Source organism: Elephas maximus, chromosome 11, assembly GCF_024166365.1.
Source record: "Elephas maximus indicus isolate mEleMax1 chromosome 11, mEleMax1 primary haplotype, whole genome shotgun sequence".
Lineage (NCBI taxonomy): Eukaryota > Metazoa > Chordata > Mammalia > Proboscidea > Elephantidae > Elephas > Elephas maximus.
Genome location: NC_064829.1, coordinates 70,081,666 through 70,225,844, shown reverse-complemented (window position 1 = coordinate 70,225,844; position 144,179 = coordinate 70,081,666). Strand labels below are relative to the sequence as shown.

Below are 144,179 nucleotides of genomic sequence, written 5' to 3'. Positions count from 1 at the left end.
CCACACATACTTGAAGTAGGGAGAAATCATTTTTAAAAATCCATCAACCATTGTTTCTTGGTCTTTGAAATGGATCTAGACCTTTCTGTGGATCCTAGTATTTTATAATTCAGCCAACAAGCATATTTTGATGATCTATTCTGTGCCATGCTTATATGATGCCTGATGTCTTCGACCTGGAAAAGGGTATGGGGAGGGAATGGGCCTTTGGAAAGTTCTATAGCAATATCTCTCCTAGTGTGTCTGATCAGATCAATGTCCACTGAAAAAAAGAAATCTGCATTTAGCTAACTCTGGGAAATATTGTACACTGTACCCTCTTTCAGTGATTCATAATGCACATTAAGATTTTAAAAGATCTAAGAAATCCTACATTAACTTAATCAGCTGTTTCTAGACTTGAGTGACCACGAATTCCCCTCCCTTCTCTTTCTTTCCCCTTCAGGTAACAGCTGTTATTATCTTGCAGAATGAGTGATCCATATAATACACCTTGGGTGATGCTATATAATAGAATTTTATCGCTAAAATTTTTTATGTTGGGGTGGAGCGAAGTAAGTCTCCAATTTATATGGGAAAGAAATGTTTCATGCTAAAGCATTTTTCAAGGTTCAAGGCTTGCTTTAGCAGGTATGGCCTGGGCTGAGTCAGGAGCTGCCTCCCTAGCCCTTTGCCCAATGCCTCTATTATGGTACACGTTACACGGCACTGAGGTGGGTGTACACCACCCATATCTGTCACTAGACTGACATGCTGAAGGGTATGATGTGTATCTGGCATGTGATAGGTAACAGACACGCAGCAGAAACATGATTCATTCATTCATTCATTCAACAGTTACTCTTCAATTGGGGTCCAAGAAAATTGGCTCATTGCAAGGTAGCCACATTCTCGTACAGTGCCCGGTGTTACTTCTTCTCTATCACATCTCATTGCCAGCTCAGAATATTTCTAAAACATGTCTCTCCTCATTTCATAGGATGTTTGTACTAACATTTCAGCGGCATAACATTTTTGATGTTTTACTGAAATTACTTTTATCTTCTACATTGTTTCAGTGACAAATGGTTTGCAAGACTGTAAATCTCAAGAAACAGTAGTGTCAAGACGACAGCAATCTTATGCAAAATTCATAAGTATTGTCTAGAAGAAGTTAGCCAGTAAGGACAAGGACTTAAATAAATGCTATTATGATTTTTATCATTACTGCAGGTGATTATTATGAAACCATCATCCTGATCATTTTGACACTTGCAATATAATTGCTGTGAGTTAACCAGTTACTGTACATTTATTGAGTGTTTCCTGAGAGCCGAGCCCTACACTAGAGGATAAAATAATAGACAAAATACCTTGAGGGACTGAGTTACTGGGGCTGAGGGCTGGGGTCCATGATCTCGGGACATTTAGGTCAATTGGCATAACATAGTTCATAAAGAAAATAGCATCTGGGGCCTTAAAAGCTTGTGAGTAGCCACCTAAGATACATCTCTTGGTCCCATCCTGTCTGGAGCAAAGGACAATGAAGAAAACCAAAGACACAAGGGAAATATTAGTCCAAAGGACTGATGGACCACATGAACCACAACCTCCACCAGCCTGAGCCCAGAAGAACTAGATGGTGCCTGGCTACCACCACTGATGACTCTGACAGGGATCACAATAAAGGGTCCTGGACAGAGGAGGAGAAAAACATAGAACAAAATTCATGTTTACAAAAAAGACCAGACTTATTGGTCTGACAGAGACTGGAGAAACCTCGAAAGTATGGCCCTCGGATACATTTATAGCTCAGTAATGAAGTCACTCCTGAGGTTCACCCTTCATGGGCACACCAGCCCAGGGGCAAGGACGAGAAGGCAGGAGGGGACAGGAAAGTTGATAATAGGGACCTCAAGGTTTAGAAGGGGGGCGTGTTGACATGTCATGGGGTTTGCCACCAATATCACAAGATAATATGTGTATTAATTGTTTAACGAGAAATTAATTTGCTCTGTTAACATTCATCTAAAGTGAAAAAAAAAAAAAAACTACAGCAAAACAAAAAAAAACTTACAGCCAGGAAGACCCTATGGGGCATTTCTACTCTGTCACGTGGGGTCACTATGAGTCAAAAATGACCCAGTGGAACACAATAACAACAATACAAGGTTAAATGATACATTTGTGCTTATGGTCTATAGAGAAAAGGGGTCAGGAAAAGGTAGTGTTAATCAGGAAAGATGGAGATAATGAGTTTTAAAGGACTGAGTGGAGGAACTATGACATTTACAGGTAGGAGAAATATACCTCTAAGAAGAATAAGGATCAGGCTCATAAAGAAATAATAGGTCAACTACCTGATTATTTAGAATAGCACCTGTACACCAAATAAAGAAAAATATGTTATTTTTCAAAGATTTACTCCTGCCTTCAATTTTGAAGTAGAACTGTAAGAGGTAGATGAATGGAGTCGTATGACTGTGATGCCTAGTGCTTTATATTTGATGACTGATGAAGAATGAAATATTAAAATAATTTAAGACCACAATTCCCATCCTACTGGCTAAGACAGGGGAACACACTGGGCTCCTAAACAGGGGTATGCACCCCAAATCTGGTTTCTTTCTAAAACTTGTCTAGGAGGAAAATATTCTTCTCCAGGCTCAGGATTTAATGGACCAGAACTAGGAAACAGTTTAAGATAACAACGAGTTCTCAGAAATTGAATGTGAGAACTCGCTAACCCTTTCAGGACATTGATAACATTCTAGATTTAGTCTGTATAAGGTGAAGTTCTTGTAGGAGAGAGCAGAGCTCGCTCTGTCCTGTGGCGGGTTGAGGCATTTATAGGCAATGTGTTCAAGTGGAAATTTGATGGCTCCAGTGAAGGAAAACAGTGGGTAATACCATCAGGTAAAGTTGGCTTGGTAGAGTGTTATGGATCGTGTCCCCCAAAAAGAAATGTTGGAGTCCGAAACCTTAGTACCTGTGCATGTGACTTCGTTTAGAAATAGGAATGTCATCAGTTAAGTTGTTAAACTCTTATCAGTTAATATGAGGTAGTACTGGAGTAGGGTGGGTCCAAATCCAATTTGAGTAGTATCCTAATAAAAAAGAAGAGACACATAGAGGGCAAATGGTCATGTGATGATAGTTATGCTGCAGCTGCAAGCCAAGGAATGTTGGGACTACCAGAAGCCAGGAGAGACAAGAAAAGGTCTTTCACTAGAACCTTCAGAGAAAACATGGTGCTGCCCACACCCTGAATTTGAACTCCTAGCCTCCAGAACTGTGAGACAATACATTTCTGTTCTCATAAGCCACCTAGTTTGTGGTATTTTTGTTAATGGCAGCCCTACCTAGGAAACTAAGAAGACGAGCAAGAACTGGGAGGGGAGAAGAAAAACGAGTGTTCATATTTGAATCTTTATATCTTCACAATTCCATTCCATGCTGAGATCCAAAGGGCAAATACTCGAGGAGGTATTTCAGGCTCTGAAAATATTGGTTTTCCAAATAGTTTTACATATTGTGAGTTGCTAAGACAAAGTCTATGGAATCCCCAGTAAAGAATATTGGATTTGGAAAAAGAAAAGGATATTGGCTGCTGCTTGATCAATGTCATTGTGAGGAGGTTGGAGAGAACAGATTACTGGTATTCTAGAGGGTCTTTTTCTTTGAGGATGATCTCAAAGGTCACAGAGACAGAACAAAGTGATATTTAAAGAATTCATTTATAGATCATTCCAACTCTCATATTAGTGTCTAGACTACCAAATGTTACAGCTAAGATTAATTCAAATCTTGGGACCACCATAATCCCTTTCCCAGCTCTCTATGGATTGCCTGAATGCTGGCAAATTTCCATCCTTTGGAAGGTTATTCTGAGGATTAAAGAGGATAATATTTCAAAAGCACTTGGTATAATTCCTAGGGCTAATCAAGTGGGAGACATTGTGGGTTTTTTTTGTGTGTGTGTGTGACAATTATTAATATTAGATTTGGTTTTTGCAAGCAGTTTGTCTTAGTTTCCTAGTGTTGCCATAACATAAACATCACAAGTAGGTGGTTTTAAAGAACAGAAATTTATTTTCCCACAGTTTACAGGCTAGAATTGAGGGTACCAGTTATAGGGGAAGGCTCTCTCTTTGTCCTCTATGAAGGAAGATACTTGTCTCAGCTTCTATAGCCTTGGTGTTCCTTAGCAATCCTCACATGTGCTCTGTCTTCCCTAGTTTTGTGCTTGCTCATCTCTGTCTATGCCGCTCTTTATGTCACTGAGTTTCTGTTTACGGTGATGGAAAATTCACATTGACTAAGGCTAAGAGTTGTACAGCCGATTAATGTAATTGATGTCAATAAATTACACACCTGTAAAAAGTTGTGTGATAGATATATTTACAACAACAAGAAGGGGAAGGGAACAGCTGCTTATAAGCAACAAAACAGTTCATAGGATTTGGTTTCTGGGTATGGAGGTTTAGGATTGTGGTTTCATGGGACATCCCAGTTAATTGGCCTAATATCATATGTAGTGCTCCTGTTCTGCCTCGTAGTTTGTTGTGTAGTGCCTGGGGTCTTAAGAGCTTGTGAGCAGGCATCCCAGGTATAACAATTGGTCTCTATTTGCCTGGAACAACATTTGAAAAAGAAGAGTCAGGAATAGGAAGAGGAAATGGAACATGTGGCTAATTGCCCCCGTGAACAACTACCTCCTTTGCCATGAGTCCAGAACTGGATGGTGCCGGGTACCATGCCTGAACACTTTGAGTAAAAATTCTATGGGGAATCCTGACCAAAGGGAGAGAAAGTGGAACAGAACTTCAAATTCTCATGGAATCCAGACTTCCTGGAGCCATTGTGGCTGGATGAGCCCCTGAAACCATTGCCCTGAGATAATCTTTAGTCCTTAAACCCTGAAGTCTTCTTAAAACCGAATTTAAAACCGAATAGTTTGGCTTAATTAGTAAAGAATATCTGCCTTGAACATCGTACTCTTTTAAAGAACTATCTAGGTCTTATCAACGAGTACAGCTAGAAAATATATGTATAAATAATCGTTTGATATGTTTATTAAGTCTATTTTAACCATAGGTTTTCCTCTTTCATTTTTTTGTTTTTACTGAGATACATTCTCCTTTCAGTCGGTTTGTTGAGTGCTGATAATCCCAACTCAAATTCAGGTTCTTAAGGTTTTTTCTTAACTTTTCCAATCATATATCTTTATCACCTTTTTCTGTGTTGAAAATCCTGGTTCCCAACTCCTACCAACAAATTTACTCACTTGCTTTAACTCAAAATAAACAGACAACAGTCTCAGAATAACAACTGCGGCACCGCCATCGACAGCATGATATCTGAAAGCAGTTTAATTTTTTTTTATAGCTCTTTGTCCTTCAGTTATATTTCAGTAAAGGATGTTCATTTAAATTCTGTGTCTTAGAGTCACTTGAAATAAACCCTGTCTGTGTGGCTATGTTGTCAGCTTTATTCTCCTTTAGGCTCATTTGTTTCATTTTGCTTAGATTTTTAAGGATTGTATATTTATAAATTTTAAGTTTGCCTTGTAGTCAAAGTATATTCAGAGAAGGTTGCCTTTTATTCCAGACGTCTCTAGCCTATTCCCTGCCCTCATATTTTCAGCTTTTGGTTTATCCTTTTTTTTTTAAGTATAAGCAATTTTTAAAAATATATGCAAATATTTGTCTCTCCCTCCCTTCTAAGATAAAAGCAGCATACTGTACATTTCATTCTTCACCTGGCTGTTTTCACTTAATGTATCCTGTAGATTACTTCATAGGACTATTTTAAATATGAACTAAAATACAAGTCCACAGTCCCTTATCCACAATTCCCAAATCCTCGAAGCTCCAAAAACCCCAAATTTTATTATATGCTTACAGCAAACTCATTTAGAAAAAAAAAAAAAAAAATCAAATCCGAGCTCACATAAAGCTATTTATTCTCTTTATTTTTTATATTTATGTGTATATCGGTACTTTTTTGATGCTAGGATATTTAATATAATTGGATGTGGGCCCAGCCTCACACCTCCATGGAGGTGTTAAGAAATACATGGTATGTGCACTGTATTACTTTTCTGAAACCTGAAAAATGATCAATTCTGAAACACATATGGCCCCAAGGATTTCAGATATGGCATTCTGAGCCTATATAATATAAATCACTTATCAGTAAATTTTGGACCCCTTCTTTCTCCAACACCTGTTTGGGGATTTTTTTTTTTAAGGACCTTGACTATAATGCTCAGCCTTCCATTTTAGTATAACCAGGTAAATAATTTGATTCTCTCAGCATGAGTTGAATGGGAACCAAAAATCCATGGATTTCCTTGCACAATTCTATGTTGGACAAGGCTCTAAGACTTTCTCCTAGGTAATTCAACTTCAGGGTCAAAGATTTTTGATGAGAGACTTAGAAGACTTATATTAGTATTTCTAAATTCTAGGTTTAATTATGAAGCAGATACATTTCAAAGAAAATCCTGGCTAGAGTATTTTCACAAAATTCCTAGACTTTGTTGACCCCTTCTGTGTTATAGTATCAGAGAAATCTTGAGGTGGACAGAACAGTGGGCATTGCTGGTAAGCGTCTTCCAGGAAAACTAGACCAACCATAAGTTGAACAAGAAGCCTTTCCTTACTCTGATTATTGTTTTAATGAGGAACCCTCCCGTTTATGGTGCTTATAGCTGGCAGGTATCAACTATAATTATAGTGTTGTTTTTGTTGTGTGCCATTGAGTTGACTCTGACTCAGCAACTCCGTGTGACAGAGTAGAGCCGTTCTGTAGGGTTTTCTTGCATGTAATCTTTACAAAGAGCAAATCTTCAGGACTTTCTCCCATAGAGCCGCTGGGTGGGGTTCGAACCCAATGTTTTGGTTAGCGGCCAAAGCACTTAACCACTGCATCATTAGGGATCCTTATAATGATACCATTATATTGCCAAGTGGTTTTCAGAATCATTACACCATAAACTTTATCTGACAGGTGCTTAAGCCAAACTTTTTCACGGGTGAGAAAACTGAGTCCTCTTGCTGTGATAGGTTGCATAATCGCTCACAGTATTTGCTGCCCCACCTTGGGAGAGGATTAAGTGTCCCTGGCCCATTGACAGAGCCATTGGACTTGCTCTGGTCAACAGATTGTAAGTGGAAATGATGTGGGCCACTCCTGGGGAGAGGCTTTAAGAGTCACATATTATTTCTCATGTGCTTTTTTTTCCTCTGCCACAAGACTGACAAGGTCCAACCTAGAAACTGCTCCACCAGCCTGGGTCTGAGGGTGATGAGGAAGTGGTGTGAAACCATGGCCACCTGTGATGGACGTAGAGCATGAGCCTTTGTTGCTATAAGCTATTGAGGTTTTGGGGATGGTTGTTACCACAGCATAACATAACTTGTACTGACTAATACTTTTGCTATGGTCATGCAGCCAGGGCTTAGATATGATAGGAAGCCCCAGTGTCTAGTATTTAGTTGGAGACAGCCACTATCCTTTTGATTTTCTAAAACTCACCTTCCTTACCTATTCAAAATTTTTTTATAGTGCTTTAGATAAAGGTTTACAGAGCAAATTAATTTCTCATTAAACAATTAATATACATATTGTTTTGTGACATTGATTGCCAACCCCATGACATGTCAACACTCTCCCCTTCCTGACCTTGGGTTCCCCATTTCCATTTGTCCAGCTTTCCTGTCCCCTCCTGCCTTCTTATCCTTGCCCCTGGGTTGGTATGCCCATTTAGTCTTGTACACTTACCTATTCAGTTTTTTAAAATAGCTTAAGACACCTAGTTGATATTCATGAAGTTCTTTGAGATCCTATGCATGTTGCAAATATAAAGTACCAAAGCAGCAGTATCTGAGCTACAGCAAGTACCAAGTATGATAAACATAAATATAGTCAGACAGGGAGTGAAAACAAGGTGACTGAGAGATTAGTAATTTAGGAAGTTGAAGAAAGATGAAAAGGAGACAAGAGGCATATCATGATGGATGAATTTGTTTGGTATTTTAATTTTCCTTGCTCAGAACTGACAGGGAAGACTTTTGAAAGAAGGGTGCTTTCTTCAGTCTTTCTTGTTTCTGTCACCAGAATGAGATGGGAAGGTTTCATTTCATGAAAAAAAAAGGCCATTCCCAGAATGGAATTTTTAAAAAGTTTAATTTTGGCATTGCATCTTTTTGTTCTTATTTGCTGATACAAACATATTGAGTTTGGGGTTTGAAGGGCCCTCTTTCTTCCATTTTATTAAAAGAAAATCCCTTAGAGCGAAGCTATCATGCCCATATAAGAGGGTGTATTATAAAGGACCTTGGAGCTCAGGCAGTGACAAATCATGGGTGACTCTACTGAATTCTATATCCCCATTGAGTAACTGTAAGGCTCCAGCATGTTTGTTATAGTATCTGTGGACTTTGAGATATTATAATATCTGTGAATCAGTTAAAAGTGGGAGATGACAGGATCATAAACAAGCTGAAGAACTCTGACCTTTCCAGGAATTCTGTTCAGTGTTCCTGTTATCAAAGGGACCTCTTGTCAGTGTGCCACATACTAGAAACATCTTGCTTCTATTTAAAATAGAAGCTGCCTTAGTAAATAAATATCATGTCTATATACCAAGATTCCATAAACATTTACTGAGTGCTTACTATATGCCAAACTTTCCAATACTCATCTCTAAAATAAGCAAATTTGGAACAGCTGCAGGATTGGCACAAGATTCCTTGATCATCTTGGACCCAACTCATAATTACAGAACAATGGAAGAGATTGGAATAAACTCTTGAAATTAAGTCCCTGGATTACAAATGTCTAACTTATGGACAACAGTTCTTCCTCTTTAATGTCATGTAAATTTGCCCTCACTTTGAAATGATTGAACTCACCCCACTCACAAGAAATTCTTCATCACAATCACCTTCCCTAGCTGCAGATATAGCTTTTACATCATTGAAAAGCCTTTGAGCCTTCTCTTTCACTAAAGTAAGGCTAAATAAGAACCATATGCCCCTATTTCAACTTATACATTCAACTTAAAGACACACTTAGGAATGGATCTCATTCGTAACCTGGGTACTGCCTGCACATCAATTTCACCTGGTTTATACAATTTCAGTTTAAAGTGTGAATTGGGAAGGCAAGGAGATATTCAGATAAGCTTCCATATGGAAAAGAATCAACTGGACAGTGGTATGGAGGGTTCTGGGCATTTGAGAGCCTTTGGATGATTTGTCAACTTCTGGGCAGCCAAGAGGCCAGGATCAGAGATTCTGAGATGCTCATGAACTCACTGACTCACCCTGAGGACTTTTATTACCAAGTAAAACATGCATTTTTTTGTAAGGATGATAACAGTGACTATGACTATGAGGAGCCGCACTTTAATTGACATGGATGTTTCAAATTATGTCAATAATTTTTTTTAACATGTAGCATATATATTTACCCTCACCACCATTCTATTTCATTCTCTAGTTGTAACTTAACTGTAGGAGGAAATATTTTCGATTCTTTCTTGGTGTCAGTATGAATTCAATTGTTTAGTCACCTATAATTTGAAAACTGCAAAGTGTCCTTTCCCTTCCATCAGGTTTTCTTAGCTCATAGGTTCTTGGACAGGTATGAGAAAAATAAGCTCTGACAAGCAATGGCTTGCGACTGCAGTGGGTTTCCCTTGTTTGGGGAAAAAAGAAAATGATGTAAATTCAATCCACAACATCCCTCCTACAAGGAAAAGCCTATTGAATATTATCAGTGATGTGGGATCAAGGACCACAGGTTAGCTCTCTGCCCAGCCCTAATTTACTGCTTTATTACTTCCCCATGGCAGTCTGAAAGGTTCAAGGAATGCTTGTCTTATGTTAGAAATACTTCCAGCTGAAATACTAATTGGCCAGAGTCAATGGGGTTGGCTGGAACTGTTCCTGAATGTTTGGCTCACAAGGCGCCAAAGATAGGAAGGCAACTTCATGGCCCAGAGTCAAATCAGGTAGATTTAACATATTGTCATTAAAGGATTATTTGAGAAAGGGGATGAGAAAAGAAAGACAAAAAGGGAATTAATGAAAACATATCAAAATAAGGCCTCTCCCTGATATGCACTCCCCCTGCCCTCTACTCCAATTAGGAAATGTATTCTGTAGCTCTCAAGTCAAGATGGTAGGACCATCTTTTGATGGGATTTAAGTTCTGGTACTGCAGCTATAACCAGACTTACATAGCATTTACATTGCTGAGATTTGGGGTGGGGTGAGACAGGCAAAAACAGGTAATGGAAAGTTACGGATACCATTCTAAAAGTGGTAATGGAAAGTTATTGGTGAAAGATTTAGAATTTCCTTAAGAACTACCAGAAAACAGGGTTTGGGGCGATGATCACAGGAAAGAATCCTGCCACTCTGAGGCAAAAAGCTGACAGTTTTTGATTATGTAGAAAGACCAATTGGCCATGTGTTAGTTATCTATTGTTACGTAACAAATTATCCCAACAGTTAGCAACTTAAAAAAGGCGAACATTTATTATCTCTCACAGTTTTGGAGGGTAAGGGATCTAGCTAGTAGTTCTGGCTCACGGTCTTATGAGGTTGTAGTCAAGTTGTCAGCCAGAGTCACAATCATCTGAAGGCTTGACTGGGACTGGAGAATCTGCTTTCAAGATGGCTTACTCACATGGCTATTGCCTGGAGGCCTCGGTTTCTTCTCATGTGAATCTCTATGGATCTGCATGGGTGTCTTTACAACCATGATCTGAGGGAGGAAGGAGGAAGCCACAACGCCTTTTATGTACTACCCTCAGAAATCTCATGTGGTTACTTCTGCAAAATTCTCTTTTTTAGAACCAAAGACCCATCCACACTTGAGAGGAGAAAAACCAGGCTCTGCCTTTTGAAGGAAGAAGTAGCAAAGAATTTGTGGACATATTTAAAAACTACTATAGTAATGAATCACAGGAAAGAATTCTGCCACTTTGTGGCAAAAAGCTATTTTTTATTATGTAATAGGACCTACCAGAGGGTCACCCGTGATGGACAGATTTCAGCAGAGTTTCCAGACTAAGACAGACTAAGAAGAAGGACCAGGCAATCTACTTCTTAAAAAAATGACCAGTGAAAATCTTAAGAATGGCAGTCAAAGATTGTCCAATACAGTGCCAAAAGATGAGCCCCTTGGGTTGGAAGGCACTGAAGTGATGACTGGGGAAGAACTGCCTCCTCAAAATAGGGTCAGTCTTAATGATGTGGATGGAGTCAAGCTTTCAGTACTTTCATTTGCTGGTGCGGCATGACTCAAAATGAGAAGAAACAGCTGTAAACATTCACTAATAATTGAAATGTGGAATGTAAGAAGTATGAACCTAGGGAAATTGAAAGTCATAAAAAATGAAATGGAACACATAAACATCCATATCCTAGGCATTAGTGAGCTGAAATGGACCGGTATTGGCTATTTTGAATTGGACAGTCATATGGTCTACAATGCCTGGAATGACAAATTAAAGAGGAATGGCATTGCATTCATCATCAAAAAGAACATTTCAAGATCTATCCTGAAGTACAATGCTGTCAATGATAGGATAATATCTGGACGCCTACAAGGAAGACCAGCTAATATGATTACTATTCGAATTTACGTACCAACCATGAATGCCAAAGACAAATAAATTGAAGATTTTTACCAACTTCTGCAGTCTAAAATTATCAAACATGCAATCAGGAGGCATTGATAATTACTGATGATTGGAATGCAAAAGTTGGAAACAAAGAAAAAGGATCAGTAATTGCAAAAGACGGCCTTGGTGATAGAAATGACACTGGAGTTCACATGATGGATATTTGCAAGACCAACGTCTTATTCACTGGAAATATCTATTTTCAACAACATAAACAGCAACTATACATGCAGATTTTGCCAGATGGAATAGAAAGGAATCAAATTGACTACATCTGTGGCAAGAGAAGATGGAGAAACTCGATATCATTAATCAGAATAAGTTCAGAGGCAGACTTAGGAATAGACCATCAAAATGCTCATAAGCAAATTGAAGTTGAAACTGAAGATAATTAAAACAAGTCTGAGAGAGTCAAAGAATGACCTTGAGTATATCCCAACTGAATTTAGAGATCATCTCGAGGATAGATTTGACGCATTGAATGCTAATGACCGAAGACTGGATGAGTTGTGGGATGACATCAAGGACACCATAAAAAGACAACAAAGAAAGAAAAGACCAAAATGGATGTCAAAAGAGAATCTGAAACTTGCTCTTGAACGTAAAGTAGCTAAAGTGAATGGAAGAAATGATGAAGTAAAAAGCTGAACAGAAGATTTCAAAGGGCAACTTGAAAAGACAAAGTACAGTATTACCATGAAATGTGCAAAGACCTGGAGATAGGAAACCAAAAGGGAAGACCACGCTTGGCATTTCTCAAACTGGAAGAACTGAAGAAAAAATTCAAGCCTTGAATTGCAATAATTAAAGTATTATATGGGTAAAATATTGAATGATGCAGGAAGCATCAAAAGAAGATGGAAGAAATACACAGAATTACTGTACCCAAAAGAACTGATTACCGTTCAGCCATTTGCAGGAGATAGCATATGATCAAGAACCGATAGTATTGATTGCACTGAAGACATTGATGAAAAAGCAAGGCTTCAGGTATTGACAGAATGTCAACTGAGATGTTTCAACAAATGGATGCAATGCTGGAAGTGCTCACTCATCCATGCCAAAAAATTTAGAAGGCAGTTACCTGGGCAACCAGCTGGGAGAGATCCATATTTGTACCCATTCCAAAGAGAGGTGGCCCAAACAGAATGCGGAAATTATCAAACGATATCATTAATATCACACACAGGTGAAATTTTGCTGAAGAGGATATAGAATGAGGGATATCATTGCTGATGTCAGGTAGATCTTGGCTGAAAGAAAAGAATACCAGAAAGATGTTTACCTGTGTTTTATTGACTATGCAAAGGCATTCGACTATGTGAATCATAACAAATTACGAATAACATTATGAAGAATGAGAATTACATAACACTTACTTGTGCTCATGAGGAACCTGTACGTTGACCAAAAGGCAATCAGTCATTCTTAAGGAACAAGGGTATACTTCGTGGTTTAAATCAGGAAAGGTGTGAGTCAGGGTTGTATCCTTTCACCATACTTATTCAACCTCTATGCTCAGCAAATAACCTGAGAAACTGGACTATATGAAGTTGAATGCAGCATCAGGATTAGAGGAAGACTCATTAACAACCTGCAATACTCAGATGACACAACCTTGCTTGCTGAAAGTGAAGAGGACTTGAAGCACTTACTTACTGATGAAGATCAAAGACTACAGTCTTCAGTATGGATTACACTTCAACATAAAGAAAACAAAAATCCTCTCAACTGAACTAATAAACAACATCATGATAAACAGAGAAAAGATTGAAGTGGCCAAGGATTTCATTTACTTGCTTCCACAATCAACACCCATGGAAGCAGCAGTCAAGAAATCAAAAGATGGATTGCACCGGGCAAGTCTGCTGCAAAATACCTCTTTAAAGTGTTAAAAAGCAAAGATGTCACTTTGAGGGCTAAGGTGTGCCTGATCCAAGCCATGGTATTTTCCATCGCCTCATATGCATGTGAAAGCTGGACAATAAATAAAGAAGACTGAAGAAGAATTAATGCCTTTGAACTGTGGTGTTGGCGAAGAATATTGAGTACACCATGGACTGCCAAAAGAACAAACAAATCTGTCTTGGAAGAAGTACAGCCAGAATGCTCCTTAGAAGCAAGGATGGCGAGATTTCTATCTCACTTTCTCTGTCCATGTTATCAGGAGGGACCAGTCTCTGGAGAAGGACATCATGCTTGGTATAGAGTCAACAAAAAAGAAATAGTCCCTCAACTAGATGGATTGACGCAATTGCTGCAACAATAGGCACAAACATAGCAACAATTGTGAGGATGGCACAGGACCAGGCAGTGTTTCATTCTGTTGTACGTAGTGTTGCTATGAGTCAGAACTGACTAGACAGCACCTAACAACAAGACACTGAATTTTACCTTTGCAAACCCTTTCCTAATACATCAAGAAATTAATTGCATAGTTGTGAGATTTACTCAGTATTGGGTTCCAGAGCACTTTAGTATTCTCAATTATTCTGCATTGCTATTTTGACTATTGTCATTATTATTTTTAAGCCATACTTGCAGAACTTAATAGAAAGGGAAAATATAGATATTAGAAATATTATGCAGGAAGTCCTTTGTTTATTTTTCAAACTTTGCATAATCAATTTGGCAATTTCACATTGCATCACACACGTGTACAGAAAAATCTACACTTTTTGGGTGTATTGCATACAATCCTTATAAAGAATGTGATTTCCTAGGTAATGACATCATTTGTAATAAAGGCTGCAACTTCTAAGACTTCAATAGCATTGGGTTTTAAAAGTTATTTAACAGTAAATCTCTAGGGAGACCTTAGGGGTTCTTCTGGCTATAAAACATGTTCAAACGCCTCATAAGTATGAAACAAATATTCTTCTTTATGGAGTATTTGTTGGGCCAAGGGATTTTTTTTCTTATTTCAGGTTCACATGAAATGTGACTCTCTAGGTCTATTTGTAGCCCACAAACCACAAGGAGACCATTGGTCTGACCGGAAGATTTGGGCCTCTAAGACTTAAGATGAATATGGAACACATTGAAGTCCACTCATGTGGAATTTTCTCTTAAACAAACCAAAAAACTGTCTCTTAATAGTGTTCGAAAGCTGCCATCAGTAGTGACTGAAATAACCCTGGGCCCTATAGCAATCTACTAAAATTGAGGCAGTTTTGCAAAAATAGAAGTACATTTTAATGTCAATGCTTAAGGAGTTAAAGGGGTAGAGACCAATTTTTGGTAGAAGAAGCGTTGCCCACCATTTGAAGGCTGCTGTCAGGGATGTCCCAGGGGTACAGAGGAGGTGAGCAAGGCAGGCAGAACCCATCCTGGCCAGTCTGAGGGAGCCTGCCTGTGCCTTAGCCTGGCCTGCTGGAGAGCCCAGTGCTATATCCCCCTGAGCTTCTTAGGCGCCAATTACAGAAGAACTTCATGAATTCAAGTTCAGGTAATTTGGAATTTGAGATCCGTCATGAAACCATAGCATGTTAAGGCTGAGGGATGCAATCTCCTCATTTCACAGATGATACAGATGACGAAACTGAGGACAAAAATGTCCTGTAAATAACTTGTCCAAGTTCATAGGGCAGGTTCTGGAAGAGCAGAGCTTCTCCTCCCTGCCATTACCACAAACCATGTTCACTGATGGGGGTTGAGTTGTGTCCCTCAAAATAGAAATGTTCAAGTCCTAATCTTCAGTACCTAAGAATGTGACACTATTTGGAAATAGGATCTTTGCAGATGTAATCAAGTAAAAACAGGTCATACTGGATTAGGATGGTTCCTAAATCCAATGCCTGGTGTCCTTATAAGAAGTGGAAAATATGGGGAGAGAGACACAGAGGGAAGATGGCCATGTGAGAACAGAGACAGAGACTGGAGTGATGCAGCTACAAACCAAAGAATGCCCAGGATTGCCAGCTATCACCCAAAGCTGGAAAAGGCAAGGAAGGATCCTCCTCTGGAGCCTTTGGAGGGAGCATGGCCCTACAAACACCTTGACTTCATACTTCTGGCCTCCAGAACTGTGAGAGAATACTTTTCTGTTGGTTTGTGGCAACTTGTTGCTGCAGCTCTAGGAAATGAATACTATCACATTCATACATAATAGCATCAAAACCCATTCTACTCGAGGGCAGCTTCCAGTGATATAAATTCCCAGGGAGGAGTCACAGCTAACCACAGGCATGGACCACAAAAAGAGAATTTATTAAGCATTTGTCATTTTCCTAAGCGTCCTACTTTACCTCACTTAATCCTTATAACAACGCGATGATGAATAATCCTCCTTATTTTAAAGATGAGAAAATATAGGTTTGGACATCCCTGAGTAACTTGCCAAGGTCAATTAACTAGTAAATGCTGAAGTTGAGAATTGGATCCGGGGGTGTGTACTTCTAAAGCCATGCTCGAGCACAACCTCGGGCCAGCTGCCTGTGGCTGGTCAGAACGTACACTGACCCTACCTAACCGTACAACATGGCAGACCTGCATCATATCCTGGTAATACAACTGCAAACAAGTTGTCTAAAAGAAATTGCCAGACATGTCCGAGCAGTTTAATATGCCCCTAAAATGCCAGAGAGTAATCTGACTAAACAGTTCACATTCCTACCAAGCATTCCTCTATACACTTCCTTCTTTCCTTTCTTCCTCCCTCCCTCTTCTCCACCCTTCCCAGCCCCCTTCCTCTTTATCTCTCTTTCTCCCTTTCTTTCTTACAATAAACCCATATTATGTGCTTAGGTGCTTCAGTGGCCACCCAAAGAGTAAAACACTAGCTTTGACCTCACAGAGCTCACAGAGCTTATAGTGAAGTTGTGGTTGAAAAAGTTAAAAAGACTTTACTTCTTGCCTAAAAAAGGCAGGACACTTCCCTGTGGTTGGCAGACTCTAAGACCATTAGTGTACTTAGTATTTTCCTCTAGGTTATGAAAAAGGTATTTCAGAAAGCCCAGGTGGCAGTGGGCCATTAACTGGGCCCTCTGAGTTTCTTCTCACTAACCCAAAGGCATAGAGAAGGGAAGCCCAGGGTCGGGAAATGAAAAGTAGTGCATTTCCCGGCATGCTCCAAGGAAGAGAAAACAAATTTGGTGCAATGTCCTTTACAACCAGATATTTTTGGAGGCAAATGAATAGAGTTTCAACAATCACAAGAGGCATGGAAAGAGCGAAAACAAAGACCCAGGAGGCATGAAAACGCATGGGGTATTTCGAGAGCTGTGAGGTTTGTGCAGGTGATGCACAACGTGGATGCATGTGTGCTGTGAGCTTGCATGTGTGTGTGTATGTGCGTGCATCTCCAGGCACACACGTGGGTGCATGCGCGCAGATGTGCACGCACACACGGGGTCGTGGCGAGGGGTGGGGGGTGTTGGCTGATTGCACTGGAAAAGTAGATGGGGAGCAGCCAGCTGAGCTCAGGTGTTTCCCAAAAGGGCACACAGAATACACAGTGTGGAAAGAAGGGGCCTACAAGAGCAGGGAGCAGCTGGGAGGAAGCCAGTCATACAGCAACTTAGTTCTGCATTTTAAATAGACCCTGCCTGGGTGATAAAAGTAAGGCATTTCTATTTTAACTTCAGCTTAAATAAAGAGACATTCCCTATTAAGTTAATAAAAAACTTATCTGATGCCAATTAACGTTAAAGCCTTAACTTTAAAACCAGGTTCTTTCCCCACTTTGGGAGTCATCACTAATAGCCTGGCCTGAACACACAGCAGCATTACACCTTTCACTGCCAAAAAAAATTTTTTTTAATTTTTTAGAAATTGTAACTAGAGAAACAGTAGTCTCATTGATTTCCTGGGTCATATGGCTTTAAGACTCCTCTGACTGTAAAATGCTCTTTATAGAAAAAGAATTTCTCCCTTTACACACCCATGTGTTACAAGCCTCCACTGAGGCATATCTCATCCAGCCCAAAGATAACCTCTATACTATTGCTGTTGTTGAGTGCCACTGAGTCAATTCTGACCCACAGCAACCCCATGTGGCAGAGCAGAACTGCCCCATAGCGTTTTCTTGGCTGTAGCCTTTACAGAAGCAGATTCCCAGGTCTTTTTCCTGCAGAGTCACTGGGTGGGTTTGAACCTCCAACCTTTCAGTTAGCAGTCAGTCAGTTAACCATTTCTTCTCCTTAAACCTCTGGATTAGGGGTTGGCAAACTTTATAAAGGGCAAGAGAGTAACTACTTCAGGCTGTGCAGGCCATACAGTCTCTGTAGTATTAATCCTGCAGTCATAGTGTGAAAGCAGCCAGAGACAATATGTAAATAAATGAGCATGCCTGTGTTTCAATAAAACTTTTGTTTACAAAGCCAAGCAGGAATGGAATTTGGCCCATAGGCTGTAGTTTGCTGAATCCTGCTTTAGACCAATAAAACCTTACTCCTTTGTAATCAAGGCAGTGTTTAACTCATTTTTGTAACTGGTCAATATTTTATTTTACTGTTCAGGTTTCTCTTTTGGTAATCACGTTAGTATTATCATCCATATTTATATAATCATCAACTGTCTTGCAGCATTGGAGCAGTATTATGTAGATGAGAAAGCATTCAAAAGAATAGTTTACCATTTTATGACCATTGTTGTTAATAACACACTTATACAGTCCCTTAGTTTCTGAGATTCCTTGTGGAAAATGTGGGTAGGGATCCAAGATGATCGCCACCTGAGGGGACGAGGGGATGAAGACACAGAGAGATAGGAGAGGGCCTCTCCTGCTATAAAGCCCTATAAAGTGTGGGCATTATAGTTTAAGGTTTTATTAAAACTGGGAATTTCCTCTGCACTCTTGAGCTGGAGGGTCATACATCTCATTATTCCACTCCACAAAATATTCCTTGGATGAAAGAAAATGGGCAAACCAGGGTGGAAATGGGGAGAGTGCTGACACATTGTGGGGAATGAAACCAAGGTTATGAAACACTTTATGTACAAACTATCGAATTGGAAACTAATTTGCTCTGTAAACTTTCACCTAAAGCACAATTAAAAAAAAAAAAAATTAACCTGAAATTAAAGAATGAACAAAAGTAATTTAAACCCTTTTATAACTGTTGTTATACTGTATATATATATATAAAAAATACTGTATAGGGTAACATAATTGCATCATCAAACTGTTTTTAGTGTAAGAGTTTTGTCAACAGAACTTCGTTTTTTGCCATGTCACTTGTTTTGTCAGACGATTCTGCTGTTATTGGCAATTTTGCATGTTGTTTCATCTGGAACCACCACACTTTGTCAGGACGAGATGGGTCAGATATGCTAAAATTCAATGCAATATGTTGGGAGGCATAAAAGCCTGCACCTTCATGCAGAGTTGTACTCATTTCCCCCATTTCCACACGTGTAACCTACAAACCCTGGAATTCTGAGAAGTCTGTTTCATGAGATTCCCAGGGGGAAAGAAAGTTGGAGTGGAGACAGAGAGTGGTCTTAATCAGCTGTAACTCAAAGATTTGTACCTTTACAGAAGTGTTTGACTGTGTAAACACATTCCTAGGGCTTTGTAAGAGGAGGACCCTAAAGATTAAATTTCATTAGCTTCACATTAAACCCACCTATGACCTTGGAAGTCACTAAATTTAGGCCTCATGTCAGTCACACCTCCTAGTGGTTTACTGGCCTCTGTTTAAACACCCTGGTGAGATGCAGTTTATTACCTCCAAGGTAGCCCATTCCATTCTCAGGTGTGTTGAGTAATTATAGAATTCTTCCTGATGTCCAACTAAAATCCACCTCCTAGTAACTATGACCTGGCGGTCCTAAGTCTTCCCTTTGAGAGATAAATCTAGTTACCCTTCCACATGACAGTCATCCAAGCTTTTGAAGACAGTGATCATGTCATCCCAGTGTCCTAGTTTAGGTTCCCTAAGAAGCAGGCCCTGTCACAAGAATTTCTTCAAATGCAAGTAGTTTGTTTAGGAGGTTGTCTTAGCTAGTGTTGCTGTAACACAAATACCACAAGTGGGCGGATTAAAAGAACAGAAATTTATTTTCTCACAATCATGTAGGCTGAAAGTCCAAATCAGGATCTCAGCTATGTCTATTCCTTCCTTGGCAACAGCTCTGGGCTTTCCTTGGTTCCTCAGTGATCCTCACATGGCATCTCTCTTCCCCAGTGTGTGCTTAAAAAAACCATTGCTGTCAAGTCAATTCCAACTCATAGCAACCCTATAGGACAGAGTAGAACTGCCCCACAGAGTTTCCCCGGAGCACCTGGTGGGTTTGAATTGCTGACCTTTAGCAGCTGTAGCTCTTAACCACTACACCACCAGGGCTTCCAGTATGTGCTTAGGTCTGTGTCTAATCTGCTGTTTTTATAACTCAGAAGTGAGTTGGTTTAGAACACACCCTGCACTGATATAGCTCCATTAACATAACAAGGAAAACCCTATTTCTAAACAGGATTATATTTATAGGCATAGGGGTTAGGATTCCAACACATATTTGGGGGTGATACAATTCAATCCATACCAGAGGTGATTCTAAACCAAAAACAAAAACCTGTTGCTGTCAAGTTGATTCTAACTCATAGCAACCCCATAGAACAGAGTAGAACTGCTCCATGGGGTTTCCAAGGAACTACGGGTGGATTCAAACTGCCAATGTTTCAATTAGTAGCCAAGCTCTTAACCACTGCGCCACCAGGGCTCTGCGGTGATTCTAGGAGTAGGGAATTGAGAGGGAAGGAAAGGCATTCAAGAAAATGTATGTCATCAAGTGAATTACCACTGTGGATAACCCGACTTCAGTCCTACTGGGAAATTCAGGAAGCAGTATAGAACGCACACCTCAGTTATTCCACCTAAGGAATGAGGAAGCTGGAGGTCCCATTGTTCGTTGTTCAACTCCCATCATTCATCAGCTAAAGAATGCCCTTGAAGAGCATCACCATGCATGGGTGCATTGGGCTCCATCTTCCAGGGAAAGCCTTCAGACAGAGGTACAGAGGTTGACAGCTGGTAATCAGCTGCATGCACTACAGTGTCAGGCTCAAGGGGACGTGAGCTGAGCACACTTCTCCATCTCAAACTGCCCTGTGGTCTTCAAGGGTTCTGCACCGTACAACACAGCCACAGCTCTCCCCAGTCCTGACCCATCACAAGATCTTGCCTCCCTCCCCCACTTTCTTTCTTACTTCTAACTGGACATGACACTCCATGCATGGCCTTGCCTTTTCAGTCCTCAAATTTCTGGTCCCAAAAAGTATATGCAGAACACAGTCTGGGCACCATCATTGATCAAGAGCAGAAGAGAACGTAATCAGGTTTAGCCATGAAGACGGCTAAAAGTATAGAGGCAAGTCTGGCAAGACTGTAGAGGGCCTGGTGTGGTTCTGAGGTAGCATGTCTACTGAGGCTGCAGGATGTCTTTGGATAAAACCATCTCTAGATACATAAACTGGGAAATTACAACTTCTTTAAAAAATCCAGACATATTCGCTCTTTCTTAAAGGATCTCCTTTAGTGCTCTGGTATATAAGCAAAGGGAGATCATTCTAAGGTTGAATTATGGAGACTGCTTGGACAGTTCTTTTTGTTAGGAGCCGTCGAGTCAGTTCTGACTCATAGGGACCTTATGTACAACAGACCTCACTGGATAGAATACACAGGAATCAAATTGATTATATCTGTGGGAAGAGACGATGGAGAAGCTCAACAGTCAGAACAAGGCCGGGATCTGACCATCAATTACTCATATGCAAGTTCAAGTTAAAGCTGAAAAAAATTAAAACAAGTCCACAAGAGCCAAAGTACAACTGTGAGTATATCCCACCCGAATTTAGAGACCATCTTAAGAATAGGTTTGATACGCTGAACACAATGACCGAGGACCAGATGAGTTGTGGATGACATCAAGGACATCATACGTGAAGAAAGCACAAGGTCATTAAAAAGACAGGAAAGAAAGAAAAGACCAAAATGGATATCAGGAGAGACTCTGAAACATACTCTTGAATGTAGAAAATTCAGCATGGCTCCTATTAATTTAACAATGATTATAGTGGCGTCTAAATTAATGAGGTTTTGTTTTATTTTTTTTTTTTTTGAGGGAAACTTTACATTTAAACAATTTTTTCTTTCAATTACTTTAAATTTTTGTGTAGTTGCATCCACTCATGGTAAAGTGGATAAAAAGTGCCCATTCATGGTAACTTAAGAGATTGTCCTGAGGATCATAATCTCAGGGGCATAGTTTTGAAGACATGCCTGATTCTGATGACACTGTTGTTTGTTGTAGGTTATTTTAATCTTGAGTTAGGAGTCTATTTCACAGCAGTCTGCTCCATCAGGATGGCTGGGAGGTAGAGTGGTGGAGGGGTAAAGAACTCACATCCTCAAGTTAGACAGACCTAGGATCAAATGCTGTTTCCACTGGTTAGTAGCATGTGACCTTGGCCAACTTCCTTAACTTCTCAAAACCTCAGGTTCCCACCTGTAAAATGGATCCAATAGCAGCACCTACTTCATAGGGCAGTTAGAAGAATTCAAAGGGATAATGAGGGATAGTACTTTTTAATGTACTGTATAAACATTAGCTGATGGTATGAGCTAGCTCATGGAAACCCTGGTGGCATATTGTTTAAGAGCTACGGCTGTTAGCCAAAAGTTGGCAGTTCGAATCCACCAGATACTCCTTGGAAACCCTATGGAGCAGTTCTACTCTGTCCTATAGGAATACTATGAGTCGAAATTGACTCGACGAGGGTTTTCAGGCTATAAGCTAGCTCCAGGTCCTACTCTCCTGCCCTCGGCAGTGTCTAGCACTCATAAATAACTTACGTTACTGTAGTCAGTTACCATCAAGTTGGCTTCAACTCACGGCTACCCCATGTACAACAGAGCAAAACATTGTCCAGTCCCGCACTACCTTCTTGATTGTTGCTATGCTCAAGTCCATTGTCGTGGCCACTGTGTATTTTGAGAGACTTCCAACCTAGGGGGCTCATTTTCCAACACTATATCAGACAATGTTCTATTGTGATCCATAGGGGTTTTTCATTGGTTAATTTTCAGAAGTAGATCTCCAGGATTTTCTTCCTAGTCTGTCAGTCTGAAAGCTCTGTAACTCTGTCCACCACTGGCAACCCTGCTGATATCTGAAATATTGGTGGCATAGCTTCCAGTTTCATAGCAACACACAAGCCACCACAGTATGACAAACTGACAGAAGATTGGTTAAATTGGCTTATAGGAAATGGCTACTGAACGAAATTTAAATCACTACTCTGTTTGCTGTGGGGTTTGTGGAGGTAAAAAGGAAATGGCCCTCATTATATTTTACCGTGGAATAGTTGGTTTGGATTAGATGATCTCTCTAGGAAACCCTGGTGGCGTAGTGGGTAAATGTTAAGGCTGCTAATCAAAAGTTGGCAGTTCAAATCCACCAGGCACTCCTTGGAAACTCTATGAGGCAGCTCTACTCTGTCCTATAGGGTCTCTATGAGTCAGAATCAACTCGACGGCTATGGGTTTTGGTTTTTAGATGATCTCTCAGAGCCCTTTTAGGTTTAATGCTAGATGAGCCTATAATGGCCATTTCTGATAAGTTTTACAAACCAACCTATCCACATCTCATTTTCTGAACCACTGACTAGAAGGAGGAGCCGGGACACAGTTTCTCCCACCTTTAAGGTGACATCAGGGGAAGGTGTGTGTGTATCTCCCCAGTGTCTCCATGGTGTGTGTGCTATGGGCACTGATTGGGAGGCCATCTCCTCCTCTTGATTGCTGGGAATTTTAGGTGGAGAAATTGGTGGCCTAAATGAGCAACTCTAGGGCCAAAAGTAAAAAAAATAGGTAGGTTGGCTGCCACTGCCAAGGTCATCCTTTGCAAATGTGGAAGGTACCTGAAAGACATTGCACATGACTAGGTAACACCCTCGGTACAATAGACTTGCGGATATGTTCGAAACACTGCCCTATCCCAACTAAAATATTCCCCCATTCCCTAGGATTTTCTCATTGACTGCAAATTCTTTTTGGCAGTGGGCAGAGTACAGATATGTAAATATGCACATAAATAAGCATATCTCATCTTCATTATCTCATGATATTACTAGAATGATATATCCCGTTCTAAGGACTTCTGTGCCCTCAAGAATCATGTAAATACTCTTGTGGTTCATAGTTTCAATTTTGAAATGCTTTCCCACAAACCGTTTTCTCTCAGGTTCAGGGCCTATGAAGCAAAATTAATTTACTTGCCTTCTTTCAGTGGTGTCAGCTCAGCCCTAGTTGGATGCTAGAGGACATGGCTTACAACGCTCCATGAGAACTAAAAATGTTTTTCCAGCTTGTAAATGGCTTTTTGTTTATTTAATTTTGTCTTTCACGGGTTATATATTCAGCATATGCCTCTGAGGTCTTTTTCACATTAACAATTCAAAACTCATTGACCTATAATCATATTAAAACTCTCATTTTTATCTCCAGTTTACCCATAATAGAACCCTTTTACATGAGTTGTGAATAGACAAGCCTTCCTCTAAAATACTAGAGCTTTATGAAGTAGGGATTGCACATTCAAGTTGTGAGCCATTTTATTTTTGTAGATACTGTCATTATCATACAATTAGAAAGCATTCCGGTTTATATTAATCTACTTAGCCTTCTGATCAGTTGATCTTTTTCTTTGGGTCAATATTGCTGGCCCTTCTAACAGGTGAGATGAAAGCAGTCCATAATGAGAGAAACTTGCTTTCCATTCCCTCACAGGTGATGAATGAGGCTTGGACGTCTCTGTGATTCAAAGTCAAGAGGCCACTTGCAATATAACCTGGCTCGGGGAGGGGGTGCTGGAATGCGTCACTTAACCATCTTGTCCTTGCAAAAATTAGCTGAAGCTTGGGGCATTTGAATGCTTGGCTGAAATTTGTTTGCTCAGATAAACTTTGTCCTTACTAATCTTTGAGATTAGTCCCATGGCCTGTTTCAGTGTGAAAAACTCAAAGTGTTTGCTTAAAACAACAATGACACTGGGTGGATGTCTGCCAGGTTTTGATTATTTAGACAAGTCATAACGTCAGGTTAATGGCAGCTTGATCTAAGCAGTGGTTATATTTTATTATTCAGGTTTATTGGGAGTTACATTATGAGAAAAAAAGGAGATGAGTGTAAAGCTACAGCGATACACGGTCATTCAGTCAAATTTTGCATGGCTGTTCAGACTTTTCAATCATAATTATGGTTGATTTTTGCACAATTATTTGGATTACCTTGTGGTGAAGCCAATTTAGTCATGACAGCTGCTACAGGAAGCAACTATGTAAAAATGTGTTTATTTTGCCATGTCAGGTCAAATGAGGAATTTGTTTTTGCCATTTTAGCCATTCTTAACTGTAAAATTCATTGACACTAATTACATTCACCATGTGACGCACCCATCACCGCCATCTATTTACAAATGTTTTTATCCCCCCAAACGGAAACTCAGTATCCTTTAAGGAATAACTCCCATTCCTCCCACCTCCCCCCAAATGCTAACAAGCTTTTCTCCCCATGCATTTACCTGTTCTAGATATTTCATGTAAGTGGGCCCATACAATAGTTATCCTTTTATATCTGAATTATTTCACTCATCATAATCTTCTCAAGGTTCACTGATGTCAAGGCATGTATCCAGGGGCAGATTACCAGTAAGCATGGTACACACCAGCTTACAGTAAGCAAGGTATGCACGGGCTTAATTGTGTTTACTTATGAATCTATAGTGCACAATTTCACCTAATGTGGTGAAACCCATATGCAATTGTGCACTACAGATTCATAAGTAAGCACAACTAAGCCTGTGCATACCTTACTTATTGGATAATCTGTCCTTCCATGTATGAGAACTTCATTTCTCTTTATGGCTGAATAATGCCATTGTATGACTATACCACATTTTTTTTACCCAGTCATCTGTTGATGGACAGTTGGGTTGTTTTCACTTTCTGGCTATCGTGAATAGTACTGCAATGAAATTGAGGTGACATATTAAGGCTATATACCCAGCTTATTAAATGGGATGAACTCAATGGATATAAGGAGGATGTGGCATTATTTATTTTTCCCTTCACGGCTTTGTCAGATCACTATTCCATGACCTGTGATGGTATCTTGGGCAGGTTTCATTGCTTTCAAGTGACTTTCAGTTATAAGAACAGTTTCACTTAGGTAGCTGTGACTCACTTTGAGTTAAAATGTCCCGTCTTAATCTAAATCAAAACTTTACTGTCCCATTCAAGCCAGCATTTCGTTCTCCCTTCCCCACCTCTGGCCTTACCCTTGGCTTAGATAACAGTGGAGAAGGGCCAGTTTCTTCACTCCTCTTACACCTTTCCCTGCCCCTGAATGGTCTTCCTGAGAATACTTCCAGCCTCTATGAGTGGGTCTTTTGGTGGCTTCCTTCTTCTGTCTTGGGTGGAGTATTCTCTCTTCTACCTGAGAACCTTGTCCAATTACCCTTTCCTCTTTCTAGTCTTAAATAGGCTGGAGGTAGACAACAGGGGTTGATAGTCACTCGACTTGTTCTGCACCAATCAGTAAGCCCAGCATAAAAGTGCCTCACCCCTCTCCTTCATCTCCTGTTGTTCATAGTAGTAGGGCTGTACTCAAAAAGTACGACAGCACAATTGGCAAAATAATTCTATTATGAAAACATTCTGCATCCCACTTTGAAATGTGGCGTCTGGGGTCCTAAATGCTAACAAGCGGCCATCTAAGATGCCTCAATTGGTCTCAACCCACTTGGATCAAAGGAGAATGATGAACACCAAGGTCACACGATAACTATGAGCCCAAGAGACAGAAAGGGCCACATGAACCAGAGACTTACATCATCCTGAGACCAGAAGAACTAGATGGTGCCCGGCCACAACTGATGACTGCCCTGACAGGGAGCACAACAGAGAACCCCTGAGGGAGCAGGAGAGCAGTGGGATGCAGACCCCAAATTCTCATAAAAAGACCAGACTTCATGGTCTGACTGAGACTAGAGGAATCCTGGTGGTCATGGTCCCCAAACCTTCTTTTGGCCTAGGACAGGAACCATTCCCGAAGACAACTCATCAGACATGGAAGGGACTGGACAATGGGTTGGAGAGAGATGCTGATGAAGAGTGAGCTACTTGTATCAGGTGGACACTTGAGACTGTGTTGGCATCTCCTGTCTGGAGGGGAGATGGGAGGGTAGAGAGGGTCAGAAACTGGCAAAATTGTCACGAAAGGAGAGACTGGAAGGGCTGACTCATTAGGGGGAGAGTAAGTGGGAGTAAGGAGTAAGGTGTATATAAGTTTATGTGTGACAGACTGACTTGATTTGTAAACGTTCACTTAAAGCTCAATAAAAATTATTATATAAAAAAAAAGTACAACAGCAGAGAAGTCCTGTTGAACATCTTTTTACAATTAATGTACCACAGCACAGTGCAGAAACTTTTCCAGTGTAGAAACTTCATACGATCAGCGAATTCTTCATAATTCCCAGAAGTTTTTTACTTTACTAGGAAAGAAGTGACTGTAGAAAAGAACAGCTAATATTGAGCTTAAAACCTGTTGCTGTCGAGTCAATTCCAACTCATAGTGACCCTATAGGATGGAGTAGAACTGCTCCAGAGAGTTTCCAAGGAGTGCCTGGTGGATTTGAACTGCTTACCTTTCGGTTAGCAGCTGTAGCTCTTAACCACTATGTCACCAGGGTTTCCATACTGAGCTTGGGCTACTGTTATTTTACATGTTGGGGCCTAGAGGGTTGAGTGTCTTCTTAACTCCTTCTTGCACATGATAAAATGACATTGATGTCCACATTGACACAGTGGGTCCCCATTTGGCAGATGATGAATTGCGGACATTTGTCTTCTCTTGCTATCACACCTGTGGTAATGGGCGTCCTGAATAGTATGAGAGAAGTCCAAGCTTTGTGCATCTCTATTTTAATTTGTTTATATTTTCATTTTAGTATTCTCTTGGGAACATTAAATCAATGTGGGTGATTTTTTGAAGGCTGTAATCTAGAAAATTCAATTATTTAGTGCCTAGAAGGGTTTAAAAGATTAAAATCCTGCAAAAAAATTGTGTAAGTATTTATTATTAAAATTAAATAAATGCTTCACGAAATTAAATTGTGTTGTCAAAATTGTTGGTATAACTCCTCAAAACACATTTTCTGTTATTTTTGTTTGTCTTTTCCTAATTCCCCCAGGCTGAGGTAGGAACTGCTTTCCAATGTTGCTCCCACAGGTTTGCCCTTTTATCTCTATTTTAACTAGATTTAATTTTATTTGATGTTATTTAGTTTTAAGTAACAGTTACTAAGTGTAAACTATGTGCTAGATACTATGGTAGACCCTGAGGAACAAAAAGTTGAATCGCACCTTCCATCAAGCATCTAGAGTGTGTGTGTGTGTGTATGTCTGTGTGTCTGTGTGTCCATGCATATGTGAGTGAAATAACTAATGCAATTAATTCGGTGGTAAGAACAGAATTCAATGGGGGCAGAGAAGAGGGAACACCTATCATTGTTCTGGGTGCTGAAGAGTTTAAAGGTGAATGATTTGGGTTGCACTGAATTAACTATGATGGCTTTTAGCAAAACTGTGTCCTTTCCTTTTGGGCAGGATTGAAATCCCTGTGGGAGGAAGCGTTTCCCATCACTTCCTCGGAAAAGGCACAACAGAAAACTATGGCAGCAAAATTTTCCTTTCACTAGTTTTGCCCTTCAACTTGGTAGACACAGTTCTGCAAACTGGAAATATTTCTTAGGTTCCAGGTTGTTCAAATTTCCAACAAGTGTGCCAAGTGTGATAGCAATCTTTTTCCTGTGGTCAAGCAGTTTTCTTCACTTGCTCATAACGCTGGCTTATTTACTGAGGAACTGATCTTGAGCATTAAGACACTGGTATTAAAAAAAAAAAAAAATTGGTAAAGAATAGCACAAATCATTATAAAGTCATTGCAAATATAAGTATTAGAATGTCGAGATTTTGGCCTAGACTGAAGGAGTATTATAAGAGATTTTAATGGGGAAGGACATTAAACTAAACCAAAAATAAAAATTAATTAATTAAAATTAAAATACAGAAAGGCAAGATGACAACACAAACTGTTTGCCTTTATTAAAAAAAAACAGATACCACATTCTATAAAACAGAATTACCCACATTATAGATACATATTGAAATTGTGGCTTCTGAGAAGGATGAGAAAAGACCTTCCTGTTTACTTCTGATCTATAAACATGATTCACAACCTACTAAAATCTCCTTAGAAGCATGTCCTGGGTTGAATGTTGTTGTTGTTAGGTGCCATCGAGTCAGTTCCAGCTCATAGCGACCCCATGCACAACAAAACAAAACGTTGTCTGGTTCTGCACCATCCTCACATTGTTGCTATGTTTGAGCCCATTGTTGTAGCCACTATGTTAACACAACTCATTGAGGGCCTTCTTCTGTTTTGCTGACCCTCTACTTTACCAGGTATGATGTCCTTCCCCCTGATAACATGTCCAAAGTACATGAGATGAAGTCTCGCCATTCTCACTTCTAAGGAACACTCTGGCTGTACTTCTTCCAAGACAGATTTGTTCATTCTCCTGGCACTCCATGGTATAGTCAATATTCTTTGCCAACACCAAAATTCAAAGGCATCAATTCTTCTTCAGTCTTCCTTATTCATTGTCCAGCTTTCACGTGGATATGAGGTGATTGAAAATACCATGGCTTGGGTGCAGTGCACGTTGGTCCTCAAAGTGACATCTTTGCTTTTTAACACTTTGAAGAGGTCTTTTGCAGCAGGTTTGCCCAACACAATACATTGTTTAATTTCTTGACTACTGCTTCCATGGGCATTGATTGTGAATCCAAGTAAAATGAAATCCCTGACAACTTCAATCTTTTCTCTGTTTATCATGATGTTGCTTAATGGTCCAGTTATGAGTATTTTTGTTTTCTTTATATTGAGATATAAAAACCCAAAAACCAAACCCGTTGTTGTCGAGTCGATTCCAACTCATAGAGACCCAATAGGACAGAATAGGACTGCCCCAAAGTGTTTCCAAGGAGCAGACAGTGAATTTGAACTGCCAACCTTTTGGTTAGCAGGAGAGCTCTTAACCACTGTACCACCAGGGTTTCATATTGAGGTATAATCCATATTAAATGCTGTAGTCTTTGGTTTTCATCAGTAAGTGCTTCAAGTTCTGGACTGGATAGTGTTCCCCAAATTTTATGAGCTTCGTGGAACCTCAGAATGCAATCTTATTTGGACATGGGATCTTAGCAGATACAATTAGTGAAAAACAGGTCATACTGGAGTAAGGTAAAGCATAAATCCAATGTGACTTGTGTCCGTATAAGGAGAAAAGATGAGACACAGGCACACAGGGAGAATGCCATGCGATGAAAGAAGCAGAGAATGGAGCAGTGTGTTTCCAAGCCAAGGAACACCAAGGATTGACTGCTAAGCAAAGGCATGGAACAGATTCTCCTCTGGAGCCTTGGAGAGAACATGGCCCTGCCAACACCTTGATTTCAGACTTCTAGCTTCCTGAACTGTGAGAATAAATTTGCATTCTTTTAAGTCGCTTGGTTTATGGTAATTTCCTATGGCAGCCTTAGGAAACTGATAGTATACAAAACAAAAACATTTTTCAAACTATTTTGGTGCAGTAGCACATTGAATTAGAATAAGGTTAACTGGGTGTAAAAGAGCCATAAAATAAATAAATGATGACAGATTGGGGCAAAAGAAAGTGAAGAGAAGGTTTTAAAAATAAACAGAGTCATTTATATTTTTTACATGTGCTAGAACAAATTAGAACAAATAGTGGCCCTATAGGGGTCGCTATGAGCCGGAATCAACTTGACAGCAGTGGGTTTGGAACAAAGAATTAAAAAAAAAAACAAACTTGTTGTTGTAGACTAGATACTGACTCATGGTGACTCCATGTGTTTCAGAGTAGAGCTACTCTATAGGGTTTTCTTGGCTATGATCTTTGTGGAAGTAGATCGCAGGCCTTTCTGTCATGGAGTAGCCATGTAAATTTGAACCACTAGCTTTAGGTTAACAGCCTGGAGCAAGCCATTTGTGTTACTTAGGAATCTTGGCATAAACTGTAGTGGATGTGAATTTTCATTCTTTGAGAATTTGAAAGAACATATTAGCAAAAAGATCTGATTCTAGGTCTTTTTTGGGAACTAGTCCTTTGACTTTTTTTTTTTTAAGTTTATTTTATTGCTTTTACTGTAGCATATTTTTCTATTTCTGGTTTCAATTTTGGAAATTTATACTTTTCAGAAAATTGCCAGATTTTGAAATTTATTAGCATAGAGTTGAACATGGTATGTGAATTGCATATACAAATCTATGTAATATATTTAAATTTCCCTCCACGTTAGTTTTTCGTACTTTACATTTCTAAATTTTTTTCTGCTATTTCTATTTTTCCTTAATTTAATTTTTCAGACATGGCCTATTTCATCAATTTTTCCTCAAATACTAAGCTCTTGAATTTGTTGAGCAATCCCTAATCTTCTTATTTTGAGATTTTACTTCTACTATTGTTTTCTTTCTCTTTGTTTTAGGTATCTATGGTCTTTTTCTAGCTTTTTGTGTGTGTGTGTGTGTGATAAAAATGTGTATAACAAAATATTTGCTATTTCAACATTTTTTACATGTACAATTCACTGACATTATGTTTATCATGTCGTGCAACCATCACCACTATCCATTTCCAGATTTTTCATCGCCCTTAACAGAAACTCAGTGACCCTTAAGTAATAACTCTCCCCTTTTTCCTCACTCCTACCCTTGGTAACCACTAATAAACTTTGGTCTCTATACATTTGTCTCTTCGAGGTATTTCATGTATGTGGGATAATATGTGTCCTTTTGTGACTGACTTATTTCACTCAGCATAATCTTTACAAGGTTTATTCAGGTTGTAGCATGTGTCAGGACTTGATTTATCTTTATGACTGAGTAATATTTCATTGTACAGATGTACCACATTTTGTTTATCCATTCATCTGTTGATGGACATTTTGGTTGTTTCCACACAACCTTTCTTGAATTACAGTGGAGGTTTTCGAAACAAACTATGAATTTGTTTCTGGGTATAATTTTGGCCAAACTCCTTAAGTTTTAATATGTTAGGTTCTAATAACTGTTACTTCTAAGTAGTTTGTATTATTATGGTAATATAGTAGCATGTGTACCAGTCGTCAAGTGTTTAGTAGAAGTGTTTTTTTTTCTTATTTGTATTAATTGTAATTATAAGAGAATGTGACCTACACATTTCTTGCTGTCTTGAATTTATTACAGTTATCCTTTTCTGCTTATAGACATATTAGTCAAATATGTAGCTCCTAGACTTCTTTCTTAAATCTAGTGTCTCCTTCCTTCTCAGTATACAAATACAGCCTTACAAATTCTTCTCTCAGTGTCACTCCTCCCTTCAAGTAGTCCTGGCTTGGTCTTGCAGATTGAGTAGAAGTTTGCCAGGTATAGATGGAGACAGGCTTTAAGGACATGTCAGGGAGGAAGAAAATGTGCAAACGCATAGAATCATATGAGCTAGCACTCGTGAGAAGTCTCCCTAGCAAGATCAAAGACTACTTAGGATGGAGGAGGAAAAGGAGTGGAGCCTGGATGTTGAAGAGCTTGAACACCAAACAGCAGGAATGTGGGGGTGTGGCAGTGGGGTTTAGGGGGAGAAAATTCCACTTTTTCTAGTCACAATATTTTATAATAACACATCTCTACTTTAGGAGGGCTAGAGAAATAAATGTTGTATTATAGACTGTTGTATTATAAAAAAAAAAAGTTGTATTATAGACTGTTGTATTTGCTGATCATAAATTAGAAAAATCTTTGAATTACATATGGGAGAGTTCCGTAGTCACTTAAAATATTTGGGATCACGTAGGGGCTGCAAGACCAAGCTCCATTCAATCTCCTGTAGGAGTCAGGCCTCTTTTGAATAACACAGGTAGACACCAATCTCAAACTAGCTTTACCAAAAAAAGTAACTAAAAATTCCCAAGATACCATGGCTTTAGACACAGCTGAATCCTGGGGCTCAGGTGGGGTCATCAGGACAGGTTTGCTCCCCATTTCCACTCCCTGTTGTTTCAGCCTCTTCAGGTCATGGTAAAGATGGTGGCTGGCAGCTCCAGGCTTCCATGTCCATCTCAGGAGGAGAGAGGAATGCTTTCCTATTAATTCTACCAAATGTCTCTTAGGGATGGCTCACATTGGCCTAGCTTGTGTCGTATGGCCCTCCCTGAGACGGTTACTGTGGCCAGAGAGATGCAATTCTGTGGTGGGGGGAAGAAATGACTTCCACCAAACAACATAGAAAGAGGTGCTCTGTCACCAGAAGAGAGGGGAATGGGTGGTGGGTACAGAAGCACCAAAGATGAAACCTTCTCTGACTCCCTTTGACTTAGTTACTTCCATCTCTGGTCTCCCATTGTGCCTTCTTCATTTCTTTATTATGGCGCTTACTGCATGGTATGTTGGGTGCTGTCGAGTCAATGAATAGCAACATCTATTTGCTTGTCTTTTTTTGCCCTTTGTTGAATTAAGTACCGGTTGTCCATATTATGTGTAGCCAGCATAGTGCAGCACACGTGGTAGATGCTCCATAAAGGCTTACCAAATAAAAACATAAATTAAAAGACATGAGTTTGAAGATAGGGAAGATTATGGTAAATGCAGGTAGTGGTTTAAAATATATCCACAAATTCTTCAACGCTCTTCCCTAATTCCCCTCCCCTGGGGGCTGGACTTAGTGACGTACTTCAAATGAGACTAGGTCATAACAGACACTGTGGAAGTGAAGACCATGTTCAGGGAACAGTGATTTGCATCTACTGGTACAAGTAAACTGGTGGGGGATGAGGCAGAAAAGAATTTGAGAGCAAAGTACCTTGTATAGTTCTTTCTCGCCAAAACTCTTAAGTACAGCTATTCTTCAAGTCTTTGTCCTTGGACTTCTCTTTCTTCACTGTGTTCTTCGGTGATCTCATCTACATCTAAGATTTTAATTAATTCCTACTTGGATTGCTTTAAAATCCAACCTGGACCTAATATCAGTGATTCAGTCTCACGTCTTCACTTGCTTGCTGATCTTCTCCATCTGGATATGCTACCAGCATTGCAAATACTTTGTCTCCTAAATTTATCTTCCCTCCAGCCACCCTCCCTTAAGTTCCTTAAATCTCAGTCATGGCACTGCCACCATTGGCATCACACAGGTTGTTTTCCCATGGGGACTGTTGGAGGAATCCATGAGGAAAACTCTCTCATCGAATTATCCAAGGACGTAATTTAGTACTGAATGGAATCCAGAGGAAGCATTGCCTATATTGCTACCTTCAGAGTTAGCCATTCCCCCACATACAAGTGTCATACACATACTTGTTACTGCCTATGGGATGACTCTCTTAGGTCACACTGAAAGCATTAATATTCCTTTTATTCTAACCCTGAAAGCAGTTGCTCCCAGGTGTACTTAATCTATTCTCCTCCGATGAGATGAGCTTGTTAGGACAGTTGTCTGTAGGCTAATAACTTTGCCCTCACAGTCACATCTCTATGCAATTAGCTATCAAGTCTTATCAGTTCTGTCTGGGTCTTGTTTTCAGCCTCTCCCGTGCAGTCAGGATTATGGCACAGCCCAGCGGTTTCCAACCTGGCTGCAAAGTAGAATCCCCAGGAGCTTTTAGGTCCCTGGATGGTGTATACTGCTTGTGCTCTGACTTCTAATGTAAATGTTGGCAGTTTGAACATACCCAGTAGTGTCCTGGAAGGAAGGTTTGGCAATCAGCTTCCATAAAGATTACAGCAAAGAAAAGCAGTTCCACTCTGTAACACATAGGGTCACCATGAATCAGAATCAACTCAACAACAATGCAACAGTTTTCTTTTTGTTTGTTTTGGGGAGCTTCTAAAAACTCCCTTGTCTGGGCCTCACCCAAGACAGATGAAACCAGAGTATCTAGGGTAGAACCTAGACATCAGTATTGTTTCAAAGTTTATCAGCCCAGCAATTCCCCTTCTAGGTATTTACCCAAAACACTTGAAAGCAGGGACTCAAATAGAGACTTGTACTCCAATGTTCTTAGCAGCATTACTTAGAACAGCCAAGAGGTAGAAACAACCCAAGTGTCCATCAACAAATGAATGGATAAACAAAATGTGGCATATCCATACAATAAAATATTATTCAGCCATAAAAAAGAAAAGAAACTCTGATACATGCTATGACATGGATGAACCTGGAAAACATTATGCTGAGTGAAATTAAGTCAGACACAGAAGGGCAACTATTGTATTATCCCCATAATATGAAATATCTAGAATAGGCAAGTGTGTAGAGACATATTTATTAGTGGTTCTCAGAGGCTGGGGAGGACGGGGAAGGGGGGAGGTTATTACTTAAGGGTTACAGAGTGTCTGTCTGGGGTGATGAAAAACATTTGAAAATGGATAGTGGTGATGGTTATACAACATGGTGAATATAATTAAATGTCATTGAGTTGTACACTTAAAAATGGTTAAAATGGCAAATTTTTTGTTATATATTACCATCAAAAAAAAGTTCCTGAGGTAATTCTAATGTATAGTCTGGTGACACTCCACTGGTGGATGACAGCGTTGCCAGTGGGATCTGATGATGACCTGGTCTGGCTATAATCTTTAATTACTGTGACCTGGGAAAATAGTTCACACTTTATGGGAATCAATTTTCAATTCTATAAAATGTGATAACACTTTCTTAGCAGGATTACTGAAGGAGCAAATGAAACAGTGGTGTGAAAAGCTGTGATAACTCTAAAGAACTGGGTTTTATTTTGAGATGAGCACACCCTTACTGCTACCAGTTTAATTCTTTTCAAGGACCAGAGTAATAGCTCTTTAGCTGGGCTCCTGGCCTCCAGCATCTCTGCTCTCCAGTTCATCCTCTACACCGTGGCATTTCAGCTCTGCTAAATCACTCTTTTTTTTTTTCCACTACTATTCTGCTTTTCATTTCATTCCAAATTAAGTCCACTCTAAAACTAAACCAAACCAAACCAAACCCATTGCCACTGAGTCGATTCCGAGTCACAGTAACCCTATAGGACAGAGTAGAACTGCCGCATAGGGTTTCCAAGGCTGTTTAAGGAAGCAGACTGCCATATCTTTCTCGCACGTAGCGTCTGGCTGGTGTGTTCAAACCTTCAACTTTTCAGTTAGCAGCTGAGTGCTTAACAACTGCACCACCAGGGCTCCTCTAAGTCAGCTCTAGACCTCCTAAAGTTGGAACCTAGACTGCTTTTTGAGGCTTATCTTCTATTTCCTAAGTACAGTCCATAGGCATCCAACCATTACCCACCTAGCCTGTCAACCAACAAATGTTCGAGGTCCTATCATGTGAAAGGATTGTGCTAGAGGAGAAAATGCAAAGATGAGTCAAATGTGCATGATCTAAGAAAGCGACTAGCTAGAAGGATGTAGAAATGATTCATTTTAGTTCAGTTTAATCCCTGAAGACACCTTTAATTTTCCCATCTCTCTACCTCTGTATTCTCTAATGCAAAGATGTGCAGAGTGGACATTAGTCCTCAAATAGTTCTTGGGTAAACTTTAAAAGAGGACTGAACACAATGTCATTATTAATCAGTAGAATAACTCATGTCTATTTCCCATGTTTTTGGGGATTGCAGTACTTGGCAGGGCTTGCTTCAGGGGTGTGTAACCTGTGCAGTCGGTCACACAGGTCCCCATGCTCAGGAGCTTCCCATACTTGGTTTAAGGCTGTGTTGTCACCATCTTGAAATTCTTAATAATTTTTAGGCAGGGGTACCCAATTTTGCATTTTGTACTGGGCCATGCAAATTATGTAGCCAGTACACTTATAGTGGGTGATAAAGTTTGATAATTCATTTATTTTTGTTTTAAAAAAGATTTTAGGCAGCATAAAAGATAACTACAATGGAGAAAGATTAAATAAAATTTAAAAGTAGCTTTATAATGAGGCAAAGGGAGAATAAGTTCAGAAAGGTCAGATGGAGCCAAGGCTGAGTTTATTACACTAGAAGGCATGTCAACAGGTCCAATTCACCTGTAGAAATAGCAGCCATTGTGAGGAGGAAGAAACCACAAGATTTAAGATTGACAGTATTCATGATTAGTAGCTAAGGAAGAAATACAAATATCCCCAGTAGGAGACTAGAGGGAAATGTCTCTCATGGGTCCTCATGATTGGTGAACTGTACAATGTTCTTTAGGGAACCATGCCACTGATGACACCTCCCAGTGAACCCAGCAACATGAGTCACAGGGCCAGTTCTTTTCATGTTCCTCACACCAGTGGTAACACAGAATTCAGTAACATTGTTTAGTGCAGGGGCTTGCACACAGAAGGGGCTCAGTACATCTGTGTCGAATGAATGAATATAGGCAGATAACATGAATCAGAACAGGCATCTAGCTTTAGTGATCTGACTTAATTCAGGGATACACAGATTTTAGAGTATTTTGGAGACTGGATGGGCTCCATATTCAGAGAATTCTCCAAAAGAAATATTGTTTCTATTTGTTGGGTCTTTGAAACTCTGCATGGCAGTAAATTCGATGTTATTAGTTTCTAATAATATGATATTGAAAGACTACTCTTATTGCAGAAAATCAAAGCATATTTATAGCTGGTATATCAGGATGATTTCAGCTCCAAATAGCAGAAAACAAAGCAAAATGGCTTAGGCAATAAGGAGACGTATTACCTCCCAAAATGAGAAAAATGGAGGAAAGCGCTTTAGGGGTTGGTTAACTCTAAGGCAGTGATGTCATCAGGCCTGGTTCCTTTAACCTTCTCATCTGCCTTTAGCGTGTCCTCAGGGAATCTTCCCTCCTTGTTACAAGATGGTTGCCACCATTTTGACATTATATGCAGATTAGGTAACATCCAGCAAAAGAAAAGGAACTCCTTTTTTTTTTTTTTTAATAATTTTTATTGTGCTTTAAGTGAAAGTCTACAAATCAAGTCAGTTTCTCACACAAAAACTTATATATACCTTGCTACATACTCCCAGTTCCTCTTCCCCTAATGAGACAGGCTGCTCTCTCCCTCCACTTTCTCTTTTCGTGTACATTTTGCCAGCTTCTAACCCCCTCTACCCTCTCATCTCCCCTCTAGACAGGAGATGCCAACATAGTCTCAAGTGTCCACCTGATGCAAGAAGGTCACTCCTTACCAGCATCCCTCTCCAACCCATTGTCCAGTCCAATCCATGTCTGAAGAGTTGGTTTCGGGAATGTTTCCTGTCCTGGGCCAACAGAAGGTCTGGGGACGATGACCACCAGGGTCCTTCTAGTCTCAGTCAGAACATTAAGTCTGGTCTTTTTATGAGAATTTGGGGTCTGCATCCCACTGCTCTCCTGCTCCCTCAGGGGTTCTCTGTTGTGTTCCCTGTCAGGGCAGTCATCGGTTGTAGCTGGGCACCATCTAGTTCTTCTGGTCTCAGGACGATGTAGTCTCCAGTTCATGTGGTCCTTTCTCTTTCTTGGGCTTGTAATTACCTTGTGTCCTTGGTGTTCTTCGTTCTCCTTTGCTCCAGGTGGGTTGAGACCAATTGATGCATCTTAGATGGCCGCTTGCTAGCGTTTAAGACCCCAGATGCCACTCTTCAAAGTGGGATGCAGATTGTTTTCTTAATAGATTTTATTAAGCCAATTGACTTAGATGTTCCCTGAAACCATGGTCACCAAACCCCTGGCCCTGCTACACTGGCCTTCAAAGCATTCAGTTTATTCAGGAAACTTCTTTGCTTTTGGTTTAGTCCAATTGTGCTGACCTTCCCTGTATTGTGTGTTGTCTTTCCCTTCACCTAAAGTACTTCTTATCTACTATCTAATTAGTGAATACCCCTCTCCCACCCTCCTTCCCTCCCCCTTCTAGTAACCACAAAAGAATATTTTCTTCTCAGTTTAAACTATTTCTCAAGTTCTTATAATAGTGGTCTTATACAATGTTTGTCCTTTTGCAACTGACTTTCACTCAGCATAATGCCTTCCAGGTTCCTCCATGTTATGAAATGTTTCACAGATTCATCACTGTTCTTTATCGATGCATATTATTCCATCGTGTGAATATACCATAATTTATTTATCTATTCATCCGTTGATGGGCACCTTGGCTGCGTCCATCTTTTTGCTATTGTAAACAGTGCTGCAATAAACATGGGTGTGCATATATCTGTTCGTATAAAGGCTCTTATTTCTCTAGGATATATTCCAAGGAGTGGGATTGCTGGATCGTATGGTAGTTCTATTTCTAGCTTTTTAAGGAAGCTCCAAATCAATTTCCAAAGTGGTTGTACCACTTTACATTCCCACCAGCAGTGTAGAAGTGTTCCAATCTCTCCACAGCCTCTCCAACATTTATTATTTTGTGTTTTTTGGATTAATGCCAACCTTGTTGGAATGAGCTGGAATCTCATTGTAGTTTTGATCTGCATTTCTCTAATGGCTAATGATCGTGAACATTTCCTCATGTATCTGTTAGCTTCCTGAATGTCTTCTTTAGTGAAGTGTCTATTCATATCTTTTGCCCATTTTTTAATTGGGTTATTTGTCTTTTTGCAGTTGAGTTTTTGCAGTATCATGTAGATTTTAGAGATCAGGCGCTGATCGGAAACGTCATAGCTAAAAACATTTTCCCAGTCTTTTATAGGTAGTCTTTTTACTCTTTTGGTGAAGTCTTTGGATGAGCATAGGTGTTTGATTTTTAGGAGCTCCCAGTTACCTAGTTTTTCTTCTGCATTCTTAATGTTTTGTATACTGTTTATGCCATGTGTTAGGGCTCCTAAAATTGTCCCTGATTTTCTTCCATGATCTTTATCATTTTAGATTTTATATTTAGGTCTTTAATCCATTTTGAGCTCATTTTTTGTGCATGGAGTGAAGTATGAGTCTTGTTTCATTTTTTTGCAGATGGATATCCAGTTATGCCAGCACTATTTGCTAAAAAGACTGTCTTTTCCCCATTTAACTGTTTTGGGGCCTTTGTCAAATATCAGCTGCTCATATGTGGATGGACTTATGTCTGGATTCTCAATTCTGTTCCATTGGTCTATGTATCTGTTGTTGTACCAGTACCAGGCTGTTTTGACTACTGTGGTGGTATAATAGGTTCTAAAATCAGGTAAAGGAAGGCCTCCCACTTTGTTCTCCTTTTTCGGTAATGCCTTATTTATCCGGGGCCTCTTTCCCTTCCGTATGAAGTTGGTGATTTGTTTCTCCATCTCATTAAAGAATGTCCCTGGGATTTGGATCAGAATTGCATTAAATGTATAGATCGCTTTTGGTAGAATAAATATTTTTATAATGTTAAGTCTTCCTATCCATGAACAAGGTATGTTTTCCCACTTAGGTCTCTTTCCGTTTCTTGCAGAAGTGTACTGTTGTTTTCTTTGTATGAGTCTTTGACATCTCTGGTAAGATTTATTCCTAAGTATTTTATCTTCTTGGAGGCTACTGTAAATGGCATTGATTTGGTGATTTCCTCTTCAATGTTCCTTTTGTTGGTGTAGAGGAATCCAACTGATTTTTGTATGTTTATCTTGTATCCCGATACTCTACTGAACTCTTCTATTAGTTTCAGTAGTTTTCTGGAAGAGGGCTTTCTGTGTATAAGATCATGTCACCTGCAAATAGAGATACTTTTACTTCTTCCTTGCCAACCTGGATGCACTTTATTTCTTTATCTAGCCTAATTGCTCTGGCTAGGACCTCCAGCACAATGTTGAATAAGAGCAGTGATAAAGGGCATCCTTGTCTGGTTCCTGATCTCAGGGGAATGCTTTTCAGGCTCTCTCCATTTAGGGTGATGTTGGCTGTTGGCTTTGTATAAATGCCCTTTATTATGTTGAGGAATTTTCCTTCTATTCCCATTTTGCTGAGAGTTTTTATCATGAATGGGTGTTGAACTTTGTCAAATGCCTTTTCTGCATCAGTTGATAAAATCATGTGATTCTTGTCTTTTGTTTTATTTATGTGGTGGATTACATGAATTGTTTTTCTAATGTTGAACCATCCCTGCATACCTGGTATGAATCCCACTTGGTCATGGTGAATTATTTTTTTGATATGTTGTTGAATTCTACTGGCTAGAATTTTGTTGAGGATTTTTGCATCTACATTCATGAGGGATATAGGTCTATAATTTTCTTTTCTTGTGGTGTCTTTACCTGGTTTTGGTATCAGGGATATACGGTGGCTTCATAGAATGAGTTGGGTAGTATTCCGTCCTTTTCTATGCTCTGAAATACCTTTAGTAGTAGCGTTGTTAACTCTTCTCCGAAAGTTTGGTAGAACTCTGTAGTGAAGCCGTCTGGACCAGGGCTTTTTTTTGTTGGGAGTTTTTTGATTACCTTTTCTTTTGTTATGGGTCTATTTAGTTGTTCTACCTCTGTTTGTGTTAGTTTAGGTAGGTAGTGTGTTTCTAGGAATTCATCCATTTCTTCTACATTTTCAAATTTGTTAGAGTACAATTTTTCATAATAATCTGATATGATTCTTTTAATTTCAGTTGGGTCTGTTGTAATATTGCCCATCTCATTTCTTATTTGGGTTATTTGCTTCCTCTCCTGTTTTTCTTTTGTCAGCTTGGCCAGCGGTTTGTCAATTTTGTTAATTTTTTCAAAAAACCAGTTTTTGGTCTTGTTAATTCTTTCAATTGCTTTTCTGTTTTCTATTTCATTTAGTTCAGCTCTAATTTTTATTATTTGTTTTCTTCTGGTGCCTGTGGGTTTCTTTTGTTGCTCTCTTTCTATTTGTTCAAGTTGTAGGGATAATTAATTGATTTTGGCCCTTTCTTCTTTTTGGATGTGTGCATTTATTGATATAAATTGCCCTCTGAGCACTGCTTTTGCTGTGTCCCAAAGGTTCTGATAGAAAGTGTTATTTTCATTGGCTTCTCTGAAATTTTTTATTCCATCCTTAATGTCTTCTATAATCCAGTCTTTTTGAAGCAGGGTGTTGTTCAGTTTCCAAGTGTTTGATTTCTTTTCCCTGCTTTTCCTGTGATGGATTTCCACTTTTATGGCCTTATGGTCAGAGAAGATGCTTTGTAATATTTCAATGTTTTGCATTCTGCTAAGGCTTGCTTTATGACCTAATATGTGGTCTCTTCTAGAGAATGTTCCATGTGCACTAGAAAAGAAAGCATACTTGGTTGCTTTTGGATAGAGTGTTCTGTACATGTCTATGAGGTCAAGTTGGTGGATTGTGGCATTTAGATCTTCCTTGTCTTTTTTGAGCTTCTTTCTGGATGTCCTGTCCTTCACTGAAAGTGGTACATTGAAGTCTCCTACTATTATTTTGGAGCTGTCTTTCTCACTTTTCAATGCTGATAGAGTTTGTTTTATGTATCTTGTGGCCCTGTCATTGGGTGCATGAATATTTAATATGGTTATATCTTCTTGGTGTATTGTCCCTTTAATCATTGTATAGTGTCCTTCCTTATCCTTTATGATGGATTTAACTTTAAAGCCTATTTTGTCAGAAACTAATATTGCCACTCCCGCTCTTTTTTGATTGTTGTTTGCTCGATATATTTTTTTCCATCCTTTGAGTTTTAGTTTGTTTGTGTCTCTAAATCTAAGGTGTGTGTCTTGTCAACAGCATGTAGACAGAACTTGGTTTTTAATCCATGCTACCACTCTCTGTCTCTTTATTGGTGCATTTAGTCCATTTACATTCAGGGTAATTATGGATAGGTATGAATTTTTTTTTTTTTTTATTTTTTTTATTTTTATGAATTTAGTGCTATCATTTTGATGCCTTTTTTTGTGTTTTGTTGACAGTTTCTTTTTCTCACTTAATTTTATGTGCTGAGTAGATTATATTGTCCTTTCCTCATATTTGTTGTTGTTGATTTTGTTTCCGCTGAGCCTCTATTTTTTTCTCATATTTTATTTTGATGAGTAGGATAGTTTGTCTCCTTTGTGGTTACCTTATTATTTACCCCTATTTTTTAAATATAAACCTAACTTTTATTTCTTTGTATTGCCGTATCTTCCTCTCCATATGGAAGGTGTGTGATTACATTTCTTCGTCCCTCTTTATTATTTTAATGTTGTCTTCTTTTTTATAACATCGCTGGTACCCTGTTCTGAGCCTTTGAAACTCAGAGCTTCCAGCTTGTCACAAATATACTCGTTTCACTTGTTTTTTTTGGTCTTTGTTGTAAAGAGGGCTTGCCGGAAACGTCTGTCTATTCTGCCATCTTGGCTCCACCTTAAGGAACTCCTTCTTTGTGCACTTCTTTTTGATAGTGAAGAACCTTTTCTAGAAGCCCTCCAGGTTTCTGCCCTTATATTTCATGCCCTGAAGTGGGCCACATACTCACCCCTAAGCCAATCACACGCTAGAGAAATAGTACCACCGTGAGTGATTGCAGGCATAATCAGGATTTGTGCACGTCATGAATGATGGAATAAAAGAAGGGATATGCCCACATGGAAAAAGAGTAAAATGGCTGTTTTTATATGTGACCAATAGGTCACAGCAAAGCCTTGAATCTTATTAAAAGTATGACTTAAGCAAAGCAATAATATCTCTGAGCCTCAATTTCCACAGCTGTGAACTTCAGGTAACAATACCCACCTCGACTGGGTGCCTGTGAGGATTAAGTGAGATATTTGCAAAGTACCTGTTGGTGGTGTTAGGTGCCCTCAGGTAGGTTCCAATTTATAGCAACTCTACGTGCAACAGAATGAAACACTGCTTGGTCCTGCACCATCCTCAAAATCGTTACTACGTTTGAGCCCATTGTTGTAGCCACTGTGTCAATCCATTTCATTAAAAGTCTTCCTCTGTTTCACTAACGCTCTACTTTACCAAGCATGATGTCCTTCTCCAAGGATTGGTCCCTTTGAGGGTTGGATTAACCAGCAAGCAAGGTACACACTCTTAAGTGTGTTTACTTACTAAGCTGTAGTCCACAATTTCACATGGGTTTCACCACATCTTTAATTTTTGATGTGGCGAAAAACAGGTGAAACTGTGCACTACAGGTTAGTAAGCGCAAGTAAGCCTGTGCATACCTTGCTTATTGCGTAATCTGTATATCGTCCTTTTGATAAGGAGCATTCTGGCTATACTTCTTCCAAGACAGATTTGCTCATTCTGCTGGCAGTCCTGGTTAAAAAACAATGTTGTCACTTTGAGGCCTAAGGTGCACCTGACCCAAGCCATGGCATTTTCAATTGCCTCATACGCGTGTGAAAGCTGGACAATGAAAAAGGAAGGCTGAAGAAGAATTGACATATTTGAGTTGTGGTGTTGGCAAAGATTATTGAATATACCGTGGACTGCCAGAAGAATTCAAAGCACCTAGTATACTGCTTTATACATATTACTGCAATTAACATTTTCTTATTAGTGACATACGTAATACATGCTTCATAAGTGGTAGCTATTTTGAGTATTTTTCTTTTCCCAAATGTATAAATGCACAATGGCTCAATTACCTTCTGTTATGGATTGAATTGTGTCTCCCCAAAATGTGTGTCAACCTGCCTAGGCCATGATTCCCAGTATTGTGTGATTATCCTCCATTTTGTGATCTAATTTTCCTATGTGTTAAAAAGCCTCTATAATGTTAATGAGGCAGGATTAGAGGCAGTTATGTTAACAAGGCAGGACTCAATCTACAGGATTAGGTTGTATCTTGAGTCAATCTCTTTTGAGATATAAAAGAGAGAATGGAGCAGAGAGGAGAGGGACTTCATGCCACCAAGAAAGGAGCACCAGGAGCAGAGCAAATCCTTTGGACTCAGGGTCCCTGTGATGAGAAGCTCCTAGACCAGAGGAAGACTGATGACAAAGACCTTCCTGCAGAACCTACAGAGAGAGAAAGCATTCCCTAGTAGCTTGTTCCTTGAATTTGGACTTCTAGCCTCCTAGTTTCTGAGAGAATAAATTTGTTTATTAAAGCCATTCACTTGTAGTATTTCTGTTATAGCAGCACTGAGGCACCTTCTTTAGTTTATCCATGCAGATAAGCACTTAGGAAATATAAGTATATAGATAAGCCACCATGGGTTGAGGAATCCAATTCTATGTGAACAGAGGTCCTAAGGTAGGGAACCCTTGGGTAAGGATCCATACTGGAAAGTCCATATTCTTTAAAGCTCAGAGTGAGAATTCTCATGTCACATATCATAAGCCTTTACTCCATCCACACCCGCTCTTCCCAACGTTTTATTTGCAATGGTTTTGGAAATAATCCTAAATCCTACTCTGGCTGCGTTGGAGTAACTGGGTTTGTAACAGATTTGTGAAGAAATGACTTAGAGATAGTTCCCTGAGAGGGGAAAAGGAAGTATGACCCTGGAAAGGAAAATAGAAATCCCTGATTGATTATTTCAAATGAACATTAATTAAGCACTGGTTGTGTGCAGGGCATGAGCACGTTATTATGCAAGACTGTGTGGATATGGGTGTGGGTATGTGTGTAGGAGGTGGGCGAGGTGAAAAAACAACAATGTTAGCTTTTAGACACGTATTGATATCACAGGTATGTGAACAGCTAGCTATGACATAAGGCAGAATGCAGTAAGTGCAAAATGAAAGAACCACCAATGGGTGATAATAGTGCAAAGAAGGTAAAAACGGACTGGCTAGGGAAACGTGAGTGAGCTTCTCAGGGAGAGAAGTTCAGGGTGAGAGGCAGAGATGTAGATGCCTTTGGAAGCTTTGAAAGTACCAAGTCTGTGGGGAATGACAATTATAAATGTACGTCATGTAGCTGCATAAGGTATAAAGAAACCATGAGAGCAAGGATTGGGGAGTAGATTCAGATGAAATCTTGGGGGAGATCTGTGACCCTACAGAACTGTGAGCCACAACGTCAGACTTAGAGGACACTTTCTGGGCTAAAATAGGAAAGGTTTGGGAGAGACTGAGATGTGCTTTAAACCAAATCAAGCTGAATTACCTGGATACTGAGGCCTATGGGAGGAATCTTAGAGCAGTGATGAAGGGGAAGTGCTTTGGGTTCGGTGACCTAGGTCAAGTCCATGTCCACCATTGACTGATCCTGTAAAATTGGGCATGTTGGTTAAATTCTCTAGGCATCAGTTTCCTCATCTGTAAAATGGGGATGATAATATTACTTCTAGAGTTCTTCTGAGGACACATGAAATAGTGCAGGTAATGGTTAGCAACACTATTTGGTAGACAGCCTCAATAAATGTTCACTAATAAAAAAGAAATTATTCTCATTTATTCATTTTGATCATAGTTGATATCCTGACATCCCCTTGTCCTGTAGTAGAATGATTTGTGTTTGTTAAAAGTCCAATATATGAGCATGCCAAACTACTCTGGACACGCAGATGAGGAGTTATGAAGAAGTTGTGAATCGAGTGGGAGAAATTTTACTCCATCCCCCCTCTCAGTACACTCCACCACCTGGGAAGGGAGGGAAGATATTCAAGCAAGAAAAGGTGGAAAATATATGGAGAGCCTCCTGTTTTCTGCTGCCCCAGCAAAATCTTCTACAAGGGCCTGACCTTAGATGACTGCCAGAGGTTGTCACCTCTCCTCCTGACCACCAGAGTGTGCCCTGACTTGATCCTCTAGATCCAGAAGCAACAGAAACAGATGTTTGGTTCCTTTGAGTTTGAATGATTAGGGCAGATGGTTCTGAGAGCAGAGACAGTGGGGAGAAAAGGTTGGATGAAGCCAGGTCTGGACCAGGGGCAGGGACAGGGGTACAAGATCATCTTGTCTAAGGTGCAGACTAGGGATGGAGTATAGAAGAATGAATCCTGGAGAGACTGGGGCCAGCTTCTGGGCAAAGCATTGGATTCTCAACCCAGGTCTTAAAAAAAGGCTGTGGTACCTCCTTGTTCTTTTGTTCCTTCTCTCCTGTCTCTCTTTGGCAGCTAGGTCAGTAGGTTTAGTGGTCAAATAGGAGAGAAGCCAAGTACATGCTAGGACTCTGACATCTGATGGGAAGGAAAGATAGCGAGGGCAGTAGGAACTGGATGGGTGAATAAGAAGGTAAGGGCACACTGGAAGGAAAGAGAGTAGGAAGGTTAATTCAGGTAAGGGCTATACATTCCAGTCCTTCCCTGGCTGATCAAAATGTGGTCACAATTGTACAAGGAATGAAGTTCAGTTCATAATGATTTCCCTCTACCATACTTACAGCAAAGACACCGGCAATGTGCAGACGGATGCGAAGCTGTTACTCAACTCCGAAATGTACAAACTTGATGAGAATACAACAGATAGCTGCTGTTGAGAAGGATGTCCAGAGGAATTTGGCATTATAGTCTAAGCTGATTTGCATCCAGGACTCACCAGAATGGCCATACTGATTGTTGAGAGCCATCATCCAAACTGAGGGCGGGATGCCCATGCCTACAAGATGTTAAGTGGTGTTGACTATCATCCCTGACTATGATCACATAATTCTAACCAGCTGTTTCAGAATGTGTGTTGTGCTTATCAAAGATAAGTTACAAAAGTTTGAGATGGTTTTGGTCAATCCATCCCCACTGTTAGCAGTATGGGTGCAGTTCCTATTAAAATCCTAAGGGGCACATGGATGAACCTCAAAAGCATTATGCTGAATGACATAAGTCAGATACAAAAGGGTAAATATTGTATGATTCCACTTATATGAAATCTCTAGAATAGGTAAATACATAGAGATAAAAGGTTATTAGTGGTTACCAGGGGCTGGCAGAATGGGAAGCTGTTGCATTTAAGGGGTACTAAGTTCCTGTTAGGGGTAATGAAAAACTTTTGGAAAATAGATACTGATGATGGCTGTACAACATAGTGAATATAATCAGTGTTATGGAATTATACTTAAAAATGGCTAAAATGGCAATTTTCTGTTATATATATTAAAAATCATTGAATTTATCACCATAATTTAGCTTTACCATGCAGTTTTATGTAAAATCCAAACATGTTAAACAGAAAACACATCTGCATTATGGGGCTAGATTAAGATCTTTTGGGGGTCTTAAGCGCTGAGCAGCGTTTGCTTAGTTTCCCTATCCCGTTTTCCTTGTCTCTTCCTTCCTGCTCCCTCCTCTCCTCTCCTCCCTTTTATTGGGGTGAGATGCTAAGGGTGCAGAGTTGAAAGATGATCTCTGCCCTCATGATCTAATAAGAAAGACAGTCACAAAAAGAGAAAGGAGATCATTACATTCTCTAGTAGAAGTGTCATCTCTGCTAGGGGGGCTGCCCTGTATTATGGGATCACATTTATCTCAGCCCCACCCCAGGCTCTCCAGGTTTAACAGGGCTCAGCTCAATAAACATTCACTGGGCATCTGTGTGTGATGGTTCGGGTACAAAGATGAATAATAACTCATCCCTGCCCTGATCTAAGCAGCTTTCATTCAACCTCAGGTGACTCGGTGTCAATGTTGTTGGTCTAACTGACCCTGTGATCCAATTCCAGTATCTGGAACTTTGGCCCTGGTTAAGTACAGATGCCCCTCTTGTACCCTCTCCTGATAATTGGGGTGTTCCTTCCTTATTTTTTTTTTTTTTCCTTATTTGTTGAGATTACATGCTCCCTCACTTCCTTCAGGTCTACTCAAAAGGTACCTTCTCAATGAGGCCCATCCGGGCCACCAATCTAGAATTTCAACCCTCCCCCAACACACAGACTTCATAGCCTTCTTCCCTGCTTTATTTTTAATCCTAAGCATTTGCTATTCCCTAACACATGATTTATTTTGTCTATTGTTGACTTCCTTCATTAGAATGTAAATTCTGTGAGGGCAGAAATTTGGGTTTGTTTTCCTCTCTGTCATAACCCTAGGGCCAGGTTCCCAGTAGACAGTCCATATCAATGAATATTTGTTGAATGAATTCATGAATATCTGGATCTTTATCTTGTTCCCCAGTGCCAGGGGCCCACCCTGATAACTTGGTTCTTCAAAAGCTAGAATGTTCTATCTCATTCCCACATAAGTGACTGCACCTCAGTCCCTGGAGGTGGTGACCGATTTGGGCACACCATCTTGCATCTCTAAACACCACCTGGTCTTAGCTGCTGTGCTCCTGGAACTGCCTCACTCAAGAGAGTCAGTTCCTACTTGTTATCACCTATTCTTCCACTGACTCAGACTGTTTCTACCATCCCCAGCACTGTTCCCCAAATGGTCTTAAGAACTGGCCTATCCCAGTCTGCCCTAGTTAATTAACCTTCTCTGTGTGACAGCTTTACGAGACAGGACAGAAAGTAGAACACCCATAATGTGACGTGAATAAAACACCAGCCAATGGAAATGAATGACTAAGTATGGGAGAGTTTATCCCACACCATAAAAAAAACTGATGCTCAAATCCCCCAGAGAGGTGCTTTGAAAGCAGCTGAAAGACAGTTTAAACATTTGGAATAATTACTAATCCCTGAAATTAGCTTCTTAAAAGTAATCTTTGAAGTCACTGTTTTTGCATAATCATAATATCCAAGGCTAAACTTTCCGAGTAAAATGGTGGAGTGTTATGACTCATTTCCCTTACTCCAAGTTCCTGACTAACATCAGAGTTTTTAATGATCCCATGAGCTTCTCAATTAAAAAAAAAAAAAAAGTTTTTCTCGCCCTAAAGTTATGACTGAAAACAGAGAATCTTGAAGTAGCCACTGCAAGATTATCTTAGGCTTTTTAAACACAAAATTCTGAGACAGCTTTTACTCCTGTCACATGTACAATGGAGGCTGTAACTTTGGGGGAACAAAGGGACAGAGATTAGCTAGATGACTACAGGAGGCAACGCTTTAATTGGGATCCCAGAGAAGACTGACACCCATCAAGCTTTATCTGTCACCTGGTGACTGATTTTCTGTATATGCTTAGTGACAGCATCTTTAGAAACACCGCTAACAGGTTGTATTGGGGGAGGGGGCAGGACAAGAAAGGTCAGCTGAGAATGCTCTGGAGTTCGGTAGGTCATCCTGAGCCCCTAGGGTTCATAGGGCTGCCTTGTTCTTTTAATTATCTTGGCAGAAGCATTTCAATAAACTATTGGGGTAGGGAGAAGGGGAGTTCGTGCCTTGTGGATCCAAGACGTAGGCCATAAAGAGAGCTCAGTCCCAGCAGGCAGTAAGTACTGTATGCTGTGCTGGATAACTTGGGGTTCATTCCATTGAACCCTCATCCCGGAGGCCCTGGGAAGCTGGCAGGCTTACCTTTACTAGAGTCACAACAGGGTTATAGGTTTACATTCTGCATCACTGCCTTGGAGTCGACTCCGACTCATAGGTTCCCTATAGGGCAGAGGGTTCCCCCATTCCAAGGCTGTAATCTTTATGGAAGCAGACTGCCACATCTTTCCCCTGCAGGGCGGCTGTTGGGTTCGAACCGCCAACCCTCGGGATATATCCGTTGCGGTGGAATCGATTAAGACTCATGATCTTCTGCATAAGAATCCTTATAAAGGCACCCAAGGGCACGGGCACCAGCCTTCGCCAGCGACATTTCTCCTCCATTCTCTTGTTCTGCAGTTAACTCAAGAGGCAGGAAACCGTTTCTTTAGATTTTCTTGGGGGAATCAGACATTCTAAGCTGTCCATAAGGTTAGAATTAGGTTTTACTGTGGTGAATGAAATGGGGCGCGAGACCCCGGTGGTTCGCACTCGCACTTAATCTCGAGGACTTACACCTCCCTGCCCCCCTCTTTCCCGCACCGTGTACGAGAGAGCAGGTGGTGGGGATGTCCGTTTAGGCCTCTTTGGGTGCACCCTCCCCTCCAAAAACGCTGGACCCCGCCCTGGCTGGGCTGCGTGAACTCTGAGGGGCAGCCGAAAAGTCTCTGCTGTGACGCGGCCCCAGGGCCCTTTCTGTAAAGGTGGCGATCTAAACTCCTCCCTCGCTGGGTCCTGGGTCCAGAGCCACGGCGTTCCCCCGCCCCTCCTCCAGCCTTCTTTCACACCTGGTTGCAGCGCAGGTCCGATTCCCGCGCTGCAGGCACAGCACGGCCGGGACGGCCGAGGACGGGCGCCTGGGGTTGGGCCGCGGGAGCGCGCGGGAGGTCGGCTCTTCGGGGCCGACAGACCGACAGACCGACAGCTGAGGCTAGCGGGGCGGGGGGGGGGGGGGACTAGGAGGTGGAGCCCCGGGAGGGCGGGGCCGGGAGCCGGGCCAGCCTCTGTCTGCGCCCCTTGGTGCTCCGCTCGGCGGTGACACACGCTCCCGCTCGCGGCCGAGCGCAGGGCGAGGGCTCCACCGGAGCGCGGCGGGCAAGTGGCGGCGCTGCCCGCGGCTGGCAGGAGCGGGGCTGCAGGCCGACTGCCCGCGGCGGCACTCGGGGCACCCCGCCCTGCGACGCTGCCGTCGCTGCCGCGGTGGGGGCAGGTCGGTGAGTTTCGGGTCGCGACCGGGAGAGTGGGGATGTCTGCGCCCCCAGAGTGGCTCCACCGGAGCAGAGGACTTGGGACAGGGAGCTAACGCCGGCTTCACTGGGGCAGCTTTGGGATTGTGGATGGGGTGGCGGGTCCCGGGGAGCCGGGGCAGTGGCCCCCGGAGTTGCGTGCCCCTGGAGTTGCGTACCCCCGGAGTTGGCGGGCGGCGCGTCGCGGAGTCCTCGGATGGCCCCTGGAGCTCTGGTCCCGGGAGCCAGCCCACGCCCGCGCAGCGCGCACCCGCGGCACTCCCACCTGCGCCCTTTGCGAATCTGCTCCTGGCCCTGGTCGCTAGCCTCCCTGCCGCCAGAAGTGGCCCGCACGCCCCTCTGCAGCCCCGGACACCCCCGGGAGGAGGTGGCGCAGCGGCGGGCCAGATGCTGGGGGTCTTTGTGAGGCCACGCGCGCCTGGGGCGCTTGCTCCGGGAAGGACAGGGCAGGACAAAGCGGGCTGGACTCGTGGGGCGCTGCTGGGGCAGCGGCAGTCCCCAGGTCCCGCCCAGGGTGGGGGCGGGGTGGGGGCGCGCCGCCTGTTTCAGAAAGAGTAGAGACGTCTGCAGAACACAGTGATGGTGACTTGATGAGGCGGAGGACAGAGGCAAAGCAGAGAAGGATGCCGCCGAATGCAGCGCCGGCGTGTGTCTCTAGGCGAGGAACCAAGGGCCCCGCTTTTCCATCTAACCGGCTTCACCTAGGCTACCTCGCTGATGTATATTTGTCCCCAAGGTGTGATTCTCCACCTTCTCCGCTCTCTTTTTGAAGGATTTCAGTCCTTAGCAGAGGCTCTACCACCAGAGGAGAATTTAGGGGCGGAGGAGACTGCGGAGGAGGGGGAGGTGGCTATTTATCCGATTGAGACAATTAGCAAGCGTTCCGCCCCCTGCTCGGCAGCCAGCCCTCCGCCCCCCGCCGTCCCCTCCAGCTCGCCCAGTGCAGCCGCTCGCCAGCGAGGCTACCTTGGTTTCCTTCTCTGCTGCGCGTGTCTAACTCTTACTGCATGTGTCTCACTGCAGGCTGAACAAAGCTCAGTCTCAATTGTGTTTCCTGCTTGTCAGCCTCTTGCCTCCCAAAAGCGTTCCGTTTCCACTTGATGACATCACGCAGAAGGGGGTGAAAGGGACACGATGACAGATTCAGGTAACCCCTAATAATCTGGGTAGTCTTCTGGGTGTCTCTCGGTCATTTGGGCAAACAGTGCTTGCACCGGGCTGTTTGGGTGGCGTCTGCATCGACAGCGTTCCTGTTTGTGTGAAGAAGGGATGCGGGCTGCCCAAACTCCCGGCTCCGAGAAAGAAATTGCAAATGACTTTAGACCTCCCTTTTGAGGAAGTCATTGGGGGCAGGGTGACCTCGGGGTTGTATAAATTCCGGCTGGGAATTTTAATATCATCAATACATAGGCAAATGTGAGTTTGGATAGATGCCTGCTTTCTTATCTGTAATGTATTTTGGCTTCCGTTTGTAGGAGGGTTATTGTTTGTTGAAAAGGTATCATTTTAAGGCTGCTTATAAATTTGACCAGTGCTCAGTTAGGGCATTGATCAAATAAGCGACCTTCTTATGAAATAATATGTCTCCCCCATCTCTTCATTGTAATAGTGTTTGCAATCTTAAGAGAGCCGTGCTAGGGTAAGTTAATGGGAGGTGGAAGGGAGGGTTTACCAGGAGCAGAAAGAGACTGAACAGAGCTTTAGTTAAGTTTCCATTTATATAGCCATGAGCCATTAGGCTCTCATTCTGCATTTTATCTTTAGGTTGGTTCTTTTCCAAAAACTCTGGCTTACTCTTTTCTTTCCAAGGATAGTTCTTTTTTGATGTCAGCTAGATCTGGGATTATCTTGATAGGCAGGGCTCAATGAAAATGTAACCTTGAGACTTATCAGGACACTGGCATTGACATTTTGTCTTGGAGGGCAGAGTCCTATGCATCCTACACAAGTAGCAGGGAATAAGAATGGTTATGGAAATGGCCCCAACGTTTTTCTTGTGTGAAGACCAGGAATGCTGAGGGCCAAAGGTTCCTGGTGCTATCTCGCGCTGCCGCAGCTGCATCACACACAGGGTCTGTGGCAGATTTCTGACCATTTCTTTTTTCCTCCAAATTCTTGCATAATAAGTTTAACAACTTGAAAGATTGGTCATTCACCTCTAGGGTTGTTTTCTCTTGAAAGATGTCTTTAAAAAACATGACACTAGCATTTCTCCTAGGATTCAAGAATCGCTAGAAGTAGATGAGTTATCTAGTCCCAGCCGAAACAAAGGCCAGTGCTCTGGAAAGATCAGATTTGCTATGTGAATAGAGGTATAGCATAGAAGTATCTGGACAAGTAATTTTTTATATCAGCAATAATGCAGGGTGTACACTGTGTTGCTGCAAGAAGAAAAGCCACGTGATGGGATAATAGGGAGTGTATTTTTTTTAGTAATGCCATAGAAATAAAGGGTGTGGTTTTTTTTTTAATAGAAAAAATAAATACCTCACACAAAATTCCACATGGAAAAACAGCTGCCTGCACATGTAAATGCACGTCCAAAACACAAGGATAGCCACAGTGCAGGGTTAGGTTTCGTTGTGGGTTTAAACAGTGTACAGTAATAAATCATAATAAAGTGTTGTAGTGCATTATATTATTTTTTTCTTTTTTTTTTTTGAGAAGGAAACTCCCCACCCCCTGATGTCTCCTCCAGTGTGTTTGGTTGGAGAAGACCTTGAGGTGATTTAGACGGACCTTTGCCTCCAGTGGCTGAGTCCTTTCTGCAGTGTTCATTCTGCAGATGTTTATCGGACACCTGCTAGACAATGGGCTCTGTGATAGGTGTTAAGGTGTGCGTGGGTGGGGTGTGGGTGTGGGGAGAATGACATGAAAATGAACCACCTTCAGGGCACTTACATGGTGACGGGGAAGTGAGGACCTGATCTAATTCAGTTCAGTGGAAGCCAGAGAGAGGACAAAGAGTGACATTGGACTTCTGAGAGGGAGACACACCTGCCATATATGGTCACCCAGCCTCAACTTGAATGCCTCTGTCATCAGGGAGCTCATTATTTTGTAAATAGCCAGGCCTGTGGTCAGAAGGGGGCCTTTTCTTCATCCTCTTTAAACTTTCAGCTGAGGCTTGAACTAAATTGCATATGAATGGTCAGATTCCACCATTGTTGAGGTCATTCTGTTTTCCTTCTTCCCTCAGAGTTGTTTGAACCTATCTATCCTCCGCACTCTCCACTTAGAAACTACTGGGCGGCTCATACTTGCCCTTCAATGTTATGTAAATTTGCTCTCTCTGTGAAATGATCACAACAAATTCTTCATCTTGAAAAGGCCTTTTCTGGCACTAAAAACCCGGTCCCAGTGCCATTGAGCACTAAAGTAAGGCTAAATAAGATCCGTGTGCACCTGTTCTGACTTACCTACAAATTCCACTTAAAGACACACTTAGGAATGGATCTCTTTTGTAACCTGGGGACTGCCTGTATTATCAGACTTAAAAAACAGTTGTGGGAGAGACTTGTGTAGCCTTCTCTCTTTTTGAACAGTGATGTGTCAGCAAGCTAGGTTAGGGTATGCTGCAGTAACAAATAACCTCCACATCTCAGTGGTGAGATGCAGTTAATTTATTTCCCGTGCTGCATGTCCAATGTGGTGGGCCCTACGTAATCTAGTCACTGAAGGACCCAGGTTGGTGGAAGCTTGGTCTTGACCTGTGCTTACAAGATGACAGGGGCGTGGAAAGGAAGCTCTGGAGGCTTTTGCTTTAGCAGTTACATGATCTGTTCCAGAATTGACTTATGTCGCTTTGGCCAAAAATCATCATATAACCCCATTTAGCCACAATTCAACATTTCTTGTGCTGAAAAAGGAGAAACAGATGTAGGTGAGGAGCACTAATGACTTCCACAAGTGATGAGGCCTAGATGAGGTTACCACGTGTGTTCCTACAAGGCCTAGTTCAGTGCTTTATAGGTATTAGGTGTGTTGCGTGAGTATTTATTGAATGAATGATTTATATCTTAAGGAATCTGGTCTTACTCCAACCTTTCACATACTGATATATCAGTATTACGTTTGCTAATGTGATTGTGAAGTCCCTGGGTAACACAAATGGTTAATTGCTCGACTAGCTGAAAAGTTGGTGGTTTGAACCCACCCAGGGGCACCGTGGAAGACAGGCCTGGCAATCTGCTTCTGAAAGGTCACAGCCTTGAAAACCCTACTCTGTACACGTGGTGTCGCCATGAGTTGGAATCGACGTGACGACAACTAAACAACAAAAGTATGATTGTACACTGGTCATCAAATAAAAAAAATATAATTCCATCTCTTTCTGCCTGTTTTGAATTCTTGTTTACTTTAAAGTGATAAAAAAAAAAAAATCAAACCCTTTGCCGACGAGTTTATCCTGACTCATAGTGACCTTATAGGACAGAGTAGAACTGCCCCATAGAGTTTTCAAGGAGCAGCTAGTGGATTCAAATTGCCAACCTTTTGGGTAGCTCTTAACCACTGTGCCACCAGGACCCCTCTAAAGTGATAGGCAGTAGATATTACCAAGGCTGATTCCAGGAGGCTCCATGGTCAGTATTATGTAACGGAGAGGTATTACTGACAGAACTTCTGTCCTTTGCCCTCTCCTTGTCTTGGATTTTCTGAGCTTGTTTGGGATGGCCCAGGGTAGGAGAAGAGTAGCAGTGGCCCTAGAGTCACTCAATAGATGGCACCCTGCAGCAAAGACGGTAGACTAACAGATGAGTTCTAGAGGGGACAGGGATTTAGGTAGCCTTGGGTCACCTGCTTGCTCCTTTGCCGTTTAGGTAAAGGAACTTAGACCAGAGCCTTTTCTGATCACAGAACTAATACAACACCCAGAGAATTATGGGACATTTGTGCTTTTTTAAATAGATTTTACTTTTTTTATGGATTCTATTTTTTTTATCATTGTAGAAATATGCATAACAACATTTGCCAATTCAACATTTGACATTTATGCTTTTATAACAACCATATTGGCCACCAGGGTGGTGAGTTATAAAGCCTGCCTTGCTGTACTTCCCCTAAAAGCAGTTGGTGGCTCATAGAGAGATTTTGCTTTGGGAAGTGCTGGTCACTCAGATATCTTCGTTCACTGTGTGATCAGTGCAGACATACATGACTTCAAATTTTAGGATTTGATAAGTACTTTAAGCCTGAGTATGAAATTTAACAAAATGGTATTGCTTCTGGCTGAATAATCATCTTCTGGAAGCCATTATTATAAAGACAGCTGTCCATATATAGAGGCGACGTGGTAAACTGTGTTAGTTCCCAGGTCACAGGGACTGAAAAGTCATCAGTATTGGCCAAAGAATGAGCTTTGGTGGTGCAGTGGTTAAGTGTTCAGCTGCTAACTGAAAAGTCAGTGGTTCAAGCCCACAAGCTGTTTGCAAGAGAAAGGTGTGGCAGTCTGCTTCCGTAAAGATGACAGCCTTGGAAACCCAGTGAGGTAATTCTATGGTGTCTTGACTCAACGACGCACAACAACAGCATTGGCCTAAGAACATAGAGGCTGCCTTTGGGTCCAGCTTCACTCGAGTGATAAGATGTTGTACCTAGAGGGGTCCTGAACTGGGTGATGAGCAGCTGGGACCACCCAAGATGTACAAAGTTAGGGTGCCTGGCGTTGGGCTGACACTGAGGGCCAGACATAGATGGAGGGAGAGGGAAATTTAAGCCCCAGGGGTTGGTCTTGAAATATATTTGGGAAGCTCCAAAATACATTTTATGGATTTTGTTTGGCCTCTGAGTCCCTACGGCTTTACTTCCCCAGTGAAGTTGTCACTTCAGGTACAGGACACTTGTGAAGTGAATGGTTCCTGGCACTGCTCATTACAGTGTCATAGAAACTGGAAAGTAAGAGTGCGTTGGCTTTCCTGCTCCTTCCCCCCAGCTTTGTGAGTTTCACTGTGTGTTCCAGCAGCCTGGCTCAGTGACTGAACTCACATTGGGATAAAATAAGTACTTATTTTATGTTTAAGGATATTCTATGGTGATTGATTTACTGCCCTCAAAAGATTTAAAGAGAGGAGGACTCAGGTAGTATATGTGACTTGCATTTTCTTCAACTGGCTCTCGAGGCCTGTATTTCCTGCCTGGATCAGATATGACTGCTAAGACCTGGAGTACCTTGTTTGTGGGGTCATGGGGGGCTGCTTGTGATCTGAAAAACAAGTTGCCATTGAGCTGATTCAGTTCTGGCTGATGTGAACTTCGTGTGTGTCAGGGTAGACTGTGCTCCATATGTTTTTCAGTGGCTGATTTTTCAGAAGTTGTTGGCCAGACCTTTCTTCTGAGGTGCCTCTGAATGGATGTAAACCTCCAACCTTTAGGTTAGCAGCCAAGTGCTTTAATTGTTTGCACCATTCAAGGACTACACTTGTGATTTGCTGTCTAATCTCAGGAATGGAGAGATGAGTAGGAAAAGACACCTTATTTACCACTTGATTTAGTAATTTCTGCATAGAGAAAACTCACTGCAGACATGATAACAGTTATTCTAACTTCACATGAGCTTCCTGGGCTATCAGACTTTCAAACAAAGAAAGGATTGATGGAATGAAGGTCTGCCACTGGTAGAGGCAAAGTTAGGATGAAGTGGAATCTACTTTGTTCTGTGTATGTATTCTCTTTCCTCTTTCTCCCTCATATTTACCTACCAAGGAAATGTCACTTTCCTGGCTCCATTCTCATTTATAAATCCAGATAAATACACTCATGCCTTGCTGAGGTTCTACAAAATTGACGAGATTTTGGTAAAAGCTTTGACGGATACTGTGGAAATAGGCAACGTTATTACTGCCATGGATTGAATTGTGTCCCCCCAAAATATGTGTCCACTTGGCTAGACTGTGATTCCCAGTAAATCCTGATCTCTATGTGTTAATAAGGCAGAATTAGTGTGGGGTGTGACTTGTTTACAAGAGATAAAAGGAGAGAAAAGTGAGCAGAGAGGTAAGAGACCTCATTACCACCAAGAAAGAAGAGCCGGGAGCAGAGCTTATCCTTTGAACTCAGAGTCCTTGTGCTAGAACCTCCTAGATCTAGGGAATATTGATGCTAAAACACATGGAGATCTCCAAGGAACGTCAGGTCCACAGATGTTGAAGGGAGAAAAGGACCTTGCCCGGAGCCGACAGAGAGAGAAAGCCTTCCGCTAGAGCTGGCGCCCTGAATTCTAGCCTCCTAAACTGTGAGAATAAATTTCTGTTTGTTTAAGCCATTCACTTGTGGTATTTCTGTTATAGCAACACTAGATAACTAAGACAATTACTGTTTCTGTTCTTCTTATTAACAGGTTAACTGTCCCTCCTTAGTGATGGTTCCCACATCTTAGTTTCCATCCCCACTGTCACATCCTGGCTAAGAATCTTATTTTTCACCTGTGGCCACTTCACCTCCTGGCTTTACCATCCCCAAGCCATATTACAAAATACTGACCCTCATAGGACAGTTGGCTATTTTAATTATTCATTCCCTTGCTTAATATACTTCAGTGGATCCTGCTTTTTAGGGGGTGGAATTCATATTTTTAAAACTTCCTTTTAAAGTTTTCTCCAGCTTGACTCCAAACTTCCTTTCCAACCTTGACTTTTGCTCTGCCTGACTTTAAAACTCCACATTAGGTGGGATGGTTCACATACTATTCCTAAAATGCTTTGCATAGCCTCTTTCTTAGTTCTTGCACATTCTGTGGGTTAGAATGTTTTCTTTTCCCTTTGTGCCCCAACGTTAAAGACTGAGCTCATCTCTGAACGCTTCTAAAATATTTAACTCAATTGTTTTAGCCCATAACAATCCTTCACTTCTCCCAAGTTCTCTGGCAAAATTGCCTCCATTTCTCATTTCATTTAACAGTCATTCATTCATTCCTTAAGGGCACTTATTGTTTTGTATCATCACCTAAGATTGAAGTCTTTTTCTTTTTAATTGCAAAGAACAGAAACCCACGCAAGCTAGTTCACGTAAACGGAGGTGTATTGTAAAGACGTCCTAGCACGTCTCTTGTCATCAAGCCATAGAGTCCCTCCCAGTGAATGAAATCCTTACAGGCAGGTGCTTACTCTGGACCTGCTTAGCTGGCGGGGGTTAGGGCTGGGGGTACAGTTCCCTCAAGGGGGTCTGTGGGCTGGCAGGTGTAGCAACTGACACCTCTTGGTACTCTTCAAACTCCTTAAATGTGAGGACCGGCGGCGGTTTGACTTCTGAGTTTTATTCCCCACTGTAGTACTCATCCACTGATGAATCTTTTTTTTTTTTTTTGTACTTTAGATGAAGGTTTACAGAACAAACTAGTTTCTCATCAAACAGTTAAGTACACACATTGTTCTATGACATTGGTTAACAACCCCACGACATGTCAACACTCTCCCTTCTCAGCCCTGGGTTCCCTATTGCCAGCTCACTGATGAATCTTTGACTACACAAATGATTTTTAGCTACTGTGATAAAGGAGTTATAGATGCTTTGGCCTGCATTCTTAAAGGAAAGTAAGAGACTCATTTTTAAGACCTTCTTCTACTTGTAGTATAATTAAATCTTTTAAAAGTGGAATAAAACTGGAGTTGCCAGACAGTACTTCATACCCGCGAATGAGAGGTAAACCTTGCCACTGAAGGTCATCATTGTAACAAAATCAGCTGTTTTGTCAGTCTTTTCTGTTTTTCAATTTCTATGTTTCAGCTACTTCTAAAAAAAATTAATAATAAATTTCTCCTTGGTGATGTTTAACAAGCAGCATTAGAAATTCCCATCCCACCAGGCCACCCCACAATCTAATGAAGTAGGGCTGTGCTATTTGTATTTAGCAAGTCTGGGTGACCACTGCCCATCTCCCTCATAATTGCGGCCCCAAATGCCTCTGTGGCAGAAACCTGTTTTACCTCACCTCTTTTGATTTTGGAATATTCAGTGACACGATAGAAACTCTTCTTCAACACTGGAACACGCTTTATCGTTATGGATGGTGTTATTATGAAACAGAGAAATGGCTTTAGTTGCTTGTAGAAAATGGCCAGGAATACATTAACATTGAAATAATCTGCTCATTTTGACTGAGAGGGAACTGAAGCTGAGAGAATCATCTCAAAAACAAAGTATTTGGTGTTATATTCTTTTGCAATTGTGTTGCTCTGAGGTAGGTTTGCAAATTGCTTCTTTACAGGTCAATGTTACAAGCTGTCCATGGATTGTGAATGAGTTCTATTCCAAAGTCTGTCTTTAAGTCAAATTCATAGGTGACAACTCATCAGACATGGAAGGGACTGGACGATGAGTAGGAGAGAGATGCTGATGAAGAGTGAGCTACTTGTATGAGGTGGACACTTGAGACTGAGTTGGCATCTCCTGTCTGGAGAGGAGGTAGGAGGGTAGAGAGGGTTAGAAACTGGCAAAATTGTCATGAAAGGAGAGACTGGAAGGGCTGACTCATTGGGGGAGAGTAAGTGAGAGTATGGAGTAAGGTGTATATAAGCTTATAAGTGACAGACTGACTTGATTTGTAAATGTTCACTTAAAGTTCAATAAAAATTATTATAAAAAAAATTCATAGGTGAGTCAGGACAGTTAGGTACGGGTTTGTATCTAACGTCAGTCAACTGTCTTGATATATAGTGTATCTTTTTACGCAAAAAAAAAAAGCACTTCCAGATACACTAAAATATCTTTAACATAATAATACAGTAATTATAATAATGTTTTGAAGTGCCCTGTCACCCGTTTGTTATTATGAACCATTGAGTGTACCTTGAATTTTTAATATAACAGGCTTTACAGGGGTTGGTTCATAACTACGGGTCGTACGTAAGTTGGACATTCACAACCCGGGGACTGCCAGTATATTAAAAGCAGTTGGAGAGTTTGCCCCTTTGCTGCATGAGACAAGAAGCCCTATGGCACACAGGTTAAGCTTGTGGCTGATGAACTTAATGGTCGGTGGTTCGATCCTACTAGTTGCTTCACCGTGGAAAGACGTGGCAGCCTGCTCCCGTAAAGACTGATAGCTTTGGAAACCCTATGGGGCAGTTCTGCTCTATCCTATAGGGTCAGTATAAGTCAGAATCGACGCCACGGCAATGGGTTTGGTTTTCTGATTTGCAGGAAATAGATGGATCACTGTCAAAAATGAATGATTGCTCATTCAACCATGCAGGTAGAGAGCCATCCTTGACCAGGGTGAGTTACCTCTCCATTCACCCCTCCCTCACCCTGACAGCCTCAGAAACATAAGATAGCAAGCAGTCCATCCACCTACTTATGGTGGTAGGTAAGAGAGCATTTGCAACACTGAGCAACCGTATTCTAAACTGTATATTGGGTTTAAGCCAAAAAAAAAAAAGCATTTATTAAATTTATTGAACAAATATTGAATGCCTACTATATGCCAGGCACAATTCTAACAAAAATCACAGCCTTGTTGTAGCTTATATCCTAACGAAGGTTAACGTATGTACTTCCACTACCACCACTATCAGTTGCCGTTGAGTTGGTTCTGACTCTTGGTGACCCATGTGTGTCAGAGTAGGACTGTGCTCCACAGGATTTTCAGTGGCTGATTTTTTTCAGCTGTAGATTGCCAGGTCTTTCTTCCGAGGTGCCTCTGGGTAGACTTGAACATTCAATCACTGGTTAGTAGCAGAGGACATTAACCACCCAGGGACTCCAATGTATATTCTTAACTCATACTTAATTTAATTTTTTGCTTTTTTGGTAAGAGAAAAGCTAAAAAGGAAGAGAATAACAGAAATGTATTTGATACTCTTTTCTCAGTTCCTGACCCCATACCATATGCCCACTTTACTTGGTCCTTATTCATTCGAGTGGTTAAAAACATAAAATTTTTGAAGTGAGGCAGGTTTGTGTTCAAATCTCAAATCTGCTGTATCACCTCGAGTAGATAACATTTGACTGTGCCTTGGTTTCTTTATTTGTAAAATGGGAGAGAAACAACCTTATTGGGTTATCATGAGAGTAAAAGATACTTTATATAGTGTGTAGCATGTTGCCCTACACCCCAAAACCACCAAATGCATGGCTGTCGAGCCAATTCCGACTTATAGTGACCCTATGAGGTTCCCAGAGCCCTGGTGGTGCAGTGGTTAAGAATTCAGGCTGCTAACCAAAAGGTTGGCAGTTTGAATTCACCAGCCGCTCCTTGGAAGCCCTATGGGGCGGTTCAGATCTGTCCTATAGGGTCGCTATGAGTCAGAATCGACTTGATGGCACACAACAACAACAACATAGGGGTTCCAAGCTGGTAAATCTTTATGAAAGCAGGCTGCCACGTCTTTCTCCCACAGAGCGACTGGTGGGTTCCAACACCAACTCTTTTGGTTAACAGCTGATCATTTTAACCATTGTGCCATCAGGGCTTCTTACCCTACACACACAGTAAACACTAAATAAATGACTAAACACCCATTTTACTTAGCATTTACCATCCAGCAGTCATTGTGTCAGAACTACAAGGATGAACAGGTGTGGTGTAACTTGAAGAAGCTTCTCAGCTAGCCAAGGAGATTAACAACAGAACCAAATCAGTTGCTGTTGAGTCGATTCCCATCACGGCAACCCCGTGTGTTAAAGAGTAGAACTGCTCCACAGGGTGTTCGTGGCTGTATTTTAATCTTCTCAGAAGCCAAAGAGATATCCACAAATCACTGTAGCCTTGAGGATTTTTTTTTTGTCATTGTAATTGGGGTCTTACCATTGGAAAGTCTTTGTAAAGCTTTGCCTAAGTGGTCTGAAGTTTAAGATTACAGGCCTTAAGAGGAAGTCAGATGTAGCTGAAGGAAAGGAGTCTGAGAGGGTCTGAGATAGCCCAGGGGCACCCTGAGCCTCCGCAAAAAACCGGTACCAGATTACTTTCTCCTACGGCCTCACCCTTCCCAGGACATCTTGTAATACAGCTCTCTTTCCTAGGGCCTGGTTTCTTTGGAGTAGGGTAACCAGCCCACTCAGTTTGCCCAGGACTATGAGGATACCTGGTTTGTGAGACTTGTAGTTTAAAAACCAGAACAGTCCCAGGGAAACCAGGATGAGCTGGTCACCCTACTCAGGGGTCCTGTTCTTATTCTGTGATCATTGTTTGGCATCCAGAAGCAGGCTTTGTTGACATTTAACATGGTCAGAGATACAGCCATCCTAACAGAGGCAGGAGAGAGCAGGGCCACATCAAACGAGAGAAGGCAACTTGGCTTTGTCTATCCCTTTATTTCTGAATCTTTTTTTTGGAATGAGATCTTATTTTAATTTTCCTTAAACAGTTGTGGTTGCTATGCTTGGTATGTAGTAGGCACTCAGTAAATACTTGTCAAAGGAACGGTGTTATCAATTTATTTAAAAAAACAAAACAAAAAAAACACTGAGAACTGCGCAGAGAACTGGGAGAATCTGAGACCTGGGTTCCCACTGAGGGCGGGTCACTGGCCATTGTAGGATTTGAACCAGTCTCTGCTTTAGTCTCCCTGGGCCCTTCCGTAGCTAATTTGATGACTTATAAATCTAGGTAGGCTCTAGGTTCCTTGTTGTGCTGGTATATGGAACATGTTTATGCATGCCCTTACTACATAATCTTCTTGACTTTTTATCCTTCTTGGCAGATTTACATGACACTAGCAGATGAGGTACCTTGTCCTTTGTACATAGCCATAATGCTTTGGAAAATGTCCATGTTGTAAAGCATGACTGTAGTGTGGGTGGTGGAGGAGGTTATTTGTGTACGTACAGTACTCAGGGCTTTCCTCCCAAAAATTCCAGAGGGATTTAGTGAGGAGTCTGGGAATCCAGAATGGGGTAGGGAGAGGAAGCGTCCTGGCTCCACACGCCACAGTGTGTGTCTCATGGGCCTCAGCTCCCTCTCTGAGTCTCAATTACTGAAACGTGGGGTTGATGGAAAAGATAAGGCCCAGGGTTTGTTCTGGTTAGAACCCCCGCTGAGAATTTTTGTTTCCACCCCAGATATACTGAATCAGAATCTACATTTTAACAAGATCCCCAGGTGATTCTTATGTATACTAAATTTTGAGAACCAGTGCTCTACTAATGGGTCTCAGAATTGTTCCCTAACTAGCAGTATTAGTATCTGGGAACTTGTTAGAAGTGCAAATACTTAGCAGGGGTTCCAGCCTGAAGGAATGGATTCTAAGCCCTGATAAGGCCCTTAGAGAAACTACAGATTCTTACAGTCTTTTAGCTAATGCTTCACATGATAACCCTTTGTGTTCTCTTTCTCCCTGGGAAGTGTAGCTGTGGATCTATGAATGTTAGGTTGGTGCAGGCAGGGCCTGCACCAAATCCCCAGAAACGGTCATTGGTTTCCTGGTTGCCTACTTTGCAAATCCATGGCAGGCATTTATGTCCCCCTTCCAAGTTGATTCCCATGTAATCATTATGTACACCAAGATAGCATCTTCACTTACATTCCTGATCAGCCAGACCTCTTCGTGGTCTATTCACCTAAGGAAAAGGTGAATAGCTTCTCTGCAGAACAGTAACCTTGTAGGCAACCAAATTTCATTTAATAAATTGCCCATTTTTCAGCACACAGAATGTTGGATTTTAGCTCAAAGAATTAGTGTTTCTCCCTTAGAGTTAGTACTTCACTTTTTTTTTTTTTTTCCAACAGTGGAGTCAGATCTATTAAAAAATCATCTGGCTTTGCAGGTTTATAACCATAAATACAGTATTTGAGAATTATATTTCAAGGTGGTCATGGTTCCCTTCCAGAAGTTTGTTAGTTTATAAGGAAAAATGTTTTTCCTAAGAAGGAAGAAAGAGCATGCCACATTTCACTGCAGACTTATTTTGCCTTATTTGTAAAACCTGTCCAGGGAGATGCCCAACGTTCTCTTTAATGTGTTCCTTAAAATAACATCCAGTTGGTGTCAAGGCCAAACCGTAGTGAAAATTGAAAAAAGGGACACCGTCCAGACAATTTAGACTTCCCAGTAAATTAGGGGCTGCAGTGATAATCAAGTTTGAAGTCTAAACCTGATTTGCCTCAAGCTTTCGTCTTGTTCTGTGCATTATGGATAAGGGCAGTGCCATTAGACTCTGTTACACTGTTAGTAAAGGTGACCATGGTTTTGCTTCGATTCACACCCCAGCACTGGGTGGTTTGCCCAAAACTGGAGTTTGTGCGCACCCACAGGAGGAAGCGGTTTTGAGCAGACTGTCTGGTTCTGGAGTCTGCTTCCCTCATTTTAAGTTCTCCCTTGAGTTCCTGACTTGTAAAGAAATAAACTTCTTCCTTTTATGAGGCTTTCTAGTGCTTAGGTGACTGGTGTTGTTCAATATAATCTACAGTACTTAACAGCTAAATGCACCTTGTTTTCCCAAAGCCGATCAAAATGTAAAAGTGAAAAGTAGAGAGAGACACTGAATTGAAGGAGGAAAAGTGAGTATGGAGAACAAAGGGGTGGATGGTATTTTCTAAATTCAACTGTAGCTTCAAAATCAAGAAGAACTGTTGTTTACATGGTGATTTTGGCTTCTTAATTAAAAACATCTTGCCCAGAGCAAATTGAAGCAAATTATTAACAATGTTCTACAAAATGACATAGAGATCTATCAGACATTTTTCTTCCCAAACTATGCCTTATTCAGGACTTCAAACCCTGCTGAGAATGTGCATTTCTAATAAATTCCCAGGAAGTTATACATAAGAATCACCCGAGGATCTTGTTAAATGGTAGATTCTGATTCAGTATATCTGCAGTGGATATGTAAATTCTCAGTAGGGAACTTGCCTCAGTAGGGAATTTGCATTTCCACTGCAGATATACTGAATCAGAATCTACCATTTAACAAGATCCTCAGGTGATTCTTATGTATAACTTCCTGGGAATTTGTTAGAAATGCACATTCTCATCAGGGGTTAAAATTGGAATGAACTGGTTCGAAGCCCTGGTCTTATTACACAATGTATTTCATGACAACTGAAAGATGATTTTTTGGGTGTGGAGAGATAAGTATAGTTCAAAGATGATGTTGTTAGCTGCCATTCAGTTGACCCCCAACTTATGGCAACCCCGTGCATAACAGAATCAGACAGTTGTGATTCATAGGGTTCACTGGCTGGTTTTCAGAAGTAGATCACAGGGCTTTCTTTCTAGTCTTAGTCCAGAGACTCCACTGAAGCCTGTTCAGCATCATAGCAACATACAAACCTCCACTGACAGGTGATAGCTGTGCTTGAGGTGCATTGGCTGGGATTCAAACCCAGGTCTCCCTCATGGAAGGTGAGAATTCTACCAATGAACCACCAATGCCCACACTCAAATATGATAAGTAGCATTTATTATGTGCTTCGGGTGCTGTGCTTTAGGTTCACTGTCTGAGGAGGCAGGAGAAGCTGGAGAGGTTAGGTGACATGTCCAGGACCCTTGACATGAGCCACATCCACATCTGGGATTAGGAATCGAAAGAAGTGAAAAAAAGTATTTTAAGAAGCCATTCAGGGTAATACGATTTAGGAAGAGGTATGACTTCTACATGGTCTAGTCTTTGGGAATAAAGATGGATAACATCTGCCTCAATCAGTTTTAATGTTGACTTTGCGGCAGCATTGTTTGAAAGAGCTGATGATGAATTGTTTGAGAAATTTGCACTGAGATTTCATGCTATTACCCGAGTCCTGGGTGAAAGCTTTGCCTTGTGCTAATGTAGGTTTCTGTGAAGTCTGGTTGTGTGAATTGTTTACTGAAGAGCTGTATGACCAAAAGCCAGGGTCTGTAGCTGCATGAGAGATTTGGCGAGATGCTGAGGGTTTGGCTTTCATGAACACATTCCTAAAAAGCTATGTTTCAACAAAAGCATTTTTACACCCCTCCTCCTTCAGTTATTGTTTTCTCTGCATCAGAAAGTGGGATAAATCATATCCTTTCATATTCTCATTCTTTTGTTTGTGCAGTTCCGTTTTCCTGGGACACTTTTTCTTCCTGCTCCTCCCCACAAAACAAACAAAAACAAAAAACCCACAACATCTTGATGAAAAGCTGTATTTGCTGCCTCTAAGACTTCATTCCCATTTCAACTCTTCTATGGATCCTCCCCCAGTTATTTCAGGCAGAATTCCTCTTTGTTCCATTTGTTCTTTTTAATCCCATTTACACCTGTGTATTATGATACTCTAAGAGCCCCCATGGCACAGTGGTTAAGTGCTTGGCTGCTAACCAAAAGGTTGGTGGTTCAAACCCACCAGCCATGCTGCAGGAGGGAGATCCAGCAGTCTGCTTCCGTGAAGGTTACAGCCTCGGAAACCCTGTGGGCAGTTCTGCTCTGCCCTGTAGGGTTGCTGTGAGATGGAATTGACTCAACAGCAATGGGTTATATGACTGTATATATGGTTACCTCCCTTGCTCCATTGTGAGTTCTTTGACTGTAGGGACCTTGTCTTGTTCAGGAGTTTGGATGAATGACTAGGTGAACAAATAAGCAAATGAATGAGTAAACTGTGGATACATGGGTGTATTGGTGTTTATTAGCATGGGTGTTATTGCGCAGTAAAGTTAGGCCAACCATTAACATGCTGTGTGATTGTGGCAGAGACTGGCTAGATGCTCACCCAAACCTCAGCATTATTGACATTTGGGGCCAGACATATTCTGTGTTGTGGGGGCTGTCCTGTGCACTGTAGGATGTTTAGCAGTATCCCTGGCCTTTGCCCACTAGATGCCCACAGTTATAGCGATCAAAACTATCTCCAGACATGCCCCCCCACCCCAGGGTGGGCAACCACTGCATTCAACAACCACTGCACTAGACCACTTTCTGCATTTTGGTGGTACCATGTGACTAGTTCTCACAAATGGGATGTGAGTGGAAATGAGAGGCAGTAAACTTTCAGATCAGCAGTATATATAGCTACCACTTACTTTTTTTTGTACCTTTGGGGTTCAATGGGAAGCTCCTGTCCCACTGACAGGACATGCTGCTGGCAAGCAGGGCCCTGCATAACAATTTGAAACAGAAAAAACAGACATGTGCCTCAAATTACTGTTTTTACAGGGCATTATCTGAGGTGGTGCCAAATCATTGAATTTTTGGTAGAAAAACATGAATTTAATTTGGTATACATAGGTACCTCTGGACTGGGGGTAGAATTTTGTGTTCACAGAGGATATACATATATACCTCTAGACTCTGAGGGTATGATTTGTGGAATAAGGTATAAAACAAAAACCATATTACCTGTCAAAAATTCTGAAACACTCAATGATTCAGCATGCCCTCTGTTACTGAAAACATATAGTATCAACAAAAAATTAAAAGGGAAAATATAATTGGGTCATGAAAGGGTTAAGAGTGAGTGTGCCTTTTCCACATTCTGCTGCTCAGCTGGAGGGGAGGGGGTCTAGTGGAGAGCTCTGAAGCCCTAGGGTATAATGGAGCCACAGGGTGGAAGGAGCCTAGGTCCTTGAGTGATCATGTGGAGCAGAATCTCCCCTACCAAATTGCATTGGACTGTAACATGAAGAGATAATATGCATTAGGCCACTGAGATTTAGGGTTGTTTCAGCAGTCACCTAACCTTGCCTGACATTTGGGGTGAAAAGACCTTGCTGAAGTTGCCGTGCCCCTATTCCAGGTAGTGAGTAAAAATACATATTCCAGCCATGGAAAAAAGAGACTTTTTTGTTAGTTGTTGTATAGCATCCATCAGTCTTATTGCTATAATTCTTGTAATTTCTATATTTTACCAGAAAATAAGATGATGATTTGTAATTCCTACCACTCTGATAGTGTTGACATGTGAATAATGAGCAGCTTTGAGCCATAAATAACTTTGGCAAAAAGTAATAAAACGTCAAGTGTCCCAGCAGTTTTCATTTCACCGTGTATGTATATGTACTCTGTAACACAAGCTCAAGTTGAGATATTTGTGGCAATTTATGTTTTAATGCATTTTAACATTTTCGGGGCAAAAAATGACAGATGTTGATCCCCTGCAGTCACAGCTGCACACCATTAATGAATAAATCATTATATGCTATGATGGCTATTGAAACACTCACATATGCTTAGCCCAGCTGCATGCATGGATTAGTGTCCTTTAAAAAGCTGAACCCAAAAGCTTGCTTATCACACTAAATTCATGGCATAGTTCTAGGTTTCTTTTGCAGGCATCAATTGTGTTTGAGATTGTGTCGATGCAGAGCCACTGACCAAAATGCGTAAGTCGTACGGTTTTGTTTGGCGCCCATCTGGATGACAACAGCAGAGTTGTTTGTGGGAGACAATGGCTGTTTGTGGATGAGCCCTTGGTGGCTGGAAGCTTTTTGTTTGACTCAGTGGTCTTGTGTGCCAGCTCTGTTTGCCCAGGCATCAACCCGTTGTTCAAAGAGCCATGCCCAGTGAATGTCACCCTACCTGCCACTCATTCAGAGAGTCCATGTTAGGAAATCTAGCCAATTTAGCTTAATGACTATAAGATGGCAAAGTTTCTTTTTCTGGTAAAAATCGTGCTAGGCATTTTAACTGCCAAGTATTTGATTCTAGTGATTTTTTTTTTTTCCATGTAAAACCTTTTCACAATTATAAGATTGGTTAACACATTGCACTGATTATGTGCCAGATTTTAAGTGTTTTGCATATTATAAATTTTAGTCCTCACAACAATCCTGGGGGAAAATAAAAAACTAAAATACTATTAATACCTCGATTTTACAGGTGAAGATATTGAGGCACAGAGAAAGGTTAAATGGCTTGCCTAAGGTCACACAGCAAGTAAGTGCCAGAGCTAGGATTTGACCTCAGCCATAAATGGCTCCAGATTTTATACAATAAACCACAGCAGTGTGCTGCCTCAGATTTTTCTTTCTGCTAACGATATTCACTCTCTCCGAAATCTCCTGTGTTTTCATGCCTTTAGCTAACATCTGTATGTGATGATTTAAAAGAGTTATTGATATCATTTCTTTATTTTTGCGTGGGTTGAATCTATCCTTTTCTCCAACTATAAGCTGTCGGCTGATGCTCTTTTGGGTCTTCCATAACTGTTGGCACAACGCTTCCATGGAAGAAGGTACTAAATTAATGTGCTGATTTGGTTATTTTTATACAGAGACGCTCCTAAGAGGTTACCTCTTGTAGGAGAGAGAACACAAAGAACTCAAATGCCAGGTATTTGTATTGGATGAAGTGGTATTGGAGTTCTGAGAGGGAGAGATTACTTCCTGCTAGAGTATCTAGGGAGTGCCTGGGTGGTGCAAACAGTTAACATGCTTGACTGCTAATTGAAAGGCTGAAAGTTCAAGTCCAGCCAGAGGGACCTCTGAAGAAATGCCAGGTGATCTGCTTTGGAAAAATCAAAAATTGAAAACCTTTCGGAGCACAATTCTACTCCAACATATATGAGTTTGCATGAGTTGGAATAGACTTAGAGGCAACTGGTTTAGAATATTTAGAATGGCTTTACAGGAAAAGTAGCAATTAACAATGTCCTCTAAGGCTAGGCAGTAATTATCTGGATTTGTGGGCAGGTGGGAATGGCATTCCAGTGCAGTAACCAGATCAGTAAGTGCATGGTGGTAGGGAAGGGCAGATCTTGTCTTATGGATTGCAAACAACGGTTATGGCTGACGTATGGAGCATTTGAGCAAGAGTAGACAGAAGAAGGACTATAAAAGTTGGTTGCAGCCAGATCGTGGAAGGCCTTGAAGCCCAGGCAAAGGACTTGGGGATTTATTTGTCAGGAAGCCATTGGTGGTTTGGAATTGGGGAATGACGTGAATATAAAGCTCTGCTTTGGGAAGCTTAATGTGGCACTGGTCAATTTGGACTGGAGCAGGAGGGAACAAAGGTGGGGAGACCAGAGGAGACGAAGCAAAGACCTGAGCCCTAGGGGAAAGTAGCAGGAATGGAAAGAATGAATGCAGGCAGAAGACATTGCAGAGACAGAATAAGTAGAATTTTGGTGACTTATTGAATGAGGGCTGGGAAGTAATCGAGTTTTTATTGTCCAAAGTATTGGGTGAATAATGGTAACAAATATGAAAATGACCAGACTTGGGAAAAATCTAGAGTTCACTTTGGAAATGGCATTTAGCATGCCCAAGTGGTCATTATGAATCTGAGTTGAACCATGTTGCCAAGAGGGTGAGAGAGCCTCCAAAGATCTGGCTGTGAATGGATGTATGTTGAAACATGGTAGGAACAAAGGAAAAAAAATGTCTTCAGGAGAAGAGAGCACTTGCATATATTGAAAATGAAAAACATGTTACTTAATACTAAAGTATAGCTTAGCTCCTTATTATTCCCAAATTGGTAATGAATTCTTCGAGATTTAACATCTTTAAAGATCTTTCAATATTAAAAAATATTGGAACATTTTAATTTTATGATATTTATAAATATTTTTATATTTTATATTCATGACCTAAGTGTGTGAGATATATCTGAAGACTGTTCCATATGAGATCCTGTCTGGAATATTGGGAATCTGCTTGGAAGAACCCTTCCTCTCAACCAAACTGGTTAACTGAGCAGCTCCCAGATGTGCCTTGGGGCTGGCCTGCCTCCCTGACTTTTTCCAGGTTGTTGCCTAGCTTAGAATGCCTGCCTTCCCTTTCTTCCTTCTGTCCTCCTATTCAAATCCTACTCCTTCTTCAGTATCCCACTCAAATCCCATCTCTGAATCTCTGGTAATCTCCGCTGAAAATGACCTCTCCTGGATTGGCCAGCTGCCTGCCCTTGGTAATAGATAAGGGCTTTTTGAAGGCTAGGCCCCGCCTTGCTCATCTTTATATCCCCAGAGTATTTTGGATATGGTAGCTCTTCAGTGGTACTGGCTGGTTGATTAAGGGCTGTGTGAGCAGGAAACTTTCTCTCTTTGTGCACTGCATCTTGGTAGTGGAATCCTGTACCTGCAGTCATAAGTGTAGCATGTTGGTTATCACCATTAACTCAGTGTATAATTGCCTACTATTCCAAAGTCATGTTGACTGTCTTGACTGGAGTCTTTTCTTTGATCAATTAATGTGCTGTTGAACAGTGTGGTAACAAGGAAATAGCACTGAGGCAAATTTCCATCAAGGTTTTGCCTTTGGCTTTGTGTAAGATCTTGGGTTAGTTTTTCAGGAACCAAAATAAACTCAGAGCCCAAATGGGTGAAACAGTAGTAGGAGCCTGAAATTAGTTTTTGTGTTTCTAAAATTAAATCAATTAGACAAAATTCACTTAGTATGGTATGAAGAATGATAATGAATAAATAGAATGAAACTACAATTAAGATGGATTAGGAAAATACTTTGGGGAGTGCAGCAGCTTTCATTTTTCTTTCATGAGGTTGTTTATTAATATAATCTCAGCTCCATCAGCCTAAAAAAACTCACGGTCATTAGTACCAATTAGTTAGGATTCATTGTTCTAGGCTGAGGCCTGTTGCATTTTTTTTTTTTTTTTTTTTTTCCAGAAAAACAAGTCTACTTCCTTTGGGTGGCTGTTGTTAGGTGCCTTTGAATCAGTTTCAATTCATAGCGACCCTATAGGACAGAGTAGAACTGCTCCAAAGGGTTTCCAAGGAGTGGCTGGTGGATTTGAACTGCCAGCCTTTTGGTGAGCAGCCAAGCTCTTAACCAGTATGCCACCAGGGCTCCTTCTTTGGCTTATGGAGAAAGAGTTGTATTCCTTCAGAGAATGTGTTAAGTAGACTGATGTTCGTGACTGACTTGAATTATCAGAATTTAGTATGTTAGCAGAACAAAAAAGCAAATGGTGGTGGTAGCTTAGGGTACTGTATGGTACAAGAGCAGCTAGTTTTTAAGCATGGAGATTGCAGAATTTTGAGTAAAACTTTAAATATTCAATACCTTTCCATTGGCCTTGCACTTTTTTTTTGTTAAAAAAAAATGCTTGCACTTTTTAACTTGCACTTTTATATGTTAAAAAAAAAATTGCTAACATATGTTTGGCAGTAACTACCAGAAGGAGCCCTGATGGCACAGTGGTTAACGCACTTGGCTGCTAACCCAAAGGTCAGCAGTTCAAATCCGACAGCTGCTCCTTGGAAACCCTATGGGGCAGTTCTACTCATCGTATAGGGTCACTGAGTCAGAATCAACTGGACGAGTTTGGTTTAAATACCAGCAGAAGTCACCGGGTGGTGCAAATGTTTAACACGCTCAGCTGCTAACTGAAAGGTTGGCAGTTTGAGTCTACCCAGAGGCGCCTTGGAAGAAACACCTGGTGATCTACTTCTGAAAAATCAACCACTGAAAACCCTATGGAGCATTTTACTCTGACACACATGGGGTTGCCATGTGTCAGAATCCAGTATTTTGTGAAACCCCTTACCCAATTTAATTCTCACAATAATCTAGGAGTAGGTTTTGGGGTTTTTTTCTTAAATTTTATTATTGCTGAGAATATATACAGCAAAACATACACCAATTCAACAGTTTCTACATGTGCAATTTAGTGATATTGATTACGTTCTTTGAGTTGTGCACTCATTCTCCCCCTACTTTTCTGAGTTGTTCCTCCCTCATTAACATACACTCACTACCCCCTAAAGTTCCTGTCTAATCTTTGGACCTGCTGTAGTCAATCTGATCCCACACAGATAGTTCTTAAAAGAACATAATGCTCAAGGCAAACCTTTTTAAGCTAAGCTATTGTTCGGTTTTAAGATGACTTCAGGGGGTATTTTTGGTTTAAGGTTAAAAATTATCTCGGGGAAATACTGTCAGAGGTAGGTTCTATTTTGATCCCCATTTTTTGGATGACCAGTCGGAGACACAGAAAAGTTTATTAACTTGCTCAAGAGTACACTGTTACCAAGAACCGCAATCCAGAATTGGACTAATACTGGCGTGAATTGGTCAGTCCATTACGATGCAATGGTTTCCCAGAACTTTGTAGTAGTAGTTACTGAAAACTACTAATAAAAAGAACAAGCTGCTCTCAGAAACAAAATATACTAACAATAAGCATCTTACTATAGTGATTACTAACTGCAAAGATGAACATGGCTTTAAAAACGAAATACTAAAAAATTTTGTGTTTTAATGTCAACTATTCTATGCGTTAGTCATAATAGAGTTGTAATTAATTCCTTATTGTGGCTATTTTGTTTCTACATCAGAAATTTGTCTGGAAGTTATAGTTCAACAAATAGCTGCTGAAATCACGATGATGGTAATTGTATCAATGACATAATTTTGGAAGTAGATAATAATGAGGTTATGTTGAGGGAAGTCCCTGCTTTAATAGAATAGCGAATGCTTTTAAAATGTAGGGCAAGCCAGAAAGGAGGCATAATTAGAGATTTATTATGTATAATGGGAATGGGTGGGTTTTAGGAACATTGTGAAGATTAAAAATTGGACTACCCAGAGTTAATTCTGAATTTTTAACCAGACATTATCAAAGTCATTAGCAACAGTTTTGGCTCTGATCGTAAGTTTTCTTTATAAACATCATTAGTTTCTAGGCTATTGTTCTATGAAGTCTCCATTTATAGTATTGCAAGGGGCGTAAAACATTCGAACCCTCCCTAATGCAGAGTTCCCTTTGGCAGCCTCCCTTATGAGAGGTTGTAGATTTTGCCATGAACGTGTCTAGGTATCAAGAGCTTGTTGTTGTTGTGTGCTGTCGAGTTGATTCTGACTCATAGTGACCTTATAGGCAGAGTAGAACTGATCCATAGGGTTTCCTAGTATATAATCTTTATAGGTGCAGATCGCCGGGTCTTTTTTTCCCGCAGAGCTGCTGGGTGGGTTCAAACTGTCGACCTTTAGTTTAGCAGCTGAGTGCTCAATCACTGTGCCACCACGGCTCCTTGTCAAGAGCTTACCACCTCCCAAATAAATTGCCCCTCATTTCAGAGTTGGAAAAATCTGAGCATGAAGAGGTGACTTGCACTCAGTGGTGAGCCTGGAGTTAGCCCTGATGGAACATGCTGTCCTGTTCAACCTGGGTCATGCTCCAAGAATCGCCTTTGCCCACTGAGCCATCTAGCCTTCCCTTCTGAAGGTATGCCATCAGAATACTATGGGACCCTTCAACGCAACCTCACTGTGCAGGCCTGCAGTGTCCCTGGTTTACCGTTAGAGATTCATTCCTTTGGGAGGCAAGGCAGCGTAGCGAAAACAGCATGCATTTGGGCGCTTGGACTGAAGCCTGTATCCCTACTTTGCTTCTTTCTTATCAGCCTTGTGATCTCAAGCAGGTTACACAGCCTTTCTGAGCCTCCTTGTCCTCGCTTAAGATGAGCCCATCCATCCCTATTTCGAGAGGTCATGGACAAGGTTAATGATGACTGATGTGTGTGCAGCACTTGCAGTGTGCTATTTTAAGTATTATATATGTGTTGTCTTATTTAATTCCAGAACAATGCTCTGAGGTAGGAACCGGAGGCAGGCCCAGAGAAGTTATGTGAGTTGTCCGAGGTCCAAAGCCAGTGCATTGATACTTCAGTGTAAGTTCATTCCCTTCCCTTTTCCTTTTTGAGTTGTATGTTCTTGAGTCGTATGTTAAAATGTGAGTGGCCTTGTGAAGGGTATGTTCTTACCTCCATAAGGTTGTAGTGGCTGGTCATTTTCATTAGGGGTCTAACAGCCCCTGGGAAGCAGGTATAGGGCCTTGGGGTAATGGAATCCAGAATGGGGGTAAGGTTGATAGAGGGAATGTGAAAACGAGAAAATCAGAAGTTGTAACACTATCTAGATAATTATCTTGTTGTGTGCGTCGAGTCAATTCCAAATCATAGCAACCCTATAGGACATAGTAGAACTGCCCCATAGGGTTCCTAGGCTGTAATCTTTACGGAAGGAGGTTGCCAGGGCTTTTCTTCCGTGGAACCGCTGATACTGCTGATGGGTTTGAACTGTTGACCTTTCAATTAACAACTGAGCACTAAACCATTGCACCACTAGGGCTTATTTAGATAGTGCATTTCCTCTCACTAAAGTTCTTGGTGCTAAACTTGGCTGCATCATTTATTGAAAGTGTGAAGGTAAAGTAAACCCAAAAGAAATGAGAATAGTGCAGACTAGTTTGTGTTTTTATTCAGTGCCTCTGCAACGATGGGTTTAACTCAGTTACTTTGTAAAGCAGGTCTCTACACATTCACTTCCAGTGAGGACGACAGTGACAATTCCACATTTAGTTCCTTCCATTGATGAAATCTCTAGCAAGGGTGAGGAGACAGTATCTCCATGGGCCTCGTGTGTTTGGAGGGTAGGGGTTGTTCTTCTGTATCCCAAAGGCTGTATTCTTACTGGCGACCAGTTTTCTTCCAACACTTTAGTTAGAAATGTGTGCCGAAGAAAGCCCCTGACACCTTTTGGCGCTAACTAGTAATTGCTTGTATAGTTAAATCAGTTGCTGTTGAGTCGAATTCTACTCGTGGAGACTTCCTGTGTGTCAGAGTAGAACTGTGCTCCATGGGGTTTTTGATGGCTGATTTTTTTTGGAAGTAGAGCACCAGGCCTTTCTTCAAGACTCCTCTGGGTATACTCGAATTGCCAACTTTTCAGTTAGCAGCCAAGCACATTAACCATTTGCGCTGCCCAGGGACTCTGCTTGCATAGTTAGCAGCTGGAATTTCCTGTTTCTTTAGGTTTCACTAATTAGGATTTTGTGGTAATTAAAATCGTTGAGACTGGAGTTTACTTTGGTTAGTCCTATGTAAAAAGGAAGAGTGCGTTTAGGAAACTCATGGAGCAAACAAGATTGCTGGCAAGATGTCAAAGGAATGTTGTACAAGTCTTCACTGAGAACCTCAAATGCTTGTGAAAGACCTGTGTTCTTACAAATGATGAATACTCTTTAGTTATTCTATTTATCTAGGAAACACTAAGAACCTCAGGAAACCCTGCTGGCACAGTGGTTAAGTGCTACGCCTGCTAACCAAAGCATCGGCAGTTAGAATCCGCCAGGCGCTCCTTGGAAACTCTATGGGGCAGTTCTACTCTGTCCTATAGGGTCACTATGAGTCAGAATCGACTCGAAGGCACTGGGTTTGGTTTTTAAGAACCTCAGGTATAGGCAGTTCTTTATCAACATGGTTTAAGTAATGTGTGATTAATTGTGTATGTTGTTGACGTTTTTATACCCCATCTGGGCTATCCTACACACTTTTCTGCTCTGCCTCTTACCTCCACATAACTGAAAGATAACCCACTGCTTTGTGCTTTTTATTCATTTAGTGAATGACTTTGAAGTTCCTTCTAAAGCCCATACTTACTCTAGTGACTTGTGGTGGCCTTTCTGGATACTCAATGCAATGTGAGTGCCCTTTTGGGTCAGCTGTGGGAATGACTAGGCTAGACAGACCCCTTTCCTGTGGTTGCTGATACTGTGCAAGGGCGGCTTGTTGAAACTTTGACTAAACTGAGAGGAAAAGAGAAATATTGGGTCAGCCCGGCCTTTTCAGGATGCTTTTCCACTGAGCGTACCACAGATACGCGTCATAAGCCTCCAGCAACACTCGAAGGCCAGCCTCTGGAGTCAGCAACTTGTTCTGACTGGAAAAGTGTGGGAGGGAGAGGAAAACCCAGCTCCTCATGCTCTCATCTGTTTCCTTGGAGGGTTTTGTAAAAGAGGAGCTGGGGCACCCCAATCTCCCTAGAAGGTACGGTAAGTTCCAAGGAGGTGAGCAAAACGGATTTAATCTATTTCCTTAGCTAGCGTATTCATTTAAGGTGAAATTTACGCAGTAGTAGAGTTGTGTTTTTATGTGTGTTTTGTATATTTTTACAGTACAGTGGGGGGTCCTCATAGATTTTGTGTGCACTGGACATTTGTGACATTTGTTTCTGTTTTATAGGATTTAGGAGCATTATTTTACATCTTGAATGCTTTTTGTGAGTTAGGTGTTATCTGTTTTTCATGCTGCTTTGTTGATGGCATCTGGGCTTATTTGAGGCTGAGTTTATGGTCAGTGGTATACCCCCTGATTGTAAGATCCGGTGCTATGGGAAAGTCCAGTTTGGCTTGTATACAGTTCACCCAGAGTTAGTTAGGGCTGCCAGACAGTTGCTGCGATAATGGGTACAGCCTTCCTTAAAATAAAAACCCTGACTTCTTTCAAATGTCTTTGTGCCCCTCCCCCTGCCAAGAAAAAAAAGGACAATGAAAACCCAGTCTGAGCTGAAGATTCCCTTTGGCATCTCTCTGCTTTTGTGATGCATCGGTAACTCTTGAGTTCCCACTCAGGATTCACTCTTGCCGATTTTAAATCGGAAACAGTCTTGCTTCATAAACCCAGTAGCTGGGGAGCATCTAGGTATTCTCCCCCTTGCTTTGTTGCAATTTTTGATTGCTTGATTGAAAAAAATCCCAGACCGGCAGAGCTGTGAAAGCAGCCACCCTTCCTGGTCTCCGCCCAGCGCCTCCTTCCCCAGAGGAACCTAAGGGAATCAGCCTGGAGCCACTCCTAAGTCTGTCTTTTGTTTTTGTTTTTATTTTTAGTTTCACTGATGATTTGTTCTCGTGCATTCATTAGTTCAGAAGATTATGGACCATCTAGCCACCCTTCTAAGCAGTGGGGATACAAGCGGAATAGTTAAAAAGCCGTTGCCTTGGAGACGGTCACAGACTCAAGGAGGAGGCACGCCTACACCCAAATTCCAGGAAAAAATTATAAGGAATTGAATAAAGGAATAAACGTGGTACTTCAAGAGCACCCAGGAGGAAGAGACACCTGGGAGTCATCCTGGAGAGGGGAGGGAGAGGAGAGGAGCAGCATTGCAAAGGGAGAGACAGCAAACAGTTTGGCGAATGGTTTGAAAACGCTTGAGTCGGGGTGGATGGAGAAGAATGTGTGGGTCATGTGGGGCTGGAAATGTTACCAAATTATGAAAGGACCGGTAGACGCTGGTGGAGTGTGTGGGACTCATGATCATCAGATGGTGCAAAGCATGGGCACTTGGCAGAATGTTTGGGTTTGAACCAGGCCTCTGGCACTTACTTGCTCTGTAATGCAGGGCATGGGCCCATGCAGTGATTGTAGCAAGTGACTTGAGAGAATTTGTAGGAGGACCTGGGCTTGGTGAAATTTGGGAAGCATTCTATTATCCTGTCTTCTGGACAACGTGGTTCCTCTAGTGCCCAGTTGGTTCAGAAGGGAAACATGTGATTGAACCTAAGCCAGCTATCATTCCTTGCAAATAAAAGAAAATGGCTGTTTTTAGAGTTTTATGCAGGATTCTTTGCAGGGGGTGGCAAGGTTGAGGACAGATATCATAGGGAGATTTGCCTTCCACCATTTAAAATTAGTTTCCTTGAAAGTCCACTGGTCTAGACGTCTAAATCTGATGTTGACAAAGCTCTTTTCTGTGGCTATGGTGTGATGATCACTTTTTCTGGCCTTTCTTGCCATGGTCTTTTAACTCCCATCCTAGCGATTGGGTAGAACTGAGCAAATAAGGTAGTTGTGGCCCACCAAGTGGTTGGTCAGTTTTGCCATCCCGCTAGGCTTAAAATGAGCCATTCCAGAGGTGGGAAGAGAAGAAGAAGAGCAAGCGCGGACCTGAGATTCCTGTACTGACAAACTCCTGGAACCAGGAGACTAAAAGAGAGAGAGAGAGAGTTGTAATACTAAAGATGGCAAGAAGCCGTGGCAGGAGACAGTGTAGTGGGTTTCCCAGCCCATGGAATAAGAAAGCTGAGTGCCTTTGCAGAAGGCTTGCTGGCAGAGTAGGGTGCCTCTGGGCTTTTGGTGGAGCTAGGTTTGTGGACCCGGGAAGCTACAGCTGAGCGTGCCTTCAGGCTGAGGCTTACTGGTGGAGTGGGGTACCTCTGGGCACTTACCTGCAGAGGTAAAAGAGTTTTGTAACACTTGCCTGAGCAGCTCAGAGGCTGAGGGGCTAGAGAGAGGTGTGCCTGTGGCCATGGTTGAAGAGTCTGTTCTAATGCAAGAAGTGTATCTTGAGCTTTCCTGAACCTGAATTGTAACCTGTTACAATTCCCTAATAAACCCAGTAATCGTGAGTATTGTCTGTGAGTTCTGTGTGGCCACTGCAATGAATTATCAAACTCAGCAGAGAAGTAGAGAGTGTCGTGGGAGGGGCAGTTGGTGTCAGCATTGGTAAAGATGGTGGAGAGAGGAGGCATGCCTGACCTCCGCCTCATAGCAACCAGCTTTGGGCTGTTGATTTTCCTTCCTTGTGAAGTTAGAGGTCAGACGCCTCTGCCATGCCATTTTTACAGTGGCAGAAAGTATTAGTCCATTATGAACCTCTATGTGGCAACAGAGACTCTAAGTACTAAATTCACAATGGAATGGAGGCTGCTAGTAGGGGATTATCTAGGACTTTGGTTTACGCAGTTTGCAAAACAATTCAGCAAAGCATTTAAAGGTACATGGAGGAAAATAGTAATGCTTTTTTGTGCTGCCAACCAGGTTTGTCACATGCATTAGTAATTTAAGTAGGAATAGCCATGAATCACACTGCTTAGAGTTTTGCATTTGATTTTATCCTGGAAGCAATTTCCTTTCAAATTCTAGAGCTGTAGTTATCATTAATGAATTAAACATTACTAAACCCAGACAACTACTAATTCATTTTGAAACAAGTAGATGTTTAAATCTGAAAAAAGAAACCTTAAAGTTTTTTTCAGTGTCGTTTAATATTTTCAAGCTGATAAAATCTAGAGTGTCATCTCAGAGATGTAAATTCCCAGAATGGTTAGTGTAAGGCATAGCGGCTTGTGTGCCCCTATGCCTTACACTAACTTCTTGGCCACAGGTTTTAGGGGTATGAAAGATTAAGCGAGGGTCAAGTTTTCTTGGTGACCAGTAACTGGGCGTTTTTCAGAAGGGGAAAGATTAAAATGTATGGAAAAGGTAGCTGATTAGAGCTGGAGCTCTCCACCCAGGTTTCTTATCTTTAGTACTTTTCCATTTAACCCTTTTGGCCCCATTCTTTCCTGGGACACCTACCACCCCTCCCTAGCTCTGCCCTCTTTCCTCTTATCAGATGTTGCTTCTGGGAAAGGATTTATTGAGTCTTCAGAGGTTTGTCAAGCATGTCTATAGATGCTTCAGCCTCTCAACCACACACTAAAGACCAGCTCTGGGAAAACGCACCCTTCTACACCATGACACTTGTGAAAGAGCCATTTGGTGACATGGACACTGCTTGAAGATTTGGAAGTCCAAAATGAGATAATAGAATAGAAAACGTGTTCAACTTTTTTCCCAAAGATACTTTAGTAAAAAAGCTGGTAGGAGAATCTGCAGATTGCGACTGCACGGCAACATTGCCTGGGTGGATAAAAAAGGTAAAAACAAAAAAAAAGCCCATTGCCGTTGAGCTGATTCTGACTCATAGTGACCCGATAGGACAGAGTAGAACTGCCCTGTAGAGTTGAAAATGGTAAAGGGGCTATTTTTGAAGAGCCAGTTTTCAAATGCCAACAGATATAGTTTGTTTTGGACATGGATGACTTCTATAACTTTCATTCAACCTTTTTTTTTTTTTTAGACAATATTTAGGGCTGTTTTTTATACATACACACACAGCCCACTTTTTAAAAGTGTCTTACCTTTTCAATCACCAGAAGTTCCTTTCATGGTGGTCAGCTACGAGCAGCCTCTTACCCTGTCTAAATCTCAGTTTCCTGGCGTATATAGTGGGATGGTAATCCCTGCCCTCCCTGCCTGCCATACAGATTTTGAAGATTAAATGAGATCGTGGACATGAAAACACAGTACCTATTACGGTAAAACCTGTGAAAGCTGGGACCTGTGTAAGGCGGAAACTTATCAGAGAAGGAAAACTCAAATATTTTCCACTAACAGACCGCACCCTGTCAAAGGTGGAAAACTTGCGGGACCTGGAAAAACGAGACGGTCCTGTCAAGTTCCAGCTCTCACAGGTCTCACTGTACCTTCCTGTAAACTCATGAGGCAGAAAGAAAATAGGGGAATCAGGATGGAAGAGGCAGGAATTTATATAAGAAGGCCTCCATTCCTACTACTCCCACCTCCATCCCTTCCCTACATAGGATATGAATTAATTAAATGAATTAATTAATCCAGCTTCTTGCAGGGAAGAAGATTCTTTTTGAGGGGCTCAGGGCCTCGCTTTCTTCCTCCAGTCAAACCAGGTTGGAGGCTAACTGGTGTGGAAGATACTCCTGAGCATGATATAGATTTTCTCTGTCCTATCTGTTCATTCTTCTCCCAAATGGAGAGGTTTTGGTGACTCCTCAGTTCCTCATTTTCCCCTCACCGCAGGTGGTTTGATACTCATTCATAGGGTAGCTTCAAGCCCATTTTGAGAGGAGTGATCTATGCGTCCCTATTCCTGTCTACAGGAAGCTGCCCCCCTCTTCCCAGAATGCTTTGCTGTGCCATGGTGTCTCTAATGCATGTATCACAGAGCGGCTAGAAACGTGGTATGTTAAAGTTATGCAGACCTCACAATAGCCAGTAAGTGGAAACAATCTAAATGTTCATCCAGATATAAATGGATAAACAAAATATGGTATATCCATACAATGGAATATTTTTTAACTAATAAATAGATCACAGCCTTCAGTATGAATTACACCTCAACATAAAGAGAACAAAAATCCTCACAGCTGGACCAATAAGCAACATCATGATAAACAGAGAAAAGATTTAAGTTGTTAAGGATTTCATTTTACTATTATCCACAATCAACACCCACGGAAGCAGCAGTCAAGAAATCAAACAACACATTGCATTGGGCAAATCTCCTGCAAAAGACCTCTTTAAAGTGTTGGAAAGATGTCACCTTGAAGACTAAGGTGCATCTGATCCAAGCCATGGTATTTTCAATCGTGTCATATGCGTGTGAAAGCTGGACAATGAATAAGGAAGACCGAAGAGGAATTGACGCCTTTGAATCGTGGTGTTGGCGAAGAATATTGACTATACCACGGACTGCCAAAAGAACGAACAAATCTGTCTTGGAGGAAGTACAACCAAAATGCTCCTGAGAAGCAGGGATGGCGAGACTACGGCTCACATACTTTGGACATGTTGTAAGGAGGGACCAGTCCCTGGAGAAGGACATCATGCTTGGCAAAGTAGAGGGTCAGCGAAAAAGAGGAAGAGCCTCAACAAGATGGATTGACACAATGGCAAGAACAATGGGCTCAAGCATAATAACGATTGTGGGGATGATGCAGGACTGGGCGGTGTTTTCATTCTGTTGTGCATAGGGTCGCTATGAGTCAGAAGTGACTTGACAGCACCGAACAACAACAGCAATAAAGAGATACATGCTACAACATGGATGAAACTTGAAAATATTATGCTGCGTAAAATAAGTAAAAGGGGAAGTCTCATCTTATCCCACTTATATGAAAAGGCAAATGTAAAGAGACCAGTGTTGATTAGTGGTTTCCGGAAGGTGTGGGAGGGGGAAGGAAGAGTCATTGTCTAGGGGGCACTGAGTTTCTGTAAACAGTAGTGGAATAATTTGGAAAAGGGTAGTGGTGATGGTTGCACAACATGATGAACATAATTGATGTCAATGAATTGTTCATATAAAAAATGTCGAACTGGCAAATGTTTTGTTAGATGTATTTATCACAATTAAAAAAAAAAGTTATGCACCCCTTTTGGAGCAACAGAGTTCAAATTTGCACCAACACAGTTCTCTCATGATTTGTTGCCTGTCTCACTTATGTCAACTAAGCCTGAAACCAAGATGCTTAGATGGGACTGGGGAAGTACAAAAGTCCTTCCAGTTTTATTTGAAACAATTGGTTTTATCAGAAGTACTGAGGTGGGAATTTGAGCCAATGTGTACTCTGGCCTATTCTGCGAGGTGGAATGAGTACTTAGTGGCTTCTGAGTGGTGAGTACACAGTGTCGATGACTGGATCTTGGAGAGCCACTGGCACCCCTCCATCTACAGGACAGCCACAGCCAAGCCCAGATAGTGGCTGAGGGAGACTAGATTAGCCCATGTGCCCCCTCCATCCTCCTGTAGTTGACAGCTGGTATAACCAGTGCATGAGAAGCATGGAGTACCCCCAAATATGATTCCTAGAGTCAGAAGGAAGCCAACACATAGGAGACTCTGAGTTTAGTCCTGGTTTTGCCTCAATCTTGCTGAGTAAACTTAAGCACATTTCTTATTAAAATAGCATCTTGGTTTGCCTCATCTCTGTATAAAAATCATGAAATTTGCTGCATCATGATGTCTGCAAGGCAATTAATAGGTTGCTGTATGCAAGCTGCTGGCAGACCTCATGTAAATAGTGAAGGCTGATAAATGAAGACAGCCACTCACTTGTTTCATCTCCCTGGAATGAGGAGATTTTAGGCTCGGACAGAGATATTTAGAGGAGAATAAGGGCTAAAATAAGAAGGGTCAGTTGAGCTGCTGGCCGTCTTCTCGAGGCCGGCCACGCCTAGGCTGAACCCTGGGTGGAGACCCACCTGCCAGGTAGATGGAGGGGCTGCAGGAAGGTTGGGCCACCACCCACGAGTAGCATCCGAAAGGCCCCTTGTTGAGAAGTGGTGCATCTCCCTGAGTGACAGGTTGCAATGGGAAGTCTAGGGAGACGGTATCAGGAATTGTTCTAGAGGTGACTGAGTTGCAAGGATAGACTCAAGCTAGGTATGTATTGTAAGTGAGGCAGGTCCAGGTGGCCTGGGGGAGGGGCTGGCAGGAGTACAGCTAAGCCTAGACCTGGAGGACTAAGGAACTAAGCAAGGACTGAAGTGTAGAAGTCACAGTTAGCCAGGTTGGTGACACTTGGCCTGGAGTTCAGAGGGTTGCACTGGGACTATATAAATGTCTCTCCCTAAATTTGGGCTAAAGAAGCCCTGGTGGAGCAATAGTTAAGCACTTAGCTGCTAACCAAAAGGTTGGTGGTTCGAACCCACCCAACGGCCTTACAGGGTCTTAGCCCTGCTTCATCTATTTCTATAGTACCAGAGAAGTTCCAGAAACAAAGCTAACCTCATCCCCACTATCTCAGCATAAGCTAGAGTCTTTATGGTTGTTGTTGTTTTAGTTAGCCGATTTGTCCTGATAATCACAGGACAAATGCATTTTATGGAAAACACTTTTGGGTGTAGGTGATTATACACTTCCATGACAAATTTACTTTAAACGACAATTGTTTAACAGGGCTGAGGCTGAAAGGTGTTTTGTGATAAGAGATCATCCAAAAATAGAATGTACAAAGGCCTACAGTCATGGTTTTGATTGCTGGCCAGGCCTTGGGAAGATGTGGGACTCAAGAACGGAATGATTTGCTACTGATGTGCCCCCATATGATCAGAATATGGCCAGGAAACATAAGCTTGGTTTGGTAATTTAAAAGAAGTACAGTAGGTTAGGAGAAGTATAGTTGTAACAACGGACTGGGGGACATTCTTTTGCCTGTTGCTGATTGTAGAGCAAACATGGTTGTTGTGGCTATTGAAAATTTGCTTCATTTTGCCAGGATTCAAAGCAAAAGTCTTCTGAGGCCTTAAGAGTTCAAAAGCAAGTCCTAGGCAAAATGTATGACAGCTTTTGATATAAAAAATACTTTAGTCTTACCATGAAAATTGTATCGCGTGGGTAGTGTGGTGGCCTGGAGAAGGCATTGAATATAGATTTTGGTGATCTGGAATTTTATCCTTACTTGATTTTGGGCAAATCATTTAATTTCCTTAAGTCTCAGTTTTCGCATCTGCAAAATAGATTAGTTTCTACACTTTGTCCCTCTTACAGTGTTGTTGTCTGACAATGTCGTTGGTGCCATTGAGTCGATTCCGACCCATAGCAACCCTATAGGACAGAGTAGAACTGTCTCATAGGGTTTTCAAGGCTATAATCTTTATGGGATCAGGTTGCCAAGTCTTTCTCCTGCTGAGCTGCTGGTGGGTTCCAACCACTGACCTTTCAGTTAGCAGCCAAGCACTTAACCACGCACTACTAGGGCTCCATTCCCCACATCAGAGAGACCTTAAAACCTTTGTAGGGCCCTTGGTGGGCAGAAGGACCTCAGCTATGACACTCTGTGTGGGATCTTGAGTCCCAAGACTGTCCTTCCTCCCCCATCCCTGCTGCACTCTGAGTGCCAGTGGTGGGAGGAATGGAGAGGACTCTCTTGTAGATAAGTGATAGCACCCAATATTGTTAGTTGCCATCAAGTCAGCTTCGACTCATGGCAACCTTAAGTATAACAGAATGAAACATTGCCCAGACCTGTGCCATCTCCACGATCTTTGGTATATTTGAGCCCGTTATTGAGGCTATTGTATCAATCCATCTCATTGAGGGTTTAAAATAAATCCTCACATGTTACTAGTGAGCACCTCAGTGGTGGGACCCCAAGCCTTTATAGCTTTCTCAGGAGAGAGACCTGCTGTGCATTTCCCCATGTTGTTCTGCAGCTTTTAGTTTATAAGAGTCTTGAATGTAGGCTACATAGTTGTCACTTTTACTCACCAACTCAATTAGAGCCTAGTTTCAGATAAAAGTCAGCCGGTAAATTTTGTTAATGGATCTTCTGGAAGCTTCTAGAGTCAAAATTGGAAGAGATCTTGGAGGTCATCCCATCCAGCCCTCTTACCTTACAAATGAGAAACCTGAGGCTCAGAGAAGTTGAGTGGCAGCTTATTAGTGGAAGAGCTAGGACTAGAACCCAGGGCCCTTTAAATATGTGGATTTAGGGAAACACCTAGGGGTCACATTAAAGGTCATGGGGTAATGGATGCTTAGCAGGTATATCTTCTTTTAATTTAGCCATGTAATTTTTGAGGCTGTGATTTTGCCAAAAGAGTGAATTTCATGGAATAGAACATCCTACTTTTATTACACTTTTGTGGTTGAGTCTTGGTAAACCAGAATTCCTTTTTGATGCCACCCTTGTTTAAAAACTTTATAAAATGTATTGGTTTACTTTTCTGAGTTAGGGGTTGTCTCTGGCTGGATTCTCTAGAGCAACAAAACCTATGAAATACGCATGTATGAATGTATGTGTAGAGAGAAGGATGGAGAGAAGAAGAGATTTAATTCAAGGAAATGACTCACGCAGTTGTGGAGGCTGACAAGTCCCAAATTTGTGGGTTAGACATCAGGCTGGAGGCTTCTCCTGACTCACATGGTTGCAGGGGCTGACGAACCCAAAATCAACAGGTCAGTTGACAGGCTGCTGGCTCACGGGGCTGCAGGAGCTGGCAAATTCCCAAATCTGCAGATCAGATGGCAGGCTCGTGTCCCAAAAACTGGAGGTCAGAGGATGACAGGCCAGGTGCAGGATCAAGAGTGAGCAGGTGTTGCCAGAACATCTATATATACTGAGTGCAGGGCACACCCCCAAGGAAACTCCCTTTTCAACTGATTGGCTGCTCACATCAGATCACAAAATAGGGGATGATTATATCAGATTCCAAAATGAAGGATGATTGCATCATTTTATAACTGCGAAATTACATCATTACGTAACTACCAAACTATATCATTACATAACTGCCAACCCACTGAGAATCATGACCCAGCCAAGTTGACATACAACATTAACCATCACAGTCCATCCCTTGTCAACTTGGTACCTGTACACATTTCCTTAAATCATACGTAATCTTTAAATCAAGATGATTACAAAGTCATACTTGTGCCTAACATGATACAACTAACATGCATACAACTGAAAATGCACTAGCCCCATTTACATCTTATATTTTATAATTAAAAAAAAACCAAACCCGTTGCCATTGAGTCGATTATGACTCATAGCGGCCCTATAGGACAGAGTAGAACTGCCCCCATAGAGTTTCCAAGGAGTGCCTGGTGGATTCAAACTGCCAACACTTTGGTTAGCAGCCACAGCACCTAACCACTACTCCACCAGGGTTTCCATATTTTATAATAAGTAATGGAATAAGGGGGGAAAGAAAACAAAGATATTTGCTATACATATGCAGACACACACAAATACATGTATAACAAAGCAAGGAAGAAATACTGAAAACAATTACAGTCTTCATTTCTACAACTGGTCATGTGGTCATAGCTTGTATTTAGAACTGTCTTCTTTCACCATCCATTCCATATTCCCTCTGACCTCAGCAGGCTCCTCAACTGGTTGTGGTTCTTTGCCTGGTGGGATGACCCAAACCTTCATTCCGAAGGATCTGGGCCATTAGTAGTCATGTTGGAATTGAGTTGTTGTAATTTTCCATTGACTTTAATCACAGGGCATGGTAATACTAAGAAATATCCTAAGAGATAACCCTGTATTCCAGACATCCTCTTCTTTACCTCCATTATGTAATATCAGTCCTATTTTCCCTTGGTAATCAGGATCAATCACACCAGCCAATATGGTAACTCCCTTCTTTGTCTGTTGATCCAAAGGTATGAGGAGCCCAAAGTGCCCAAGTAACATTCTTAACTTCTAGTTCAATGGAATCAGTGTTGTGTCTCCTAGTGGGAACATTTTTCCCTTTAGAATTAAGAACTCTAGATACTCAGAGCATAAGATTGCGGGGACAGGAAGCAGAAATTTTGTGAGTGGGTCACTAGGGGTAATAGTGAGTGGTGCCACTCCCATTTCCACCCCTTGAATCCTGAACCCATGAATCCCTGGTATGGAAGAAGCACCACTATACTGGTTTATAGGATATACAGCCTCCTGGAGAACATTGCCCCAACCCTGCAAAATATTGCCACCTACCTGGCACCACAGTTGTGTCTTTAGAAGGCCATTCCATCATTCTGTCAAGCCAGCTGCTTCAGGATGATGGGAAATGTGCTAAGACCAATGAATTCCATGAGTGTTGGCCCATTGCCACACTTCATTTGCTGTGAAGTGAGTTTCTGGATCCAAGAGAATGCTGTGTAGGATGCCATGACAGTGGATAAGGCATTCTATAAGTCCATGAATGGCAGAACCATTGTATGTAGGGAAGACAAATCTGTATCCAGAGTTAAGTGTCTGTCCCAATATAAACAAAACAGTACCCTTTCCATGGTGGAAGCAGTCAAATGTAATCAACCTGCCACCTGGTTGTTGGCTGATCACCCCTAGGAATGGTGCCAGTTTGGGGACTCCATCTTGGTCTCTGCTGCTGGTAGATTGGGCACTCAGCCTAATCTAAGTGCCCAATCTGTGGCTGTAGCCAGGTCAGCCTTGGTGAGTGGAAGTCCATGTTGCTGAACCCATGTATAAACCTCCATTCCTGCCACTGTGGCCCTATTGAGCAATGACAGGAGTGGCTGGGGAAAGAGGATGGCTGGTTTCCACAGAAAGCATCATCTTATCCACTTGATTTTTAAAACCCTCTGCTGAGGTCATGCTTCAGTGAGCATTCACATGAGACACAGATATCATCACTTCTTTGGTTCATTCAGAGAGGTCTATCCACATAGCTTTTCCCTATACCTCCTCATCACCAATTTTCCAATCATGTTCCTTCCAAGTTCCTGACCATCCAGCCAAACCATTGGCCACAGCCCGTGGATCAGTATACAGTAATGTATTTGGCCATTTTTCCTTCCAAGCAAAGTGAAGAACCAGGTGCACTGTTTGAAATTCTGCCCATTGGGAGAATTTCCCTTCACCACTGTCCTTCAGGGAGGCTCCAGAAAGGGTCTGCAGCGCTGCCTCCGTCTACTTCTGAGTAGTGGTGCCTGCATATCATGCAGAACCATCTGTAAAGCAGGCATGAGTTTTCCTCAGTCAGCTAATCATAAAGAATTCCCATGAGGCCATAGGTACAGACTGAGAGAGGGAATGTAATGTGACAGGAGTAGAGACCACGGGCATCTGGGTCAGTTCCTTGTGTAACTTGTGCCTTCAGGTCCTACTCGAGCCTAATCTCGTATATACCACTTCCATTTAAGGATGTAATGTTGCTGTGCACATCCAACTTTTGACTCTGTGGGTCAGACAACACCCATATCATGATGGGGAGATTGGATTATCAGCTCATGAAAGTTTCCTGATGCGGAAGATTAAATTACTGGAAGGAGTGTGGAGAGCAACACACATTCAAAGCAGCGTATTGGTCTCCATCTTTGAGCAGGGTACCGCTGTTTCTACTTTGTGCAAAAGGCGATGCACAAGAGATTTGATTGCAAATCTCTTGTATGCTGCCCTTGTTTCTGTCACCTATGACTGAACCCCTTCGAACCAGTTCCAAGCCCTGCCTTATTTCCGTGGGCCATGACTGAGCTGCTTAGAATCAGTTCCAAGCGCTGGTGACCTTACTAGTAAAAGGGATTTTTTTAGAGGTATTAAGGGTCCTGAGATGGGGAGATTATCTGAGATTGTCCAGGTGAGCCCAATGTAATACAAGGGTCCTTATAAGGGGGAGGCAGGAGAATTGAAGACAGTTACAGGGTTTGTGATGATGGAAGCAAGAAATTGGAATAAGGTAAAGAATGGGATAAGCCAAGAAATTCAGGAGGCCTCTTGAAACTGAAAAAGGCAAGAAATAGATTCTCAGACCCTCAGAGCCTCCAGAAGGAACCAGTCCTGCCAGCACCTTGACTTTAGCCCAGACAGATTAATTTTGGACTTCCTGGTCTGAAAGGTAATACATTCATGTTGTTTTAAGCCAGTAAATTTGTGGTAAGGCATCTTGGCGGAACAATGGTTAAGTGCTTAGCTGCTAACTGAAAGGTTGGCGGTTTGAACCCATCAGCTGCTCAGTGGGAGAAAAGACCTGGTGATCTGCTCCCCTAAAGATTTCAGTCTAGGAAGCCCTATGGGGTAGTTCTCCTCCGCCTTATAAGGTCACTGTGAGTTGGAATCAACTTGACTGCACACAACAAACAATAACAAGTTGTTACAGCAGCAGTATACTCACCCACCTCACTGTTTTTGTAATGGTTAAATGTGACATTACATCTTACATATTTTTAAGTCTCAAAGTACTGTTTAGATGTTATTACTCTTAACGTGGATTTTTATGTTCATGTGGATTTCCAGGGTAAGATGTGTCAGCAAGACAAGCAAAACAATGAAAAGGATTTCTCAGTTATGCAGTGACAGACTGTCTGAAAATGTTAACAGCGATTGCAGTGGACAGCCGAGGCTGAGAACCATTGTAGAGGTGTGGCGTGTGCTCAGCAAGTTTATAAATGAATTCTCTTTGGAGACTCTGGCAATGTAGATTTTCTATTGAGTTTTTTTCAAAAATGCCTTTGTCTCCTTTCAGTGATACACACAGCAGTTCATGAGCTATGGTATATTTCTGGCAAGAAATCAGGGCTTTGAACCAGTTCATTCTGATTGAAACCCCTGCTGAGAACTTTCATTTCCACCCCAGATATACCTCATCAAAATCTACATTTTAAGGAGATCTCCAGGTGATTCTTAGGTAGAACTTGTTGATATGCAAATTCTCAGCAGGGGTTCAAACTGAAAGGAACAGGTTCTAGAAGCCCTGCAAAAAATGCCAATTTAAAATATGGATGCAACGTGTTAGTTAGCCAGCACTCCTCAGCATGGCTAGCAAATTAGCGTGCCCTGACCACCAGTGTGATTTACTGCCCAAAGCTTGTCAATAGCCATAGCGAGGCAGAGTGAAGGGCAATGTTGAGGAGGACTTCCTCTACAAATGGTTGAGCCCCTTGAAAACTGACAATTCTTGTTTTTACTTAGACAGTGGAGGAGCAAATGATCGTTTTGAAATTTCTTCCTTTGGGACCACTCTTGCCAGAAGCTTTGGTCTTTGAAAATCGCTGCTGGCTGCCTTCCTTGTAGTTCTGTGGCCAGGCCTGTGTGCTTGGAGCTAAGGCTGGCTCTGGGATATGTGTCATCGAAGGGCCTTGGGCCCTGGATGGCAGGTGATGGTATCTGCCTTATGTATGTTACAGGGAGGGCAGTGTGGGTGAAATTGTTTTTCTAAATCACAAGGTGCTATGCAGATGTTGTTAATATATTTTCATGGGGAATTGTGGGCCGAGGTTGGAAAGATGTGGTAAAAAGCCTGTAGACTTAGCTTGTTATAGTCAAGCATAAGAACAGATGGGGGTACTTATGTTCTAGGTTTCTGAGGGAGAAACCAAGAGCTACTGGCTCTAGCACCATGTGACTTCTTACTGGTCATTTAACCAACTGAGTTTAATTTTCTCATCTTTATTAAATAGATACATTAGTACTTGGCTTTCTTAAGGTCACCCTAGTTGTACTTGAGTGTAGCTCTGGATTATATTGTCTAGTTAAATCCTGGCTGTGAAACTTACTGTAAGGGGGATGCTTGGGAAGTTATTTATTAACCTGTCTGTGCCTCAGTTTCCTCATCTGTAAAATGGACGGATATCTTCCCACAGGCTTGTTGTAAGGATTAGACAAGGCCCACTCTCCCACTTCCTCATGCCTAGGAGCTTGGGTAAGTGTTCCCTCCTCTTCTTTCCTCTCTCTCTTTCCTCCTCCCTACTCTTTCAATAAATATTTATTGGGCACTTTCTAGTCATAGAAATTATGCTGTGGATACAGTGTTCACGCAAAGTAGACACTTTTGTCAAGAATTTGAATAGTTTGGAAGTTTGATATAAAATATGGAGGCAATGTGGTGACGGGGAGGGTTTGGGTGAGGAAAGCATTGCTGTTTCTGATAGACCAAAAATGTATGATGGAATTTCAAATGGTTTCTTTGCAGCAACCAGAATAAGAGTGTAAAATGTTTCTTATAATTGTGGATAGGTGGTCATTGGGACCAGGCAGAGAAAGGTCCTTGGCATGTCGCTGATGCATCGAATGGCATCCCAGGGTTGTGGACGGAGTTCCCTGATCTTGACTGGCAAATACAGTCCATCACGTGTAAAGCGAATGTTTATTGCGTGTGTCCCTGTGCCCGGTGCTGTGCTGGCTGTCCCTGCCCAGGTGGAGCTTACTGAGTCCTGGAGGCCTCCCAGTCTAAGAGTTAGGTACTCACAGTGCCCATGCTGGGTAGGACCAGATCCCTGAACTCAAAAACCCATTTTGGGTAAACCATAATATTGTATACTTTTTAAACCTCCCTGTTTTTAGAGTGGAAGCCCTGGTGGTGTTGTGGATAAGTGCTACTGCTGCTAACCAAGAGGTCCGCAGCTGGGACCCGCCAGGCACTCCTTGGAAACTCTATGAGGCAGTTCTACCCTGTCCTGTAGGGTTGCTATGAGTCGGAATCAACTCAACAGCAGTGGGTTTGGTTTTTGGTTTTATTTTTAGAGTAGCATTCATGAACAGGTTTACTTTGCTGTACCATCATGAATTTATACCTTTTCATAGGAAATGACCCCAATTGAAGTCCCCTTTCTCCAATGTTTCCTTGGTCTAAATTTCTTATACTTGTTTTATATTTATGTATATATTCATTTATATTTGGCTTGGGTCTGCCTTTCAGTAACTTCAGCTTTACAAGCAATTAGAACTATTCCCAAGTTTTGTGGTGGTCATAACAGTCATTTGTGTTATTTTTAACTGTACTTTTCAAGATGAAAAAGAATTCTATGTCCTTAAAATAATTCTAGGCATTGCTCAAAGAAATTTTGTTCTTTCACCAGTTTCACTTAAAGCTGCATATGAGAAGTGACAGTGAGGATTATAATGATGATAATTATAGCAGTTTGCTTTCAGTGGTTATTCTCTGCCAGTGTGCTAAGGGCATCGGGTGCATATTTTCATTTTATCACTCAGCAGCTGTGTGAGGTAGTGCTCTTTTGGTTTTCACATTTCACAGATGAGGCACACAATGCACAGAGAGGTTAAATAACTCACCCAAGTTCACACAACTGTCTACCACTTGAGATTCTGGATAATTCTGACCTGTGCCTGCTTTTAACAATGCTGTATTGTTGCTTTGGGCCAAATCCACAGTCAGGAGGTTGAGAGAGAAGAACCCCCAAAAGAGCCAGAGGAAGACTATATTAGCTAATTCATCCCAACCTGTCCCTGACAGATTTTGATGAGGAGGCATTATATTTATTTTAGGGACAGGGACAGTGAGCTGCTAAGACATTGAGATTTGCCTTGGGTCCCAAAGTAAGTTCTTGATAGAGCTTAATCCAGAAGCCAGGTGCTTCTTAAACTCATTTGACGGAGACTCCATCAATAACACTGCATACTTCCAAATCAGTCGATGAAGAGAAAGTCATTGTGCATTGTCATTGTTAGCTGCCATCACGGCAACCCCATGCGCAGTGGAACCATCCTGCACCATCCCCATGCTCAGTTGCAGATCAGACCATTGTGATCCATAGGGTTTTCATTAGCTGATTTTCAGAAGTAGATTGCCAGGTCTTTCTTCCTAGTCCATCTTAGTTTAGAAGCTCCACTGAAGTCTGTTCAACATCACAGCAACACCCAAGCCTCCACTGACAGAAGGGTGGTGGCTGCACATGAGGTACATTGCCAGGAATTGAACCCGGCTCTCCCGCATGGAAGGCAAGAATTGTACCACTGAACCACCAAGGCTTCCAATTGTGCTTTAGGCAATCTGAAACCATAGGTTTATGAACTTTTGATTTTGATTAAATTCTAAAATTTCTTTTTACGTGTCTTAGAAAACTGCAGAGGCTTTAGCATCAGCTCTTTGGTCATGTTCGAGAGATTACTTCTATTTACTACAATTGCTATAACTACAATTCCTCTTTGTGTGCCATTGGGAGCAATGATGCTAAGGCACCTAAATTTGATAGATATATTAGCTATAATAACTCAGTGCTTGGTCACTTATTATATATTTGAAATAACTTTAGAAAAGGGAGCCAGGTTCTAAAAATTGTAATTATGGGTTGAGGGAAAATACCTCAAGGTCAACTTCAAAGTAGCAAAAGTGGAGATTTCACAAAAAGGGAGACTCTCTGGCCATACAATATAGCAATCGAATCCCAGATTTTATATGTGTTAGAGACTGGAGGCTTTGTGCTTTGGAGAAAGGAGTTAGTACTTAGGTTGTTGTTGTTCTTTGCTATCTAGTTGACTCTGACTCATGGTGACCTTATGTATAAGAGAATAAAACGTTGCCTGGTCCTGCACCATCTTCACGATTTTTGATATGTTTGAGTCCATTTATGTGGCTATTGTATCATTCCATCTCGTCACGGATTTCCCTCCTTTTCATTGGCCCTCTAGATTAAGAGTTTACTTAGGGTATGTGATGGTTAAGATTGTGTGTCAACTTGGCTGGGTCATGATTCTCAGTAGTTTGGCAGTTATGTAATGATGTAGTTATCCTCCATTTTGTGATATAATGTGATCACTTCCATGTTGTGATCTGATGTGATCAGCCAATCAGTTGCAAGGAGAGTTTCCTCAGAGGTGTGGCCTGCATCCAGTATATATGGATATTCTAGCAAAGCTTGCTGGTTTTTGCTTGCTCTGGATCCTGCATCTGGCTCATCGTCATCTGACCTCTGGTTCTTGGGACTTGAGCCAGTGGCCTGTTGTACTGGCTGCCAATCTTGGGATTCATCCAACTCCAGAGCAGCATACCGCCTGACCTACCAATTTTGGGTTCGTCAGCTCCTGTAGCTATGTGAGTAAGGAGAAACCTCCAGCCTGATGCCTGACTCACAGACTTGAGACTTGCTAGCCTCTACAACTACGTGAGCCATTACTTTGAGATAAATCAACCTCTCTCTATCTATCCATCTATATACACACATCACTGGTTTTGCTTCTCTAAGGAACCCAGCCTAAGACAGGGTGAAAGCTGTTAAGCCCCTTTGGGGAGGACTTCCTTGATGTTTCATCTGTCTCCTGTCAACAGAGTGAGGTGGTCTTAGCACGGGCCAACACAGACAACTCTGAATCCCAGGGGATTAACAGCTAACAAGGAACAAGTGGAAGAAAACACTGTCCTCTCCATGCTCTCCTCCCAGGTTCTTCCTGGGTCTGACCAAGATTCCAGATGACCACTGACTAACAGGGTTGCTAGATACCCTCCATTCATCCCACCACATCCATTCATTCTCTAGTCTTTAGACCCCTGTGGCCTGCATCATCTAGGCTCCCTTGTCCTCTTGCTTCAGGCTCGGTTTGGCCACTGGCAGGAGATTAAAGAATAAGAGAAGAGAGAGCACAGAGTATTCCCCTCCTCCCTTACCCCTACTGCTTCCCTGCTGAGCCACATGTCCTTACCTATCAGCCCTGTTGGGCAGACCCTCTTCTGTGGGCATAGGCTTTCACTGACTCTGGTGACAGTGTCCTTCTCTTGGCCCTTCAGCCTGGTGTTTGTAAGGGCTTTCCACTGTTGTTAGTCCTTCAGTGCACTTGTAATACCTTAACCATGTGCACACAGCCCCTTCCTTAGACTCTCTTCAAATGCTCCTGTGGATGTAACTTTCCAGCTTAGACCAAGTACAGAATGGTAAGCACATGGTTGCTGCTTGCGATTCTCTTACTGACTTCCAAGCTTTTGTTGGGGGAAAGTCCATGGTAGAGGAGTAGTATTAAATTTTTTTCTATGACCATATCCGATTTGTAATCTTATAGCTTCTCTCTTAGGGTATTGAATTGCTCAAATATGTGGTGTAGGTATTACATCAGAAAAGTTGTAGAAGCATTGATAACACTTGCAAAAGTATTGAGAAATCTGGAAGACTTGGGTGGGACAGAGAGAGACATGGAGGACAGTGTTAATAGCGCCCTTTTTTCCTACTATGCCGTAGGGCTTCAGCTGGCTGATGTGATAGAAGCCCAGAAGCAGTGCTTACCTCAAGTGTCTACTGTGTGCCAGGCATAGTTCTAGATGCTGGGGATATAGCACTGGATAAAATATACATGGGCCTTATGTTCTTGAGAGGTAGGAGGTGACACTAAGCAAAATAAAATAGGTAAATTGTAAGGGTATTAGAAGATGATATGTATCTGGAGAAAAATAAGAAGGGGAAGAGGAGGGGTGCTGGGGAGGTGTTACAATTTTTTAAAAGGCAGTCAAGGAAGGCCTTCTTAAGAAAGTGACATTCGAGCACAGATTCGAAGAAGAAAGATACATAAATATCCAAGAGAAGAGCATTCCAGGCAGAGAGAACAGTGAGTACGAAGGCCATAACTTGGGAGGGTGCCAGTGTGGCTGGAGCGGAGGGAGCAAGGGGGAAGCAGCAAGTAGTGGAGGCCGAGAAGCCCAATGGTGCCAGATGGTGTGGGTTTTGTGAAGCGGGTTCGAGAGGGGCAGCATGCTCTGACATGGTCACTCTGGCTGCTGTGCTGGGAGTAGACTGTAGAGGGATAAAAGAGCGGGAGCAAGGCCCTAGGTAGCAAGGATCTTGCCTTTAATCCTGGTGAGAGGAATGGTGGCTTGGACCAGTCTGGGGGCAGTGGAGTAGGGAGAAGTGGCGGGACTCCAGACGTTCCTGAAGGTGCAGTGGTGGAAGAGATTGACCACAAGGTGTGAGAGAAGGAGGAGCGACAGGTGATTCTGCAGTTCCTGCCTAAGCAGCTGGAAGGATGAAGTTACGGCTAACTGAGATGGAGAGGACTGTGGAAAGAACAGGTTTGGCAGTGGGTTGTGGGAGACCAGGGTTCCATTTTGGACATGTTCACTTAGAGAAATCTATTAGAAACCCAAGTGGTAGTCTCAAATGGGTGACTGTTGTCAAAGTTTCAAGCTTCCAATTATATCACCCTGAGTGACTTGCTTTCTCTGAGATGTATGTTTTAAGAACAAGAAATGTTTACACCATGGTTGTTGCAGTGATTTTGAAAGTAAGCCTCAAGGCAGAATGCACAATGCCTATATTTTCCACTGATTGAGAACCACCTTTGCATAGTTAACAGATTCAAGGACACTTGTGGGAATTTTTCTGAGCTAAGAGACTTTCACCACTGTTTTACCAGCTCTGAATGTGATTACACCAAACCTTTTTTAGAGCAGAGCTGCGTGTTGTGGCATCATGCAATGAAGGTTTCAAATCACCCACAAACTCAGACCCTTTGCAAACAGAAATATCACATTTAGCAAAGCCCTGATTTGCTTGTGATAAAACTTTGCTCCCCTTTTTATATATTTTTTGCTTTTACACTTTATTCTGTTACCTCTTTCTTATGCTTTTTCTTCTTTATTTTTATTTTTTTCTGAAAGTTGTTTTCTTGTTGGCAATGTCATAGTTGCTCCCAAGAATGAAGATAAACTATGTATGGGGAAGGAACACCAGTGTTGATTGAGCGACCGTCACAGCCATCGTGTGCTGGTTACTGGGCTAGATACCTTACTAGTCCCAGGAAACTGACACTTACTAAGATTAAATAGCTTGCCTAGAACCACAGAGCTAATCAGTGATAGGAGTCAAGATTCATATCCAGGCTAATCTGTTTCCGAGCTCCAGGGACTTGGCTCTGCTCAAATAAAGCTCTCCAGGCAGTTTAATGCTTCTAGATGTGAGTTCATCAGTTTGCCTGGTTTTCTTACTATTGAAAGAGAGCATTATTAATATTTCCATGCTTGGTATTTCTTTCATAGACACTTCTACAAGTTTACCAGAATATGTACATGAAGGAGTCCTGGTGGTACAATGGCTAAGCACTCAGCTACTAACTGAAAGGTCAGCAGTTCAAACCCACCAGCTGCTCTGCGAGAGAAAAGACCTGGCAATCTGCTCCCATAAAGATTACAGCCTAGGAAACCCTATGGGGCAGTTTTACTCTGTCCTATAGGGTCATTATGAGTCAGAATTGACTCAACCGGCACAGGCAACAACAACATCTGGAATATATAGAACTCCTATTGTGTGCCGAAGGTGCCCTAGTGGTGTAGTGGTTAAATGTTTGGCTGCTAATCAAAAGGTTGGTGGTTTGAACTCACCAGCTTCCATAAAGATTACAGCTTCGGAAACCCTACGGGGCAGTTCTGCTTTGCCCTATAGGGTCACTATGAGTTGGAATTGACTCATGGCAACAGATTATTGTGCGTCAGGTATTTGCTCAGTGTTGAGGCAGACAGCAGCAAGTACTCATGGGGCTTACACACTCTAGCAAACATTAAATAAAGAATGACAAGTGAAAAGAGTGTGAGGAAAAAGAAGGGCCAAGTGCTCTGCAAGCATGCATCAGTGGGCATGGGATCGCATTTCACTCTACCTCAACCTCTAAGCCAAAGAATTGTCCAGGCCAAGGAGCAGGGAACTGCTCTTGGCAGCAGGAACATGAAAAAAGTTCTGAGGTAGAGATGTGACTGAATTAGATGAGTTTGCATAGGTGTGGTGGGTAGAATGAGAAGTGGGCCTAGGATAGCGTTCCACTGGGTTAACAAACAACTGCTGTACCTTGTCTTTTTATTTTGTGATACCATAGCAGCTCTCCAAGATAGTTTTTTATAGAGATTGTTTAAAAAAAAAAAAAAAGGAGAGCATGGTTGAATTGAGAATTAAGAATTATAAACTGCTTTGGCTAAATTTTGGAGCATGCTTACTGTCAGGTTCATCAAATGAACGTGATTACAGGGAGGAAGGTTTTAATTGCGAGAGCTGTCCGCTAAACTGGCTGTGCTTTGGGAAGTCTGTTTCTTGAAGAGTGTGGAGTGTGAGTGCATTAAACCAAAAACCAAATCCACTGCCATCCAGTTGATTCTGACTCATAGTGATCCTATAGGGCAGAGTAGAACTGCCTATAGGGTTTCCAAGGAGCAACTGGTGGATTTGAACTGCTGACCTTTTGGTTAGCAGCCAATTGCTTAACTACTGTGCCACTAGGGCTCCAGTGAGTGCGTTCAAAACCCAAACCACACCCATTGCCTTTGAGTCAATTCCGACTCATAGCGAACCTTTAGGGCAGAGTAGAACTGTCCCATACGGTTTCCAAGGAGCACCTGGTGGATTCAAACTGCTGACCTTTTGGTTAGCAGCCGTAACTCTTAATCACTATGCTACCAAGGTTTCCAGTGAGTGCATTAGAGGAGAGTAATCCATAGCCTTATTTTGGTGGAAGATTGACTTGACATAAACTCAACACAGTTTTAAGGTACAAATGTATCTACCCATTCAAAATGAAATGATTTAAAAAACAAACAAACCTTAACACCTGCTGTTATGATTGAATTTTGTCCTCCAAAAAGATGTGTTGAAGTACCTGTGAATGTGACTTTGTTTAGAAACAGGGTCTTTGAAGATGTTAGCAGTTAACAGGAGATTTTACCCAAGTACGGTGGGTCCTAATCCCATCTGAGTGGCATCTTATAAAAGGGAATGCTGTCGCTGTTAGGTGCCATCAAGTCGATTCCGACTCATAGCAGTCCTACAAAAACCTGGGGCCGTGGAGTCCATTCTGACTCACAGGGACTGTATAGAACAGAGCAGAACTGTCCCATAGGGTTTCCAAGGAGTGCCTGGTGGATTTGAACTGCTGAACTTTTGTTTAGCAGCTGTAGCTCTTAACCACTATGCCACCAGGGTTTCCATAGTGACCCTAAAAGGGAATACAGACACAGAAATAGAAGACACCATATCATATGAAGATTCCGTCTCTAAGCCAGGGAATGCCAAGAAATGCCCAGGGCAGCCAGAGCTGAAAGAAAGGGTCTTTCCCTAGAGCCTGGAAAAAGAGTGTGGCCCTGCCAACACCCAAATTCCAAAGTCAGCCTCTAGAACTGTGAGACAATAAATTTCTGTTCTTTACAGCCACCAATTTTGTGATATTTTGTTACTACAGCCCTATGAAACCTGCTTTCAGAGAATAAACCTTTCCGACTATAAACTTTAAGCATCAGCAACTAACCAGAAGAAACATTGATGTTTCCTAGCACCACAGCCCCCAGATGGTCGAGTTGTTTGGACTGGTGACCTGAGGGACAGCTGGTGTGGGCCAGTGCATGGAGCTGGCTAAAGTCTAGCACTGAGCAGCGGCCTTTCTTCAGAAAATAGCACCTATGGCAATGTTTAAATAGCTGAGTGATCTCTCATACCTGAGGCTGGAAACTGCGATGGCCAGTAGAAACTGCTTATTAGCGCCCCGCCTCAAGCAGCGCCCAGGGCACGCGCCCTACCTGCCATACCTTAGTTACACCCCTGACTGGGCCGTCTTCATCGTTGAGCCATGTTTTATTGGAGATCCCTGACATTTTCCGTCCTACACAGCACAGCCAAAACTGCCGCCTCTACAAGTGAGTAAGAAAATCATCTTAGGCCAGCCTCCCTACTAGTATACAAATCTTACGATGTCGCTGCCATTTTTCATGTCCTCATGCCCACATGTCCACTTATGACCCTTGGGAGAAACCGTGGGAATAGAATGAAATAGGCCCTTTGTTACTTGCCCTACATAAATTTTAATCACTAGGGTGAGTAGGTGAATAAATGCCTTTTTGCAAGGCCACTGTGAATATCTAAAGGTCATCAGAGCCTTTATAAATTGGGTTAAAATGCATTTTGCACATTCTCTTGAGAAATCAAGTTCACTGCATCTTATTCCCTTCCTTGGAGATAGAAATTTAAAGCACATACCACCTACCAAAACCAAACCCACTGCAGTCTAGTCAATCCGGACTCATAGCGTCTCTATAGGACAAAGTAGAACTGCCCTATAGGGTTTTCAAGGCTGTAATCTTTCCAGAAGCAGACTACCACATCTTTCTTCCACGGAGTGTCTGGTGGGTTCAAACTGCAGACTTTTCAGTTTTAACTTAGCCTCTCTAAGCACTTTAACCACTGTGCCACCAGGGCTCTTTATACTACCTACAGACCTATAGTATTGTTACTTTTATTTTTTCATAACCCCCAGTTACTGAATTGAAATAAGATGAATAATTTATTAGCCTGTTGCAGCTAACGATTTAGGAATGGAAACTTACCTTCTAGATCACAAACGCTCCTGTGAATCCTCTACAGCCCTAAACATATTTCTCACACACAAGCAACACTAAAAACAAGCACACAAAAACACCACCCAGTGTGGCCGACTGCTTGTGATTGAAGGTAATGAATGGTTTCTTTTTGCCATGATGAGGGATGGAGGTTGTTGTTAGGTGCTGTCAAGTTGATTTCAACTCATAGCTACCCCATGAGACAGAGTAGAACTGCCCCATAGGGCTTCCTAGGCTATAATCTTTACGGGACCTGACTGCCAGGTCTTTCTCCTGCAGAGCTACCAGGTGGGTTCCAACCATCAACCTTTCAGTTTGCAGCCAAGTGCTTAACTATTACACTACCAGGGCTCCTTAGGATGCAGGTAGGGTTTTTGTTTGTTTGTTTTTTCTGATTTCCTAACATATAACTCAGGTTAGTTGTGTAAGACTTCATAAAAAAAAAAAAGTTCATGAATTTGACTTTTGGCTGTTGTACAAAATGATTAGCATGATTTGTACTCTGTAGAATTTAAACTTGGTACTTTTCTAAACACCTAGGTACTATAGGTTTTTAAGCAATAGCAGACAATCCTGAGGAGTCCCTGGGTGGTCCAAATGGTTAACGCATTTGGCTGCTAACCAGAATGGTTGGAGGTGCCTCAGAAGAAAGGCCAGGTGATCTACTTCTGAAAAATCAGCCGTTGAAAACCCTATGCATCACAGCTCTCCTCTGACACACAGGGGTCTCCATGAGTTGGAACTTACTTAACAGCAACCAGTTTAGGCAATCCTGAAAAAAGTTAATATCTAATTTGGTGAGACTGGACTTGAGAAACCAATGAAAATGGCTAGAAACATACTATCAATCTAAATCATTTCTATCAATAGGTGGTCTTTTTGTTAGGACATTCATGAGTTTAAAAGAAAATAGATGGCTCGCTCCTCAGGTGTTCCTGAACCTCCCTGCATGGGGCATCTAACCCGTTCCCACAGGGCAGGTTGGCAGGTACCCGACCAGGTCTTAAGTTTAAACTGCAGTACACTTGGGAGGAAAAGTGCATCTTCACCACTTCCAATTCTGTGGAGTCAGGTTGCTGTGGTTGAATGGGGCTGCCACAGCCAGCCGTGAAATAAGAAGTGACTTGGTGAAGCTCACCAGGGAAAGCACTCAGTATTCAAGCGTTTGACCTTTTACCATGGAGGAAGGCACAGGCCAGGGTAGAGCCTGGTGAGGGTCCTAATTTTTGTGAAAACACGTCTCCAGCGATACAAAGCCCTTGTGATTGTTGGCCTGAGTCTGACAGCTGCCAGGCTTGTTAGAGAAATGATGGGCTGGCTCCAGAAGAGAAACTGGCCTCTTGGGAGAGGAAAGAATGCGTTCTGTTTTTATGTCTGGTATTATGTGGTCAGCTGTTAGTTAATAGAACTGTGCTATGAGTGAGAAAACTAGGCCACAAAGGATCTTTCAGGAAATGTTTGTAATGTGCAATGATTCTGACCCTCATTGTGTTGACTAGAAAATGCAACAATGGCTTCTTCATAACAAATTGTTCAGTAGGAAAAAATGTAATAAAAGGAACTGCTGCCTGTGTAAATAACAAAGTGAACAGGATAAACTTGTGGTAAAAATAAATGTGACCCCTTTAAAAAAATCAGAACTGAGTCAAGTGTTGTGATTTGATGTTCCATTCTATGTGCTAGCTTAAAAATGATAACCTTTCTGGTACAGTCCTCGGGCCAAACCCAGCCCGCCATCTGGCTTTGTAAAAAGCTTTATTGGAACACAGCTACATCTATTTGTTTACATGTTTTTCATGGCTGCTTTCTGCTACAATGGCAGAGTTGAGTAGTTGTGACAGATACCGTGTGCCCATAAAACCTTAAATATTTACTATTTGTCCCTTTAGAGAAAAAGCGTGTTGACCCCTGTACTAGTACCTTGCCACTCAGAGCAGCATTGATATCACCGAGGAGCTTGTTAGAAATGCAGAATGTTAGGGCCCACCAGACCTACTCAGTCAGAATCTGCATTTTAAGAACTCATGAACACATTAAAGTTTGAGGAGCACTGACCTAAGACAAGGGTTCTTACCTTGGAATTTCATGGAGAGGCTTCAGTGATTGAACTCCATGAAATTATATATGAAATTGTGTATATATGTGCATTTTTCTGGGTAGAGTTTTCATACCCCTCATTTCTTCCTCGGAATGGTTTGTAACCTCAACAAGTTGACAATCACTAGGCTAGAAAATAGAAGCCTTGATTCGGAATGGATTCATGCTTGAAACAGAGGTCGCCAAGATCTCACTACAAGAAAAAGCCAGACCAAGCTCATGCTCATTTATTTATTCTTAAATAAAGAATATAGGATTTGCAGTACACCACAACTGTAGAATGTAACACTTTGTAAGTATTATTAATGGATAAGGGACTGTTTCATGGATATTGGTTCCTTGAGCCTTAATAGCTACTGTCATATCACGTTGCGGGTCTGGAGATATTTATTACACGCCTCTCCCACCTTGGGAAAATGAAAGCGCTAAGGTCCAAAATTTGTAGTGGCTTTGTAATGACCTTTTATGGTCACCCACTAGAAATTACTGCTAGTTAGCCTGACATAATTATTAAACATCCATCATGTATGGAACCTATAGGGATTTCTAAAAGGCAGAAGATGGAGACTAAAATGGGCTGAGTCTGGCTTTGATCACCTGCCCCAGGAATGATTCCATATGTCCTCCGTGGGCCTTTCCCACCACATACCAGTCTCCTGTACTAGGTGGTAGCAACCAGAAGATTTATATGTGATCTCTGCGTTCCCTAGGTGGATACAGGATTCTGGGAGTGGAAGCTGGGTAGGACAGTAAAGGGAAGAATAAATTTAGAAACTGTGGTTTCAGAGGCAGAGATAGGAAGAAGCTCAGGAATGCAGGACTAGCTGAGGAGGACCACCCTTGGGTCCAGAAACCTAAAAGGGTCCACATCACTTTGCTACACAACCTAAAAGACATATTTCATCCATTAGAGATTGATGTGTAGGGTAAGATGGGCTATCACTGTTAAAAATGTAAATACTTTTTGGTGCTATTTCTCAAGGGGAGAATTCCCCTTGGGCACAGACAGAAGCCAGGGGTGCTAGGCCTGTACCATCCTGGGTCCTGGGTCCTGGATTCTGGAGCTGGGATGGAATTGTATGAGGGGCAGGACTGAACTGTTGGACCGCCTGGAACCCAGGAGTTCTGGAAGTTCTCTTAGAAGTCAGAAGTTAGAAGCAAACACATCAAGGAGGACATACTTGCATAGAAGGAGGGTCCCCCCCAGAGCAGAGTGTGTGGCTTTGGAAGAGGCTTTGTAGCCAGAGCCCTTTTGGGCCATGGGGTTATAAAAAAAAAAAAAAGACAGAGACTAAGCTGAACTGTGGGTATTGAATTTTCCCTGCCCTAGACCTGTGGTCGTCAAGAGTCGGAAACGACTCGATGGCACTAGTTTTTTTTTTTTTTTTTTTTTTTTTTAGACCTAGAATCAGCCATTTCCCCAAGGATTTCTGATTCTGTTTAATGGTAAATAGTATCCAGAAACCAAGATCTGGGAATGAAGTATGCTCATTATTATGCGCTGTCATTGTTTCTAGGTCTTTTCAATGGGCAAAGCTTAGAAATATATGTATTAATGTATGAGTGTATTCTGATGGTTCCAATTTAAATTCAACAAGACTGTTCTTCCCTCTCCCTCATTCCAATATTTATATCTCCCATCAGAATCGACTTGACGGTAATGGGTTTGGTTTTGGTTTTTCCCACAGTGAGAAAATCTTGTTTCCTAACATCAGTATAATTGCTTATTTGTTTAGTATATTAAAAATTCAAACCAAACCTGTTGCCGTCAATTCCAACTCATAGCGACCCTATAGGACAGAGTAGAACTGCTCCGTAGAGTTTCTAAGGAGCTCCTGGTGGATCTGAACTGCTGACCTTTTGGTTAGCAGCCGTAGCTCTTAACCGCTTCGCCACCAGGGTTTCTGTTTTAGTGTATAATATATAGTATATAATATTTTTTTTATAATATAATATATAGTATATAATATAATATGGAGCCCTGGTGGTACAACGTTTAAGCATATACAAATGGTTAAGTGCTCTGCCACTAACTGAAAGGTTAGCACTTCAAACCACCTCAGAAGAAAGGCCTGGTGATCGGCTCCTGAAAGGTTACAGCCATGAGAACCCTACGGAGCTCAGCCTGCTGTGCAACACACAGGGTTGCCATGAGTTGAAACGGACTCAACAATAGTTGGTTTAGTGTTTTATATACAAAATAAGAGATTTTACTGATTTTGAGGCCTGCCTCCTTCATGGGAGCGATGGTTTGGGCATTGCCAGTCTAGCTCGTTTATTTCCTACCTCTGTCCTCTGATAACCTGGGAGCAGTGATAGCCCATGGCAAGGTGCACATCTATTACCCAGATCTTCATTTCTGAATACCATTCTTCACTAATAGAAACGAAGACTCTTTGGAGAAATGGGTGATTCCAGGCCTGAGGCAGGGAAAAGTATAAGGTGTATATCTTTATATGCCACAAAGTAAAGAAGTGCTCCAAGAGTGAAGGGGACATGTCAAAAGGACACAGAAGCCAGCTTGAAGGTGCTCCCACTGGCCAAACTTGGAACATTTTCAGCATTAAAATAAATACAGCAGTAACAGGTTATAACTCGTTGAATATTACAAAACCCTATGAGTCCATACTAATATAAATAAATGAGGAAAAGAGAACATTCTACCTTCAATAGAATGCCAACTAATAAATGTAGAAGAAAGGATGAAATTAAAAGTATTTGGCAGCCATCATAGTTAAATTAACTCAGGCAAGAAATTGTGAAGCATGCTAAAATTAGTGGGCAAAGATTTGATGAGGAGCAGAATATTTACATAGCCTTAGTGTATCTCTCTACAAAATACTTTTAAAGAGTAACTCTACAGTGGAAAAACCCCGGAGACACAAGTGATCAAAGTTAATATAATGCAGCCACCTGATGGGAAGGAATGAGAAAATTACAGCATCACTTCTGTAATATTCCTGCCAAAAAAACAAAAACGTACAATATGAATCTATTCCTGAGAAAACATCAGACAAACCCAAATTGGGGGACATTCTATAAAGTAATTTTCAAAACTGTCAAGGTTATAAAAGCCAAGGAAAGACTGAGGAACTTCTCCAAATTGAAGAAGAGTAAAGAAACATCACATGTAAATGCAACATGTGACCCTGGATTCTATCCCTGTGGCAAAATTTGGGTGGGGTCTGTGGTAGTATACCAATGTTAATTCCAGATTTTAATGGTCGTACTGCACGTATGTAGGAGAGTGTTGTTTGAAGGAAATACACACCAAAGCACACAGAAATAATGTGGCATCGAGCCTCCAACTTACTATCAAATGATTGGGAGGGGGGTGGTTATGTGTTTTTTGCCAACAAAGTGGGAGACTGTGGGTCATCAGCATGGTTATGGAAGTTGTAGAAGATGATGGCAAAGGTCAGCTTGGGCTGCGAAAGTGAGAAGGTGAGAATGAATTGGCAGCTTGTGTTGTCTTTAGCAGAGAGGCAAGTTCTAGTAGGGCCAATGAGGTTTATCGTAAAGGAGCGTCAACCTACAAAAGGGCAAAGGTTCCTCAGGATAGAGTAAGTGGGGGGCTGGGAGTAGAGTCATGGGAAAGGATAGGTTAAGACTCTTATAAATCTGAATGTTGAGGGGAAAGCAGGGGCCTCCAATGGGTCTTGGATGGCAGACTTGCAAAGATTGGTGTGTGCCGTCCTTTGCTGGACACTCCAATGCCACCCTGATAAATGGCAGCATCCATTTCTCCCCAGCTACGAGTGTTTAAGTGCTTTCTGGGGAAGGTCTGAGGCTATCTGCAGATCCAATGGGGAATATGTAGGCCGAGTGGGGGTTGCTGGGGACTTCAGAAGAATGATTATTATTATTGTTAGTTGCCCTTGAGTTGGACCTGACTCATGGAGACCCCATGTAAAACAGAACAAAAGCTTACTCAGTCCTGTGCCCTCTTCACTGTTGCTCATATGCTCAAGTCCATTGTTATGGCCATTGTGAGTGCCTTCCAACCTAGGGAGCTCCTCTTCCAACAATCTTATCAGACAATATTCCATTGTGATCCATAGGGTTTTCAGTGGCTAATTTTCAGAAGTAGATCACCAAGCCTATCTTCCTAGCCTGTTTTAGTCTGGAAGCTCCACTGAAACCTCCCCACCATGGGTGACCATGCTCGTATTTGAAACACTAGTGGCATAGCTTCCAGCATCATAGCAATAAGTAAGTCACCATAGTACAACAAGCTGACAGATGAGTGATGGTCAGAAAGATTGTGGTGGTTTATTCTAGAAAGGGAGATTGGTTTAAGCTCACACTGAGGTGCATTTCATTTAATCTTGGTTCTCTGAGATTCATTTCTGCTACTGCAAATGAAAGTCTAGCTGGCTTGAAGTACAGGCTCAAATACATAAGTATTATTTCTTTGTCTTAGGTTATAGGGCTAATCTTTATAGAGTCCTTTTTGGGATTTCTGCTCTGGTCTCTTGAAATGCCAAGCAAATGAAAAGCCAGAAGTATCTGAAACTGAGTATATAATATTGCTTGTGTTCTATATTAATTTAATTCACCAAAGGTATGAATGTCTAGCATGTGCTTAGATGCTGTGGTTTACAGAGATAAAGAATGTGAGTTTCCTGCTCTAGAGGAACCAAAGTCTGTTGGGAGAATTGTGAGTGAACAAGTAATTACAATACAATGTAGGAAGAGGTTTAGTAGGTGCCGATGAAGGGGTGAGGATTTGGGAAGGAAGGAGCCCCCAACTTTGTAAGGGATTGGGAGACAAGCCTTCAAGTCAAAAGGACGGTGTGTGTGTTTCTCCAAAGAAGGGTACAAAAGCCAGTGAGCAGGAGTTGGATGGTGTCCTGGTGCTTCAGGGAGGGTAGGAGGTGGCTGTGTGACTGTCAAGCCCCTGTGTGCCATTCCCAGGAAGTCTGGAGGAAAGAGTGTATTTGAGTGCCGTGAGCCAGGAACTCTGCTAGACACCCTGCCTGTGCAAAATAGAAATTTGATCAAGAAGAGAACAAAGTCAGGAAGTTTTATTTTTATGGATCCTCACACAAGTTGTTTAAAGGGCTATCAGCAGTTCTTACAGAGGCACGAGAGTCCATATTGAGGTTTTCTCTTGCCTATAAACCAAAACCAAACCAAACCCAGTGCCGTCGAGTCGATTCCAACTCATAGCGACCCTATAGTCTTAGAAATAAAAAGAATAACTAAGCAGGTAGAAAGACATCTGTGTGAAGTATTTTGCTATGTGGGGATGCATGGGTATCTATAATAAATTTATGTCTTAACTTCAAATCTACAAAAAGTGGAAAGAATGGTACAAAGTCACCAACTTCAGCATGTTGAGGCATTTACAGGCGTCGTGACATTTTACCCCTGAATTCTTCCAACATCTCCTGAGAACAAGGACACTCTCCTACAGAATAACAACACTGTTATCACACCTAAGATGTCCTCCATTGACTCAATAATACCATCTAATATGCAGTCCATATTCAACAATGTCTTTTATCACTGGATCCCCTCATGATCTGTACATTGTATTTGGTTACCACGTCTCCTTAGTTCTTATAATCTAGAACAGTCTTTTTGCCTTTTTCCTCCTTTCTGTGCCATTGACAAGTTTTAAGAACTACGTATCTTGTGTTCTTACAATCAGAGTCAAGATCAACACTTTGGCAAGAAGACCTGCTAAGTGATGTTGTGTTCTTCCCATTGCATCTCACCGGGAGGCACGTGGCATTGGTCTGTTCCATTATTGGGGGTGCTAAATTTGATCCTTGGTTAAAGTGATAACTTCCAGATGTCTCAACTCCAAATTGACATCAGAATCATTTGGGAAGTTTTTGAAGATGTTTACATTGGGATCCCACTCCCAGACTCTGATTTAGTAGGTGTTCAGTAAGGCATAATGGGACATGGCTTCAAATTATTTCATAGCAATGCTAGTTTAACATCTAAGTTTAGTTATGTACACAGTAACTCTTTCCTTTAATTAACTTACCATTCTCAGAGGAGGTAAATGAAAGCATATTGTTAATGCACAAATCTTGTCACACTTGTGATTTCTGGATCATCTAAAGGTGGTGGTTGTATAGCCTTACTTTTTAAAAAAATGGCCTGATTTCAATTCTACAAACAGTTATTGAGCAGTTACTGAATGCCAGTCATTGTCTAGGTGCTGAGGACTTAAAGGATCTAAGATGTAGTTCCCTGTTTTTAAGGTCTTCATTCTAGTGGGTGGAGATGCAGATCAATGAATCCGTTGAAAACCTCAGTCTGACAAATGTTGGGTGTGTCTGTAGGTTCCTGCCCTTAAAAAGCTCATTTTCCAGTGGGGGAGACACAAACAGAATATGACCATTATAGAAAAAAAGGGGTCATAAGAAAACATAGAAGTGGCACCTAGCCCAGCTAAAGGGGCACCTTCTTGGAGTAGGTGATGGACATTTGAGCTGAATTTTTCCAGGCCACAAAAGGGAGGGACAATATTCCAGGCTAAGAGAACAATATACACAAAGGCTCAGAGGCAAGAGAGGCAAGTTGTTTTTAGAGAAGGGCAAATAACTCAGAATGGCTGGACTGTGGGATTCAAGTTAGGGAGTAACAGAAATAAGATCAGACAAGTAACCAGGGGCCACATTATTTGCCCAGTGTCTGGTGTATAGTAGGTACTCGATAAATTGTTGGATGATTGATTGAATAAATCACGGCTTGATGGTTGTGAAACAGAGCAGCTTTGATTAGCTTTTTGCTAACCACACTCATAACTAAAGGAGTTGGTGTACCCACTGTATTTGAATTTTTATCTTGGATAAAACTGATTTTTTTTTTTTTTTTTAACACAAATAGTAATCAGAATATGAAAATAGCCATAATTGAGAGAGGTCATTTGGGGTCTCATATCATCCCATTCTAGAATAATGGACAGAACGAAAAATCTCTTCAAACTGTTGTCACAATTGTTTCTGTCTCTTTATCTGCTTATTATAATCCAGCTTCAGATAGAGATGACATTTTAAAAATGAATAGTCCTTTTGGCCCTGAGAGGCCTCATAATATTTCCATCAGCTAAAGACCAACAGACAGCCCTCAAGCTCGGTTATGCTAGATCCAGGATCACTTCCCTCAGGAAGTCACCTTTGTGTGTGCGTCTGTGGTTCTGTGGTCTCACTGATAACTCCGTTAGATGAGAACACAGAGGAGTTGCGACAATTAAAATGATCATTTGAAGGACGTGACTTCCTGGTGGAAGCTTGGAATGGAATTTGCAGCCGCAGCAGCGGGACACCATGAATCACCTTAGATTTGAATGTCTTGAGCCTTTGCTACTTCATCCCTCCTTTTAGTGTAGGTTAAATTTGACCTTGTTTTATTTTCAGTTACTCAATAACTTGACAGCATTGGAGAATTATTTTCAGAAATAAACTGGCTGTCTCGATAAGCCAATTTAATCTGATTCCAGTGACCTACATCAGCTAGTGCTTTGTGAGAAATCTATTTCCAATTAAACTTGTATTTGTTGTTTTACTCCCATTATTGCTACATTGCTATGAAAATATCAGGTGCATAAAGCCAAAATGCAGTTGTTTTCTCTGTCGGTAAAAGTCTATGAATTTTAGTAGAAACAGAATCATGATGGAGAAAAGCACATTGCCGTTGTTTAACTGGCAGTGACTTGAAGTATGCTTTGTTTCTTCTGCTTCGATAAATAAAAATCTTGAATTTAGCAGATGTAGATTTTCCACCTCATTATAGGTACCCATAAAATGAGAGCAGACTGACAAAAGTGAGTCATTTCTGCAAATGGAGCGAAGGTGATGACCTGCAGAATGGCAAAATGTATTCTCACCAAATTAATAGTTGGTGATTAAAAACACATTCTTTGTACCTGGCCAGACCTAAAATAGGTAGGCTTTAGGGTGGCTTTTCAAATCCATCAATTTTATTTGCTGGCCAGAAAGATGGTGTTTTCATCTTACAAAATATGTGCTTGTTAAATTATAAGACTGTTTTTAAAATTCAGAGGTAGAATTGGGGCAATTTAAAAAATAGTCACTTACTGTCTTTAGGTACACTTTGTGCCTATTCTAAGAAAGTTATGTTATTGAGAAATTTTCTCCCCAAAGGTCTTGACCTTTGAGCTTTAACATTTAACATAAAAAAAGGCATTTATGTGTAAGTTTTTTAATTAATAAAATGAATCATTGGCTTTTATCCAGCTTAGAAATTGTATTTTAACAACGTTTTTTTTCTTCAGGAGGTAATTGGTGAGAGGAGGGGTAAGCATTGTGTCCTCAGCAGTTTTTTTCTTACAGTTTAAATACTTCATACATAGTCTTAAATATGAAATAAAAGCAATGATTCATTTTGAGAAGAATTTAAGCACTTTTAAGGTTTAATTCCTGTAAATTAAAAAATATGGTTCACAGTCATCCTTCCCCCCCTTGTATTTGCTAAAATGCTTTAATGAAAATATGTGTTTGTTGTCTAATAATCCACTTATTAGACATGGCTTCATAGAAATAAAACTACGTGGTAAAGCTAGTTTCCCGATACTAATCTGGATTTCACATAGAAGTCAGGACGTGGGTAGCTGGAAAATTCAAGATCCAGAGTGCTGACCACCTCCCCCCTACTCAGAGTCCCTAGATTTGCTCTCCTGCCTTTCCCTTTGCCTTCATCCCCATTCCCTTCTTTCCAGCTTTGCCCGTCTCTCCCCTTAAAGGCTGGCTTTGCCCCTGAACACTGGCCAATTCATTTCCCACTCTTCTCTCTGCCAGAGAAGCCTTAAAGAATAAAGCGGTTGTGACTACTACCCTTCTCCCCATTGAAGTTTTCATAAGCCCTATTGCCTACAGAATCAAATCCCAACTCTGAGTAATAAGAAGGGAGGAGCCATCCTCTTCCAGTCCTAGATTCCTATCTCCTTCCACATCTAATTCCATCCTGTCCCACAAGATTTTGGTTTGTGTTCCCCCACCCTTTTTCTTCCCCCCTTACCTACTGCACTCCACCCCACTACTTCACCCACCTTTGGGGTCTGTTTTCCTCTCTGGTCCTGCTGCAACCTAGTGACCTCGCCTCTCCCAGCCTGCAGGGAAGGCTTTGGCCTTGGGGCCAGGCTGTGTTCTCCAGACCTGCTTGAGAGCCATGCTTTAACCCCCACCCATTCCTTTGCTTCTACATTGGGCTCCAAGTGCAGAGGTGAGTGGACCCCTGAAGGCACAGTGGTTAAGAGCTTGGCTGCTAAACAAAAGGTCAGCAGTTCAAATCCACCAGCTGCTTCTTGGAAACCACGTGGGGCAGTTCTAGTCTGTTCTACGGGGTCGCTGTGAGTCAGAATCAACTCGACGGCAACAGATTTTTTAGTTGGTAAGTACTGCTCAACCCCACCACCCCATCTTCTCTCACCCTCCTTCATTTAATGGAGATATTACCAGGAATTACCATTGACTGACTGGTAACCATGTGCCAGGCAGGTTTTATTGTGGTTGTTGCTGTCAGGTGCCATCAGGTTGGTTCTGACTCAGAGCAACCCCATGTACAACAGAACAAAACACTGCCAGGTCCTGCACCACCCTCACAATCATTGTTATGCCCACTGTTGCAGCCAGTGTGTCAATACACCTTGTTGGGGGTCTTCCTCTTCTTCAGTGACCCTCTACTTTACCAAGCGTAATGTCCTTCTCTAGGAACTGGTCCCTCCTGATAACATGTCCAAAGTACATGAGATGAAGTCTCACCATCCTTGCTTCTAAGGAGAATTCTGGCTGTACTTCCTCCAAAACAGATTTGTTCATCCTTCTGGCAGTCCATGGTGTATTCAATATTCTTTGCCAACACCATAATTCAAAGGCGTCAATTCTTCTTCAGTCTTCCTTACTCATTGTCCAGCTTTTGCATGCATATGAGGTGACTGAAAACACCATGGTTGGGTCAGGCATACCTTGGTCTTCAAGGTGGCATCTTTGCCTTTTAACAATTTAATGAGGCCTTTTGCAGCAGATTTGCCCAATGCAATACATCTTTTGATTTCTTGACTGCTGCTTCCATGGGTGTTGATTGTGGATCCAAGTAAAATGAAATCCTTGACAGCTTCACTCTTTTCTCCATTTATCATGATGTTGCTTATTGGTCCAGTTGTAAGGACTTTTGTTTTCTTTATGTTGAGGTGTAATCCATAAAATGAAGGCTGTGGTCTTTGATCTTCATCAGTAAGTGCTTCAAGTCCTCTTCACTTTCAGCAAGCAAGGTTGTGTCATCTGCATATCACAGGTTGTTAATGAGTCTTCCTCCAATCCTGATGCCCCATTCTTCATATAGTCCAGCTTCTCAGATTATTTGCTCAGCATACAGATTGAATAAGTATGGCACACCTTTCCTGACTTTAAACCCCACAGTATCTGCTTGTTCTGTTCAAACCACTACCTCTTGAACTATGTACAGGTTCCTCATGAGCACAATTAAGTATTCTGGAAATCCCACTCTTCACAATGTTATCCATAATTTGTTATGATCCACACAGTTGAATGCCTTTGCATAGTCAATAAAATAGGTAAACATCCTTCTGGTATTCTCTGCTTTCAGCCAGAATTCATTTGACATCAGCTATGATATCCCTGGTTCCATGTCCTTTTCTGAATCTGGCTTGAATTTCTGGCAGTTCCCTGTCAATGTAGTGCTGCAGCTGCTTTTGAATGATCTTCAGCAAAATTCTACTTGCGAGTGATATTAATGATATGGTTCAGTAATTTCTGCATTCTGTTGGATCACCTTTCATTGGAATAGGCATGAATATGGATCTTTTCCAGTCAGTTGGCCAGGTAGCTGTCTTCCAAACTTCTTGGCAGAGACGAGTGAGCACTTCCAGTGCTGCATCTGTTGGTCGAAACATCTCAGTTCCTGGAGGCTTGTTTTTTGCAAATGCCTTCAGTGTTGCTTGGACTTCTTCCTTCAATACCATTGCTTCCTGATCATTATGCTACCTCCCAAAATGGATAAACATTGACCAGTTCTTTTTGGTACATTGACTCTGTGCATTCCTTCCATCTTCTTTTGATGCCTCCTGCATCGCTTAATATTTTCCCCGTAGAATCTTTCAATATTGTAACTCAAGGCTTGAATGTTTTCTTCGGTTCTTTCAGCTTGAGAAATGCCAAGCGTGTTCTTTCCTTTCGGTTTTCTAACTCCAGGTCTTTGCACATGTCATTATAATACTTTACTTTGTCTTCTTGAGCCGCCTTTGAAATATTATGTTCAGCTCCTTTACTCATGTTCAAGAGCAAGTTTCAGGGTCTCTTCTGACATCCATTTTGCTCTTTTCTCTCTTTCCTGTCTTTTTAATGACTTCTTTCTTCCTGTATGATATTCCACAACTTGTCTGGTCTTTGGTCATTAGTGTTCAGTGTGTCAAATCTATTCTAAATTCAGGTGGGATATACTCAAGGTTGTACTTTGGCTCTCATGGACTTGTTCTAATTTTCTTCAGCTTCAACTTGGAGTTGCATATGAGCAATTGATGGTATGGTCTGCAGTTGGCCCCTGGCCTTGTTTTGACTGATGATATTGAGCTTTTCCACAGATGTAGTTGATTTGATTCCTGTGTATTCCATCCGGCAAGGTCCACATATATAATTGCCATTTATGTTGTTAGAAAAAGGTATTTGCAATGAAGAAGTCATTGGTCTTGCAAGATTTTATCATGAGATCTCCAGCATTGTTTCCATCACCGGGGCTATATTTTCCGAGTACCGATCCTACTTCTTTGTTTCCATCTTTTGCATTCCAATCACCAGCATTTATCAATGCATCCTGATTGCATGTTCTATCAATTTCAGACTGCAGAAGTTGGTAAAAAATCTTCAGTTCCTTCAACTTTCGCCTTAGTGGTTCATGAGTAAATTTGAGTAGTAGTTGTACTGGTCTTCCTTGTAGGTATATGGATATTATCCTATAACTAGCAGTGTTGTACTTCAGGATAGATCTTGAAATGTTCTTTTTGAGGAAGAATGTAATGCCATTCATTCCCCTTCAATTTCTCATTCCTGGCATAGCAGACCATATGATTTTCTGATTCAAAATGGCCAATACCAGTCCATTTCAGCTCACTAATGCCTAGGATATTGATGTTTATGTGTTTCATTTCATTTTTGGCAATTTCCAATTTTCCTAGATTCATACATTCCATTTTCCAATTAGTGGATGTTTACAGCTATTTCTTCTTATTTTGAGTCATGCCACATCAGAAAGTGAAGGTCCTGAGGGCTTGACTCCATCCACATCATTAAGGTCAACTCTACTTTGAGGAGGCAACTCTTCCTCAGTCGTCTTTTGAGTACCTTCCAACCTGAGGGGCTCATCTTCCAGCACTGCATCAGACAGTGTTCCCCTGCTATTCATAAGGTTTTTACTGGCTAATTCCTTCCAGAAGTAGAGAGCCAGGTCCTTATTCCTAATCCGTCTCAGTCTGGAAGCTCGGCTGAAACCTGTCTGCCATGCGTGACCTTGCTGGTATTTGAATGCTGGTGGCATAGCTTCCAGCATCACAGCAACGTGCAACCCCCCACAGTACAACACACTGACAGACGCGTGGGGGCTAAGTGCTTTATGTGTGCTAATGATAATGCATTTAACCTTAACAACCCTATAAGAAGGTACTGTTATTATCACCTGCCTGCAGAGAAGTTCCTGCTCCTAACCATCACACTGGACTGCCTCATCTCCATCTTTGTGCTTTTGCACATAGTAAGTCCTCTGTTCTGTCTTTCTACCTGGCAAACTCACCATACTTGACGTTAAAGTGCCACCTTTTCCTGAAAAATCTTTTCTGACTTCCCCAGACACACACACAGGTGCTATTTACTCCAATTCTACCGGATACTCTGCCATTAAACCTAGATTACATGGTGCTGTGGTTATTCACATGGTTGTCTACACTCCCCAGCCCACTCTGCAGGGGAAGACTCGTCTTTTTCTCTTTAGAAGACACCAAGCCTAGAATAGCACCCAGTACTCGGTAGATATTTGAATGACTACATTCATAGTAGTATTTGTTACTCCAGGGTTTTCTCTGGGAAATATGAATGTGAAGTTAAATGAAATCTTTATTTCTAAAAACACAATGCTAGCTCATCTGAAAGTACATTCAGAATACTGCCACTTTTCCCTAAACCAGCACCTATGGATTGGATTTTAAAAACATAAGCAAATTCAAAGAGAGAAAGCAGAGTGGGGGCTGTGTGGGGGCAAGGAGAATTGACTGGATGAGGGCAAGGGGACATTTTTGGGTGATGGAAATAGCTTGTTCGGGGTGTCAATTCCTACTTATAGTGACCCTATAGGACACAGTAGAACTGCCCCATAAGATTTCCAAGGAGTGGCTGCTGGATTCAAACTGCTGACCCTTGGGTTAGCAGCCGAACACGACCACTGTGCCACCAGAGCTCCAGTGGTTTCATGGTTGTGTATATCTGTCAAAGCCCACGAAACTACACTTAAAATAGGTGCATTTTGTTGTTGATAAATTTTACTCAGTGTCTTAGTTATCAAGTGTTGCTGTAACAGAAATTCAACTGGGTGGCTTTAACAAATAGAAACTTACTTTCTCACAGTTTAGAAGGCTAAAAGTCTGAATTCAGGGTGCCAGCTCTAGGGGAAGGCTTTCTGTCTCTGTGGGCTATGGAGGAATGTCCTTCACCATCCTTGTCTCTTTGAGCTTCTGCTCCTGGGCGATCTTCATGTAGCCTGGCATCTCTTCCCCCATCTCTGCTTCCTTCCATTGCTTATTTAACCTCTTTTTTAAAAATCTCAAAGGGTTGACTCAAGACACACCCTATTCTAATCCTGCTCATTAACACAACAAAGACAGACTATTCCCAAATGGGATTATAACCATAGGCAAAGAGGTTAGGATTTACAGACACTTGTTTTTGGAGCTCACAATTCAATAGATAACACTCAATAAAATTGGCTTAAAAAAATAAACTTAAGAAATAAAGATTGGAAATGTTTTGGAGTTATTGTTCAGCTAGGAAAGATGGATTAATGACGGACAGCACTTGGCTGCACTGTCAGTTGGAAACCCTGGTGGTGTAGTGCTTAAGTGCTACAGCTGCGAACCAAAGGGTCGGCAGTTCGAATCTGCCAGGTGCTTCTTGGAAACTCTATGGGGCAGTTCTACTCTGTCCTACAGGGTCGACTATGAGTCGGAATCGACTCAATGGCACTGGGTTAGGGTTGGGTGATCAGTTATCTACTTTGCAGGTTTATACTTTTTTCTTTCCTTCTCACCTTGCCTAAGGAGTGCTGGTGGCACAGTGGTTAAAGTGCTCAACTGCTAACCAAAAGGTCAGCAGTTTGAACGCACCAGCCACTCTATGGGAGGAAGATGTGGCAGTCTGTTTCCGTAAAGATTTACAGGGGGACCTCATACCACCAAGAATGCAGCATCAGGAGCAGAGTGCATCCTTTGGACATGGGGTCCCTGTGCCTAAGAAGCTCCTCGACCAGGGGAAAATTGAGAACAAAGACTTTTCTCCAGAGCTGACAGAGAAAGCCCTCCCCTGGACCCAACGCCCTGAATTTGGACTTGTAATCTTTGTTAAAGCCCCCCCTTCAAAAAAAAAAAAAAAAAGATTCACAGTCTCGGAGACCCTGTGGGGCAGTTCTACTCTGTCTTATACGGTCACTATGAGTCACAATCAACTTGATGGCGGTGGGTTTGGTTGGTTTGGTTACTTTGCCTAAATGGAAAACCAGCCCTCATTGAGTTACTGCAGCTGGAAGTAAGAACAAGCAGAAGTAATGAACAGACTGACAGCTGAATCCCCATGGTGCTTAATTTTAGTACGGATGCCTTTGGGAATTCTTTGCAACTTCAGTTAGAGGCTTAACTCATGCAAGGAATCATCAATATTGAGGATAGGTAGGGAAATTGCAGCAATAAACACTCTCAGCTCAAAGAAAATAATCTTATGAATGGCTTTTGAATAGGCTTGCTTGAAGAGATATCCATAAAACCCACTAGGTTTTTAGGTTGTCATTGTTTCCAAGTGTTTTAATATGGAATTTTCTCTGGATAGTTTGAAGGAATTTTAAAAATATATCTATTTTTAATGTGTGAAAGTAGATGAGTCTTAACAATTAGGTTGTTTTTTTTTTTTATTGCTATTTTTGTTTTCTAATTGAGCCAATGAGAACTTTCCTTCCCTGCATCTCCTTCCAGCTTTAAGGTGCCTCATATAATGGAGCTTTAACCCAAAAACCAAACCTGTTGCCGTCGAGTCGATTCGGACTCATAGGGACCCCGTAGGACAGACTAGAACTGCCCTATAGAGTTTCCAAGGCTGGAAATCTTTACAGAAGCAGACTTCCACATCTTTCTCCTGACGAGCAGCTGGTGGGTTTGAACCACCAACCTTTTGGCCAGCAGCCAAGCACTTAACCACTGCGTCACCAGGGCTCCTTGAAGCTAATTGTTGTTGTTGTTAGGTGCTGTTGAGTTGGTTCTGACTCATAGCAAGTGACCCTATGTACAAGAGAACTGAAACACTACGCAGTCCTGTGTCATCCTCACAATCATTATTTTTAAGCCCATTGTTGCAGCCACTATGTCAGTCCATCTCCTTGAGGGTCTTCCTCTTTTTCAATGACCCTCTACTTTACCAGGTATGATGTCCTTCTCCAGGGAATGGTCCCTCCTTATAACAGGTCCAAAGTATGTGAGATGAAGTCTCCCTGTCCTCACTTCTAGGGAGCATTAGGGCTATACTTCTTCCAAGACAGACTTTTTTGTTCTTCTGGCAGTCCGTGGTATATTCAATATTCTTCGCTAACATCATAATTCAAAGGCATTGGTCTTCTTTATTTATTTTCCAGCTTTCACATGCATATGAGGTGATTGAAAACACCATGGCTTGGGTCAGGTGCACATTAGTCCTTAAAGTGACATCTTTGCTTTTTAACACTTTAAAGAGGCCTTTTTCAGCAGATTTGCCTAATACAATTCATTGTTCGGTTTCTTGACTGCTGATTCCATGGGAGTTGATTGTGGATCCAAGTAAAATGAAATCCTTGGTAACTTCAATATTTTCTCTGTTTATCATGATGTTGGAACTCTAGTCGTCATAAATCACACATGCTCTGCAGTACTTTGAAGGAATGCTCAGTGTGTTTGAGAATCCATCTGATGCTCCTTCTCAGTAAAGATGAAGCTCGGTAAGATGTGGCTGTATAGATAGAGCCCTGAGATTAACCAGGCCAAATATAAATTTGTTTAGCTCCTTCATGACCTGCCATAACTATGCAAATAAAACCCAAAATTGTGTCCAAAGTGCAGACCATCAGGAGGCATTGATCATCGTGTCTCTGTGAAGTTCTGCCAAAAAAGAAGATGCGCTTTTTTTTTTGTCTCCAGATGTTCATCTGGAGCTATCACAATGAACTTGGAGTCTCTGGACCCATGTTTCTAAGTGTGAAGAAGCCTGCCTGTCTGTCCTCACTAATGGCGTTAGTTCTTGCTGTTGGCTTGACAGGCAAGTATTGGTGACTATTAATGTCCAGAAAACTCTGGTGGTGCCCTGGTTAAGAGCTATGTCTACTAACCAAAAAGTTGGCAGTTCGAATCCACGAGGCACTCCTTGGAAACTCTATGGGGCAGTTCTACTCTGTCCTATAGTGCAGCTGTAGGGTTGCTATGAGTTGGAATTGACTGGATGGCAATGGGTTTTTTGTTGTTGTTTGTTTTTTTATTGATGGCCGTCACTAAACTTTCTTTCCTCCTGTTATCTGGAAATAATTTTTAAAGAGACGTTGCATCTGGAAAACTGATAGTCTCTTATCTCCCTCAAATAATTAGGAAAATATTTTGTATTCTTTAGATTTACAGAAAACTCAGCTAAGGTAACGATCTGTGGAGCAACAAACTGATTAGGGGATAGATGTCTCTGAAATAACATACTGATTATCATGGTTTAAGGTCAGAGCCGATAGAGAATGACCCACTGGCCCAATCCAGCTGTGGCTTATATTTTATAAATGCAGTTTTTCTGGAAAACAGCCTCACTCATTCCTTGACGTATTGCCTGTGACTACTTTCCCACCTCAGTGGCAGAGCATGGCCCTCAAAGCCTAAAATCCTTACTTCCTGTTTCTTTACAGAAAAAGTCTGCATACCTCTGATATAGATAAATATAGTGGGAAAGCATTTTTAAAAAACAGATTTAAAGTTAAAATTTAGTCTGGCTGAGACTCTGTTTATTGTGAAAGAAAATCTGGCAATGGCTATTGGTAATGATTGCACAACATGATTGATGTAATTCGTGTCATGGAATTGTACACCTGAAAAATGTTACCTTGGCAAATGTTGTGCTATCTGTGTTTTTACAACAATAAATGAATTTGGTCTGCAATTTGTAGTTGGGTAAAACACAGGAGTGCGGAATATGGATGTGTGGTTCATATTATAAGAATATAAATGTATATGTAGGAAGTTTGTTTGGGGCCTTCTATGGTTCTTTGCACCCTGCATGTGAAGAGCAGGGGTAATGGAAGCCCAGAGCAGAGAGGGGTCCTTGATCTCCAGGGAGCTTGCTTTCTCAGAGCCCCTTGTGTTCTTTAATGCACTGTTCCCAGCCCTAAAACCTTTAACCCCCAACAGTGACTTAATGGGTTTCCCTGGCTTTGGGCTGGCTGTCTTTTGACTCTGCCTTAAGATGCTACCATGAGTGATGCTTGATCAAATAAAGGATATTTCAGGTCCTTCCCTCAGACTTGTCTTGCTCTCTAGTGCCTCTGGAGTGGAAAGAACAATGGATCAGCTTGTAAGATCTTTGGGTTCTAGTATCCTTTCCCATATCCTGCTCTAACAGGTGATGGTAGTTGTGGTTTTGTCCAATCCCAGTAATGATCAATTGAAGAAGAGTCCCCTTTCAGTGTGTGTCTACCTTCCTTCTTGCCTGTGGTTCTTCTCTTTAAATTATTCTTTCCTTTGGATTTCCCATTGAGGCTTCTTGAGGGCAGGGGCCCTGTCTCATTTGCCACAATAGCTCCAGTACTTTGAAGAACACTTGGCACATGGTGGGTTCCCAGCAAATGTTGGGTGATTGAGCTTTCCCTTTTCTCAACCCCCACTACAGATTTTGCCTTAGTAGATGTCCAAACATTGATGAGACAGGATTTCTGTTGTTTTTGCTTCTTTGATTTTGCCTATGTGCTTGACTTGTTAGTTCCCTCAACTCTTCAGAATTGTAGCAGTTGGGGTAGTGGATCATTTTCCATTTCCTTTGCTTGCCCATCTGTCTGCTGGAATCACTTATCAACCCCTCCCTCCAGGAAGCTGGGGAATCCCCTGACAGTCTTTTATAACTCTTCCCTACTTTTATGATCGCCAGCAACTTTTTCCTCACCATCACTGGGTAATCAGAGCAAGTGAAGACAAAGCAGTGTGTCTTAGTAATGCCAGAGGGAGACACCCTTGGCCTTCTGTGAGAGGTGGAGGAATGCTGGGTTCTCTTCAACAGAGTTGGGACCACCCTCACCTGTTAACAAGTATGGGTCATACAGGTATCTTACTTGACCTGGAAAGGATGCTGATTAGACATAAAATAGATTTTCTTTTCTTTTGAATGTGGGAAGACTTTTTTTTTTTTAATAAAATAGTTTTTATTTTGATGCTAAGAATTGAAGTTGCAGGTATATCTGATAGATGTTAGCTTTAGCTAACCAGCTGCTATTGAGTCAACTCGGAGTCATGGCAACCCCATGTGTGTCAGAGTAGAACTGTGCTCCACAGGGTTTTCAGTGGTTTATTCGTGAGAAGTAGATTGCCAGTCCTTTCTTTTGAGGTGCCTCTGGGTGGACTCGAACCTCCAACTTTGGCTTAGTGGCGAAGCATGTTAACCGTTTGCACCACCCAGGGACTCCGGCTCCAGCCAGAGTCACTCATTAAGCCAAAGACCTAAAGAAAGATTTCTAACGTTAAGCTGCCTCCCATTCCATTTTGTTGAGATGCTCACTTCTCAGGTAAGTGTGCATTCTTGTGAGATCCTTAACAAATGGTATCAATAGATGATCTGTCAGGCATACTAAGCACAGAACGTTCAGCCTGGCGGCAGTGTGCTCAACAGTTACTTATTGTTGTTGGGTGCTGTCAAGACCATAGAATATTTTTACTAGAAAGTACTTTAGAAGATCATCTAATCCAGACTTGCAGTTTTACAAGTGAGAAAACTGCAGCACAAGAGTGCGGTGATTTGCTATGGTAACCCATCTAGTTAAGGTCAAAATTAGAGCTAAAATCCTTGTCTCCTGATTCCTACCAGTACTGACAGTCTGATAGATATTAAAACAAACCAAAACCAGTGGTTGGCATCACTCATTGCAAATCAATACTGCAATTTGGGCTTTAGTCCTTAGAATTTTCTTGATTCCAATATATTTTTATTTTTTAGATATGCATTGCCGAACTCTGGATAGAGTGGAATTGAGAAACAGAGACATCAAGGTTATGTGTACACTTTTGAGATCAAGTTCATGAGTCTTTTTCCAGTTTGTATAATAATACTGAGACTTAAGTGAAATGCTCTATGGCTAAATAAATACACCTCTGGTGGCTGTGGTTCAGTTGTGGCTGCGTGGTTAGTTGTGTTTTTGCAGACCGGTGGAGCATCGCAGCAGCTCTGGAGCAGGCATGCCCTTGGCTCTATGTTGCTTGCAGACCAGGGCAGCACCCAGGCTGTAGCCAGTCCTGTCAGACTCATTCTTCTCCCAGTGGGCAGTGGTGGCAGGGCCATCCTTTGGTTGTGTGGTGAGTCCCTGGTGTGACCTTGGCATTCTGGCTGCTGGCCTGCTGCTCTCTCCCTGTTCAACTATCTATGCCAAGGCCAGCCTGCCCATAGCACTGCCACCACCTCCTGCCTTCTAGGTCACCCAAGACTTTTAAAGGACAGTTTTCATTCTCTGGATCCTTTGCATTGTCAAATATGGCAAACCAGTATACTCACAGAAGGAAGCAGGTCAGGTATAGTTTGGGCCAATAGAATTCTTAAGTGAGATTTGTCCGAGTCCTGGAATCCACTGCCTTCTCCAGTAAAACAAAGACTGTAGTCACATCAACTGGACCATAAATGCATTAGCAATCGTGTCCTGAAATAATTGCTCTCTGCTACCAGAGGACCAAAGTCAGTGACAACAGCTGCCACCAGCCAGGCCATTCTCATCTTTGCAAAATCAGAGTGTTTGTGAAGGTCCAATATAACTAAGTGGTTTTGCCAGCTGAAATACTGAATTAAATGGAATTGTAATTATTTTGTTTAATCCCATTTCAAATATTTATTATATTTTCTTGAAGAATTAAGTAAATGACCTGTATTAGAAAGAGATGCTATTTCAGTAGAAAAAGAAAAACAGTACAGTATCTAGTTTAATCTCTGACTTTGAGATTCCTCACCGAGCAACCGTTAAATTTAAGGTCCTTGAGTAGACTGTCAGATGGAACAATTCAAGGTCAATCAGATGTGATCGATATTGAACAATGGCCACAGTTGCACAGAAAGGCTTCACAATGCAACTGCTGAAATGTAAATCAGGAACGTTTGGTGATGCTTAAGAGTACAAGCAGAGTAAAACCATTTAGATTATTTATTTCATTGACTTTTTTGTCCTCAGGTTCATTTGCCTAGACTTCTAAAGCAATTGGGATTATAAAAATTCAATGTCGGTGACCTTTGTTATCTACCACCCACTAAATTTATGGAAAGCACTTTACCACACCTATTATAAAGATACTTAAAATTATATGTTGCTGTTGTTAGGTGCTATAGAGTCGATTCCAACTCATAGCGACCCCACGTGACAGAGTGGAACTGCCCCATAATGTGTCCTAGGCTGTAATCTTTATGGGAGCAGATCACCAGGTCTTTCTCCCACGTTGCTGCTGGGTGGATTCGAACTGCAAACTTTTCAGTTAGCAACCAAGCGCTTAACCATTGTACCACCAGGGCTGCTTTAAAATTATGTTGTTAAAAAAAGAAGAGTATTACTTTGCGACAATATATTGATGTTGTAAACCAACTCCTCCAAAGCAACCACAGCAAAACACACACATAAATACACACATACCTTTGATTTGTGGCCTTTTCCCCCCCCAGTCACCCTTCCCCCATATACACAAATCTCAACCCATTTTTAAAAAATATTTTAAAGCCAAGGCACACATTAGTATCAAGTTCAATGACTATTCAAGGCTTTTGATACAAAATGCCTTTCATATGTATGTTGTACAATTTATATTATTTATGAAAATAAGTTCTGTCTTACAAACCATAATTATTTTGAGAGTTCCCTCCCTTACTGGCTATTCCTTTTTCTGTAGTCTGTTTGATCTTTATTTCAGATTTTTTCCAAATAAATTGTAGTGACACTTAAAATGTTCCAGTATATTTCAGTATATATTTATTCTTTTGTATCCTACCAAAGTATTCTTACCTTTTAAAATTTAATAAGTATTTTATTTGAGCATCACATCTTGTTCCTATAAGGCAAGGGACACCAAACGTAGGTTGCTGAAGCAATCACCACATTGAACTTGTATATAATACACTTGACAAGGAATTTTTGAGTTTCTTTTCTACCCTCCGTGGCCCTTGCTGCCTTTCTCTTTCTTCTTATAGTTGATGCATATATTTTGAGTTTATGATGAAAGGGGGAAAGAATGATTTACTATTAGCCCTGGTCCACAGCCTCATAAATCTCTTCTCTGTACCTAACTAATCATCACCATTACTAATTACGCTCCAGAAAATAAACTGGAATGCAGTACAAGTCAGTGTGTAACTCAGGAAGGCTGCTGTCAAGTGAAGCCCTGAAAAGAGGGACTGTTTTCCCATCCTGCTCTTGTGTTCAGCCAGGTAGTGTAAGGCCTAGAACTTTTTTGGGCAGAGTTGGAATTGGAGTAGTATAACCTCATTTTAAGGGAGCTTAACATAAATTAAGTGAACATTACTTGGAACATAAATCATGAATAAAATTGCATGTTGGTTTTGTTGAAAAATGGTAGCATGGCCGGTCTTGGGGCTGGGCCAAGGTAGAACACACACACTCCTCTCCTCCTCCCGAGCTGTTCACAGTGGTGTTCATAGTGGCTCTGGGCAGAGCAGCACTGTGCCAGGTCAGGAGGAAGGAGAGAACTGGCACTAGCGCTCTCTGGCCCTTCCCTACATGGCAGTACGGGAGCACTTGGAACTCACTGGCCTTCACCATCATTCCACCACCCTGTTTGGCAGGGGAATGGGCAGGCTCAGAGAAGTTAAATGACTTGCTTAGCTGGCACAGCCAGTTAGTGACAGAGCGGACTCGAACCAAGGTTCTTTGAGGCCACAGCCCCTATTCTTTCTACTCTAACACTGCTTTCCTATTTTTACGTGTGTTGTCATTGTTAGTTGCTGTCGAGGCAGCTCTGACTCATGGTGACCTTATGTATAACAATGAAATGTTGCCTGGTCCTATGCCATCTTCGTGATCGTGGGTGTGTTTGGGTCTGTTGTTGCGACTATTGTGTGGTGTCTTCCAACCTAAGGACCTCATCTTCCAGTGCTATATTGGACATGATTCTGTTGTGATCCATAAGATTTTCAGTGGCTGATTTTTGGAAGTAGACCGACCATGAAGCCTTTCCTCCTAGTCTGTCTTAGGCTGGAAGCTATGCTGAAACCTGTCCACCATAGGTGACCTTGCTGGTATTTGAAACACCTGTGGCATGGCTTCCAGCATCAAAGCAACACACAAACCATTACAGTATGACAGATTAATAGACGAGTGGTGAGTTTTTATATATAAAAAAAAAAATTTTTTTTTTCAAAGGAAGGTAAATAAATAACTTGTGGTCACTGTCTCAATATTGGTATATCAGTTTCTAGGGCTGCCGTAACAAAGTACCACAAAGTGGGTGGCTTATAAGAACAGAAACCTATTGTCTCACAGTTTTAGGAACTAGTGGTCCAGATTCAGGGTGTCACAGGACTGTGTTCTCATGGAAGACTCTATGAGAAGATCCTTTTGTCTCAAGAAAGCAGGGGTACAAATCCATTAGCTATATTAAGATCTGAGCTTGTTTGAAATTATTAACTCTGCATTTTTTGTCTCCTCCAGAAATGTGCACACTCAAGTATGCTAGATGCCTGTGAGCCCCTGGACCCCCTCCTGGCACTGGAACAGCAGGAAGAAAGAAGGTGCAGGCGTGGTGGGCGCTGAGGAGAAGCCCCTGCCCTCGACCTGGGACTTGGCCTTCCTGCTCCCTGTCCACCATGGAGACGCTCTCCCAGGATTCTCTGCTGGAATGCCAGATCTGCTTCAATTATTACAGCCCGCGGCGCAGGCCCAAGCTGCTGGACTGCAAGCACACCTGCTGCTCGGTGTGCCTCCAGCAGATGAGGACCAGCCAGAAGGACGTGCGCTGCCCCTGGTGCCGTGGCATTACCAAGCTGCCCCCTGGCTTCTCTGTGTCGCAGCTCCCCGATGACCCCGAGGTCCTCGCCGTCATCGCCATCCCGCACACCTCGGAGCACACCCCGGTCTTCATCAAACTCCCCAGCAATGGGTGCTACATGCTACCCCTGCCCATCTCCAAGGAGCGCACACTGCTGCCGGGAGACATGGGCTGCCGGCTGCTGCCTGGGAGCCAGCAGAAGTCGGTAGCCGTGGTGACCATCCCCGCTGAGCAGCAGCCTCTGCAAGGCGGGACGCCCCTGGAGGCCACAGAGGAGGAGCAAGACAGGCGGGGCGTGGTGAAAAGCTCTACCTGGTCCGGGGTGTGCACTGTGATCTTGGTGGCCTGCGTCTTGGTCTTCCTCCTCGGCATAGTGCTCCACAACATGTCATGCATTTCCAAGCGCTTCACTGTGATATCCTGTGGCTGAAGGGGGCTGCAGAGGAGCGTCTCTTGTGGGTGCCAACTTAGGGGGTGAGCAGGTGTTGGTGATGGGATCCGGGTGAGAAGAGGGGGCAACACTGACCTTTGGGTGCCAAGCACTGGCCTCTGGTTTGCCATTGATTAAGCCGAAGATAGCCGTGAAGGGCGGAATGGAAAGTCTTGACAAGATGCCAGGCAAATTGTTCTGAGTGTTGACGGCAACAGCTTTGAAGATGATTGCATGTATCCTCATAATCATTTAGTAAATGGACTGTAATTTATGATTTTTCAAAATCATGCTACAAGATAGACATATTCTATTTAGGTGTCAAACTGTACTAAGTGCATACAGTGTGATCTTGTCTAAATGCGGTAGATTGAAACAAAGACGCTATGTACACAAGTAGAATTAAACATGAGAATCCATGTAAAATTCAGTGGAGATAATGCCATGCTGTTTTTTTTCCTTTTTTCTTTTTGGGAAACACTGCCTTCCTTTAGCGCCTAAGGCTTTTTATACATTTTGAATTGCACCAAATTAAAATAAGTTCCATGAACAGTTTTTGGCGGCGGGGGGGGGGGGGGGGGAGCGGGAGAAAACATTTGAACAAGTGTATCCAGTGTGTTGTGTTTTGTCATGTACCTTCATTTTTCTTCACTTGTAATTAGAGCTCGCTACATGTTTATTAAACTGAAAGCCCAACAGGGGAGCAATAAACTGAGTAATAATGAGAAATACCTAATCCCATAGGAAACCTGTATGCCAATTTTTCTCAAGCCATCTCACAAAATAAGAATTTAAAATGTAAATATTGTGTGTTTGTGTGTGTGTGATTTGATTTACCTCAGGTCTTTAAGTCTCTTCGGAAAGAATCCTGGGAGTAAAACGTCGTGGGCGTGAGTCAAGTGTCGGAAATGGTGACTGTATGAGGGCACCTGGACCCTCCCAGTGAAGTGCCAAGTATATCTCCTTCAACATTCCCTCTTCTGTGTATTTAAGTCCTGAATTGAAAAAGGGTAAAAGTGGTGAACAACAAGAGTCTGTCTTTCCTCCCAGTTTTTGGGTATTGTAATAACTATGAGTACCATTAATCAGTGGCAAATGTGGGCATGCAATTTAGTAGACAGGCCATGATTATTTCTGGAAAGATGTTCCATGGGAGCTAAACCACTTAGTAGAATTCCAGTTTCTTCTTGTTGGTATAAGCAAGAAAATGTCTTGTACTTCAGAATATGTTTGTTTTTTTTTTTTTGAGAAAAGTAGTAAACTAACAACTGATATTCCCATTTCAAATGGACCTGTTCATCCTAAGTTCTCACATATTCCTAAACCTAATGGTCTATAGATGCTAGTGAGGAAAGATCCACTTGTGTTAAATGAGAAATTCCTGTCACTGGGCATGTGTGCATCCAGAAATAGCCGTGATCTTTACAGTTCTTTTCTAATTTCTTTTATGAAAATCATGAAGCAAGTGGTGTGTGACAAGGACGCCACTCAAAAATTCTTCTGTCTTTATGTTCCATTGAATCCATGGAAATGGGCAGGAGGATAAGCAGTGCTTGGTTCCAAAAAGCAGGGCTGGAAAATAGCACTTTAAAATTGAGACGTAATTTCATTTACTTATACGCTAACTATCGTCTTCAAGCAGCACAAAATAGGCACATGAAAGTAATGGGTTTTGTATCAAAAAATATAAAGAATAGAATACAAAGCTAAGACTAGTTAATTGACATGAAGATTCGATATGAAAATATGGTTTTTCAAATCTTTCAAATTTGTCATTAAGACCTTTAGAAAATTTATTTGAAAGCTCAAACTAGAAATTAGATTGAAATGCCATTTTATTGTGTAAGCTACTGGACATTATTCAACAAATAATTTAGGATTTATTTGGTATTAATAATTTAGGTATCAGATTAGCTGAATAATATCCTCTCTTATGTAATGTAATATACGGCTGGGTTAGTGTCAATTTCTCAAAAGCTTTCCCAGGCTGCTGTAATGCATGTCTGACCTAATTTTTATTCCTCTTGGGGGAAAAAAATACAAAAAACAAACAAACAAAAATACTCCACAGAAATGTTGCTTTATGAAGGCTACATTTCACATGGACTTTAACCTGGCAATTTTAAGCCATGGCATATTCAAGTTAATTTTCTGAGTGATATCTACATACATTAACATACAGTGTGAAATGACTGAACTGTAGCATAGTGTGTGGTAGAAGTTAAGTAGGTTATATATAGACACTCGTGGGAGAAACGATGCAGCACACTGTGTCTCCCCACCCAAGGCCCTAGAGTAAAACTGCTCTGTGACTTTTACTTAAAAACAATCCCCTCCTAGATCTGCAATTAAACAGTGTAAAGTTAATCAGCTCTGTGATAGATGCCTGACCTTACAACTTAACACAGTAGCAACCCAAATCGGGATTTTTTTGTATGAGTGTTATTGATGTAATAAGACACGGTGTTTAACTGGATTCTGCCTAGAGTTACTTGAGCACCTGTTTGTGAGGATGTGCTTTCGTGTGTGTGTGTGTGTGTGTGTGTGTAGGGTTAGGGATCAGTCTGCCAAGTAGAATTTTTATAGGCTGAATGATGTGATTTGTCATGCCATTACTCTGGCCCCTTCTGGCATTTACCCATGATGCTAACAACTCATCTACCCCAAGTGACAAGAGTCCAGTAATGTACTCGGCAGAATTCACAATTGCACATCATTTAAAAACCACAACTGAAAGGACTAAAAGCACAGAAAGTTAGAGCTGAAAGCAACCTTTGGTAGCTCCATTTTGTAGATGAGTTCACTGAGGCTCACCAAGGTTCGCAGCAGCTTGTAATTCTGCAGCAATTGGGGGTCGGCAACTTCCCCTTACTGTCTCACTTTCCCTTCCCTTCTCCAGCCTGTCCACATCGCTAGGACCCTTTTCAGGATTGATAAATATCCTATACTAACTTGGCTATTGCTTTAGGAGTTTTGTTTTTTTTAGGGGGAGGGGTAGATTTATAGATTCATTTTAGTTAGCATCTACCTCTGGGAAACAGAAGGAGAACTGATTTAGGGATGGGTATAGACATTTCGACTAGAGGGCACTGGGTGTTGGGTGGGTATAGACATTTAAAGAAAACTGTCAAACCATGCGATTTGGACTGTGAAAGTTACAAAACATTGATTTTTTTCCTCCCCTTATATGGACAATGAGTGTTGTGTAAATAGTAAACTATAAGAAGCATGAATTTTCGTCTTTATTAATGATTTTGACATTAGCAAGAGAATGCTTAACACGTCAGGTGGAGCCAAGTACTCTACCAAAAAACATTGTCTTTGGAAATTTTTTGTATAATGATCTGGGGCATAAATTGTGATGAAAAGGCAAATTGGTTCTCAGTTCTGGTCATACTTTATGATCAGTAAGCTATTAGGTATTTTCTTTCAAAATATAACTAAACTTAATCTTGTGCATGATTTAAAGAGTGGGCCCCTGGAAGGTTATTAAGTCTAGATCAGTGCTGTTCAGTAGAACTTTCTGTGATGATTGAAATGTTGCATAATCTGTGCTGTCCAATACTATAGCCACTGGCCACAATGGCTATTGGACAATTGAAATGGAGTGAATGCAACTGAGGAACTGAATTTTTAATTTTAGCTAATTTAAATATCCACATGTGGCTAGTGGCTGCCATATTGGACTCCAAAGTTCTAGATGGTTGTGCACTGGAATATAGCATTAAGGTGTGAATGGAGTAACAAAGTGAAGGCAAAGAAGAGAGTTTGTAGTCTAGTAACATGCAGTATTTCTGGACTAGCGTATGTGACCTCAAGTATGACAGTAAAGTTCATTATTGCCCTTTGGGGTTATTACCTAGATACTTTGGACCAAGAGATGATCAGTGAAGCTTAAAGAGTGCTTTATTAAGCCCCTTTTCTGGGGTTGTTAGCTGCATGTGGATCTATTGTCCAAAAATAGTAGTTAGACAGTAGTTGTAAAATGTTTGACTTGCAAGATATGCATGACCTGTGCTGTGAAACTGTGTTTAGGGTCTTGTGGCCAAAAAGTAAGTGTTACAGAAAAAAACATTTTAAAAAGCCTAATGAAATCTTTTGCACTTCCAACTTCATCTTACCCAGATTTCATCACTGCGTTAGTCAGATGTGAAATATAAGAGCAAGCATGTTTTGCAGTGTTCATAGATAGTGTTTTTGTTTGCCCTTGAATTTTGCCAGCTTGTCTTTGTATTTGGTGTGGGCATCATTTTTCAGATGCCAGATTAAAAAGTAGGTACTATTTTTAGAGTGAGATTTGACATTATTCTAGTCTTGTTTTTTATTGTAGCGATTACTGAAAGAATTGAAGAGTTGAAGCCTTGCACAAAGGCATTTTTTTTAACAGTAAAAGGCATTGTCAATGAAATTAAAAAAACTCGAGGGTTATTAAAACTACTAGGATTTCTTTCTAAGTTAGCTTGAGATATATTTTCATATATAGATCAGGCTCTTCGTGATAATCCAGTATTTATTCCAGTCTAGATTTTGGTTTGAAAGAAAGAGTTCCTATACTTTTATTTGAAAATCTATGTCATATAAAAATTGATTACACTGCTTTTCACTTTTTTCCAAGTGTAATGTAGACCAAATGCATTTGCTTCAATTTAGTGGAATTGGGTTGATTTTTTTTTTTCTTTCTAAAATTCGTCAATGGGCAAGACCGTTGTTCTTAGCTTGTCTTTAAAAATTATTTTTAAATTTTTGCAAAAATGGTAGTTCTCCTTTAGGTTTAAGAGGAGGCTGGGATGCCCAATGTTAGTCTGTTTAGGATGCCCAAGGGTTGTTGGTATGAGAGGAGTGATAAGCAAAAGATTTTGGTTTCTATCTTTCCTTAGAAGAATGATGCTACCAAGCAGACAGTATTAGGTTTCCACGCCTGAAAGGTCAACAGCTAGTTGATTTGTCATCACTGACCTAGATGGAGAAGCTATTCCTTGATATTTTCGTCATTCTCTGTAAAGCATCACCAACACAACCTTTAGCAAAACAGCAACTCCAGAGAGTAATGAGGTAGTCAAGGTGATTCAGTAACTGTTTTGAAAGTAGTAGTCTATTTCAAATGCAATGATGATCTGTTGCTGAATTTTGTTCAACCTGAAACACTTCTAAAAGACAAGTGGAAGTTCATGCCACTGATTTTTCTGACAATTGATTCACAATATATATCTGCACATGACTTAGCTGTAACTGTCATTAAAAATCAAGTAACGTTAGTCACGTTTCCCATTTGTGGACTATACAATGTTGAATTTATATGTTAGTTTCTTAACAAACCGACGGTCTTTGGGAGTGTCTAAACTCTTGAGACCTTTCAAATATATGAAGATGTGTGTTCTACTGTATACATTTTATTGGAAAGCCATTGATCACTGGAGAATGTAAGCAGGTGGGTCATTTAATTTCTGTCTTCAAATGGCTTTTCTTTGTTTTTGGCTCTGCTCAACTGGTCGGGGTAGAGCACCATTATTTCTGAAGTGTGGCTCCAACGTTTTGCACAAGTTTCCTCTGTCAGGTTAATGATTTGTTTTCAGGATTCACTGCCAGGGGTATCCCACTATGTATATCTCCCTTATGATGTAGTGGTGCTTGAAAACACTCATCTTGTTAGCTGGACTTTATTATTCTAATCTAAGGTTTTTTATACTATTCATATTATGATGCTTTTAGTGACAAGCAGTATTATTTGGGCAAAGTCCTGAGGGCCCTCCTGAAGTCTGCACCAGCATGTGTTTTCTTTGTGTTTGAGGGACTGTCCCCTTACAGCTGTCTCTCCTTCTAGAACATGCTTTAAGTCCATCACTATGGAATTTAAGGCTAAGAGCCCATGTCAAAGTCTTCTGTAAGGGTGTGAGGTATTGGGTTATTCTAACGAGAGTTTCCTAAAGTGACACCCAATTTTTCATTTGGCCTTTGTTCTTTGAGAATCCAGAAATAGACATTGGGTATGATGGTGGTGAAGGAGCATTGGCTGTAAGAAGAAAACAGGTGAGTCCAATGTCCCTTAAAGGGGAACAAGTTGGTATTTATGTGGTCGCATCTGAAGTAGCCACAGAACACAGTAGCTGGTGTCTTACAGTGTGCTTCAGGAAATTCCTGGTAGGGTTTTCCTGGCTGAGAAACAACCCAACTACCGAGTAGATCCTCTGTGGGAGAGGTGGAGACATGGACTGGGGCATCTATCAATGGATGGGAAGATAATGCTCTGACAGTGAGAAAGGAAAGAAAACCTGTTATGGGATTATAGTTACAAAACAAAATGAAGGTCACTCATGTCAGAAATCCGTGGAAGAAGGAAGCACAGGAAAATTAGAAATAACTTAGTCAAGCACAATCGGCCATTCTAGTATGGACCTCCAAATTCTTAACTTTGGGATATTTAAGTGGAAAGCATAACAGGGAATGTGCTCAGCTGATGAGGGGATCCAAGGAGGCCCCGTTTTTCCTATCTTTTCCTCTAAGCTTTGCTTAGGTTGTCAGCACACTAGATAATTCTAGAGCCGGTTCTAGAGTCAATTGCTGAGATCAGTACAGACAAGCTTTTCTAGCATCTTCTTAACTGTGGAATGCAATACCTCCTCCTGTGGATCTATCCTGACTTGAGGATACTAATTCTGTTGAGAAAACCCTAGAAATATTTCGATTTATATTCTGGTTGTTGTCATTCATTATGTTTTTTATTCCGCCACTTCTGCATGTTTGCCTCGCTGGACGGTTGTGGGTATGGTCACTGGTTTCAGCTTGGGGAGGTTATAAACTAACATAAGCCATGCAGCTCCCATGCAGGGTTCCTTCCATTCTTACAGCCCCACTGGTGGGTTCCCTGGCCCTGATGATAACAAATACTCCAGTCAAATGGCTAGATTAATGCTGCTCAGAGGCTGTCAACTCGAGACCTTGACATGTTTCATTTATAATTATGTGGATTATTTATTCTAGGAGCTTTTCTTTTAAAGGGCCAAGTAGCCCTACAGATAAATGAGCTGCTGGGCTGTGTAGAAAATATTGTCCAAATGTTGCCAAATATTGACTTCGTAAAGGGGCTATCAAGCTGCTGTTTATAAATCTGAATGTCTTAAAAGCATTCTTGCTTGCTCTCTTATAAATGGTGTCTTAGTGAGTCCTGAGTTTTTCCAGTGAACCCAATTTTAATATATGGTATTTTTGTATGCCAAACTGGTGTCTTGTCCTTTGTACATGTGGTAATGTTGATTTTATGACTACTGTTAAAACACATTTGCTATAATTAAAATTCATAAAACGATTTCAAATGGACTCACGTGTTGGGTTTTTTTCCCCCCTCCACCTCAAGAAGGAAAAAAAAAGTTGGCTGGAATTTTCATCATCAGTTACACTAAGGATTTTAATCGACTTGGGTAATAAAGCAACAATAAGCTCTTGAGCCAAGGATTTGAAGTGATGACTTTCAAGTGGCTCCTCCGAGAAGCCCAAGAATGTGTTTTTAATCAGTAAGCCCAAAGATGCTTTTGCAACTCAGTTTTGTGTGATTTCTGGTGACCCTACCTTCATCCTCCACTGTTCAGAGTGGCAGTGACATTGCATCAGAACCCAGGTGTACGAAGTATAGATCAGCTTCCCACCAGCCCCCAAGCAGCGGGAGGCTGAGTGCCCTGGCCTCCCTGGCTCTGAGTCAGAAAGAGGATCCTGTAATAGATGCGCTCACCAATAGGGCAGAGGGCATTTTGGAAAGCCTTTTTTGATAACACTGTCCTGTCTTTCAGTAATTCTTGATCACATCACCAAGCTTCAATTTTCGTTTGGCAGGTGGCCTGTTCCTAATGAAGGGGTTATCAATGACCTGACTTGTGTGGGTGCTAGGGTAAGCAATGCTCTGGCTCTGGGAAATGAAAACAATCCCCAGGTTCTTAACAGTGGGGGGCGGGGGGGGATGTGTGACTGTCATTCAGTATTCATCTCATACCAAAAAGTAAGTTTGTACTGGGGAGACCAGATGTTCAAAAGTGTGAAATTTATTTAGCATATTTAATATTTTCTTTTTTAAAATAAAAAGACTAGTAGTAAATTTCCCTGGTCTTTAAAAGGTAGGGGTGTGTGTGTGTGTGTGTGTGTTGAGGGGAAGGGGGTTGGGGTTACCTTATTGTTAGAGCTGCTTGCCCATGCTTGAGCTTTTGTATCACTAGAGATGGAGTGGTGCAAATGGTTAACACTCTCAGCTGCCTGCAGAGAGGTTGGAGTCTACCCAGAGGTGCCTCAGAAGAAAGGCCTGGTGATCTGATTCCCAAAAATCAGCCATTGAAAACCCTGTACAGCACAGTTCTACTCTGACACACGTGGGGTCACCGTGAGTTGGGATCATCCAGACAGCAGCTGGAACTGGAGAAATGGAGTGGACTGGAGGAAGGTGGAAAAGCATTTAAGGCCTTGGCTCCTTCAGGTCTTGGCTCCTCCAGGTCTTGGCTCCTCCAGGCCAGGACTGGATCTTATCTGTAGACTTACTTACAGACTTGTAGTCCTACCTATAAATTTGATGGAGAGCAGGGTAAAGGAGAAGGGATTATGAGTGAGGCTATCGGTGCATCTTGCCTAGGGATGCTCCCACTGGCAACCTCTTCAGATGACACTCTTCTTGGGTAGCACAGGTGTAGACCTGCCCCTAGGTGTAGGGCTGGAAGGAGAGGGTGAGACCATGTCATCTCCAGGATCCTTACCATTCTGGCTCCTTGCAAACGGCGAGTGAGTGCAAACAGCTGAAGGTCTAGGAGGGGGATAGTGGAGGGTGCATGGGCGAATAAGGGTGACCAGGCCTCTGCATTTACTGTCAGCCACCCTCACCCTCAACCCTTACATCCACATACCCCTTCCTATAAAAAACCCATTGCTACTGAGTCAATTTCAACTCATAGCAAACCTATAGGACAGAGTAGAATTGCCCCGTAGCGTTTCCAAGGCTGAAAATCTTTACAAAAGCAGACTGCCACATCTTTCTCCCGTGGAGCAGCTGGTGGGTTCGAACTGCCGACCTTTTGGTTAGCAGCCAAGCACTTAACCGCTGCATCACCAGGGCTCCTTCCCCTTCCTATTCTTGGCCAAATTTCCTGAAATGAAAGCCTGTCTATCTGCCAATGCATTATTTTTCTTAATGCTTTTGTTTCCAGTGATACTTCTTAGAAGAGAAACCCCGTCTCACTGAACACAGTGTAGCACTAGGCTGGGTAAATGGCAGATGGGGAAAAGAAACTGATCCTAGAATTAGACTGAGCCTCTGCCTTTCTTTTTATAGGTTTGAAAAGTTTTGCACAATTCTTCTTGACCCAGAAAATGATACAGCAGTAATTGGATTCAGCCTCTCAGTCCCCAAACCTCCTGCTCTCCATATTTCCATCTCTTCACACTATTGCTCTTGACAAATGATTATTTGTTGAGCTAGAGTGAGTGAACGTATAGATGTACGTGTCTGCACGTGTACATGTGGTGTGTATGTGTGTGTGTATGTATATGCAGATAAGTGCTCACATAATATACACATATATAAACATTCTGTGGACTCTTGGCACATATTTTTAAGTATGGTAAAAGGGTGAAGATCTTTACAAGAAATCCAAGTGAAGTACTCCGATTTGGCTACAAGGAGAGGGTTATTTACATAGAATCGTGAGGAAAATAATGGAGGAAAAAGCTCCTCTTCAATCCTTCATTCCTTCCTTGATCATTAGGCAGTAGAGGCTGCTGAGATGGACAAGATGGAAATAGCCCCTGTCCTTATGGACCTTCCAGTCTTGTAAGAAAGACACTCCTTAATAAATAAACAATTTTTAAGTCTAATATAGAAGCACAGGCTGTTTGAATATCTAAAACAGGGAAGAGGGTGGGCTTGCCTGCTGGGTTCAGGGTAGGGGATACAGCCAGCAAAGGCTATCTGGAGGCTTCTAGGATAAGATGTGAAGGATGAATTGGGGTTAGTAAGTACCGTTTGCAGAAACATTCAAGAAGGGACAATAAAAGAGAAAGGCATGGGGCCTTTTATCAAAACGGACAGTTTGCTTTTCTTGTTAGGCTCCCTGCCATCCATACATGGCCTTGTGCCTGTTATGCTGCGATTGATGATATTTCAGGATTGCTCCCCAGTCTCAGAAATACCCTTAAAGGAGCATTTTACAAAAGCACGGTTATGTGGTCTATTTCACAGGTATATATCTTTATAAGACATCACTAATATGACCTGGCTCCGCATGAACATTTTCCTCACTGTCCTGGTATAACACGCAGTGTTGTTTTCTGCATGCGCTGCGTGCAGAAGGAAAGAACACGTGGAAGCTTTTGTTCCAACACATGTGCTATTAGTTTCTGAGTCAAACAGATTCAGAGCTGGATATTGCTGACACAAGCTACAGAGAATCCTAAGGTACAGTCTTAAGAAAAGTATTTCCCAAGCTATTATTTTGAGATATTTGTAAGTATTATATGAAAAAGTGTTTTGTGGTAAGTAAACTGGGAAAACACTGGGTTAAAGAGGTTTTTTTTTTTTTTCTTCTTTAATTGCATAACTTTTCAGAGTCTTTAATAGGGTGAAAACCCAAACCAAACCCACTGCCCTCAAGTCGATTCCGACTCACAGCAACCCTATAGGACAGAGTAGAACTGCCCCATAGGGTTTCCAAGGAGCGCCTGGTGGATTCAAACTGTTGACCTTTTGATTAGCAGCTGTAGCACTTAACCTCTATACCACCAGGGTTTCCTTAATAGGCCAAAGGGCCTTGCAAATCTCTAAAAGGGCAACATAATATGCGTTGCTTTTATGTATACATATAAAACATGTAGGGTAGCTATGAGTTGGAATCGACTCGACGGCAATGGGTTTTCAGATAAATCTTGAGCAGCCCTAGTGGCACAGTTGTTAAGCACTCGGCTGCTAACCGAAAGGTCGCCAGTTCAAACCCACCAGCTGCTTCACCGAAGAAAGCTGTGGCAGTCTGCTTCTGTAAAGAGTGTTGTTGTTGTTAGGTGCTGTCAAGTCGGTTCCGACTCATAGGAACCCTCTGCACAACAGAACAAAACACCGCCTGGTCCTGCGCCATCCTTACAATCGTTGTGAAGCTTGAGCTCATTGTTGCAGCCACTGTATCAATCCACCTTTTTGAGGGTCTTCCTCTTTTCCACTGACCCTGTACTCTGCCAAGCATGATGTCCTTCTCCAGGGACTGATCCCTCCTGACAACATGTCCAAAGTATGTAAGACACAGTTTCGCCATCCTTGCCTCTAAGGAGCATTCTGGCCGCACTTCTTCCAAGACAGATTTGTTCGTCCTTTTGGCAGTCCATGATATAGTCGATATTCTTCGCCAACACCACAATTCAAAGGCTCTATAAAGAGGATAGCCTTGGGATACCTATGAGGCAATTCTACTCTGTCCTGTAGGGTCGATAGGAATTGAAATCAATTAGAGGGCAATGGGTTTGGTTTGGTTATTGTTATAGCATGTGAATTGCAACAAAAGATTACACACATTCTTTTCTTCTTCACACAGTACAGGCAGAAACAGACCCCATAGCTGTGCTTTTGTAAAATGTTCCTTAAGAGGATTTCTGGGACTGAGGAGCAATCCTGAAATACCATCGATCGCGGCATCACATGGCACAAGGCAACGAATTTCAGTGAAGAATCCATTAGTTGCAGAATGCCTATTAACATCTGGTAGAAGAGTTTGGGGAATAGACCTTGACTAATACACTCAAGTGATTTTGACTGAAACCTCTGTACCCCATTCATTCCTGTATTGAAGTAATTATCGAAAACTGGCAAAAAGAAAAAAATACATAAGGTACTTTTTAATTATGTAGTAACATTAACCGTTAGCTCATGTTTGCTTTTTATTTCTAAAACAATGTCATGTAAACTTAAAATAACCCAATATTATAACATTTAAAATAACCAAATAATTGTACTAGATTTACCTTGTAGTAGGTTGCCTTGTTGATCCTGTGGTACCCAATTACAATGGAAATTGGCATCGTAAAATTTCACGCACCACACATGGTATCAACGAAATGTTCTCACACAAGCAAATTATGGGGGAAATATGTATACATCTGCTTCAGCAGTAAGGGTATGGATGAGTCATACTTGAATACAGTGTATACATATCAAAGTCTAGTTTGAAAATTATAGCCTAAAAATTCATAAATATTCATTACTACATACTGGGGGGTTAAAAACAACCCACAACAAACTAAATTGATAATGATGAGCAAAACTAACAAGAATTTGCTGGTAAGAGGAAGAGCAGCAATTAAAAACCATGGTCGATTCAAGGCAGTGTCTTGATGATGAATAACAATGTCCTTCCCCCAAACTGCAGGAATTTCAACTATTTCCACAGGCACATGATGGTAGGAGACTTGCAAATAGTAGCAAAATATTGCTGCAATTAGTAAAATGCTGGATTGGAACTATCTCCAAACTCTCTGAATGCTAAAAAGCACTAATTTTAGTAGAGGAATATAAAGTTTGGCAAAACATAAATCATGTAGGGTGTTATTCCTGAGTTGCTTTCATTCAGAAGTTTCGGGATTGGCAGGCAGCCCATTAGGAAGCAGCTGTTGGCCCCCAGTGGGGAGAGGGCCATACTATGAGAACCACCACCTAGAGGACTGGGCAAACAAATAAAGGAACTTAAGGGCAAATGCAAAACAAATACAGTAAAACCTGCAAAAGCCGGAGGAAGCTGTGTATGGCAGAAACCTGTCAGAGAAGGAAAACTCAAATATTTTCCATTAATAGAGAGTGATAAAAAAGTGGTAAGACTGCACCCTGTCAAAGGCGGAAAATTTGCGAGACCCAGAAAAGCAAGGCAGTCCTGTCGAGTTCCAGCTCTCGCAGGTTTGACCATAGAACTATTGATTTACAGCGAAACCTGTAAATCAAAAATAAAGCAAATTTACATTTCATAGAATCTCATCTTAATGGAAATATAAAATTTGTGGAATGAAATCAATAGTCGTACAGTAAATTTCGCACCTTTGACAGGGTGCAGTCTTACCACTTTTCTATTGCTCTCTTTTAGAGGAAAATACTTGAGTTTTCCTTCTCTGACAGGTTTCTGCCTTACACAGGTTCCATTCCAGCTTTTGGAGGTTTTACTGTCCTATTTACTTTCAAATATACTCAATAAATAGACAGTATGAGTACTATCCGGCCTTCTATAAATTTCCGTCAGTTTCATGTACTTTAAACATATGCGCTCCCACCATCCATTGGCTAAGTTCCCTATTATTTCACACCACCCCATTGCTCACTGTTTAGGGTAGTCACATGACCTTCCTACCTTAATGTCAGGCAACCAAGAAATGGTCCAGATTGTATCCCATACTATTCTGCTTCAGCCTCCAACCTTTGGAAACGTAAAATTCATTCCAAAGTAAAGTATTTGAGCCTCTTCAAGCTTCAGCCCAGCGCCACCAGCCTTCTCCTAAGAAGGTTTTTGATGGTTTTCATTTTTTACGGGGGCTCGATTTAATTTCAGGATGACTTCAGTTTATATTATTCTGGAAAGTGATGTTTTGCTTAAAAGAAAATCGGATAGATTACATACAGAAATATTGAAGAAAAACAGAATTAGTGACTGCAGGGTTAAATCAGGAAGACTTTCTACAAGGGATTTTGAACTAGGTATTGCTGACAGACAGAGGAGTCCCTCAGTGGTGCAAACGAATGCACTAGGCTGCTAACTGAAGCACTAGAGGTTTGAATCCACCCAGAGGCACCTTAGAAAAAAGGCCTGGTGATCTACTCCAGAAAAATCAGCCACTGAAACCCCTATCCAGCAGAGTTGTACCCTGACACGCATGGGGTGGCCATGAGTTGGAATTGACTTGACAGGAACTCCTTTGCTGGTGACTGCTGACAGAGGATCTGTCCCTGGGATTGCTCCCAGGATCTGTCCCTGCAGGACTGTGATCTATCACTGCTTTACACTCACTATTGCATTTCCCAGCACCTAGTAGAGAATTGAGCCCTGGTGCTGCTAACCTAACGGTCAGTGGTTTGAACCCACCAGCTGCTCTGCGGGAGAAGGTTGTGGCAGTCTGCTTCTGTAAAGATTACGGCCTTGGACAGGACACATCTACTCTGTCCTGCAGGGTCGCTATGAGTCAGAATCGACTTGAAGGAAATGGGTTTGGTTTTTGGTTTGAGAAGAGAATTGATGTTCAGTAAATACTTGCTGAATGAATGAGTATCTGAGTCATCTGTCTGCGGAGATAACACAGTAGCGGGAGACTTGGGGATGCACTGATAGTTTGGGAATACATGGGGCAGCTGGGACTCTCTTCTTTGCAGATCTCATCACTTTCTGCACTTAGCTTCTTGCTATTGCTGTGGGGAAGAGTTCGTTTTCTCCTTCCTGCCCATCAAACCCATTTTAATGAGCTGTTCCTGTTCAGCTGTCTTCCTGCAATAAAGTCATTTCCTTTTCCTCAAAACGTTCATGCTCAAAGCTGACTAGATTGGCAACTTCGCTCATTAGTAAGACTTCACTGATGTCAAGTTTAAGTGGACCCTCTCACTTTTGACCATCTACAGATGTTGTGGGTTTTTCTCATAGTTTATTAATTTGAATACATTATCACACTCTTGTTTTGTTGTATTTAATTATGGCATGTGGTATGTGTTTAGGAGAGAGGGACAGGGCCTAGACTAGTGTAAGGCAAGGAAGATGCCCCTGGCAGAACGTTTTAAGGCGGCGCTCACTAAAGACCTCGCTCCGGCCCCAGCTCTGGGAGAGAAAGGGGGAGATGTGTATGTATGCATGTGTGTGTATGAGTGTATATGTGAGTGTGTGTGACAGCGTGATGTATGAGCATTTGTGAGTGTATATGTATACATGAGAGTATGTGTGTGAGTGCGTGTGTTATCTTGACTATAACTGGGTTGAAGTTGAGATCCAGACACACACTGCTGGCTTCCCCAGCAGTTGCCCAGGCAGTCTTCCATACAGAGTACCCATTGCTAAGGAGTCCAGTTAGCAGCCAAGCGTTTAACCACTGCTCCACCAGGGCTCTTCCCATACATAGTAAGTACTCACTAAATATTGCATATGCCAAAGTCATAAAATAATCCAAATTACAACGATCTTCCCAGTGAGAAGATCTAAAACAGAAAAATGCAATTTAGGCTGACTTGCATATACAAGCTTCTGCTGATGCAGGTGTCAAATGTCTACGTCAGATGTGATTTACCTTAATTGCACAACACATTTTAAAATCTTCCCATTTTTTCTACTTGCCTCTTTATAAAAAAATCTATCAGGTGACCTCTAAAACTAGCAGTTTCCTCATATTAAAATGGGGATAATAATAGTAACTGGTTTATAGGGTTGTTGTAAGGATCAAAGGAGTTAACACATATGAAGTACTTAGAACAACATGAGCTCCCAACAAAAGACTGCTCCACACATACGTCTGTGTGTGCACCTGCATGTTTCTAGCTCATGTGTCTCACCCAAGTAGAACTTGGTTCAAAATATGTGAACATTATAATAGAAAGACTATAAAGATTAAAATTAAGGCCACTTCCTCCCTTCTGAAGGATAACTTTTTGAGGGGAAATAGCCTTCCTTCTCTTTGGGCATACACAGTCAAATCACAAACAGTCACTGACTCCATTTTTTAAAAGACTTGCATTCAGATCTCACTCGAGGATTCTGGGGATGTAAGGTGAATTGAGGCCATAGAAAAAGGCAGTTGGGAGACAAAGCCTCAAAAATAACAATGACCAGCTCTCTGTGCAAATATAACTTCCTTTACTTCTTCAAATTTTCATGCCTTTTGAGTGAGTTGTTTTTTTTTTTTTTTTTTTCCTCTTCTCTTGCTTGTCCTACAAAAACGAGCCTGGCTGTCATTGCATTATAGTCTCCACTTTGCTCTTCAAGAATGAATGGCTTTAGATACATCTAGTTCAACAGGATTTATGTGAGAAGCTCAGGAACTAATTTACTTATTCCATTTATTTTTACAACATGTCCATTACCCAGAGATTTTGGGCACATATAAATGATCCGTTTTGGAATGGCAAACAAGAACTGGTGATAGATGGCTAGCAAGCAAACTGCCTAAAAACATTAGTCAAAGAACTTGTTCCTTCTAGAATGCTTGGTTAAGCAAGTTGCCTTTGCAGTTTTCTTGGATCTTGACATTTTAGATTCATACCACTTGTCTTTTTACATGATGTACACAACAGAAGGAGAAGAGTTCCTAAGTCACTGGGCGAGGGTGGGACGATCAGAGGGGAGCCTAGAGCCAGGCAGCGAGGAGGGGATTGGGAGGCAAGGGGTGCCCCCGTTTGTCCCCCAAATGGTTGTTTC

General features: G+C 41.6%; 1 protein-coding gene across 8 annotated transcripts; it reads left to right on the top strand.

The window, feature by feature from the left end:
* The first annotated feature begins 50,871 nt into the window (after positions 1-50,871).
* On the top strand, positions 50,872-128,371 carry RNF152 (ring finger protein 152). Of its 8 annotated transcripts, none has more exons than XM_049900783.1 (4): positions 50,872-51,832; positions 52,120-52,243; positions 75,465-75,553; positions 127,034-128,371. In XM_049900783.1, exon 4 carries the CDS (start codon positions 127,189-127,191, stop codon positions 127,798-127,800), a length of 612 nt encoding a protein of 203 aa, XP_049756740.1. In that variant the 5' UTR covers positions 50,872-51,832; positions 52,120-52,243; positions 75,465-75,553; positions 127,034-127,188; the 3' UTR covers positions 127,801-128,371. The 8 variants fall into 8 exon arrangements, with proteins under 8 accessions (XP_049756740.1, XP_049756746.1, XP_049756743.1 ...); XM_049900788.1 differs by lacking the exons at positions 50,872-51,832; positions 52,120-52,243 and adding exons at positions 71,491-71,669; positions 74,961-75,108; XM_049900789.1 differs by lacking the exon at positions 52,120-52,243 and having other exon boundaries at positions 50,872-51,059.
* Positions 128,372-144,179: the final 15,808 nt, after the last annotated feature.

What these genes read in the sequence shown, in the direction of transcription:
- RNF152 (XM_049900785.1), top strand. Translation starts at nt 127,189, where the DNA reads ATGGAGACGCTCTCCCAGGATTCTCTGCTGGAATGCCAGATCTGCTTC.